General features: G+C 36.0%; 1 protein-coding gene across 8 annotated transcripts; it reads right to left on the bottom strand.

Annotated features, from left to right (window-relative positions):
• Positions 1-51,577: 51,577 nt before the first annotated feature.
• Positions 51,578-143,627, bottom strand: TFEC (transcription factor EC). 8 transcript variants are annotated; one of them, XM_085219169.1, is made up of 8 exons: positions 142,559-143,627; positions 89,265-89,516; positions 87,297-87,392; positions 69,347-69,461; positions 68,437-68,493; positions 64,294-64,369; positions 57,211-57,358; positions 51,578-56,270 (listed from the first exon to the last, which is right to left on the bottom strand). In XM_085219169.1, the coding sequence occupies exons 1-8, from the start codon at positions 142,757-142,759 to the stop codon at positions 55,890-55,892; spliced, it is 1,326 nt and encodes a 441-aa protein (XP_085075295.1). In that variant the 5' UTR covers positions 142,760-143,627; the 3' UTR covers positions 51,578-55,889. The 8 variants fall into 8 exon arrangements, with proteins under 8 accessions (XP_085075295.1, XP_031409104.1, XP_031409103.1 ...); XM_031553244.2 differs by lacking the exon at positions 142,559-143,627 and adding an exon at positions 118,666-118,761; XM_031553243.2 differs by lacking the exon at positions 142,559-143,627 and adding an exon at positions 118,653-118,759.
• Between the last annotated feature and the right edge of the window lie 552 nt (positions 143,628-144,179).

Here is a 144,179-nt window from a genome sequence, read left to right as displayed (position 1 = left end):
GACTCTGTAAGCAACCATAAGAGGACAGTAACCATCAAATAGAAATTATCCTAGGTAAGAGTAGACACAACTGCTGTTCACACAGTTTCTGTGTTCCAGGCAAAAAGGCATATTAGAACATCATCTTTGGAAATAGTAATAGAGGAGTTGATTCTCTAATTTCTCTCATTATTGCATATATATTAACAATTCATCTTCACACACTGCTGTGATACCACTGGGTCTTCCAGGAAAGTAAGGAGAAAGGTTTCTTATGGATAAAGCTTGTCAATATATTTTGGCACTGTCGTACATAACAAAATCTATTCCTAGAACAACTTATGCTATCACAGAATTTGTGAAAGACACACATATATATATATTTGTCCAATTTTGTATATTTCAATATTCAGGTACTTCAAATAATGCATAATATTCACAAGTCTAATAATTGAATTTTCTCCTGTTGTAGTTCATCATTATTTGCAACAGTTTCCACTTAACAAGATTTCTTCATTAGGGAATGTAGTAGATTTTGAATTGCTTATGTAGGTACATGAATTAGAAGACCTTCTTTTCATTTTTCAGTGCAGAGCATATACAGACATAACAAATAAGAAACATATTTATATAACTGAGTACTAACTGGACATTCTTAAATTGGACTGTGCATCCAACAAACAATTTCACCTGGGTGTCACTTTCTCTACATATTGTTCTACTCATTTAAAATTCATTATCAATACCAGACTCATAAAACTTTATCTTTTGTGTATGTTATTCTATTAAAAATGCTTTATTTTGCTAGCAATAAGTCTGTTAGTTTATCTTCATGTGCTCTTTTGTATGAAGAACAGGCTGTTCTAAAGTGCATACAGTACTGCCATTAGTTGCTGGAGATGTGGTTTGCATTCATCTATGAGCAATGAGGGACAGGGAGAAGGCTGTAAATGTGATGGATGCTTAACAATTAAGAATTTTAAGTTGAATGTGGAGAATCTGGGAAGAAAAGCAGAGATCCTCAAGGAGATAAATGAGTGTTAGAGGTATACCAATGAAACATGGCTGGTTTTAAATGCAGAAAATGAAAGAGCAAGGGAGGTCAATGGGAGTGAAAAAATAATGGCCTATAAGGAAGTAGAAGAGGATGAGGAAGAAGAGTTTCAGTGAAATAGAAAAGAAATATGCATTATGAACAAGATTCTACAGAGTTTGTTTTCTTCCCTAGAACTACGTTTTGGAAGTGACCCTTACAGGGGTTGGAGAGAGCGTGTGAACATTTACTGCAGCATGTACTGTGGTCATATCTTTTTTGTTCTCTAATTTAGCTCTTCCTTACCTTCCCTTATAATCTTTTATAATAGCAAACCGTATCTTCCCCCTCACAATAAGCAATAAATTATTTTTATCTCATTTCATTCCATTATGTAACTGGAATTAAAAATACAGTAAACAGAACTGGAATTTGAATAGTAGCACAAAAGGAATTTCCATCTAAATAAAAAGAATTTGAATTACTCTTATTTAAGAATAGTTTTTTCTTTTTAGACTCTTATCTTGAGTAATTTATATGGTGTTGGCCATTGTATCTTTGTAAAGGTTTAATTGCTCTTCAGGGGAGCAACGTAATTATACAAATGATACCAGATATCAACGATTTAAGATATGAGAAAAGACTGGGAAAGTTGAGCATATTCTCAGTGGAAAATAAGAAATTTCATGTAACCCAAATTAAGTTTCAAAAATTGTGAAGAGGAGTGATGAAACTGATTCAAGCAAGCTGTTTACAATTGCAAGACCAAGAAGCTAGAAAACATGATCTAAAAATTAGATAGTTAGATATAAGAAAGGAAGTGCTAAAGACTGGACAAGGGGAAACGGACATAAGCTGCAGCATAGGAAGTTTTGCACAAATATGTGCAAGAAATTCTTTACGGTGAGGGTAACGGAGCACTGGAACAGGCTGCCCAGGGGGGTTGTGGAATCTCCTTCTCTGGAGATATTCAAGACCCACCTGGACACCTACTTGTGTGACCTGGTGTTGGGAACCTGCTTTGGCAGGGGGGTTGGACTCGATGATCTCTGGATCTTCCAACCCCTGCGATTCTGTGATTCTGTGATTCTGTCAAAGCAAAACTATTTTTACACAGGAGGATTAGAAGTGCATGGAATAAATTACAATAAAGGCCCCCTGAAGCAAGATGCATCATTGAATTCAAAAGGGAATAAGATGAATTTCTAAACAAAAGGAGCAGAAAGAGAGATGGTGCAGAAAGAGAGACGGTGCAGAAAATAGGCAAATGGAAACAGGGGAAACAATAAGAAAGAAGTGTGAAGAGCACAAGAGCTTTTTCCTCTTAATCTCTTCATTCTTACTCTATTGCTTTTTGGATATCAGTTTACTACCACACAAAATAATGCAGCAACCCTGTAGCACAGGTCAGTCTGATAGTTTTGATTCAAGGACAACGGACAACATTTATGTAGTAAATTTATCTACTTAAGAGGCCGCTGTATTTTGCCCATGATCAGCTTTGATCAAATCTTGAAAAATACCTAACTTCGTTCCCTGATCTCAGCTGGGGTAGAATGTTCGCGGGTTTTTTTATTTCTTTTTTTTCTTTTTTTTTTTTTTTGTGCTTGATATGGCACCATGTTTTGGATTAAGGATGAAAATAATGTTGATACTCCACCAATGTTTTAGTTGTTGCTGAGCAGTGGTTACACAGAGTCAAGGACTTTTCAGCATCTTACACTACCCTGCTAGAGAAGAGGCAGGGGGTGCCCAGGATGCTGTGAGGGAACAGAACCAGGACAGCTGACACAAACTGGCCAAAGAGATAGCCATACCATATGTCATCATGGCTAGCAATAAAACTGGGGGAAGCTGGCTGAGGATAGAATATGTACAATGTGTATTATGTTATTATCATTATCATTATTATTTTACCTTCCTTTTATGTTACATTATATTATCTTTATCTCAACCAATAACTTTTACTTTTTTTTCCAGTTTTCTCCCTCATCTCATTCTGGGAGAGTAACTGAACAACTGTATTCACTTACTACAACATCTTAGTTAATCATATTGGACTATATATTGGGGAATTCCACCACCAAAGAGGCTTGCTAGTTTTTCTCCTCTCACAACTCCAGCAACTGCTTGTGAAGTTGTTGGAATACCCAGCAACCTGCTCCTGGGCTATCCATCTGCTTACAAACTAGCTTTTACTAATAGGCACAAAAGATGCAGTTACGTGAATGTTTCCTTTACTGCGAAAGTCGATTTATGAAGTTCCAGCTTCAAACCACAGTTGCTTATTTCAGTTTCTACACCACAACTTGCTGTATTCCCAAGAATTAGCACCAGAAACTTGAGGTGATTTTACAGATTCTGACTATATATGTTGTATTAATTTTACTGTGGTGGTAATAAGGAGCAGAAATGTCTGTGAAGCTGTGCATATTTACAAAGAGGAGATTCCACTGATTTTTTTTCAGACAGGTATATTCAGAATGACATTTTTAATTACGTAAGAATGGATGGCTGAGAAGTCCATGAGCACCTAAGAAAGCTTCTTGGGTATCACGCTACGTATGTCCATAACCCCAGTAAATATTTAAAACCTAATTATTTCTCAGTTGTTTCATTTTCTTTCACTGTTCCCTACCTATTGTAGTTTTTATATGTCAGGCATATGTTTTTCACAGCATGTCACAAAATGGCACGTGGACAATAACACACTGAAGTCCTAGTCCTTGTCTAATTAATTGTCAGAATATCCTTCAGAAATGCACGTAAATAATAATAATATTTCCAGTTCCGTTTTCTTTGGAAGTAGAGGGACATTTGAAAGGATTACACAATGTCTTTCAACTTAAAGCTTGATTTTTTTTCTTGAAGAAAATGTACTTTTTTTTCCTCTGCATTTTAAACATTAATTTTCAAGGTATCAATGGCTAATTATTCAGCAGTTACTTTAATGTTTCAGATAGGGAATAAGTAGCCTTGGGGAGAGCAGATCATGCTTTTAAAGTAAGTCTAGCTACAGTAAAGGATTATTACTAGAAGACATCCATTGAATATAGTCACTGCTATTTCTTTCTCTGTTCAAAGACAGAAGCAGAGTGATAAAACTTAATCTCATTTTTAAAAAATTAAATCTAGATTTTGTCTGATAGCTTCATGTCAGTAGTTGGAGCTCTGAAAGATGAGCTCTGAAGGGGAGAAATCTTTACTACCATTCACTGACAGCCTCTCATGCTGGCCATAGTAGAATGGGAAATTTATTTGCCCTTTTACTACCTTTTCCCCAGATCAGTGTTTTTGTGCAATTCCAACTTCTCTAGTCTTCATTGAAACCACGGTCTATGAGCTGAACAGCTCAAAGCAGTATAACTTAACCTCCTCAGGTAAGCCCCTCAGAGCTTGTCAGTCAGAGTGCCAATGCCAGAGTTCTTGAGCCTTGTCTTCTGCAGGTCCTACATGGCTTCTTGGCCAGAGAACCAGAGTGTACCAGAGCAAGTAAAGATGAAATCTGAAACGATATCACAAAGGAAGATAAACATTTTCATGTGACTGTATCTTTGGTGACATTCTGTGAGAACTCTGTCCCACAACAAGAAGTAGGCAAAGCAATCCCAAGCATAATGTGTGTCAGTTGCAAAATTATTAAATGAGAAATAACATACACCTAAACTCTGTCGAACCACAATTCTAGTCTGATAGTTTTTATATTAGAAAATTTATCCAAAGCAACATAGAACAATCCTCACTAGGAACTGGAACACTTTTCCACAACTCTTGGAATAGATAGTTCATGTCCTGTCATCTCTATGGCTCTGACAGAAGGAATAAATACATGGAACAGGGCCCAGCCATGGATCCTCTAGTCTCGGGTGTCTCCTGATCACTCTCCCTCTACCCTGCTTTTGAGTCTCCTCTGAGGTTGTCAAATATTTTAGCCATAAGACAATTATTTGAGGAGTGTTTTCCTCAGTTAAAAGTTCATGGAATAGTGTGAGTGCTCCTCTGCAGCCTGCCTGTCTGATGGGTTTTTACTTCATAGCTAAGTGATGAAATTGATGATTTATTAGCACAAGTTAGTGCATAGATGAGAATATGTGGAGGTTTTGAGAATACAGAGACTACTGGAATTTTATTGGAGGACATGGAGAAAAAGCTAGATATGTTTTAAACATATTCCTACTGTCTTCTGCGAGTGGTTCCTGACCTGTGCTTTACCCCAGTTTGTGGAGATATCTGGAAAAGTGCTAGGTGACAAAGGCAAAAAGTGTATACAAGACCTTGCTATCAATTCCATGGATGATGATAGGCCACAATTTGAACCTGTGAACTATAGCTACTATAGCAGTTACTACCATTAAACTGATTTATTTTTTTTCTTGAAATATATCTATTTATTCCACTTTAATATATAGTGATCAGCTTGTCTCAGTATGCGTTATGCAGTTATCACAAATATCCTTGAGATACTTAGGTGAAATACCTATAGAGGAAGCAAGAGCTGTAATTTTTACTAATCAAATACCTCAGTAGCTCAGGCTGTTAAAAATTATCTGTATCTGTTTTTATAATAAATGTTTCTAATAACAGTGTTCTTTGTATTTATCTTATTGATATAGAATCATAGAATCATAGAATGGCTTACGTTGGAAAGGACTTAAAGATTATTCTGTTCCAACTGCCCTGCTGTGAGCTCAGTTGCTACACAGATTAGGCTGCACAGAGCTCCATTCAACCTGGCCTTGAACACCTCCAGGGATGGTGCATCCATCTGGGAAGCCTGTCCCAGTCCCTCACCACCCTCAGAGTAAAAAGTTCTTCATATCCAACCTAAATCTTCCCTTTTAATTTAAATCCATTGTCCCTTGTCCTGTCACTATTAGACTGTGTGAAAAACCAGACTCCCTCCTGTTTATAAGCTCTCCCAAGTAGAAGAAGACCACAAACAGGTCTCTCCAGAGCCTTCTTCTCCAAGATAATGAAGCCCAACTTCTTCAAACTTTCTTCATAAGGAAGATGCTTCAGCTTTCTTCTCATCTTTGAGGTCCTCATCTGGACCTGCTCCAACACCTCTTTTTTGCCTTTTGAGTGTCTCAGGCCTAGATAAAGTACTCCAGATGGGGCCTCACAACAGGAGTAGAAGCAGAGTAGAAGGAAACAACCACCTCCCTCTCCCAGTTGGCCACCTCTTCTTTGTAAGAGCTCAGGATGCACTTGGCCTTCTGAGATGTAAGCACACACTTCTGGCTCATGTCTAGCTCTTCATCCACCAGGACCCCTAAGTCCTTCTCCACAGAGCTGCACCTGAGTTCTTCCTCTAGTCTGTATATACATTTGGAATTGCCTCAACCCAATATCTTGCATCTCTTCCTTTTATTGTATCAGCTGCACCACATAACTTGGTGTCATCCGCCAACTTGCTGGAGATGAAGTACTTGATCCCATTGTCTAGGTCCCTGATAAAAATTTTGAAGAGCACTAATCTCAAGGCGGACCTCTGGGGGACACCGTTCATGACTGACCTCCACCTGGACACAGACCAATTGACCACAGCCCTCTGGCTGTGATTATCCATTCAACTCTTTATCCACTGAATAGTCAGCCTTCACATATATATTTCTCCAATTACATCCTTTTCAGATGAGGATATATGGGACCATGTCAAAGGCCTTGCACAAGTCTAGGTAGACGACATCACTTGCCCTTTTTTTGTCCACTGATGCTGTCACTCCATTATAGAAGGCCACAAGATTGGTCAGGCACGATCTGCCCGTGGTGAAGCAGGGCTGTCTCAGATCATCTCCTTGTCTTGTGTATGCCTTAACATGGCATCCAGGATGATTTCTTTCCGGGTACAGAGTTGAGGCTCACTGACTTGTAGTTCCATAAGTATTCCTTTCTCCTTTTCTTAAAAAATGGGAGTGATGTTTCTCTTTTACAGGTCACTAGGGACTCTGTCTGACAGCCATGACTTTTCAAATATAATGAACAGCCAGTTCCTTCAGGACCCTGGGGCACATGTTGTCTAGCCCCACAGACTTTTACACATCATCAAGTGGTCTCTGACTTCCTCTTCTCTTACAGTGGGACAGATTTTGCTCCCCATACCCAGCCTAGAACTTCAGAGATGTGAAAAGCATGGGGAGAACTGGGGAGACACGGCTTCTGAGCTTGGGACATCTCAAACTGAGACAGAATCTTTGTTAAGTACCACTAATATTCTTGCTATTCTGATCTGAAATCTGTCAAAATTTGGCCAGGAATATAGATCAGGGCTGCAGTCTGCTTTTCCCTCTGAAAGACTTTTCTGATATTCTGTTGTCTAAACAGTTACAGCTTGTGGGGCCAATGAAGACTAACTGATTTCACAGAGGGTGCAAGAACATAGCAGGATCTCTGCAATCCTCTTATGATCATCAGACTGTAGAAGCAGCCTCCTGGCTGATTTGAGTGTCACTGAAGTAAGGATGGATAAAAGGACCAGCAAGAGTCTTACACTTGACATTAGGAAACAGGCTAAGGCTGCTTGCCTGGTTGTTCCTCAGCCCAGCCTGCCCAGGGATGGGAAGATACACAGATCTTGCCCTATAACTTGAACATAAATATATATATATTCCTTTTTGCATGTTTTTATATGCATTTTCTCTTCCCTTATAACCATTTATTATATTGTAGAACTGCCCAGATCATCATAATTAAACTAGCAGAATACCATTCTAGCCTATGAGTCAACATATTGATACATGTTAGTCTGTTTCTCTTTAATTACCTGAGAAAGAGGAAAATAATGATACTATAAATATAGAAGATGTTGAATTTTTAGGAGTAGTGGTTCTCCAACCTATTGTTAAGCAGCACATACAAGTGTTTTGTGTATGCTGAGATTAATTTTCAATACGCACTTCCCCTTGGGATATTAATATTCTTCCAATCAGCATAGAACTGTCCATCAAAAGTAACTTTATAAATATATATACACACACACCACACACACACCCAGTCACTACCACAAACTTTTTGGGTTACTACTTTAAAGAGCTGTAAACCTGAGTAACTATTTCTCTGCACAGTGACCTATTCAGGGAGGTGGGTATTCATTTCAACAGACAATTAGAATAGAAGTACTTGTTGGTTTATTTCCTTCTTCTTTTTTTTTTTCTTCTTCTTTTACGTTTGCAAACAGATCAGTTAAAAATTCTCTTGTCTGAAAAGTAGAAATTATTAGTGGAAAAGGGGAAAAACAATTTCATAAGAGATGCTTGGTCTCCAGCCTATTTTGGCTATCTTACTCAAATAATTTACTTCTAATTAGATAAAAGAACACACATACACACATGAATTAAAAAAAAAAAAAAAAAAAAATTCCAAAGGGGAAAACACTAATTTTTTTTTTCCACAAATTGCTTCCATCATTTCTGAACTCTGCTAAGCATTTTTAATAGATATGTGCCCTTAGCTCATCTTTTGCATGCTAACAATTTAATCTGAATACCAATATAGACACAAAATAAACGATTGTTTCCTGCCAGAGGTATCTGCAGAAGAAATCTTGGAGTAAAACATTGTCTTTGCAGCTCATTGTGTCTCTAATTAGAGTGGAAGGAGGCAGAAGCTTGCTGGTGTCAGTCTGTGTTTAGCATGCCCTGGAGCTTCAAGCTCCTGTGGGTATCAAAGTGCACTAATTAAATGAGGGGTCCACAATACCGCACTAAACATCAGAGTGAGAGAAAGAGTCCAGTGTCCTCAGTGCCTTTGAGAATCCATGGCCCACGCTAATTACCCATTGTTGAATTGACTTCCCATTCTACAAGGAATGAATGGTGCCTCTCTCTCCCCCTTCCCCCAACCTCCTCCCCCCCTTAGATTTTACCATCTTTGCTTTGGCCGCCTAATTAATCTTATGGAAATCTCCCGAAGCCAGATTCCAGCAAGGTTGCCCCGATGTTTATAATTTGATTTGTGATGATAAAAGTGAAGACACCCGGTGATGGAACAGTGTCATTTTCAACACTCTCGAGAATCGAAGGGGCTATCAATCTTTCCCACGTGCATGGCAAACTGATATCCTAGAAAATTAACTTCAATTAATAACAGAAATCCCCAGATGCTCAGGGAAGTAGAGATGCTTTGAAAGAGAACCTTCAAAGATGTCTCTGGATTGTCTTTTATATGCAGACTCTCCTTTTTATATAGAAGAGATTCTCAATAAGGGAGTGTGTGGCAATAGGGGGAGTTTCCCCTCTCCCCTTCTAATTTGAGCAAGATGAGGTAACATTTTATATTTAGTTGAGGAAGAAGTTAACCAAAGGTCTATAGGTTAAATCTGCTTTTATTTCCTCTCTGTAGATAATACTACTACTGTAGGTTGTGCTACACATTTCACAGAGAAAAATAAATTTAAATAAAAAGTTAATTTTTAACATAATGCTCCCTTCCTCAAAATGTCAGTAAGTTAAGGGTTAGGGTTTGACTGCTTGTCATTGTTAGCTTTCCTTACCTTGACAAGATTTGTGATCTAAAGCTGAATGTTATCAGGAAGAAAAGATTTGTTAAGATTTTACATGTTCTAATAACTGCAATGACACAAGTATTAAAGACCCCTGTAAAAGCAAGTTTCTTTCCTGTGAAATCTCACAACACATGAATTTTGCTCTACAAAATATCTGTCATGTCTACATTTGCAAGTGGAATTTCTGTGTTGCTATTTTTTAGTGTAGCTAGACAACACAACTTGAGTTTATTACTAGCAAAATAGAAAACAGATGCAACATTTCAACACTTGTGATATCCAAAAATTTCTTGGTGAACAAACAAAATTCAAAAGATCACTCAGCAATAATTTGTTTTTGTTTGTTTGTTTTTTATATAAAGTAACATTGACAACAAATTCAAGATAACAATAACAATTAATCTGAGATCATATGCAGACATGATATACTACTCAGTGTCTTGATATTTTCCTTCCAAGATAACTTGAAATGAACCTGTTACAGTCTTAGTTTAGCAGCAAGAATGGGTTAAGTTTATTGCATTTCAGATTCTTGTTATAATCACTGTCACGTGAATTAATTCATGTTGTGCCATTTCTTGCTCTCATTACAACCTTTGTTACGAGAATGAGGTATTAGGATTTTAATGCCTCATATATTCTGTGAATTATGTTAGTGTGCTGTACTACTTTGACCTTTTAAGTATTCTATAATTTGATTGGCTGGTAATTCTAGTCCTTTTCTTGTTGACAGCCTCAATAACCTTTCAGACAAAGGTGGAATGGCAATCCAATCAAAATACAGAACACTGAAGAGTTCAAAATACATAGTACAAAGGATGACAATAGTTCTTAGGAGTGCAAAAAATAATTATACTTGTTCTACTGCTTAAAAATTGGGACATAAGCAGAAAACAGAATAAATCATATATTATAATGATTAGGATATAAACAAAAATGATAAGAATTTTAAAAAGTACTGTGTGATCACTTGTGATATTCACTTAATTGAAGATACTTTATAGATATATATTTATCATTTTTACCATCTTCTTTATTATTACCATACCATGAATGATTCTATGTCTTGAGTACCTAGAAATATTTTTAAAGTTCTATCAAATTTTGAATGCAGTAGATAAGAATATAGGAAAAGCATCACCTGAATACATTTTCAAATATTAAAATCTACTAATACTAATCCATCTACTAATACTAGTAACAGAAATCCACATATCCATTTACGAGGGTCATCAAAACAAAACAGAACAAAACGTCTATTACTCTTTGATACTATCATCTGCATATTCACCTTTAATGATGTGATGGCGAAGGATGTCTTTTTATATTATCGTAAATAGACATCTGGGTTTGTTTTTGAATAATATATTTTGTATAAAAAATAACCATCAGTGACAAAAAATATTAAACAGGATAATTATTATATTTCCCATTATATGTGGATCAGAAATCTCATTAATTTCACAGGATCTGGAAAACTTAAAATTAAACTTTAAGCTGTTTTTTTCTCCAACTGATTTATTTGTCTGAAATATCTGCACTTTTTTTTCTGCTTTTTTTTTCTTTTACAGAATTCTATATGAAAGACCAATACAAATATTAGGAAACCCTCACAAGAAGGATTCTCGTTTAATATTCTCTGAACGTCTCCTCTGAAATTTCTGAAATCTGCACTTAAGGATGTTCTGTCAAACTTGATATAGTTTAGGGTTGAGTGGATGTAGGGATAAATAGGTACAGTTTTCCCTGTTACATATTGATATTCTATGCATAGGTTCTCTTAAGCTCTGTATCTGCTCTAAAGTTTTTCCTACGGTCTCCATGTGAAGGTCAAAGTGGCAAAGAATCTTAAAGTCATTTCAGGGAATTCTTTCCTTTCCAGTGGAGGAAAATGATTCAGTGACACGATTCTGTAATTCAAATGAAACAGAAGAGGTTTCCCTTTCCATGAGACTAGATATTGGGTATATTTAGAGTGAGAACGATTCTCACAGAATTTCCACTTGAATATGGCAAGAATTTCAAGCCAGCTGAATGTTTAAACTCTTCTACTTGGCAAAGAAGGGAAGAATATCTAGCATGGGTAGAATAATTAGTAACAGAAAGTTGATTAGAGTATTGTGGCACATTTTCAGCTTATAAGTCAACAGCTTCTAATAGCCTTTGGAATTTAAAAAATCTTTTCAGTATTTCTATCATATGTTGACGAGCCTGAGAAGTGGCAGAGAAATTATAGTCTGTAATCATTTGATGCAGACACCAATTCAGCGTATAGCTGGGTGTAGAGTGGGCTTGGGAGCCATTTCTGAATGATCAAATGAAAAGTGTTTTGTGTTTATCATCTAAAGCTACAAATGCTTTAGATGATATATAAGCTTTTTATATAAGTCTTTATGTCTTGGCCACTGATATTTTTCTTTGGTAAAATGCATCATTATGGTTGCAAGCATGCAAGTGCCTAATGTCATTTGAAATGTCAAGGATTATCTGAAAAAATCACTCAAGACTAGTAAAGATCACACATGATCTGTTCTTCACTAGATCACCAGATCTACAGCTTCTGAAGATAAACTATTTAACTTTACATTACTTATAATGAAAGATCTGAAGAGAAACTATTTAACTTTACATTACTTATAATGAAAGAAGGGAATCCTTGTTTAATAAAATGAATTTTAACCCTAGATTGAGATTCAATGGGATTCATCTTCTGGATTGAGATACTGCAATTGTGGTCTTCACAGGAATATGATTTTACGTGAGCTTATTTGGTGACTGAGTTGCCATTATAATCAATGGAGATCCAGATAAGGTATTCAGTAGAATGATTCAACTCCCTGCATGCAGGTTGTAGCTGAGCAGAACATGTATGTAGGCTTCTCCTATTGTTATGCCTAGAACTATAGGCACCAAAACACAGGTATCAGTCATTCCTACAGATAATTAATTTGAGACTGACATTGATAATAGCTTAGATTTTTCACCTAGGCTCATGTTTGAAAGAATGGAAGGAGTAATGGAGATGAGTTTATCTCATAGTTGCTGCTTTCTGATAATGATTCCTCTTTGGCTCTCTTTCACCAAAGAATTAGGTTGCTGCTTATCAGTGTATGAGTCTTCCCATATGGGCTGTTTATTTTAATATGATTGTGTTCACATTATTACATAATTAACAACAGACATTTTAAAGAGAATCAGAAGGAGATGAATACCAAATGTCTTCCCTCATAGATGTATTAAATGTTATTGTTATGAATATACAAGGAGGTACCAATACCTCCTTTAGGCACTTGGATGAGTCCTCTGCTATCATGACTCTAGTAGGGACTCAGATAGCTTATGATAGGCACTTAGGCAGATAAATTCAAGGTTACTGTCAGGAAGAAAATCTCCTGAGATTGATCCAGTCATCTGCAAGGTCTCTTGATTTAGAGAAAATGTTACACTGCTAGAACCACTGCAATAAATTAAGATTTTACATATTTGTTCAAATTACTGTAGCTCTTAATCATAGAATCTTTAGAGTTGGAAGGGACATTTAAAGGTCATCTAGTCCAGCTCCCCTGCAATGAACAGGGACATGTACAGATAGATCAGGATGTTCAGAGCCTAGTCCAACCTGGCCTTGAACATCTCCAGGGATAAGGCTTCTACCACATTTGTGGGCAACCTGTTCCAGTGCCTCACCACCCTCACTGTAAAAGTCTTTTTCATTGTATTCAACATAAATCTACCCTTCTTTAGTATGAATATATTAATAAGTTATGACACATTTGTTGACTATCGTAGCTGACTAAAAGCCTGACCCTGCTGATGTAAAAAAAGAGATCAGCTTAAGCCATTTTCACTGTTGCTGAAATCAAAGCTTCTTTCTTAGTATTTGTCATAGCAGAGATCATGAATAATTACTGCCTTCAGTTGACTTTCCTAATATCTGACTTGCTAACATTTGCACCATTCACCACCAACCAAAGGAAAAAAAGCAGGATCCAAAATGTAAACAGCCAAGAAAAGCTTGTACAGTAAGTTGTGTCTTCTCAAGGTATTTTCCTTGTACAGTACAAAAAGCAATTTTGTATTTTTGAAAGTGACATATTCAGAGAAGATACTCAGTTTCCTACGTAAAACTTCCTTCCTCTGTCTTCCAGCAGTGAGTAAGAAAACTGGAGAAATGGTGTTGTTTGCCACAGAAACTCCCAACCCTCTTCTCTGGAAAACTATCATCCTACACAGGAACTGTACACATACAAAGTCACCGTTTTGTGACCGTATCAAGGGACTTAGAGGCAATTTGGAAAATGATTCTATTAGCTGTCTGTTCCTGCAAACAGGAAGCATGAGAGAAGTTGCTCATCAAAACTTAACAGTTAAAATTCAGTCAAGATGGATACATTTTTCTTCCATCTACCCACTCATAGCAACATAAAGGTGCCACAATGTCAGAAGTCACATGTCATTTAAAAAATAATGGAGTACATGAATCATGACAGCTGTGACAGACATTTTTTAGTTGCACTGATGAAGGATTAAAAGACTGAAAATGAAGTTTCTTTGTGTTTTTTTTTTTTTAATTAGTGTTTAATTTACATTTTTTTTTCAGAGTTTTTTTTTTTTTTTTTTTTTTTTTTTTTTAAACACTACTTACTACTCTAGAAGAAGTACTTCTCAGAGAGCGTTCAAACCAGAGTACACAGCACCCACGGATGCTTCACAAATAATTGTGCATTCTTGACAGGACCCCATAAAGAAATTTTCAGAAGTAACGCCTGTGGGTGGAGAAATAAACAGAATTTTGTCAAAGAAACAATCATTCATTTCAGCTAGAAGTTCTGATGCCAATCTTTGAAGTATCACTTTCAAGGAGAATATTCCAAAAATCAAAGATCACAGCAGCTACGAGTTCAAGTGCTTCTCATGGTCTCCAGGCATATTCGTTCCTGCTCTCATCTCAGACTCTTATGACCCTCAAGCTTCAGTGCATGCAGACAAATAAAATTGTTATCAGAATCAGATAATTCAGTGACCTCATTTTGATCATTACTTTCATAGACTCCTGTATTTGAAACAGCTTGACATTTTTTATTGCTGACCCAATTTCTACTTCTCCATCGCAGGCCCAAATGAATCATATTGAAGGGAAGTATTCACTTTTTCTTCTGTAAGGAAAATATCTTATCTGATTGCAGCTATAAACCAGATCAGAACTGGCCAAACTAAATCAGCTGGCAAGAACATTTTCCCTGCTAGGATTAAAAAGAAAAGAAAAAAGAAAAAAAAAAAAATCAAATGAAAGAATTCATACTATAAGGTCATCTCTACAATTTGTTGGATACCATACAGAATCTGTAGAGAAATCATGCACATTGCATTCAGAATACAGAGATAATAGGGCTAAAACAATCTGCTGTACACTGATTCAGGTTTGAATTTAGAAAGCAAAAAATTAACACTTTTATCCATGATAAAACCATTATTGAACAAGCAAATAAAACAATTTAAAAGTCTGAAAAGAACTGTAGCCTTACTTGCTGGCAGGAAGAGCAATGATGCATGTTTTATTCCTTTCCTTATGTGGAGTTCTAAAATGTTCTTCCTTTGTGGAAAAACTGATCTTTTAATCAGAACAGAGTACTTAACAAGAAATGATGACTTTGCCTCAAGAAATGCTGAAGACTCAAAATGGCAAATAAAGATTTTCTTCTATGAAAACCAATATCACTGCAACAACCACACTTTGGATTTTCTTTTTTGCCACTGTGCCACACTGGAAATTCAAACAGTTTGATGTGTTATCTCACTGTAGGTCCTTTTGATCTAGCAACTTTTCAGCCATAGAATAGTTTGGGTTGGAAAGAGTCTTAAGCATCATCTATTCCAATTCCCTTCCATCTGCAAGAATACCTGCTACCAAATCAGGCTGCCCAGGGCCCTATTCAACTTGGCCTTGAACACCTCCAGGGGTGGGGCATTCACAACTTCTCTGGGAAACCTCTTCCAGTGCCTCACTACCCTCTAAGTAAAGAATTTCTTCTTTATACCTAACCTAAAGCTTCTCTCCTTTAGCTTAAAGCCATTACCCCTTATCCCATCACTACATTCCCCAATTAAAAGGTACCTCTCCAACTCTCCTAAGCCCCACTTAGGTACTGAAAAGCCACTGTAGGTCTCTCTGACACTTCTTCTCTAGGCTGAACCCAGTCCTTTCAGCCTTTCTTTATAGGAGAGGTGCTCTATCAAGTACTATCCTCCCACTTAATATCTGTTTCAAATTATCTTGGTCTCATAATACATTATTTTGCATTCTGCTGCTTTGATTCTCACCTGTGCTATCTTATTTTCACTGCGTATTACCACCCTGCACAACTCTCCTCACTGCTACTTGTAACACCTCCTAATTTTGTATATTTTCCAGATGTAGACTCTCTTATTAATGACTTTTAGAAGACTGGAGGAATTAAACAAAGCAATTCTGTAGCTTTTACCTCTGAAATAATTACTCCAGGTTGGTCAAATGATTCCATGGTTACGCTAACAAGATTGAAAAGCAGAATGAACCTCTCCACGTCTCTAATTCCACATATAGGAGGTCACATGTCCAGAACCAGCAAGGCAAATTTAAAACCAGGAGCACCTAAACTTCAACAATGAATTCAAATACCCTCTTTCCCCCCCCCCCCCAGTAGTACCTCTTCAGCTTCTCTCAGTGAAATACAGACATTTCATTCCCCAATCACCAATTAGCACAGATTTTTACCTCCAGCCCAGCTGAGCTCAAGGAGTCATGAAGCTCCCAAACACAGCTGGGCAACATCAGAGAGTTTCTTGTTTGCAGATGAAACAGTTGGCTCCTATCCTAAATAATGCAATTCACAAATGAAGAAAGAGTTAAACAAGTGGCTGGTTTTGATCTCAGTTACATTAATAGTATATTATCACACAATAATTGTTGACATACGCTTTTCAGAAAACAAGGTTATTACAGATGGTTTAACAATGTATTGAAAAGAAGAAAAAAAAGTCTGTTTAATTCAGAAACTGTAAATTGATTTTAAAATATTCAGCCAAACATCAGTCTTTATGTACTGTGGCTGTTTTATTTAACATACTGTGATAATAATTATCTTTAGCTCAACTTGATACAAATATGTCTTTCCCTTTGGAAACAAAAAATATCAGGGTGAATAAAAACTATCCCACAGAAGCACAGTGGTGTTTGAACATCGATTTGACAGGTACTATAATTTCCCTGTTATGGGTCTGTGAATATCATACAGGAATATACTGCTGTAATACTAAAAGAATTCTTCATAGAAATCATCTGAAAAAAGAAAAGTTTCGTACAAGTCAGGGAAGATATTGGAAAATGGGCTCAGGCTGATGAATTTCACTGTTGGCCCAAACCCATGACCTTGCCTTATTTTCATTTAACACACATCTATTATCACTAAACCAGTAACAACTAGAACTGGAATCACCATGAGACAGGAGAGTTATCTCTGTAACAGATTTACTCTAAGCAGTGCTATGTCATCCACATACATTTGTATGCAAGTGACAAGAATCAAAGCATGTTCAGTTCTAATCTATGCCTTCCTTACTATCTTATGTCTAGGGAAAAGATGACAAAGGTGTGCGCTACAATCTTTCCAGGTCCCTCTGTAGTAGAAGTCATGAATGCAAAAGATGACACACATTTTATTAATCTTCTTTCAACATCTTCTTTTCTATTCAGAGCTTTGCTTTTCCGTATTTAAATAGGAAAAATGGTTTGTACAGTAAAGAAGGAGGGGATGAAAACTTTTCATTTTTTTACATAGACATTTTTTCTTTTTATTGTGCTTGATCGTGTTACTGTGAGAGAGACTCTTAGCAAGACACAAGCATTTGCTTCTTCTCTACCATATCTCACTACTGAAAGAATATGCCTTTGATCTAGTTGATCCTCATCCTCAGAATACTCACCACTGATGATTGTTGAGAGTTTTATAGTATTATATGCATATACACATCCCACCCATTGTCACCATAAATTTGAACCTTGTGTTACTATGGGCAAGTCCTCTCATATAATGGAATGCATGATAACTCCATGCACATTGCTATTGCTTTAAGATCCAGCCAGAAAATGACAGAGTCTCTCCATGAAGGGTATCTTGCTGCAGAAGACAACATCCCATTTTTTAAACAAGGAGTTCTTGATTATAGATGCTCATCTTGATAGCCACAGACTTGTCTGGGAAATTATCAATAGTTATCTGACAGACTCTGCTTTTTTCTTCAGCAGTGGAGTTCTCATCCTACAAGCAGAGCCTTCCAAGTCCTGGAAATTGAGTACTTAAGAGGTCACGAATTAGCCTGTGAATTCATTCCCAACAATCATGGAAATAAATTTTTTTTAGAACAAAGCCCACACACTTTTTCAGTTTAGCTTTCTTTGGTTAATCTGTTATTTTATACTCCTATAAATCCATAGGTGACAACTTACTGAGACATATGCAAACTAAACAACAGTTTCCTGACTTACAAAATACCGTGACAGGCAATGGGGATCTTTACTTCTTTTGAAATGACAAAGAGGGATACCCAGAGAGTAGGAGTCATTGTAGGAGTTGTAAGTGCCTAGCCAGACCAATGGAAGCTTTACAGCATCTTAGAGGGAGACTTGCAGCCTAGTTAGACAATATCCCTGGTGCTTTCACAACTTCTTGTGTGACTGGGGCAAAATACTGCTTTAAACAATATCAAACTGCTGGAACACAGAATATGCTGCTGATCGTGCTTCTAGCTGCTTTCAAAGATACAGGTTGTGGAAAGAAAAAATAAATTGGCTCAAATAAATAGCCGGGCTTTTCTCCTGTAAATTGTCTTTTTGACACTGGTTAACAACAGTGGGGATTGAAAGCTTTAAAAATGCAAGGTTTTTTGTCTGGCTTGTGGGAAATGAATTACCACTCCCAATCATATTTTCTTCATAAAGAAGGCATATGGTAAAATTAATATGGTGCAACAGAAGGTGTTTAGGTTTCATTTAAGGGAAACAAAAAATGAGTGGGCGTGGAGATCAGCTTCTAGTGTCTCAAGCCCCTGTAAGTTAAGACTCAAGCATATTTTTTGAAGATTTGGGAACTATGTTCTTTTGCATAAGCTTTGCCTAACATTAAGAATCTCTGTCAAACACCCTTCAAGGTCCCAAAGCACAGACATGAAGACATGATCCATTTAAGCCACTGAAATACTGCTCAGGGGGAAAAGCAGAAGACATCTCTGTACTAGCAACTATTTTTTTTTTCCACTTATGTCATTCATTAAAATTGGGAATTTTTAGTCAGACAATCCCAGAAAAGAATCTATTGAATCTATTCAGTCTCCTCCCAATAGCTGAGACCATGAGCAAAAATATTGTGAAATATTTTCTTTTTCTTTCTTTTCCTTCTTTTCTCCCTTCCTTTTTTCCTTTGAATGTACAGAAAGGTCTTGTGGCTCTTCAGTAGGACTCAAGGGTGGATCCTGATTCATCCTTACAGAGTGTTAGCATCGGTCTAAAGCATTTTGCTTCAGCACTACTTGGATTCCAGAATAACAACAGGTGACTCTGCAATGCTGTTTAAATAACACTCCTCTGCATTTTTAAGTGTCAGGAGGGACCAGAATGCAAAGATGATTCCATATCCTTTAGATATATGCAATGTATGATTACACTCGTCTTTTTCCTACTGTATCCTTATCTTAGGACACAGAATTTGGAGAACTTCCTCAGAGCATTCAGATGTTGAGATGGCTTTGAGCACACTGTTACTCAAACATAATATCGTTCCCAGTCAAAACACCCACAGTATCAAGTTTCCTGCAGACAGAATCCAAGATCTCTGAGCAGGCAGAGTGAGAAACTCAACTTGGAGTCCTGTGACATTAACACTGGTTTTCTAACTTTTCCTAATGCAATCTTTTCCCTGAAATAAGAGTAAATCACTGCATAGGCGTATCCTAATAGATTCATGGAGGTTTTTGGACCACAAATCATAATACTTGTATTGTATCACATGCATCTAATAACTCACTGTTTGAAAGCAGAACAGGCCAAGACTAATTACCTAATAATACCTCGTGGTTGATATAAATACTAGTCCATTACATCAAAGGTGAATTCATACAGCAGTTAAGTATACAAATGACTTCTAATAAAGTGGTAATTTTTCTGTACTGTATAAATGCAATCATATTAAACTCAAATCAGTGAAATGCTAATTCAGTTTTTAATGAGCTCCTTTCCACTTTCTAATTTTTTAAACAACTTGCAACGGAGTTGGTCAAATATAGTTAATAAGATGAAAAGACGGCTTTTTAATTAATTCAGACAAAATATTTCATTGTATATATGTGAGATTTTAACGTAGCATGAGGTAAGCTTAAAATTCAAGTTTTAACTGTGTTTCAACTCCTAGAGAGCTTTGAACATGGCAAGCTGACGTATTGTGGAGTATCATAATACTCTATCTGAAACTTGTGTTTCTGAGGAAAACTCTTAGTTTTCCTTCAGGATGTGTCTGCAGTATTATTGACCCATGAGAAATTAAATGTTTGCAACCCTTAATCCTGGTTAACCCACAAAGTCTAAATGAGTCATTATGAATTTCTGTGTTGATTCTGACACTGTACAAAAGGACAGAAAATTATTTCTGAGGTCCCTTTAAGGCCTGTGTCCTAATTCAGATATAGTCTGAGTAAAATTAATTTCCCCAAAGCTTTGGGAAAAATAACATGTATCCTACTCACCTTGGTCTGTTTGCTTCCTGCAGGCTTGACTAGAAGCTGGCCAGAATCAGCGGAAATCCTGAAGCTGATTTCAGTCTAATATGTGATCAGTGTCTTTGGATGTGTGTTTGTATGAATATTATCAATCTAGTAATGAAAAAATATGCTCATTAATTCCTCTTCAGTAGACACAAGACATGTCTTATGGCATTCAGATCGGGCCTCAAAACGATATTTACTCTTGATATTCTCTGGTGTATTTGAGCTCTGGACCCAGTCCACTACTGAAATTGGATTGCAAAGGGGACTGAGGCTGTCTGTTAGTTGGTGGCAAGTCACCACTGTTGCCAGCCATCAGAGTGTTCATTAGAGAGAATAAAACTGGGATATCAGAGAGCACTGACGACATGCAGTGTCTTCCTATCTTTCACCCAGCAGAACAGGGCTGAGGAATTATTCAAAACATAATGTAATACATTAGACTGAAAACTTCTTTTTCCACATGCCTGATTTGCTCATGCCATTTGTGTATTAAGACTTAGAATCACTGATTCAATTAAGCTATAGCTTTTATTCATATTTTGCAGCTGTTGGATCGGAATTTGAAGTCCTCCCTGGTCACCAGTTAGAGAGTTTTAATGATTGGGAGTTTGAATGAAGGTCATTATATCATATCCCATGTTACACGCAGGTAATAAAATTCCTTTCTGCTTTGATTTTAATTGAACACAATCTTTCAAGTGAAACATGATATCAGAAAGACTTGCATTGTCTAGATAGTAAAGTAAACGTGGCCTATTATTTGTCAATTTTATTGTCATTAAATGCCTCATTGTTACAGAAATTCAACATTGTTTCATTTTCACTCCCAAAACAAGTTGAAATGGTTTGGAAAATCTTCAAAACTTGGAATAGTTTGCCTGCAAGATGAGAGTCAGGATTCATGGTTTCTTTACACAGCAACTTAGCTTTGCAAGCCAGGAAACCTCGGTATTTTCACTGAATCTCAGCTTCCCTCCCTCCTTCAATCCTCATAAAACACTTCGGTTTAAAAACTACCTTTCATTCCAAAATGCTACTTTTTATTTGTTTCAGATTCTTACCTAACTCTGAGCAGACAGAGATTGGATTCTGGTGGAATAACAACACCATTATTTGTAGAAACCCTAATAATAATTATTGGCCCCTTTACTCCTGGCATCTGTCACTTAGAAGTAGCCCACTGAGTGTTTGGGTGGCACTCCTGGGCAGGCAAGCAGGTGGGATAATGCGTTCCCAGAGCATCTGCAAAGTATTTTGTCAATCAGGTCTTTTGTTACCTAATACTTTTAGCTAAACCTCAAGGATTGACAGCTCAGAACCTAAGCTTACAATTTAGGTAATTCCACATCCACTTGATGAATAATGATGCAGAGCTCCTTGTTTATTTGCTTATTCTGAAATCAGATCTTGTTTATTCTGTGCCCCTTTCTAGTCCTGATATATAACTAATTGTTGGCAGATGTGGCAAGTATCTAGGGCCAAGATATATTTGTTTGCACAGTCTGATTTTTGAGTCTTAAACAGTATCAGGCGATCGCAGCTGGTTTTTATCAAGACTCTGTACACTGTAGTCAGTCCACCTGGCAAAACAAGATTTGCCCATGTGACCTTCATATAAAAGTGTTAAATATAGGAGTACTACTTAAGAAATATTTTAAAATTCTGGAAATACTTAATTAAATTAACAAATTGAAGTGAAATGCTAATCAATGTTTATATATGTAAAAATTGCCCTATGGTGCGTATACAATAGCGTGACAGTGATATTTGTTAATTTTGATTTCAAACCTGAACCATAAAAGGGTGCTAATTCTCCGAGACAGTCTTTCATTTTTGCAAGCTGGCCAACATCTACATTTAATCATCTTGCTTGAAACAAAACAGAAAGCTAGTATTTGTCTAATGTTTGGAAGCAAAATTAAAGCAACAGCAGCAGAGGAAGAAAACAGCGTGAATCCAGTTTAGCAGACTAATATCAACACTACTTTCCTTTCTGGTGAGGATCTCACTCCTTTAATACGCAAAAATCCCAATTCTTCATTGTGTGTTGTTTTTATGACCTTCTTCATTTTTTTAAAACAAAGAAAGAATTAACATTGGAGCTAAGTTGTTTAAGCTATAAATTCTTTGAGGCATAGTAGTAGTTGTATTTCTCATGCTTTTCTTTCAGCAGATTAATGTAGTTGGCTTTTTTCAGCCACACAAATATATTTTAGGGAAACAATGCAGTGGAATATTGTTTATTTGAAGTGGTAGTGAATTATCTGCAAACTATATGGTATTCTTCACTAATAAACTAAAAAACTTCATTTCTTTTCTCTATTTACTCTGTCGATGCCAAAAGCAAGTCCAAGAAGTGCAAACTACTTTGGATTACATCATCTCATAGTGTAGAAATCCCTCAAACTATGATTTTTTTTCCTGATTTTAATAATCTATAATTTTATTGATAATTGCCACCCAAATTAAAATTTGAAAAATAAGTCCCCAAAATCACAGGAGCGAAATAAAAAAGTAGAATTTAAAAAAAAAAAAAAAACGCTAAAAACTGAAAAACTTTTTTGTCTTACACTTTTGTTTCAGAGAATAGACAGTATTTCTTTTTAAATTCTTCAGAGCTACTCCTTTCCCTGCCTTGTCTTGCTTTGCTTTGCCTTCCTTGCCTTGTCTAGGGCAAGTCACCACTGGCCAATTCTCACATTTTTGCCACCTTGGACCATGTGGCCTTTGACACTGTGTCAAGCACTGTCCTGCAGCACTGTAGAAGCAGATCATCACCAAATTACTGTACAACTCTAAAAACTAACAATAATAAATAAACTGAGAGGAAAAAAAAGGAGGTAACCTTCTGCTGAATCCTTTAGTATAGCCTAGGACTTAGATGTTTGCCATCTGTATGCCAAAAAGGACACCCAGATGGACAAAAGGCCAGTTTCTCTCCTTCCAAATGGAAAACACTACAGCATTTGTCTCTGTGATGTTGCCATCAGATCATTTATCAGGTAAGAGGTGTCTCTTCTCACTTCCTTCCTTTACTATAGAGCAGGCAGTACTTTCCCAGTGACCACTCCAAGCCAGAAGGCAGCACAGTGCTGCATGTTGTAATATGGGAATCTCTATCATGATGCTAGGCTTCAACTTCTCCTCGATTTGGCAGATCTACTTCCTATCTCTGATTTACTCTGAACTCCAGCAGAGCAGCTCTGTATATGGACATTCGTTTCCATCGTGGAACACTGTCTGCCCTGAGCCAGCAGTGACTACTGCTTAGTTATAGACTAGATCTTTCTTTTATTGTACAGTTACAGTTAAAATGCTAGTCAGTCATCATCTGCCAATGCGCACTGGTGTCAAACTCAGAGTAAAAGAAGAAATTATTCTGAAATATATGATCTTGTGAATAGGATTCCAATATGATGTAATTTTTGAATTTGATGCACTTTTTATATATAAAATATTTCACTCCTAATTTCACATGTCTGAGGAAAAGCAGAGAACTGAGCTTCTGGAGGCCTGAACACATGGGATGGTTATATACATAATCTGTTTACCCAAGGGTGGCTTAGTATGCCTTCCCAGGAGTACATATTATAAGATGATACACTAGCCTGTTTCTAATCCATTAAGTATAATTGTAGAACCACAACACACATCTTCACTTTTAATGGGTATGTCCCATGTATTTCAGTTTGGTTTAGAGAATTTCTTTCTTCACTGTGGCTGAAAAATGAACTTGTTTCACTCTTAAGCTAGAAGAAAATAACACAAGACCTTCATAATTAAGTGTCTGACCCAGTGAATTCCTTTTTCTTTCGTGTTTTGTCCACAGTCCATGAAAAATTGATGCTCTCTCAGGTAACATGCTTCTTTTTATCTACATGCAACACATTGATCCCCTTCCAATTTGGAGTTAGCTTGTTCATTCCACTATCATTCCCGAGGTAACAAATGATATTTTCATAGGCATGGTTAGTAATCAATATACACAAGCTACTGCCATTGATCTCAGTAAGACCCTTGATCTAGGAAAATCGCCAATTATAGCTATTTAAAACAGATTCAGCTGGATTAGATGGAAGCCAGAGAAAAACATCACCTAGGCATTTTGAATAATGGTGTTAAAACTAAGGTGAAATCATTTAATTAGGTGGTATTTACAGAATGAACTTTAGGATTTTACCATCTTGTTTTAAAAAAGAGCTCTCTGAACCGCAAAATATATGTCTTGAATTCTACTTGTTTATAGGCAATTATTGCAGACAAATATATAAACCTACATAAAACGCAAGGTAAAATTGTTTCTAACATTTTTAATTTATACTTCATAAAAATAATTTAAATGCTCATATAATCTGGTATATTGCAGCCTTCTATTCTGAGAAGTGTGAACTTTTGTTTAAAGCTTGAGCTTCCAAAACCTTACTACATTCTATGCGTTGTAGCTGCAAGTATCCAAGAAACATGTGAGTTCTGTTGATCTGAACAGCTCAGGAAAATAATACTAGACAACATTTGTATCCATAACTTTGTACAGCAACACAGGTTATGATAAATCAGCTGCAAATATTTTACCATATAATTCACACACACTTTAAAGACACTTTTCCCTGCCAAAGACGTTTAAAGGGGCTTTAAAATAGCAGTAAATAAAGCCCGGTGACCAGCTGTAGCTTGGTATTTCCAAGCTTTTATCAGTTTTCACCACAGCTTTCATGTTATTTTTAGAAACTGGCTGGAACCAGAACTCTAGTCTGAAGTTGTCTGCGTTTGCAGTGACTGATTTGGCTCCATTCTCATAGTGGCTGCAACAAATTTATGCCGCTGATTCTGTTCAGGCATCGTATCTCCTCATTTCTTGATGTCAACACACATTCTGTACCCACTGACTTGGTTCCAGGAATTTTAATAATGCCCATTTCATTTAGCATTTACAGAAGACACTTTCTCCTGTTTAGGCAGCAAACGGTTGCAAGTTTGGATGGCACCTCTGGGATCTGTATAGATTTACAGACATGGAATATCCATACACCATAACTCTTTTATGTATTTTACTGCAAAAGCAAATAATAATAACATAAAAACAAAACAACAACAACAAAAAAAAACCACACACACACACACACAAAAAAAAAGCTGCACAGTGCTTTTAGATTTCAGGGTACAGATAAAAAGCAACCACATGAAACACAGCATTTTGTTAGAAAAAGTTAGAGGGATCTTTCTGCAGAAAATGGAGAAGTAGTTTTGCACAGGAATGGAAAAGTTTTCATTCCTCAACATTACAACAAAAATTCCAAAACAGAGCCCATCAAAAGGGTCTTTCTGCAAGTAGAATAATTTACATATTCTTTCCTTGAGCGTAGTAATCATTAATAGGGAATGTCCATTGGTGATCATGAAAAATATGGTCTGTCTGTGGAGAATGACCAAGGGAACAAGGAAGATATTCGAGTTTGAGAACTACAATTCCCATGAGGCACTCAAAATATAAAGCCAACTGATGTTGTCCAAAACAAACAATTTCTGGCTGAAAATATGAAAACAGTATTTCAGATAAAAGATATAAGAATACTTCAGTCAAAAAGCTGATAATTTAGGCAAATCTTTTCCTACAGAAAGTGTTTAAAATTTACTTTTGTTTTGTTTTGTTTTGTTTTGTTTTGTTTTGTTTTGTGGAAGAAAGCAGGTAAAACAGGCAAAATTTTTTCATGTCCTCTATCTTGTAACTGTTTTCTATTGTCTAACAACAGATACTACCTCTCCCCACTTATTTTGTCTCTCTTATACTCTTAAATTATTACAGATAAAAGAACACAGCAAAGAAAGTTAAACTTCTTGACTTAGGCATAAACGGGGAGTCTGAAATGGTCTTAACAAGATATATAGGTTTCCATTCCAGCCCCCATAAGGTGCTCAGAAAAAATGCAGGACATACACTTAGACTGCTTGTGGAAACAATAGTGCTGAATGTTCATGCAGGATAAAAAGTATTCCTTGGAAAATCTACTTGAACTCTATCAGGAGTATTTCTACTTTGTTGGTCTCACTATATTTGAATGAATTAAATGTAACCATCAATTAACTGAAAACTCATGAGTTAACCTATCTCAAGAGATTTTCTGCAGCACATTGGTCTTAATTGTTCAGGGCATTTCTACCCAAACAGCCCAGCCTCCAATATGTTGATGATCACTAGGTGCATTTGTTCTACTGAAAATCACCATTACATGTTCGATCTGTCTTTACTACCACCAATCAGTTTATTAACATTTCTTCTTGTTTTATTGCCACTAGTGCTCTTCCATTAGTAGGCAGGAAGTTTTAGCTGGTGGACTAACATCCCCTCCTACCAGGGCTGGATCATACAGAGTACAGCACTCAGCAAAAATACACTCACAGTCACAATTGCTAGTTAGTTTGATTAGAGTTTCATTAGTGTCAGTGGGTAATTAAAATAAATTTTGGAAGGCAATTTTAACAAGAAATTCTAGTGCACATGAGGCATTGGCCTCTGGCTCTGAAGCAGAATATTAACATTACCAATCAAGATCTTCAAAGTTTTTTTACAATGCAGTCTGCTTAGGCAGAAGATCTAATCTCTGAGTTTCCTTGACCTTGTGATTTTTTACCTCAAGAGAAAGTCTGTGTTCCATTTTAGAAATGTAAACATTATCAGTGCATATATGGAAGACCACCTCTGCTCTACAGTGGAAGATAAATAAATCCAGAAGAGAAGATCAAACCTAGGCTGAACCATCTGTATGTGATGTGGCCAACCAAGTTATCAGAAGGAAAGAAAATGTCTTTATTTGATTATATGGGAGCAAAAAGTGGAAAGAGTTAAACTAAAAATTGAAATGTTCAAAAATATTTTACAATATTTAACCTAGACACTGTTTTCAAAAACCTCAAGTGCTGACTTCACATATAAATGTATGCATGAATTCTACATTTGTATATATCTATATATATAGGTTGCTCTCAAAGTAATGCTTACTGTTTATTTCCATGGAAATTACAACAGATAAAAGGAGCACAGTAACACCATTTAATAGAGCAAATTATCAGATATAAAGCACTAATGTTCAACATAGTCACCACTATTAGTCAATTTGCATGGATAAGCTGATCAAGACTTCATTTCATGGTATGATAGCTGAGCATGGCCATCTGTAACATGGCTTGTCTTTCATGTCACTGTTGCCACCACCCACCATGGCTCATGTCTACTGTTTGGTCTTCAAAAACATTCAGCAAGCATCGATGAATGTCAGTGGGTGCAATTCTTAGCTCCTGGAGGAATTCAGTGACACAAGTTTACTTCATATATACTTCCATGTCAGATGCCATTTTGTCAGACTGCTCCTCTGCTTCCATCTGTCACACAGAAACAAAATCTAACGGGATATTGGCAAGAAGGTTCAACCTCTGCTGCCAGACCACCAACATCCAGCTCGGACATTGTGGGACAACATAATAGAAAAGGAGGAATTACTTTCAGAACAGCCTTTATATAGTCTTGAATTTGACCTGCCCTATATTAATAAGTTTATTAATAATTCTTACTACTTTATTGCCTGCCAGTGTATTACCCACTAATGTAAGTGGGAAGTACATGCATGTGCATGCATCTATTTAGCTATCTACCTGTCTGTTTACTGTAATGTACCTGTAATGATTTATATACTTTTTCCTAATACCTTTTGTTTCTTTATTCTTAAACTCTTGAGTTGATGGCTGGTCTAGTTGATACTATTGGTCTTTCCAACTGTAATGATTCTATGATGCTATGAAACTCATGACAAATTGTATGCAAAGTAGGCTCAAATCAAAACAAATAAAAAAAAAAAAACTTCAAATATTAAAAATAAAAGTTTTTACGTGAAAGTAAGAAATAATGGGGGAACTCCCCTCCTCCAGATGGAGTAGAAGAGCTGCATCACTGGGGAACAGGGTTGTCACAGAGACCATTCACAGAATGCAGCTCTTCCCAACATCTTAGAGCTAGAAGGAGATATTGGATGAGACGAACAATCACGTCTCTTCTCTGTTCATTTTCAAACTAGCACCCTGGTCCCATTTATGCAACACAGATATGTCAGTGCTGCTTTGACTTTGTCTTTTCTTCCACACGTATATCCCACTCTGAGATGGTGGAATGAGTCCGTGGCTGGAGAACCTGTTGTACTGACGTAATTTTCCCAACACAGCAGGGAACCTTTTCTGTACACAGCATTGCAACTTCTACATTGGTGACAGCTAAATCACTGCTCAGCTCAGCTTTGCTAGCCAAATGCAATAATCTGCATTTAAGTCAGAAAGAAAAAAAAAATGATGGAAGTTTCCATGATTTTTTCACACATAACAATCCTTTCCAAGGATCTTTTAATCCTCGTGTTTCTGATACTCATCTCCAATTGCATTTCACCCATGGTATTCCTTGATTTTTAAGCAATGCTGTAATGGCTCTCAGTCATTAATACCTGCTTTTTCATACCATACTCATCAGCATATGCATGGTGTCAGCATCCCAGTTCATGGTCTATTCCATCAGTTTAGCCAGACAACTCATTCTAAATTTATGACAGCAATTTCTAATGGATTTGTGGGTTATGGGATCCCTTTCTAAATTATGCTGGGAAACACTAAAAAACATACAGATACCTAAGAACATTCTAAGGAACATAGGGCTACTTACTCACTACAAATATTATATGTAATATATAGACCTTATTCATTACCATTTAATACATTTTTGAATGTATCATTTAGATGTTACCTAAAATTCTGTCAAAACTGTTTGGGTTCAAGTATCATTTGTATATTTAATTATGTCACATATCCTTGGTGCTTCTAGATTCAAAACTAATTAGACAACACATTTCATCAGGGTATCTCCCCTTTGTATTTCAAAGCTCTGCTAATAAAAGACATCAGCTAGGTATCCCAAGAATGGAAAAACTGTTTAGGTTTGAGCTTTTCTCACTTGAGAAATGTTAGCGAAGTGCCAGCTGAAGTACAGATTTAAAGAGAAGGAAAAGAGACATAGTGGTCATCCTTGCCTATTTATTAGTTTCATTTCTATTGCGGAGGAGAAATAAATAACAACACTGCTGTGCAAGAGACTTTCAGCCAAAGTAAAGACAGAATATTTCTGTTTCCAAAAAGGTTAATTTTACAAAATATTTTACTCTCCCAAGTATTCTCTGGTCACTGGTAAGAACCAGAAATGCTATTGCATCTCCTGCATTTCATATTAATGAATCTGAAAGCTTTGTATAGAGTGGAATGTGCTCTGAAATAGTTTGAAAGCTAAGCCCTGATACCCTGTGGTGCCAACTGAAAATGCAAGGTTGGGAGAATGGCTCCTCTCCAATTTTAGAACCTAGGAATGTTTTCCTGTATGGAAATGTATGGAATAAACTACTTACAAGAAAATAACTGTAATACTGCATGAGTTTTCACTGATAGATAAATGTGTGTAAGACACTCTGACATGAAAAATAAATCAGGTTTGGCTTCAATTATTAAGTGCTAAAAGTAACATTCTCAGATAGAGGGTGGCTTTCCTGCTTTTTAATGATAAATATGTATGAAAAAGAGAAGTGTCACCATGGAAACAAAAGTCTTGCCATAGTTTTTCATACAGGCAAATGTTATAATGGAAACTTGTGTTCACTGCAAAAACAAACAGCTCAAGACTGAATCGAAGGTAGTGTTACAGCATTGTCAACTTCGTCAGCTTGAGACCCCTTGCAGTTCATTTTCTTTTATCCAAGTCTTCCTTTGTTTCCCATCTGGATTACACTGTCATACTTCAACCTGCTGTCTAAGGTGAAAAGTTTAATATTTTTCCAGTTCAATAAAGGGAAAACTTTAATAAAGGTGAAAAGAAAATAAGTATCCAAAAATGCCTCTCTTCACCTGTATTTAATCATAATGACAAAAACTACCGAAATCAATATTAAATATTAAACAAACAAACAAACAAAAAAAGGGAATGAAATTAAGATATTAATCATGCATGTATAGTTCTTCATGAGTTTCAAATCATGAATAACTTTACTCCTCTGCTGTTATGACTTGTGCCTTTGTAATCAAGGAAATGTTTGTGCAAGTATTCAGCTCAAGATCTGAAGATATGAGTATAGAAAATATATAGAAGCTTATAGATGTCAGGAAAATAATGTAATATACCAGAGAGGGGAAAATATGAGAAAATGGGACTGCTAGCACACTCATTTTTTACCTTGTCCCAAAATGTTGGCAAGTATTATTGCCCCTGACCTAACTGAGGAAAAACAGTCTCTTAGACAATGTGATGAGAAAGCAAGTGCAAATTTGGAAAGAGCAGATGCCTTTCACTGTGTTTTATTTGCTAAAACTACATGCCTGTTTGCCAAAACACTTTACCACAACTGGACAGTGCAATGTTGCTATAGTTCACTTTCTTGGAATCAAATCAAGTACACATTGCCTAAAGGCAAGAAATGCAATTCTCCAAAGGAGTCCCTTTGGTTTTAATATGACTCACTATGGAAATCAATATGGGAATGTGAGTGACTGTTTCAAAATCTGGCCACTGAATATCTTTTTGTCAAGCCAAGTGCACAGCCTGGCTAGATAAAGGCTGTCTTTGGCATTATTCTCTACCCTTTGAACTTGTATGGTCATGGGATACTCAAAACATGCTTATAATGACTTGTCTGAATTTCTTCTATCAACTATCCTATTTCACCTATACTACATAGGAGTTCTTTGAATTATTATGGGCTATTATTTAAATGCATATTTAAATTCTTATAGACGGGAGATTTTTAACCCCAGTAGACTACAACTTCTCCATTAAATCAGTTTTATTATTTCATGTCTCTTTGGCTACTGAGCCAAATGCACAGAACAATCTGTGAGTAGTTATGGAATGTATTATTTTAAAATAAAGTTTTGAGTGTATGTGTGTTTAAATGACCAGTTGGAATATAATATTAGTTATCTGGAATTTTCAAAATAGCCCTCAACACTTCTCTATGTTTTAAAGACTAATGACCTGCAAAATTTCATTTAAAAATATTATTTTTTAGATTTCATAAGCTAAAAAGTCACCTCATATCACACTGATTCTATATCTCTACTTGATATAGTAACAGCTGAAAAAAATTGGCCTCCAACTTTTTTTACGATTAGTTGCATTTGAGTTAATATTTTACAGTTTCAACCCAGAGAAAACTTCATCCTTGGACTTACACAATGTACTTTATCTCAGTTTTTGCACTACTTTGTCCCATTACAGGACCGGTGAAACATAAAGCCACAGTACTGCAGTTACAGTCACAAAATATCAGGACTATTCTCAGCAGTCAAGTTAAGCTTATGTATTATGTTGTTTCCAGGATTGAGGCGTAAGCTTTTTTTTGCAGAACTGGACTCCTAATGGTTTCATCATAAAAATCTGAATCAAGGAGTTATAAATGAAAAATACAACATAAATGTACTCAGAGTGGCACAAATGGCATCATCATAGTAATCACACTAGAGACTTTCAGAGAGCAAAACAGTATAAAATAATTCAAATCTTTCTACTGAGGAAAGAAAAAAAAGAGTTAATTGAATAAAGTACTTCAGAGGATTGTATCCCACTTATGTTTTCATTTAAATACACATTAAGATTTTTCTAAAAAAGCCAAAGACAGTTTTTGTAATGCCACATATGGATGTCAGCAGCATATGTAAAATGGAGAGAGAACAGTTCATTCTCATTAGGTTTAGTGCCATATTTTTCTAGGTAAGATCAGCTGTAATAGTGGTATTTCATTATGATTTTGAACCATTAATTTGCTCAATAAAACGTGCTGGATTTTTAATAAGTGGAAACCTCAGAATACATGCATGTTCATGGTCAAGTGCCAAGCATGGTTTAAAGAAGGCCATTGTAAGTCTACTTTTATTGTTCTTCATAGACCACCATGATCAAATAGTGTGTGGCCTACAGACCAATTATACAGTTACAAAGGATTCTCTGCTGGAATAGCACACTCAGAAACATAAGAAAATCTGATTTGTAAACAGCAAACACTCAAGGCAGGAATCTGTGTTACAATGCTCTTTATAGTCTGTAAAAATAGAAGGCAATTTATCAGATGAAAATGAGAGTAGTTACTAAAATTTTCTACAAGTCATGTAATAGTGGAAATTGTGCTCTTGATCAAATAATTTTGTGTATTGATGAAAATTTTGGTCCTTGTACCAGCTGATAATGGAGGGAAAGTTTCATCTCTCTTCCCGACATTTCTCTCCGAGCTTCAGAATCAAACAACCAGCTTCAAGCCCAAATGTTTCTTTCCTCCCATTGGCCTCCATGCCTTTTGGAATGCATGATGCTCCTCCTAAGGCTAAACTAATGCATGCTATTTGCCCTGTCCCTCTGGATTTGGTGGTCTTGACTCTCTCTGTTCACCAGTCAGTACAAGGCCAGAGCAGGCACTGTAGACACTTCTTGTCCATTTTCCCTGCACCATTTTGATGGTGGTGGGGCTGCTCTGCCGCTCTCAAGGAGCAGCCCTTGACTACCCCAAGGGCCATATTCTTCTACTGGTACAGGCAGCAAATAAGGCCTTTGAGATAGACTCTGAAGGCCCATCAAAAACTACTGTAGAAACACTTTGCCTCAGGCATTGCTGGTCGTAGCAACCTTATTCCTTATCACTATCTCCCAGTGGTGCTAAAGACACAATCTCATCTTGCTGGAGGAATTTTCCTGTAGAGAAAGTGCAAGAGGAAGGCAGGTAAATCCATATACTCCTAAAGCCTTGTAAGGTATAGTGTTGAAGGGGACATCTGAAGTCTATATGAAGAGGAACAAACTTTGATGAGAACTTGGGTAGCCCTTTCTTCCTCATTTAATTAATTACAAAAATTTGCAACTAATTACAAAACTCAATTAATTACAAAAACTTTACTGTTTCTTAGAACTTGGAAATATAAATTAAAGTAGTGGTAAATCATAACAAGCATCCAATCTACCAAGATCAGAACATGCTCCAGCATATATACCTACAACACCTACCTACAAGTTCTAGTGTGAGAATACGTATTATTAAGATACCATTGAAAATGAAACTCAAAGCTGAAAACCGTTGCAAATGAACTCAAGCTGAAAAATACATGTAGCTCTACATTATTTATTATTATTATTTATAGTCCTCTGAATTTAACAGAAAGTAAAATTTTAACAGGCAGAATTGCAGTTGATATAAATCTATACAGACTCACTGACTGTTCTGATTTATATCAAATGAGGATCTGGCTCACGGAATTGTGTTGTCAATAAAGACATTTAGTATTTGCTTAATTAGTATAATATTATTTATTTAACATGAAATACTTTTATTCCTTTCCTTTCCTTTCCTTTCCTTTCCTTTCCTTTCCTTTCCTTTCCTTTCCTTTCCTTTCCTTTCCTTTCCTTTCCTTTCCTTTCCTTTCCTTTCCTTTCCTTTCCTTTCCTTTCCTTTCCTTTCCTTTCCTTTCCTTTCCTTTCCTTTCCTTTCCTTTTTTCCTTTCCTTTCCTTTCCTTTCCTTTCCTTTCCTTTCCTTTCCTTTCCTTTCCTTTCCTTTCCTGCCTTGCTCTCCTCTCCCTCTCTCTCTCCCTCCCATCCCTTCCTCTCCTCCTCCCTCCCATCTTCTTTCCTTCTTCTCCCCTCCCTCTCCTTCTCCCTCTCCCTCTCCCTCTCCCTCTCCCTCTCCTTCTCCCCCTCCCTCTCTCTCTCCTTCTCCCCCTCCTATCGCCCTCTCCCTCTCCTCACCCTGTCCCTCTCCTCTCTCACTTCCTTCCTCTCCTCTCCTCTCCTCTCCTCTCCTCTCCTCTCCTCTCCTCTCTCTCCTCTCCTCTCCTCTCCTCCTCTCCTCTCCTCTCCTCTCTCTCCTCCTCTCCTCTCCTCTCCATTGAAAATTTCCAGTAATACAAAATGCAACTTGTAAATAATTTCTGGCTTGGCAAGCTCTCATGTGCTCTTAACAGTTTGCATATTGTTCTGATTAGGCTAGCTAAACACGATACTAAATATGCAGACGTGTTTCAACTCATGATGACAGCTTGTGTATGATTTACAGCACTGGCTGTTAAAGGCAATTGTTCTGGTTCAATATTCCTATTTATTTTTGCCAGCATTTTGCTGTAAACAAAGACATTCATGTATCAGATGGCTACTGACAAAGAGTTTTTTAAAAGCTCAGTCCCAAAAAATGCACACACATATCTTCACACTCAAATAAGTATGTTGATATTCTTTATACTTTTTGGGCTGAAATTAAGATGAAGAGAGATGTTTCTATGGTAATTCAAAGGTTCTTTTTCCCTGATTCTCTTTCCTTATAAATTGAAATGTAATGCCAACCCATCAGATTAGTAATATCCCAAACAGGAAAAAAATGCAAATATTATGGCTCCATAGTACAATTCGTAAAGGGAAATAATCCATCTTCAAATATTTCCTTCAAGTCAGAATCAGTATTATAGTAAGAATTTTGTTTTGTGAGATACACTCAGTGGATCTCAAGTATAATATTGTTCTCTTGCTAACCTATACTGAGCTATACGTAAACCATTCTACATAAACTGGCCTGTAGGTGCTATGTTCTAGTGAAGCAGGGCTAAAGAGGAAATTTAAAAGCCTTAAAATATAGTTAAAAATCTGTAAGTCTGTGACTAGGTGTAGCAGGGAATGTTCAGACTTGCATAAGCAAGAGTATCTTCTCATTAACAATAGATAGCAATGAAATAGTCTACCCTAGTATCAGCTGTGATACAATTTTTGTAAATGGGATGAAAATAGACTCACTCTGTCATACATTCTTAATGGGTGTTAGATCCTGGACCTTTAATAGTTACAGATGGGTTGTTACACCTAGTATTATCCAGGCAAAGCTTTTGCCTCTTCTAGGCCGGCAGTTGTAAAGTTTAACGTGTTTTTCAATAGGAAAGTCACTGACCTGATCTTACTTAATCTATGGGAAGACTAGCAACTCTACCAGCCTCTACAACAGTTCATAGGCTGCCAGCTTTGATGAGAAAGTGTCAAGCTCTACTGGGGCACAGCAAGTACAAACTGGAGTGCAGGCACTCATTTCTCTGCATAAAAATATCAGGATGCTTTTCCCTCCCCAATATTATTGTCTTTAGAGCACTTTGATTTGGAAAGTTCTTTCTCCTTTCTTTTACAGGATGGAAACCACCCTCCAAGTGTCACTCATTCTCCACAGCATTCTAGGAGGAGTTCTTCCTCCAGCTCTGGGTGAAAAATCTTCCAGTGGGGCATGAAGGGCTTCTCCACTGATGCCATTTTTGGCCACTGGATTTTCTGATAACTGTGACACTCCTTAGAAATCTCCACCCATGTCATTCTGGGGTTCAATAAATCCTTTTAAGGAGGTAAGGAAGTTCGGCTATCAGTGCTACTAAAGAACTTCACCCATAAGCCCCTCACACTGACCATGTATTTTTTTATCCTAAGTGAATGATTAAAAATAAAAAACACAACAAAAGGCCACCTGCAAATCACAGGAGTAGGCTAATTGCAAGCTGTATCTACTACTGACACCGGGTGAGGGATCTGCAGAACAAGGACACTTCCAGAGCTAATACAATCCTTTCTCATTTTCCTAATTTATAGTAATAGCCAAAGCAGAGTCCAGGAAGAGATGAACTAAAAATATTGAGGTCATGTGTCTATTTAATGCAGCAGTTAGCAGCAATGGATTTACGGGAGAAACTAAGGGGCACATACTCCAGGTCATGAGCTGAAGAAAATGCTGCTCTCTGTATCACCAGTACAGCTGCATCCAGCCCTGGCTAAGGATGTGGCAGCTCTATTCCTTCCCTTATTGGGCTGGAATATTCCCCCCACAGGCAGGCATGGGCCCCAGCTTTAGCTCTTACATTGCAGCTCCAGCTCCAAAGAAGTCCTGAGGCCGCTCTGCCCAGGAGATGGGTAGAAGCTACACAGCTTATTGGACAGACACGTGTACTTAATGTAATTCTTCCCCCTGGTACATGCCAAAGGCAGCATAGCCCAGTGGATCTCAGTAGAGAATGGAGAAAACTGGGTTCTGCATATGACCACTCTGTCTCTCTGGATTTGTTTCCTCTTCCTTCAGTACAAATGAATAATGAATCTGATCTTTCTTTCCCCTTCTGTAAGCCCTAACAGTAATGACAGCCCTCAGGCTACAACAATCCATGTGGATCTACTGTAAAGGATGGAGAAATTAACTGCATTGAGTGTCTGCCAGGATTTCAAAACAAAGATGGCCTCCTTGTGCAGGAGAAAATGAGGAAGTTTTCTTATGCTCACCTTCCTTCAATGGAATGGAAAGGTTTTTGTGCAACCCTCTCAGCTTCCAGGATTCACATTTTCCAGGGAAGGAGGAATTTCTCCACATCAGGTGAGGGAGATGTTTACTATTTGCAGGAAAGCTCTGGTTTTAGCCATCTTGCTCTCCTGCAAGCTTCTGTTTTTACCTTCAACTTTATTCCCTCTAAATTCAGAAATCTACTTTTTTACCTGGACAAGAAAATTTTATCACACAGATGGGCAACTTCAAACTTACCAATTCCCCTCTGCAGAGGTAAAACAAAAACTCATCAGGTTCCAGCAGCTTCATTAAAGTGGGCCAATGGTCTCAAAATATGCAATGTCTGCTTAGTGCAGTCAGGGTGTCCAGCCCTGTGTAAGTCATGTAGTAGGAGTATCATAAAATCATAGAGCCACTACAGTTGGAAAAGATCTCTAAGATATCTAGATCTTTGAGATCATCTAGTCAAATGATTCACCTACCACCAACATTGTCCACTAAACCCCTAGTGCCACATCTACATATTTCTTGTACACCTCCAGGGATGTTGAGTCCACCACCTCCCCAGGAAGCCTGTTCCAGTGCACGAACACTTTCTGAGAATAAATTTTTCCTAATATCCAACCTGGCACAACTTGAGGCCATTCCCTCTCATATCATGGTCCAAAGTTTGGTTAAGTGAACATCTAAACAATATAACTGTACTAATATCTATTACTATGAGATGTGCACTTGCATATCTTCATGTGCTTGTGTAAGTTGAGTACCAACATGCAAATTTGGGAAGTAACATTTTAAAATCATTCTGGAGAGATGGAAACAGTGAGGCTGATGAAAATGAAAAACTGTGCCCTTTAAAATCTTTAAGGGAAACATTTTTTGTTACTGAACAAGTACTCTGGAAACATAAAAGGAATACTGAGAATGTCTTTGCGTTTTAAGATATCGAGCATGATCTCACAGGACTGTAAATAAGCAATAACTCCACAGAGATTTCCGGTTGCACTGCAGTGAAATTAGCAAAAGGAGAATCAGTATCCTAAGCTACACAATAATTTTAACTCTCCCAGTAAGATATTGTGGGGAATATGTATTTGCACTGTAATTCTACTTTACAGTTTGTTACAAGGAAATAGGCTTCATTTTGAATTCTTTCCACACAGCCTGTGTGTGATAATGCATCCTTATACTGTCTTTTTTTTCAATTCATGGTAATTTTTACTACAGTATCTTTCCAAAACTTTTGAGTGCTTTTTTTTTTCCCTCCTCTTCTCATTTTTGGTTCCATCACCCCACCGCTACTAATTCAAGTCCTTTTGTTTCCCCCACTGTTGCCCAGAGTCCATCTCCCTGTTTAACAGGGGAATCTCCTCCCTTATTCTGACTTCCTTTCAGTATGATACTGGCATTGATTTGCTACAGCCTCCTCTTCTTTGCTTCCTACATGCAACTCCCTATGCTGAGAGGATGCACTGTCTCTCCACCTTTCTTCCTTCACTGTTCTCGGAAAATCAGAAAATTCCTTCTATCCCATGAATATTTATATAGCCTTTTAGCTGATATCAATGAGCTTTGCTGCACCTTTCTTCAAACGTGTTTTGCATTGTTTATAGAGATGGGGTTATGTTTGCATTTCATTCAATTTTCTTCAAGTCCTTCATTTTTATTAATCTAAAGAATGTAACTTTCTGTAAGTTGGATCAAGCATTTCATCCATGTAGGCAGCGCAGAGGAGGTGACATCCTTCAAGAATTTGAAAATATAAGAATATATTGGACAGGCAATTTTGATGGTGTGCGTTTGTTTGTTTGTTTGTTTTCTTTTTGTTGTTGTTGTGGGAGATTTGTTTTGCTTCTGTAATAAGATTACAATAAAAAGTAACTATCACTGTTTTCCTTTTTTAAAAAAAAAAGAAAAGCACAAGGTAGACACTGGAACTTTACTGCCAACTCATATGGGAAAGCATGTCTTCTTTTCTCTCAGAAAGAAACAAATGTAAAAAGGGGTTCACATCTGCAGTTAACGGATCTAAGTACACAGCAGACCTGAGGTGCCATTAGGAGATCCTGAAGGATCACGCTGACAGGCTTTCAATAGTAAGGCACTTTTAACGGCAACATTGTTTTATCTGGTCAAATTTCCAACCTTTTGGGAGCCAAGGTGAAAGCTCAAACTTCTTTGCTAAAGTAGAGCCATTGTGTATTAAAATATCCAGGATGATTCATTCAGTCAAGCCAACATCTACTCATCAGCAGGAGAACAAGCTAAGGAGGCATTATATCTTTCTCTAGCACACCACTTAAAGTGAGGCATTCCAATCTGAAAGTCAGAATTGTTCCTTTGAGTCAAATAATTAGCGGGCGCGGGAGCGGGAACGCTGTAACGAGAGCGACCTCTAGTGGGGCCGCCGCCCGCTGCCGCCGTCGGGCTCTGCCGCTGCGCCGCGGGGCTGAGCGGGTTGTGCGGGGCTGTGAGGGGCTGTGCGGGGCTGTGCGGGGCTGTGCGGGGCTGTGCGAGTTGTGTGGGGCTGTTTGCGGGGCTGTGCTGTGGGATATCAGTTCACCCGCGTCCTTCTGGTCTCGGTGACAGAACCACCGCTCAGCCCTTATCTCACCGTGTGCTCCAGGCAGTGCTACCACCAATGTTGTTATAAGTCCGAGATGACATTTTTTCTTTTTTTCTTTATTATTTTCTTTTGTTGTTGTTGTTGTTGTTTGTTTTTGTTTTTGTTTTTAATATACAATGTTTCGAGGTGCAGGAAACTGGTTTTGTTTTACTGCAGCGCATGCTGAGCCCTCTCAGTGTTACTTAAGTGAGAAATTCCCGTTGGAAAAACACAGGGTTCAGTGAGGCAATTTGTGTTTCTACCTGCTGACAACAGCCTATCTTCTGCTGCCATGCCTTCATAATCGGGCGTATCATTGCAGTCTGTACTATTACTAGCCTTGTTTACAAGAGAGATTTTTTTATTTTTCACTTTTTCTCCTTATTTATTCACTTTTTCTCTACTTCCTCCTGCAGCAGTTCAGCAGCCCAAAGAGTAACTATTTGTCTCAAGTCATTTGCAGTCATAATCGGTGCTCAAAGCCTCATCTCACCAAGTCCTCTTTCTTCCTGGATGTAACGCTGCTGCAAGTGGTCCCGTTGGTATCACGGCTGTGAGCACACTGTCATGTCCATGCGATAGCTCAGCCATCGTGCTCACTGCAAAGAGTTTGCACAATTAGGCCCAAAGCGTGTGAAATCTAGCAAGAGAATAATAATAATAATCGGGGCTATTTTGTGTTTCAACCAGCAGTTTCAAAATATGCAGGGGCAGAGGAAGGAGAGACAAGCACTGTGTATTAAGTGCAGGTTATCAAAAAGAAACTGTCTCTGGATTATGTACAGTTTCACTTGACTGAAGCTTCATGGAAGATTAAGCTCCTTTTGTTCTCTGTGCTGTTTCACATTGATCAGTTGATGATGTGCAGAATAATTTTAACCACATATTAAACAGTGGTTAATCTAAGATAAAGAGATGAGCAAATATGAAAAGCGAATACTGTTTTTAGTGTTAATGCTAATTAGAGATGGAGCAGGCAGTTCATCAGAAATTTAAAGTCTTCTCAAAAATTTATGTGTAAAGATAAGGACTGTTTACTGTCACAGTGTTTACCGGGTGGTCTCTTGTGTGGTGCACATAATTTATAAAGGACTCAGTCACTCCTCTCTAATTTATGAAGAATAATAGCTCTGAGGTGACTGACTCCTGGAACTGCTGCACAGACATGAAAAATAAAACAGGCAGAAAGTGTTAAAATCCAGGACACTATGTCAAAGAGTTGTGAGAATTAAGCTAGCTGGGTAGCATTTTTAACAGGAGGTGGAGGTGGAGTTGTGGGGTTCTGCAGCACGTAAAAATAACACATTGTATTCTCCTTGAATTATGGCATTTCCAAAATATTATACTGCAGACTTTTGCTGGCCCCACAGGAGACCTTTTCAGTGCCTTTTTTTTTTTTTTTTTTTCTTGTAAAGATTTAATTGATCTCTTTTGAGAGTAGAGGAGATCTAATATTTTGCAGATCTATTTTTATTTTCAGCTTTTGTCTCAGTCTTGTTCATACACCTTTAATTTCTTCATGTGAATTAATTGAGCTCTCCTCAGACGTACAAAGATGATGAGGTTTGTCGACACCATTTATCACACAGGTTATTCACAGTTCTTGCAGGAGTTTTACCAACAGTTTCAGCAGTTTGCCAGGAAAATCTGCTGGTTACTTGTGTGTAAGCATTTCATCAGACCTATGAATCAGATAACCACTATTTTGGAATTTGCAGCAAGAGCATTTATCTTTTCCAGTGGACTATAATAGCATAAAATTTGTCTGTATTGCTTTTTTTTTTTTTCCTGGATGACAGTCGGACATCACTATTGTCATCCAATACAGGGAGAAGGAATAAGTACTTAGATATGTAAGTAATGACATTATTAAAAAAGGGAGAAAAAACTCAATTCCTTCTTTTTGATTTTGTTTACAATTATATTTAATTATTTCTCTTTTTTTTTTTCTTTTTTTAATTTATTCAGAAGACAAAAGAAAAGTTTAAGATATATTCTATGCTGTATTATCCCTTGCAAGCCACCTGCTTTTTTTGCTCTGGTCACATTTACTTTTACATGGTGCATCCTCATTTTTCCTTCCTCACACTTTGGATGCATTGCATGAAAACATGCTTTATCAATCAGTTCCTTGAATATATTGCTGATGGTAGAAGAACCATGGGGTCTCCTTTAGTGAATAACTTTCTCATATTTGACTTTTCATCTGTGATCAGATGTGATCAGGTGTCTGGGACAGTACCCCTTTGTAAGTGGACTCCTGTCAAAACACTGTTTAGAGTATAACTGTAGGTGATCTGCTGCTGAATCATACCTGGCACATATCTGTGTGCATAAAATATTTGCTGATCTTTTATGTGAGAAAAGATTCATTGCTATTCATGAGAAAAAGGGAAAAAAAATAAAATAAAATCGAGAAGTACACCATTTTAGGAACAGGTGAGAAGAAAATGGTTAACTAAATGCAATTTACCAGTCTTTCCTATAAAGAGGAACACGTGGTTTCAGTTTTCTTATTGAAATTGAATTACTGGTTTAGGACAAGTTGGTTGAGTAAAACCATTTAATGCTTAGCCATCCCATCTCCTGAATATACCTGGCAAATTTGGATATTTTTTTCAGAGTCAAAGCATCCCGAACCACAGGACTCTCTCATGATTTTTTTCCCCACCTTTTAATTTTCATTTTTCAATAATACAAACATTTATGACTTTGTAAACTTAAAGTGTCAAAGAAGGTTTTTCTCTACTTTCTGAGTTTGCTTTTCCTAACTGTCCCTATATCACATATTTGGACGTGTACTTTCTGTCTGAAAATGAAGTTAACTATTACTTAAATTATCAAAGAAAACATCAAAAAATATTTTTATTCTTTTTATGTTAATCACAGACTACCAAGCATAAATACTGCAGTATAAATGTGAAGGAACTGTAGGATTAATTTTACTTAGCACCTAAATACTCTGTGGCATTTACAAACCTCTGCTCATCTGCCTCCTAGTGCTGCAGGTGCCTCACTTGCTTGTAGCACAGCAGTGAGATATTTGCAGTATACCTGTAGTGATCTGAAGTTACTGCCTCTGCTACAGCCTTCAGCTCTTGACTCACGTGAACCTGTTTGTCCTTGCACTGGAGCCCGCAGTTGGAGAGCCCTGCTATGAAATCTCAAGGACGATAACCATCAGACGAATTGTGAATGCACTCCACTTTCTCACAGCAACTTTGCAGACAAGGCTGGAACTGCACACACAATTCTTTTTCATGAACATACACAAAATCACCGAAGCCCAAGTTGTCCTCACTCAGAGCTTCAGATCCTGTCAAAACCCATGGAGCACTGAGCATAAAGCACCAGTGTCACCTGGCAGATATCTTTAGTGTACAGTCAAGCTGCTCTAGATTGGGTCAGGAAAGACGATCATACAGAGTAATTCAAATAGCAGCCCTCTGAGGGTTCTTCGGGGATGTTTGAATCTGAAGTCTTTCCCAGTCAAAGAAGCTAAGCTGCTCCTACAACTGGACTATTATCTACTCCTGAGCTTTGTCGCAATCTCTTCTGATTGAAACAGTTTAACTTTTCATTATTACTACTAAAAATGAACACCATAAAAATGACCAAACAAAAAACTGCAACAAAGTCAATGGAGAAGAGATCGATGCCTTATTTAAAGCATGGGTGGAAAATGTGATAAGCCTTCAATTTAAAAAGGCAAATCAGATATTTCAAAGCCAGATCTTGTACACTAGGGTGAACGCCTAAGCCACTCTTCTGCTGAAGAGGCCTTAGTGTTTAAATCTTGTTCTTAATTTTCACCTAAACAACATTAGTGCCTCATGCCAAGGAAATATTAATGGCTGCAAGAGTAATAAAATAAGGTGTGTGGCTCAGGCACATACAAAAAAAGTGGAAGTTTCACCTTGTTTCTGGCAGGTTCCTCTGGTGTTGCTCTCTTGGTTCCTGGTTCCCTGAGATGTGTAATTCCCTCACAGCTTTATGCCCTCACTTGATTGTCTCATCATGAAAAAGAGCATCACAGAGCTGGTGTCTGAGCTCCAGAATAGAAAAAGAGACCTCTTTATGTGTTTTCAGGTACAGTTTAACTCTAACTACAGTTTAACTCTAACTGACTTGAAGTTACAAATGCAAATCGAGAATGCTTTCAGAAGCACTTGCATCTCTTAAATGTCATTAAGCATCCATGAGCACAAAATAAGAGGAAAAAATAAACAGAATTAGAGCTGGAAGGAAAATGATACCATAGCTCGCAAACAGATCAAAGCCTGAAGAGCTTTCTTCTAATGGGTTTCTTCATTAATGTCATTCCTTAATATCTACAATATCTACCTTTTTGTTCATAAATTAGGGAGTGACTGATTAATAACTAATTAAGTCTGGGAGGAGGAACAACATCATTATATGTTGGCAAACAATCATTGCCATGGAAGAAATGCTGCACAAGTGAGGTACAATGTATGAACAAACAGTTGGCTGAAATATGTTTTGGTAATCCATATAAAACTTGGAAAATGCAAATAACCTCTGGAGAAACCAGAACTGTGAAATAATTCACAAATGAACAAAGGCTAGGAACACATTTGTGACCAATTACGTTATATGATTGGTTCTAATGTATATTATCATTTTCCCAGGTAGCTTTAAAGTATGAAACGATGAACAAAATGACCATTTCGTAATAATATATTTTCTTGACATGATGGATAACATTTATTATTTATTTCCTCAAATACTTCATTAACACAATGAATGCTTCCAAGTACCAAAAATAACATTTCCCAGGGTTAAAGTATTTTAGACAAAAGATATAAGAACAAAAGTGAGAGCAAGTGCATTGAAGTAGAAGAGAAAATCACAAAAGAGAGGAGTGGTGAATTCAAGCTGGAAGGCAAGATGCTCTCCCACAGCAGGTCCTGCGGGTTCTATGAGCAGTTGCCATCACGCTAATGCTTTGCCAGTTAGACAAATTTCTGTCGTGGCACAGATACACCTATTGGCAGCTCCCCTTTCTTTTCTTTTCTTTTCTTTACTTTTTTTTCTTTTTCTTTTCTTTTCTTTTCTTTTCTTTTCTTTTCTTTTCTTTTCTTTTCTTTTCTTTTCTTTTCTTTTCTTTTCTTTTCTTTTCTTTTCTTTTCTTTTCTTTTCTTTTTTTTCTTTTCTTTTCTTCTCTTCTCTTTTCTTCTCTTCTCTTCTCTTCTTTCTTATCCCTTTTCCCCTCTTTTTTTTTCCACTATCTTTTTTTTTTTGAAAGTGTTTTATTCCAGATCTAGAAGACTGTAATTCTAAGCATACCTGTCAACATCTGCTATCCCTTGATTTCTATAAACACTTCAAACCACTGAGCAAATCATCTATTGCTTGTACGGTGTATTTAAAAAACAAACAAACAAACAAACAAACAGACTTTCTCTGAATTATGAACGATCCCCTGGAAGAGCAGAAAGTGATTATCTGTAAAATAGAAAATTTAGTGTATATCTTCAATTAAACGTAAGAACACTGATCATATATACTTTCAGAAATTTTAGAGGAGTTTTTTTTCTCCTTAATGTCAAATGATTATTATTAATTTTAAAAATACATTTTCTGTAGCACTTTCTATATTTAAATATACTCTATAATCCATTTTTACTGTGAAGAGAATACATCCCAGTAGGATCTCACAAAAATTCTACTTGGTTCCTGAACAGTTCTATTTATGAAAAGAATGACACTGATAAATAAAATGCTGCGTATTCAAATCATAAGAAATTCAAAATATGTCTTCCAGATCAACCAAAAGAAAGAAAGTTTTACTCTGAGACCCTTACAGGAAAAATGGTCACCTGTCATATTACAGTAATGAAAATTTCTTATATTCCAGACGTTACTGAGCATGTTTAAGATACTCTTGAGCTGTTTTGGCAGATACTTATTGATGCATTTTAAGTCTTTTGTTAGCTATAGACTTTAGTCATTTTAGTACATTGAGAACTAATCTCCAGGTCTGTCAGTCCCATTTTGCATTACAAATCATTTGTAGTTTTATAACTGTCATTTCCAAGGACATCTGGAAAAGATGGATTTATGAAAGGTTATCGTGCATTCTAAGGAGGCCAGGAATTAGCATGACTTTGTAAAGGTTCTTGTAAATTGAGCAGCAGCCATCACTGGCAATAAGCTGTTTTCTGCTCTAGTCAAGTATCTTTATTTAAATATTAAGGAAGAGGTATGACCTTTGGCCTCAAAGATCACTATGATACAGCAATAGCACAATCTATTAGCTGTCAATGAAGTATTATGGCCCTGGCTCTCTCAAGACACCTATTTGTGGACAGTGTTATAATAACCCTTCCATTAGGCATCCCCAAGGCAAATAACCTTGGCTTTAACAGAGTCAGTTTAAAATTCCTTGGAGTAACATTAAGAGAATATCTGGTTTGTGTCAGTTTAGGATCAACTACCAGCATTAGTCCCATTCTGTAAATTGTAAGTAGCTGTGGATTTATTAGAATTATTTTATACATGCCCACAGGTAAATATTAAATACAAAGGATGTGAAAACTCATATTGCTTTCCACATCCTACGCAGAATATATATAGATTAATGGACACCTGACAGGTCTGAGTATTTTAAAACAGGATCCATTTTCTACTGTATACATTTCATTTCTTTTGTTGATGGAAATTACACAGTGCCACTAGAATTAAATTGTGCCAAAAAGAAAGAAAGAAAAAAAAAAAGAGAAAATCCTCCTGCAATATATAGCAAATGCAATAAAAAGCAGGCTAGATAACATTCCAGTGAGTTGGCATGTTATCCTATATAGTTAGGTACAGCTGCAATAAGATTAGGGAACTATCTAAAAAGCAGAGAAAATTTCATATGCTGCCTCATTTGTCTTCACTGCATTTCCTGCTGTACAGATATCAGTATATTTAATATGCAAAGCCCAAGTCGAAGTATTTTTAAACTTGTGGGATATTCGGAACAGGTCTTCAGTTTTTCTATTATTTATGCAGTATAAATCTGATAGTGCTCCCCTAATATCAGCTCAACTGCTCTGAAACACAAACCACACAAGTTTCCCTACCTATATAAAATCAGTTAAAACTGTTTCCTGCACCTTCTGCAAAGAAAACAGCTGTAAAGTCATCTTCCCTCTGAGTTAATAATCAAGGTGAAACTCCATCTGAATACTTTGAAAAATCATAGATTTCTGCAAGTCTTAAAAAGAAACTACTACAAATCTTATTAACATTTCAAATATTTAGGCCTGTATTGGTGGTGGTGTTTCTACTAAATCCAACTTTACCGTCTAACACAAATGGCTTTTACTGCTGAAACCAAACAAATAATGTGCTTACTGCTGTACAATCAGAAGAAGTGTGTCTGGTTCTGCAAAAGTTGCTTCTATACAACTTTCTTTTCTGTTGATTTTTAGCAGTAGTAGATCATTCCCTAGGCAGGAATAAAAGTATTCATGTGATGGGAAACTACAGCAGCTGTCTCCCAGTGAGGTTCAGAGCCTCCACACCACCTCCTGTCCCCTGAAGGGCTTTGATGGAGTCATGGCAGTGATGGATCCCCTGCAGCCACTACCCCCAGGACTCCTCCACTTAAAGATGGCTTATGCATTGCAGAGGAAGAAAGCACCTGAATTAGAATAACTCAGTGCTAAATCGGCCATTTGTCTCCACTTACTTTTGAAGAATTTCTATTCCACCCCACATTTTAGGAGGACAAATAAAGGGGAAAAAAGACTGTGGAGACAATAGTCTATCATGCTGCAATCCACCCCCTAAGTGGTGCACAGGGATTTACCCCCTTGCCTAACCAAAACAGAAGAGACAATTTCTATCTGGGTCGTGACTGGAAATATTTAGAACTGCCATCATGGATTCAGACTCCAGCCAAGAGTACTTCCCTGCCCTGGGCTCCAAAGGCCTCGGGAACAATCTTTTCAATCAGGGCTCTCAGCTCTCCCCCAGCAGATCCTGGCATGGCAGCCAACCCTATGCAAGAGGAAGAGGCTCCTTAGCCAGACCAAGGATGCCAACATTTTGCAGCTGCTGTTTAGTCCCTGACATTCTCTGAGTTAGAAGCTGTGGGTTCAAAATGCAGCACACAGAGAAAGATGGCCTCACCTTTCCCATGACACTGACAAGCTCATCTTAAACCAGTGCTAGGAAACTCCTCATAGTTTCAAAGCAAACAATTAAGTTGAGGATTACTGCAGTTGTTGTCAAGCGTTCAATACTCATATATTGCACACTATGAAGGCAATATTCGCCTTCAATAAAGGGCACTTGACTCTTGTTCATTCTCCCTCTTGCACTGATATTGGATACAAAGCCATTTTCCTTTCATAGGGCAAGACATGGCAGAATCTAGGATGTAATTTAAGGAGCTCTATTGATATCATAAATTACAAGAAGTCTGCTGAAGCAGTTTATGAATGGCAGTAAAAACCTGAAGCTGAATTACATCATTAGAATCATATACCACATACGTGTATTATTATTTATTATGTAGACCTAGGTACCTCTGTATTTTACAGATGAGGAAGCTAGAGGACCTTGTGCTAAATGAGAATAGGATTTCCACTGCCTCTCGCTGGCAGATGTCCCTCACTGTTATAACAGAAAAGCAATGTTTATGAAGTTGATCCATATTGGAGAAAAGCAACTCGGGTCTCTAAGCCTGGAAAAAGTGCCATATGGCACCCCTCCACAGCCTCCTCAAATTCATTGGGCCAGTAGGGGAGTAAAGATGCTACACAGAGAGTGGCACAAGGAACTCCTTCTGTAGAAACCATTGCTTCAGAAAATCGTCTCTGAAGGAGACAGAGGTATAATAGGAATATACTTGAAAGTATTCCTGAAAAAGGTGCTTACTCCTTGGTTCTGCTATACCAGCAAAATAGAACATGAAGCTGTTATATGAGGCAGTAATATGCATATTTTTATAAGCACATTGAAAAGATAATTTTTGCTTTGGGTGCAAGAGAAAAGGTATAAAAACCCTTAGCATAGAAAAGAAAAAACAAACAGGAGACCATCGATGGAAATAGTCTACCCTCACCAGCAAGGCAGACAAAATCAAGCAGTGTGCACTCACAAATGGGTAACACCAAAAGTGCCTGGAGCTCACAACCACCCAGCCTCGAGTTTCAAGTGCATAAGGGAACCAGACATCCATTTCCTACTGGATTCTACTACAATGAGCGTCAGAACTAGTTTAGCTCCTCTGAACTGGAAAGACTTCAAGGAAAAACAAGTTTATTTTATTCCCATGCTTGGTAATACTAAATATCAAGGCACATATCAAAGCATTTTTGACATTTTACATAACCATATTAGTAGTATATTGCATTAGTAGTACACTGGCATTGTTGCACAGCTACCAGTCAGCTGAACCACTGACTGATCAGCTTTGGCTGAGGCTGTAGGTGGGCTCTGATAAGGAGGAGAAGTCACTGATGCTCCTCGCACATCAGCAAGGTAGGAAGGGACGAATATCTGTGCTCGGTCCTCCAGAATCTAGCACAGTTTGAAAAGGTGAGGAAAGAGGGATGTGAAAGAGGTGGGCGAGGAGCAGCGCTCCTATCTTAACATGGAAACTGTGAATAGCGTGAAGAGAGACAGAAATATCTTTTCTTTCTCTGAAGGAAGGGGCTCCCTTGCCTGTCTCTCAGGTTGAAATTTGCCTTTGAGAGATCTTCCCTCAGTGCACTGGCATTCATTTGTGATATTTCAGGATCAGGAATGTACCTTCTTTAGTTTTCCACAATCCCTTTCTTTAGCTTAGCTTATATTTAGCTGTCTCGAGCTTTGTTTTCTCTTGCTCTTACCCACTGGAGGAAAATAAATAAATAAATAAATAAAAAGTCAAACTGGGTGTAATTTAAAGTGTAAATTCCCAAGTGGAGACAACACTACTTAAATGTTTATTGCAAAAGTTGATTCTATGTTCCGTGCTTACTGCTGACCATGCTTACTTTACCTCCCAGTAAGACTATATTGCTTTGTGTTGGTTTGTTTTTATAGCAAGCTGGTTGTGTGTATTAGCTGTAGAAATTGTTTTCCAGTGGAAATGGTATTTCTGCAATGACTCCAGGTAATTGTTTTATTCTTTCTAGTGGCTCTGGAGTGATGCAGAAGCTTTTCTTGGTCTCACCTTAATGATGAGAAAATACAGCTGTGCCACAGATCAACTAATTGATAAGAAGACAAATTCAAAATTTTGAATGGAAGAACAAGGGAAAAATTTTCCACCAACAAAGAAGTTAAGTATTGCTCTGATTTTAAAGCTGCTCTGGAGTTGAGGGATAAACAACAACGAAAACTGGGCATCATTTATCCATCTAGAAGAACACGGAAAAATTATTCTTTCACGAATGAAGAAGTTAGACAAATTGATCAGGAGAATCACAGACTGCTCCATGAACTGGCCCGACTGTGCGCGAGGCCAGGAAGTAGAAACAACATGCTGAAGAAATTGACTTCTCTATCTCTTCAAGTGTATCACAGTGCCATCAACAGGCAAAAGGAACAGCAAAGAATGGGGGGAAAAAAAAAAAAAAAAAAAAAAAAAAAAAAAAAAAAAAGCCTTTATTTTTTAATCTGCTTTAATTCAGTCTGTTCTTGGAAGGCAATGTGAAATATTCAGCTAACAAATTTTTCCAAATTTTGAATACTAAATTTAAATAATTTGGAATCACGTGGACACTGAAGGCAAGAACACTGCAAATAAATAGAATGTATCACCACCATCTGCATTGGACAGACATGCACTCCTAGCTATTCCTTGGATGTCAGTAGAGGAAAGTACTCTGGGAAATATTCATGGAAAATATTATTTTCATTGCCTCCTTTCACACAGAGGGCCTCCACTAATTTCAGCAGCCTGTGATGGAGCTTTTCAGGTAACCTAGCACCAGAAAATTTATTTTTTTATAATTGAAAATTAATACCCAACATCCTATCTAGAAATCAAGAGGAGAAAGACCTTAAGTCTAAGTGCTGGTACAAGGACTGGTAGGTTTTTCACATAGTTGAGGGCATTAGGAGAGCTGATCATCCAAATTTTTTGGGATATACCTTGATGTTCACCATGATATAGTGATGTAATATATATTTATAGATAGAAAAAGTAAAGAGTCATATAATTTTCTGATGAAACTACATGGCAGAAAGGAAAATGAATGCCAGTGTACTGAAGTGCATGAATGAAATGCATTAGTCATTATCTTAGCACTAACTACATCCACTTATGTACATGGATTTTATTTGGAAAAAAAAGTGCAGTTTAGAAAGGAACTGAGATGATTTATTTCAATGACATTAAAAAAAAATAGAATACCCCCAAACATTATTTTGTTTGATTTGGGGCATTTCCCCTCCTTGTATAAAGTGTTGCCTATCAAATTCATAAGCATATGAATCTCTTTGACTATACTATTGTTCAATCTGCCTGTTCATAACTCAGCCTCTTATTCCATTATAATGCTTGAATGATTCACAGGCAATGTTTCCAATCCACTTTTCCTATCTTGTGAAACTTTTAAACGAAATGTTAGCATTTGCAGGCACCAGATGTTTTGACATAAGGAGAAGCAATATGTAAATTTTAATCCATGCTAGGAACAATAGCCTGGAGGCACCTTTTTCTTATTACATGAATCATATACTTAACCACAATGTGGTGGATTATATCAAAATCATCACCACCCTGAATATAGAACACTTGTCTTGTGGTTGCCAATTAATGAAATTGATATATATTTAACTTGATGGGTACTAGTGATTTAACCAATAAGCCTTAGCATACTTCACTACCGTAGCGTCCTTTATAATTAGACTTCTGGTCTGATAATTATCACAACTTCATACATTTTCCTCTAATCTCTCATTGGCTGTCAGCACAAATGATGCTGACATCAAATCTGTTTGTCTCTCAATTGCAAGTATCACTACTTTTAATCAAGCAGTGTGCTTTTCTGATCTTTGAAATAACTTCTGATTTTATTTTCTGATGCTGTTTATTCACCCATTAAGAATCTGATCCTGCAACAGGCTGAGCGTTGCCTTTCTTCAAAGTGAACTGAGGGTTCTCAGTCCCTCACAAAGGAATGAGTCCCTCACAAGGAACTGAGTATCTTTTATGATCAAATCCTAAGTGCATAATAAATGTGTAGAAAAAAAGCAAAGCTTCCCTCAATGGCTAATCACTGGACTTTAAATTATATTTACGATATTATTCTGTTTTAATGCTGATACGGATGTCGTTGATTTGACGAAATAAAGATTCTGGAGAGCATTTTTATTACAAATAAAATGTTTATCTGATGTACACAAACAATGAGCACCATTATACAAGAAACAAATGAGCTATTACAAAACTGTAGCTGAAGTATATGTTACTACTTAACAGTATTTGCATCATGCCATGCACAGAAAGCACCAAATATACTGTAATGAAAGCAGCAGTTTTGATATTAGGAATTCAAAAAGCAACCCAATCCTTACTCAATTTATTAAGTAAGAATATCGTTTAGTGCCAAAATGCTACCTAATTATCAGCTTTAAAAAAATGTTTTACATCTTAAAATACAATATTCTGTTTATCCTAGATTGTCTGGGGAACATCTAGTATGTTAAAAGGTTTTTGTAGAGCTTCTTAGTGATTTAACTGATATCATCATGCCTGCTAGCAATTTCGCAACATTCTGAAAACACTTTCCATAAATCAAAGCCTTAGCAGCAGGAATAAGCAGATGGCAGGAGACCATATTAAAGAATGTATCAATTATTTTTATTAATGGGAGGCTACTGGATCATGATGTATCATAATGGACTAAATGTTTAGCAGTTGTGAAATGTTTTGTCTGTTCGGTATCTCAGGTGCTCTTAGAGGATGTTATTATATTTTGTCTTGTGATGGCATTCTTTGTGGGACTGGGTAGTGAAGTTTCACAAGGGAAATATATAGAGATGTTTTAATTTCAGTCCTTTAATTGTATTCATATAATAAACATAAAATACCAGCCTGTATAAAATGCAATTTGAAAAAGATTGCATATACAGTGTGTAATAAAGTACGTTCTGTCTGCATACATTGACTTAGAAAACAAGATACTATATGGTTAACAATGAAAAATAGCAATTATTATAAAAATATTCTACAGTCTCATAATAGTAATGTAAATGCCTTTACTTATCTAAGAGACTTAACATAATTTTAAATTACAATAATTTTACATCCTCCATTCATATATACAGCCCTATTAAAGTCAAAAGGTATTACAGTAACAGTGTTCTTATTGAGATTAAATGAGTGAATTATATTTAGTTACTTTACTACATAAAACAACTGTTTTCTGTTTGTTAAAACCGTTTGCACTTGTTGTAGCTTTTCACACCATCTATGCTATGCATAGTGAAATAATCTAAGTTTCTGCTCTTAGGACAGTATCCATATCCATTTCATGAATTAAACAAGATGTTAATATTTCAGCTCCCTTTTCCTTTTGTGTAATTATCAGTCTGCTAGTTTGTGTATTCTGTAATAACATGTCCACCAGCTCTGAACAGCTGCTACTGGAAACAAGCAAGAATTCATCATTTATCATTTAATACATTTTGACAAAAATAGCCAGTTCTCCTCACCCCCTGCCCTGCTTGAGGTCAAACTCTGTACATCTTTAAATTCTTTTCTAGACCCAGAGCCACGGACAAATTATGCATCCCTTTCATGGGATTTCATTAAACGGATCTGTATGATTTGGGGAAGAGCTAAAAATGTGTTTTGCGCACACCACAATTTAGTCCAGTAAAATTCTCATGGACAGGAAAGAAATTCTGCCTGAGGAGGGACATCAGGGTTTGTTGCTGCAGTCGTGCAATCCTTTTCCTCTGTGCAAGCCAGAAGGCATTGTGTTCTGCTTGGCCCTCCAGCAGCCTTCCCAGCTGCACAGCAGTCTCACCACATCGAGGTGGGAGAGGGGATGCTTATTCAAAACAACCTGGGACACAATTACCCTAGCAAAGATCTCATCAATACCTTCAGCATTGGTGCTCTAGTTTATCATTTCTGGTAGCCTGTATCACCATTTAATTTCAAGGATGATGGTGTAATACAGGTCGATCTTATTAGTGAAAACACTAATGATCACTTCCTTCTAGAAAACAATGTAATGGTAGTGAAACAACATCATCATAATGCACACCCACAGGTATGGATACATTTAGCGTTTGCATAGAGGAAGGTGCTGGAAACTGTGTGAACGAAGACAACTTGAGTGTGCTTAATGACAATGCAATTGCAGAAGGAGCATTTCCTACCTCATGCTAGGTTTCTCAAGCTGGAAGAGAAAAATCTGGTGCTTCAGACTGAAGCAATTGCCAGAAAATCAACTTTAAAACATCTAATGGATGTTTTAAAACTATATGTTTTTTAAAACTATAATGTTTATTTTAGAGCAGTCCTTATAATAGTCACGAAACTCAAGATGTTATTTAAAGTCAATATTGTTCAGAACTGTGGTGTACCTCCCATGTAAAAGTTCAATGGGAAAATCATGTAATACATTCATTTTTAATTTCTTTTTCTCCATTATGAGCAATCCACACTGGTGTATTTAAAACCAACATAGCAGAAACTGCAGTACAAGGACAAATGGCATTTGATGTCAATCAAGTATCCTCTCCTTGCATTAGCTGACATAGACAATAGACATCCTAAGCTAGATACAGTGTGGGCACAAATTTTACTTTCAATTCATCATATTTTTTATATGAACGCTAATTTCAATGAATACTTAGCTTGTCTTTAGCATAACTATGACAAAGCAAGTTCTGTTGAATGTCATTTAAGGAAGCACTCCAATTAAAATATTAGGGTCAATTAATTGCGGATAGTATTACTTTGTTTTTCCATTACTTTCCTCCATGTGGAAATAAAAATAAAAAATGAAAAAAATCTTAATCATACAGAGGAAGTGTATCAGAACCTCTTAAGAGGACCAGTTTTGTGCTATCTTTTCTGGGAACCCACACATACTTGACAAGAAGTTACTTCTGCTCTGTTCATCTTACATCAAAATAGTTTACACAGGCAAACAGATATCCTCGAGTTTCCTATAAACATACAGACACTCATGAAATTGGGCACACCGTAATGTTTCATAACCGTGGTCAGGACTGGGCTAAGGCTCTGGATAAATCAGACGTCAGGTACATAACAAATGTACAGAAGAGGAAATAGGAGGAAGCAAAGGCTTAGTTCCTGAAAAGTATGTTTGAATAAATTTATACCATTAACACAAACAGCACTCCATTTTCTTCTTTGTTTCTAATCAGGTAAATTTTCTGGGAAATCAAGCAGGGCTCAGTGACTGCAAAACTTAACACATACATTTGAAATGTATTTTGAATTGTTAGAGAACTCCCACATATGCTCTTTTGGCTCCAGTGGAGGAAGAGCAATGAAGAACTTGTACAAGCTTATTTTTTATGTATTAATATTACAATTAGAATGACTGCACTTAGTGTATTCCAGGAAAATGCATCAAGTTGATCGAATATCTCCTTTGATTTGAAGTCTCACTTGCTTTTCTATAGTGATTTCAAAGGCAAATTTGAAAATGCATAACCTTTGTTTCAATGTGTGTAATGGAAATCTGGCCACTTCCCTCCATTCATAAACAATTTGAAGGCATAGCTATGGAAAAGACAGACTCCCTTTAGAAAAATCTTAGTGTGCTTCCAAAAAGCTCTGGGAGCACCGTCCAGAAGTGCATTGTTGCATATCTGTATTCTTATTTCTTCCACATAAAGAAGGATACACCATGATTATTCTTGGCATAAGCAGCTGACACAGCACTTACAAATACAACAACCAGTAGTATTTGTTTTAAATTGTGCTAATGGTAGCATGGAATATCTTTGCTCAGTCTTGTACATAGTCTTTCTAAACACTTTCTACTGAAACATCACCTTTTTCTGTTTGAATTTCTTCGTGTTTCTGTCATTATCTTAGTTTCTATTTTTCTCCTGTGTCATTACAGGAAATCTATGTGGTTTTAAATTCATGCTCACTTCACTTGTGCAAATGAATTACTATTTGTTTTTTCAGATTTTAAAACATGTATCACTCTATAGTTTCCAGTTTACATATTCTCCTACTGTTTCTCATGTTTTGTAGAATTTTTAACACAATATTCTCATTGTTATAAAAAAAATAGCAAATTACTAAGCAGCACATATATAACAGATAAATGTAAATGCAGATTGAAGACAGAGTCTGAAGATATTTGTGTAACACAGACATTCCTTTTGTGGAAAGCATTTTCATACTGCTGTAAAAAGTCATGGAACAATAGTAAAAAGGTTTCCAGAGAAGAAAGATTTGTGCAAATGTCAGCTGTGAACAGATGATGTGAATCTGGGGCAAAGTGATCTGAATCCATGTACATCTCCTTTTCCTGTGAAGTAAATGCTTATTTAAACCTTGCCTGTTATCTTCACAGTGGTTCTCCATATTCATATTTGGAACAAGCACACACACCATGCTTATGTTCAACTCAGTCTGTTAGCAAGTGGTTTAAGGAAGTGTGAGGCCCTTTCTGCTTTTATAAATCGTCTCCATCATCTGTGCTAAAGCTGCTTCTCCTGCTGCTCTCTTTCGATGCAGCTGGGGATGTGGAGGACAAGAGAGGGTCTGCTCCAAATGGTGATATTGTGTCATCCAATAAAATTTCCTCTAGTCGTTGCTCTTCTTTTAAAGCTGCGCTGAAGGACAAATCGGTGAAGTGGGAAAGTGGATCAGAAAAGGCTGTAGATCCATCACAAACATCAGAATTTGGTCCATGAACCAGAGGCATTTGTTGAGAGTAGTCTACAGAGTTCTCCTCTGGATATGACCGTTGCTTGGTGACCTGAGCAGCTAAGTCTACTGCACTGAGTGAAGACATGACTGGAAGGCCATGAGCACGTGCCTGGATCTCTAGTTCCTAAAGTTAAAAATAATAATAATAATAATAATAATAATAAATAAATAAACAAATAAATAAAAGAGGATAATTAGATAATGACTTTGGAAGAGAAATAAGGTCTTCAGAACTACCATGATAAGTATACAGATTATACATACAAACTAAAGATTTCTCTTGTTCAATTGTGAGACTATGTTCTAAAATGCAAAGTTATTAATCTGTGAAAATTTGCATTGAGCCACCAGTTAGTTTTCCTTTTAATTCCATTTTCACCATTAAACAGCTCTCCTTGGAGTGGGAGAGGGAATGTAAGAGGCACGAGAGGTTTTCTGAAACCATTGCATTCTTTACCTAATAAAAGTGACAGAAAACTGTTGCAAACTTTTAGTGCACTGCTATCCAGAGATGCAGAGGATATTTTACTTCATGTTTCTCATGATATACATACATAGCTGTAAATTACAATACATAAGATGATTGATTTTTTTGTCTAGCTAAGTCATCATTGTGTGCATAATCATATATGCATTTCCACCACCACACCATTTTCATTTGTGTCAAGAGCAGATATAACATTGCACATATACCTAAAGAACTTTAATGTGAAATACAAAAGAAAATGAAAACACAGAAAGGAATTTTAAGTCCAGTATTGATTTTTTGGCACAAGAGATGTACTTTTTCCTTTCCTTTTTGTCCTTCCTAGTCTATAATATATACTGTTTGTACAAATACTTTATTAACTTTCCACATATTTCTTTATGTAAGGTATAATGATCACAGGAATTTCCTAGAAATCTGAAAATATATCCCTTCCTCAATCTACACCGCAATAAACAGGGAAAATGCCTTTGCAGTAAGTGACATTTGGGAAAAAAAAAGATACAGATTAATAAAATTTGATGAGGTAGGAATACTGAGAAAGCTTTGAAGTTCATGACAACTCCCTCATACAGACCTGAATTCGGAGTAGAAGTCTTCTGTTAGCGTGCTCTAATTTCTTCTGTCTGTGTTCTAATTCTCTGGCTCTCTGTTGTTCTTTTTGTAGCCACTTGATGTACTCCACTGATGCTTTTAAAATAGTTCCTTTGTTCCAGCGCATATCACTGCAGAATGTAGAGATAACCTTTTCACAATTGTGCATGTCAGCAGAATTCATAAGAACTTACAAAATCTTTTACATTAATATGAAATAATGATTTACATGACTATTATTCACTCTTAGATATTATTGCTTCTGAATGGAAATTTTAATAGAATAGTTAAGAAGCCCTTATATAGTAAAATTAATCCCAGAATGAAAATAAGTGTCAAAAGAAAGTAATAAAGTGACTTTTTGTGGGAGAGCTAAATGCAATATCATGATTCTACCATTACAGTTTTTATATTTTTAGTGAAAATTGCTTTTATTATTAACTCTAAGATTAAAATCTATGTGCAGTATTTCTGCATTAATGAACTAGGAAATATACATTACTGAGGACTTAAGCCTAAATTTTTAAAGATCGTTTCAAATATACTACTCTTTTTACCTGACTTACTAATGAGGTTGCTTTTAAGCTTGTTGAGAAAAAAAAAGAGAAAAAGATCTGTGCTGAGTGCCACTCCTCACTGATGATCGACTACACAAATCATGGTTTGCCACAACGGCAGAAGTATGAAAAAAATTACTGCTTAAGCCCATTCAGCAAGTTTGGAACAACATAAATCAGGTTAAAGTTCACAGCTACATACCAGATTCCAATTCACAGTAAAAATTAACTCATCTCCCATTCAGAAAACCATGGTTTAACTACCAGCTTACAAGAAGTCTTACTAACAGTGCACTTGTTCAAATGTACCATGTGTTCAAGGAGTTTCACAAATCCACTTATTAATTTTCCATGTGTTCCTTCATGAAACATAGTAGAGGCCTTAGAATAGGAATAAATTTTGTTGAAAATCTTGAATTCCTGACAAAGTTCAGTATTTTACAATACAAGTTAGTGTTGCGTTAAATTTGGAAGAGTTCATCTAAACTATTTATTACACTGCAAGATGGCTTAAAATGAACCATCTTGACTTACAGACATTTTGGTCCTATAAGGCAGGCTCAAGAGGGAAAAAGATAATAAAACTAGTGAGAATCTGAGGTTGGAGTAGAGAAGTAATCAACTTAGTGCATTCTTTTTAAGTATCTTTTCCAAATAATTACACTTACACCCTGATATTTACAGAAGAAATATAAATTACATCCTTGTCAGTTACCACTTTCCATTATTCTGTTGTTGTTTAAGTTAATGAGATCTGACTCTATTCACAATCTGAGTGAGTAAAATTGTGGTCTTAAATGGATTTAATTCTTGTAGGAGTATCTATGTTTTTAATTCAGGCTCTCAAAATAAACACCCAAGGAAACTGACACTGTTATCCCAAAGGTAAGAAAGAACTCTTGAAGACCTCCGCCAAAGTAGCTGTCATTCTGCCAAATGTATAGGGCAAATAGTAAACAGCTATGGAACTTGGGGATTCAGACCATCTGGCTTTTTCTGATGCACTACATAGATGAGAAACCCTTATGGAGCTTCAGAAATTTGCACGTACCAAGGGCTGGGCAACTCTTTGGACAAGGGGCCATAACGAATAAGGCATGGGAACATGGCGCAGGGCAAAACTGGGGTAGCTGGATGAAAACAGGCCAGGGATTATTCCATGCCACATCATGCAGAAAGCTCTAAAACTGTGGGCAGTTGGCCAAGGGGGCAGCTGCTGCTTGGGAATTGGCTGGGCACCAGTCAGTGGGCAGTGAGACGTTGCGTTGCTAGCAGGCTGCTGGTCAGCAGTTAGTTGAGTGTTGGCCGGTGGGTGACCATTGATTACATGGAGAATATATGCATATATATTTATCATTGCATTTATTTTTAATTTCTTTTCTTTGTCTGTCTTAGTTTAAAAAGTTTTTATCTCAACCCATGTGTTCTGTTTTGTTTCCAGTTTTCTCCCTCAACCCACTATGAGGAGTGAGCAAACAGTTTGCGTGGTGCTGAGTTGCCTTCTGAGTTAAACAACAACAAAGAGCTAAAGATAGGAAGACAGTAACTTTTCAAGATGGGAATCTCCAGTGACACCTCAGGTATAAGCATGCTATTTAGAGCTTAGAATTACCACAGGTTTTTACTTAATTTCAAGTGGAAATGACTGATTTAGGACATTTTCATAGCAACTTAGAATAAGTGCAACATTAACAAAAATACATATAGCATAAACTCTGAGAAGAAAATTTGACTAGGTGCTAGGAATCAGCTCCTCCTAGCTTGTAGTTAAGACCAAACTAAGCCAATTTTGAATTGTTCATCTAAACATTAAAATATATAGTAGTATAAAATTAATCTATTGCTAATGAAATAGAAAATTTTACAACATCAAACAGCAGGAGAAAACATAAATATCACATCAAACAAATATTTAATAGTGATTTCATAAGTTCATATCAGTTATAAGGCATTATGAATTAAAAAGCATATATAGACAAAAATGTTTTTGAGTCAGTTTTTCTGACTAGCATATCAATAAGACAGATATTCATGATTGTATTGGAAATCTTTTTATCATGTAATTCATTAATGTCACACATAATTGACAACCTTTGTGATATTACTAAATTTTGTTTCATATTGCCTTGACACTTTGAATTTTTATGTATACATTGTAATGATAAATTTTCTCATCATCTAAATTATCACTGAAAGGCTAATTCTGAGATTCAAATTGCCAGAGAGATGGATTCAATCATATAAGATGAGATACATATATATACAATTACTTTTGGTTGTAACATTTACAAAATTTGAGAGGCAAAAGTATTATGATGATCTAGGATTAAAATGCTGTGATTGTTATTACCACTTAAAAGACTTTGAACCACTTCTATTGAAGTGATGAAGGTGTCAGTTAAAAGAACAGTGATGTACAATATATCTAATGGTCAGTATGCACTAATACATCTGATGCAAGAATAGAATTATTCCTGATTGCCATTTGTATATCTGATATTATATGTATGTGTATGCATGTGTGTGTGAATGTATATTTACTATTTCATTGTTTTTAAAAATCCTTACTTTTTAAATCTTTTGTTTGTTTGTTTTGTTTTTGTTTTACTCTGTTCTGTAAATACTGAGACGTGGGAAAGTCTACATGTGAAACAAGTCAGTTGAGAGCAGTAAGAAGTTGAACAGGTCTGAGCATCAACAAAAATCTCTGCAAAGTATTGTGTCTTTGTGTCTTTCTACATGTTACAATAATTTGAAACTTTAAGAAAGTTACACACATTAATTTAATTAATATAGGTCTACCACACTTAATATGATTGGCATGGAAAAGTAGCAAGTAAAACACACATAGTGTTTTATTAGTCTCTGAACCCTAGCTCCCCTTAAGTTAATCAGCTAAATCTCTCTATGAAACAATTTGGCCCAGAAATTTAGTGAAACTCTTGTTTGGGAGAGTTGCTCATTTAGGAGAAAAGAAAAAAACAAAACATAGCCATTAGACTAATTTTCAAATTGCTTCCATTAAAGTATCTGTTGAAGTCAAAGGAGCTTCACTAGCTTTCACAAGTTGAAGGACATCCGGAGGAGAGACATGAGTACCTGATCTTCTAAGATTAAAACTAAGTAATGAAAGCACAGTTTGGGAGTGGGTAGTAGTCACAGAGTTTGCTAGCTGCAGAGAAGTTAATAACAAATACATCTGTGAAGTTGAAACTATGTTTGCAGACCATTTATTTCTCTACTTCTGAGAAATTAGCTTTAAACTGGGCTTGTTCAAAGAAACACTTTGAAGGACTTTGCACCTGTTTTGATGACCTGTACAATTACCAAGCGTATTCTCCTGAAAGAGGCAGCAAGTTTCTGTTTTATAATAGCTTGAGTGTACACAAGCTTTTCCTTTACAAGAAATGAGGCCATGCCGGCCATTAGAGGGTCTGTCCACAGACTACAGAGAGAACATCAGGCACAGTGCCCAGAGCAAACAGAGTGAGAGCAATCCACTAATTCTGTCCAAATACTTAGAGGTTCTTTTAGCATCTTGGTTTGGTAGAATGCCAAGAATTCATAAAGGAAAGATGGTTTTTCTCGGTATTTCTGACAATTCCAGTCTAGCTGCCTAAAAGAGTTCTTGAGTGGGTACTCCCACCCTCTGTCACAATGTAAGGTCCAGTTAGCCACTGGATTTTGAAAGGCTGAATATGAAGAAATCAAGAATGTAAAAGTGAGTATAATTTAAAAAAAAAAAAAAAAGTTTTGTTTTTTCAGCAAAATATGATTAAAATTATGGGCCTTTTTTATTCTGTCTTCAAATTTTTCCAAGAGTTTTGCATTTCTGAAACATCTATCACTTAGCTATCTAAGCTCTGAAAATTAAACAAAGGAGGCAAAGTTCTTTGCAACTTATCTCCATTTTCCGATGTTGATGAAGTGAACTTAAAACATCTATTCATTCAAGTAATATAATCCATAGTTATCATCATTAAATTGAAAAATAGTAAAGAGGAGAAAAAGAGAATAGGGACTTAAGCTCTTCAAAAGCAAGTCCCTGTAGAGGCTCCATCGGAGCCAAACAAGTTCACCATATAACTAACAAAAGTAAAATAAAATAAAAACAAACAAAAAACTTCTGAGAAATACAATTCATAAAAGATTTCCAAATAGCATCAAAAATGCCCTTTTCTACTCCTGAGCCTGAACGTAATCTTATTGAAGCAAGTCATCTGGGACAGGCATGCTAACCACAATGACTTAGTTATAGCAGTATTTGCTCTTCAATGCAAAGGCTGTTTTGTTTCATTGTCATTAGTCCACACATCAGTAAGGCTTCTCCTTTCACAGCCAAATTCCCACTATAAGAAGAATATTTTAAAATCAATATATAAGGTGAAAATGTGACGTGTGATAAAATGTTACAGATAAAATATTGTAAGAGCTGATACATCTTTCTTTCAAAGAAGAGGAGGGCAGATTGGGGGCACAGTAAGGTGTTCTAAGGAAAAAGAAAGAACTGAAAGGGAAGATAAGGACTCTGAGTTATGACTTGGCAACACAAAATGATATTAGAAATAAATAATTTTGATCTGTTCAGCCAACAAAACAATATGGTCATACTGATGTATTTCCTCTTACAAATATATATTAAAAATGTATTTACACTTCTTCAGAGGAATTTAACTTGGCACCAAACTGCAGCAAAATTACGTTATAACTTTATCTTTCATTGTGTCCAGCATATTTGATGCCTCTTTCTTCTTAATACCAACTGAACACTTTAAAATAGGCCCATTTTTAAAAGTAGTACCCATTACCAGCCTTTTAAAGACAGCAATCCTCAGAACCTAGAACAAACTTTTTGCTTTTGCAGACATAAGCTGTTATAGGGCCAATGCTCTGTTGGACACAATCATGGGACTGGAGACTAAAACAAGAAAAGTTGATGTGGTCAGATATTTTTCTGAAACGTTGATTCAAGGCTGCATCTCCAAAATCAGTAAGTAAAAACCATCATTCACTTACTGGAACAAAACTGCAGATCTAGAGCGTTCAATTTAAGTACATTATAAATGAGTGTTAACAATTTGAACAGATTCCTAAATAAAACTGGAATCCAGACCAAAAACATGTAACTGAAGCACCTCTGTAGGTAATCAAAACTACAACTGGAAATTGTAGCTCATGCTCATTTCTAATTGCAATATAACTTGCTTCCATTATTGCTTTATAGCTGCAAACCAACAGTGCCATCCACTGTTTTTCTGAGAAATCTTTCAATTATTTGCCCAAATGGTCTTGAATACTGAAAGACATGCCAGCAAAATTAAAATTCTTTTACTAGTGTTTGTTTGCAGGTGATCACATGTGTCCAAAAATTTATTTGGACACTTAAAGTACTTCTTATTTTAGTGCTCTGTAACACTCCGATCTATATTAATAACAAGAATGTGCCCATTTATCTAATCTTGAATGGATGCTGTAGAATGAAAAGGGAATTCTCTAAAATAGTAGTGGCATGTTAACTTTCTCTCTTGTGATTTCACTCAAAATGTCTAGTTTTGCCAATCTTGTCTATATCTAAGTCTTACAGTGCTTTATATCTTATAGAAATCCTTAATATAATCAAAAGTTTCTTAGTCCTGAAGAAAACAAAAAGCTGAAATATCAATAGATGTTTTCCTTCCAAGTATAGTGCAGGTCTGTACTGACATGCAAATGATAAAGAACAAATGTGTATAATCAATTTTATGCAAAATGCAAACATGGTCTTAAGTCTTCCCTGAGCGACATAAAATATCAAAGGCTAAAGTCTAGCATTAAATATCCCACTGAATTGCTACTGCTAATCATACAATAGCATTTCCTACTGAGGCAGATTTTTTTTCATGTTGATGACAAATATAAGCTTGAAGGAAATGCAGGTACAGTTTAAGAAATGTACATTTTGTATTACTGTAAGTATACGCATTAGTATAAATTGCTATTATTATAGCAATTATTATTTTTAGCCTTGCATTTCAGGACTTGTTTTTTTCCTACAGTGACTGGAATACTTCTGAAAAATGCTCAGTCTACAGTCTCTTAACCTGAATTTTAATATTTTGTTTGTTTATTTATTTATTTATTTTGCTTAGCCAAAGGACAGAGAGTGACAGCACATATTTTGTCTTACCCCACTAGAGGGCCCATGGTGAGGGCTGAAAGCATCATTCCTTCCTTCTCCAGAGACATCACACAGACTTGTGGTGTTTTTGGCTTATCTTTTCCCTACTCCATCTTCCCAGTGTGTGACACAACAGTACTGTTTTTATTTTATTATCCTTTCACATAAGTTTTCCCAATAGGCACCAGAAATCTGACAGAAGTTTGTTATTATTAACAGACTGATCGAAGCTAGTGGCCTGGCACGAACCATTTTGTATTACATCAGTCAGTCCTATGGTCAGTATGCAACTATGTTTTTTTTCCTGTATTTAAATGATAAACATTTTTATAGGAAAGACTGTTGAACTCACGGATCATTAGACTTGGGGATGAGTGTGCCAAGCTCCTTGATTCGGTAATTAATGTTATACCTTCTTCTTCTCTCAACTGTTAAAAAGAAACTAAAGTTACTATTTTAATGGTGAAATATTCACATTTTGTTAGAACTCTTGCTACAAACCATGGTTAACAGCTTTGTTATCTCTTATCTACTATTCTCAGCATTTTAAACCATGGAGAGGACTTATACAGCAGCCATCCCTCTTCATAGAAGCAGATTATGCTCCAGAAACATTTAATACCCAGCACATTTGTTTCCTCTGGTGATGGACAACACAATAATATTTAGAATAAATTTTACAATAACATTCAGAAAATGAAGAAAAACACTATTTGAACAATTAAAAAGTTACATTTGAATTGAATTTTACTATTTAAAAAAAAAAAAGACTATGTATTTTATCTTTATTTACTTCCAGTTTAGTTAGAAAGATAAAGAGAAGGTAAGTTTCTTCGTTCTCATCCAACTTCAGTCATTCTATGATTCTGTAATTCTGTGATTCTTAAAAGTAGTTCTTCCTCTTTGTGCTCTCAATCCAGTTTCTTGAAATATTGGAATCCAGACCGGAGTATGTGCACACAAAAGTTCTGTCACCTTTCTGCCACCATTAAACTAATGTAGAGAGACTTCTCCCCTGCATTCTCACAAGGTTTTCTCCAGCTACATATACATGTAGAAATATCATATTTTTCAGTGGCACAAAGGACATTTCATAACTTTGGGGGATTTCTGGTACATAATTGTGACACAGAAAGTATATTCAGCGAGGAAAAAAAATACCTAGGACATACTGAAGATGTTAAACAAAAGTTCTGTAAATGCAGTAAGTCTACAATCTAGATAACATGGTAACACAATTATGAAGCTGAGATTAACACGTTAGAAACATCATTGGTTCATGTGCTTTAATGCAGATCCTGTTGTACGTGGAATGGCCAGCTACTCAGGACTTCCAGCTTCGGGGTAGCCTAAGCTAAGAGACAGCGTAGAAATCCTATAAGAATAGCAAATTATACTTTTTCTAACAGGAAAAAAAAAATAAAAATAAAAAATTGAGGAGGAAGAATGACAGATACTACAGGAGTGTGGCTGTGGCATTTGTGAATGTCCTACTGGTGTGATCTTGCACTTCTATCCACTCTCTTCACATGGTACTTTGACTCAATAAAAGCTTTACTGAATAGGTAATTCAATTTCAGCCCACCACTTGCATTTCAGAGCAGTTGCTGCTGCTCCCCATTTCTTGAACAACCCTTCCACGAGCTCAAAATGCTAATACCACTACTCTCCACCAGACCAGAAATGACCCAAGCTCAAGCAGAATGATAAATGTTCCTTTACATTCATACATGGAGATGTGCACTTAAAGTTTAATGCCTTAATTTTGAATGCTGGTACAAAAATCCTATCCTTAGAACCCAGGACAGCCGAATTAGAAGACTGCAATCAAGGGACATCTGGTAGGTCTTCCTAGGCTGACTTCAACCTCTCACAGTCATATTTGTATATCACTTGCAGATTCAGCTCCACCATGTGGTTCACTTTTATTCCTTTCCTTCTCCCAGAACATAGAGATCTTCTTTCTTGCCCGCACATGCAAGGCTTTTAGACTTGTGTGTCAGTCAGCTACTTTCTCCCTCACTCCCTCACTCACAGACTCCAGTTCAGACCTGCCTGGACATTAGTGTTTACCCTCCTGAAATGCTCTGTCTTGGCAAAATATATCAACATATTTTTCTCTCTCTAGAAACAGGAATTTTGCTCTACAGATTAAAGCATTTCAATCTTTGTAGTTGCAATTTCCATATTCAGGAGATAGGATTATAGTCCATCTGAATGTACTGTTGTTATCCCTTTCAACCCATTGGCATAAATATGCTGGATCTCTTAGGAGAACACATTGTGTTCAAGCACACAGCAATTGAACAACATGATGTCTTCAGTTACAGTGAGGTTAAAAGAATGTACATTAAATGTGCAGTTATACAGCTTGACAGTTGCAGTTTAATTCACATTTATAGTGTGGGAAAGTCCTGAATGAGACACATAAAAAATAGTAAACACTGGCTACTTAAAAAAAAGAAAAAAAAATTCCGATGGAAGTAGGCACCTTCTCCTTCTTTCTATTTTGTTTTATTTTTCCCTGAAAATAAATTTCAAATGATTATGCTAGTGAATCAGAAGGGAAATTTTGAAATTTTGAAATATTTTTCCTGATTAATTCTTGTCACAATTTTAGTGATATACTGGGTTACAAAAAAAAATCTCAAATAGCAAATTATACCAAAGCTAAAATAACAATAAAAAAATTAAAGTACATATACAAGGATGATCAGATAGCAAATAAACATAAAAGCTGTAATACCTTTGATTGTTAAATAATAATTAAAAAAAGTAATGGTTTAAATTGTTATTGGATAAAAAAGGGATTCAATTTCTTAGATCTAAATCCCTTCCACAGTTCCATTGAGAATCTAATATTTCAAAAGGAAAGTTTAAGAACATTTCTCTAAAATCTGGACCTTTATGATGAACATTGGTATAATTCTGATCAAGTTCCAAAAACTGATTTTTCTCACCATGTCTAATATAACTAAAATAGGTAATGATGCTAATAAATGTGCTACAGGTAACGTGCTAATATGTTCAAGTGTTCAAACAGCAGAGCTATCTCCAGAAAGACTTTGAGCTCTGAGATATACACCTGGAGTCTAACTAGAAGAGATGTCATGAGTCTGCTTGCCATGATCCTGGCATACTGTCTTCATCTCACTTTCTATCACTGAAGAACACTTCACAAACACAGGAAGGATGATCTCAGAGGCAAAAAAAAAAATAACAAATTGTGGAGGAAATGGTCATAGCTGTTATCCCTAATGTGTGCTTGCACCTGTCTTGTTCTTCTGGCAGTTCGAGACAACTCCTACCCACCACCTTCCCTCAGCCAGCCAAAACTCCCTATTCCTATCCAAACAAGACCAGCAGCAGATACTGTGGTAATTCAGAGAAGATGTGCCCGCAACAAACACAAAAATTTACATGGCTTGTTTGTCATCCACTAAAAATGTGCAGATAGAAACAAGGATGCCTTCTGGAGAATCAAAGTAGTAGGAAGTTGTTGCACTGTTTGCCAGCACAACGTACCAGTATATGTACATTTCCAGGCACATGCAACTAAAGTTATAAATCTCTCTAATGTCACTGGAATAGCCAGAGAAAAAAGATATAATTAGTGGTGATTACCACTTTATCAAATTACCAATTTAGGTAATTCATGAATTACAGAAGTATAAAGGAGAACTAGAGAATATTACTGTTTTATCCAACACTTTTCAAAGAGAATGCTTCAGATTTTTGCTTTAGATGACTCTTTAGAGGGAAAAGTCACATAATCTTACAGGCACTTCTCTTTCAGCAATAAGGATATATTTTTCTATTCTAGACTTTAAAAAATGTTGTTTAGTTTTAAAGTTTAATATTTAAATACTGAACTATGAAATTCACTGTTTTAAACTTAAAGTATCTCAGAGCAGTCAGAGCACTCTGTGTCATCCATTTCTGTTCTGATCTCCTTCTGCAATGTATTGTTTCCATAGCTTTACCTGCTTCACTACACCAGTTAGTTTATAAATTTTTGTTTGTATGTTTGATTGATTGAATGATTATTTTTCTCTTCCAATTATCGATAGAGCAATGCAATCTCTCACTTGGATGTTTCAGTAAGTAACAAGTGAGGAGCCTGGATCATCTCTGCTTTGTTTTCTTTTTCATTGTCTGCCTATTTTCTTGCCCATTTTGCACTTTAATTCTTACAGAAATCAAGTAAAATGTATATGCACAAGATATATATACAACAGTACTATAAGATAACAGGGGATGTTGTGTAAAGAAATTCATTAAAACCGTATAAGGTATACTGAAAGAAAAATGTAAAAGACAACTTCAGTTTGGGGAAGAAAGCTGTGTAGTTGGCTGTTCACAGACTGAGTTAAATTTGATAACCCTGCTAAGATTCTGATCAAGCAAATGAGCAGAGGTATGGTAGCTAATGTACATTGGTTCTGCAGTCCCCATACACTCTATATAACAAGATGGAAGATGCACGTATACTTACTGAGATTGTGGTTATCCTTTTTTTGTCTCTCCTTGGCCATTGCTCGCGTATCTGCTTCTGACAGAAAGTAACATTTTTTAAACAGCCCTTAAGTTGCAAGTCCAGCTATCCTATCACCATTTCAAAATGGCCTCTTTTCACGAAAAGCAGACTTCTAGTCATTTTACTTCATTAATCTTTTTATTATTAAACAAAATCAAGCAAATCTATATTCTATCAGTATTCGATTTTTGAGCTAAGTCTGGCAGATTACTTAAGATATTCATTAAGGAAGATTTTTTATTTAAAAATATAGAAATGGTGTGGAGGACTATTTTTTCTCCAATTTTCTGTACTTTTATAACAGGATAAAACTGTACACTAATGTGAATATGGATTTGCATATCTCATAATGCAAGAGTTAATAAGATTTCTAAGATAACTCATATTGAACAAACTCACTGTTTCCTCTGAGTGACACTAATAAACTGTACACGGTTGTTAGCATTCTTTGGATTAATTGAATGTAACATTTAAAGTTGTTAATCCACTAACATAAATTAACCTTGAATAGCCTTATTGTGAGCTTTTAAAAGAACCATTTGTTTTATTCTGGAACAAATTTAATGGATGATAATTTATTTATACCATTGATCAGGAGCCAACATGTGGAAGAATTCACTATGTTTCCTAAAATAATTAGGTTTATTAGAAGCATGATATTCATAAAAACTACAGAGCAAACATTTCAGAATTGCTAAAGAGAAGAACAGAGAGAAAACATTTCTCCACGGCCATCGTCCTTTTCCATAAATGAAACTGCACACTGAAAAATTCTCAGGAAATGAACTTCTGAATTTTTGTTCAGCTTTTAAGAGAAACACCATCACTCTTGAAATTGTAAAATGTTAAAATATCAGAGTTATTTTACCTGTGAGTTCCCTTTTTACTGGTAGATTGGCTGGACAAGAAGCATTTGTGAGACTCATATTAGCTGGTGCCATTCCCTGGTCACTGTTATATATATCCAAAATGCTGCTAGATAGCTTAAGGAGGAGTGGGAGGAAAGAAAAAGAAGAAAGAGGGAGGGGAAAAAAAAAAAAAAAAAAGCAAAAACAAAAACAATGACAACAAAAAAAAACACTGTTAGAATAAATAAACTTTGAAGAAGTTACGTTCTCTAGAAGGAACTGTATATATGTTTCTGTAGGGACACTTATGGAATATTAAACTGCAATGAATGAGAAGGGTCAAAGTATGCCACTGTTCCACAAGCAGGTTTCCAAGTTAAACTTGTAGAGGTCTCAGCTGCAGAAAGACAGCAGAATATGGCCCACAGTGTCTATTTTTTAATTCTTTTATGCCATAGTTTCCAATTACAGGATTAGCATAATGGCATTTTAAACATGAATTAGGTGGAAGGTAAAAATAACCTTGCTGATTTTCAGCTACTTCCAGAAGTTCTATGGATTCTAGATAATTATCCAAATATTACTTTAAACTGAATTATTTTACATTTATGAGACAACTTATAAACACATATGTAGGTCACTCCAAAAGTAATGCTCCTATTTATTTCCATGAAAACTACAACAGACACAAAGAGTACAATAACTCTATGTTATAAAGCAAATCCTCAGCTACAAAACATTATTTTTCAAGATAGTAACCACCATTAGCTCTGCATTTTTACCAGATATGACCAACAGTATACTGTACTGTAAAAATCTTCACCAGCAGAAGTGACGCACTGTTGCTGTCACCACTGCTGAAACATACCAGCCACTGCCTCACTGTGTTCATATCCACTGTTTGGTCTTCATGAATGAAGACCATTTTGACAGACTTCTCTGCTGCCATCTGTCACCTGGCAACAAAATGTAATGGGATATTGGTCGGAAGGTTCAACCTCCACTGTCATATCACCAACATCCGCCTCTGATTTCATGGGCCAACATAATAAAATAGAAGGCATTACTTTTGGAGCAGCCTTTGTAGGCATTCAGTACTGTACAGTTCAGGCTCTGCTAAGATTCTATGACCAGATAACCAATATTTCATGACTGAATACTGCATAATATATCAGTGTTTTTCCAAGTCCGTGTTCAGAAAAAAAAAATTTACAAGGGAATAGGAATGCAAATCAGCTTCTTTTTTTTTTTTTACTTCATGATGCATATACAGGCTATGAAGACCTTTTTACTTTTACTTTAGAGACCAACGTAAAAGGACTCAGAAACTGAGTTTGCATCCAACAGGCCAAGAAGAAAACTAATTTTTACAGATTTAAATATACATCTTGAAGCACCCTAGGATTTTACAGGTAGGTCATTGAGACACCAACTAAATTTCTACTGGGAACCATCTTTTATAATATTCTGCTCATTTGTCTTCTTGTAGAAACTGTGAGCCTCACCATAAGTTATTCTCAACTGAGACATTTTCCCAATGATTTGCTTAGTATGAAATTATCAAGTGGTACTGCTTACTATATTTTTATTAATAATTCTTAAATTGAAAATATGCTTTATTGTTTTAATAGTAATTCTACTAAATTTTCTGAGAGCATAGTTTGTGTTAAATTCTCCTGTTAGCCCAGAATGGAATGAAACATTCAGAATTCTTTTTGAAAACACTTAAATAACATGTTCATTTTAAAATAAATTGTAGATGTCTTTTACATAAGAGAACTGAGAATTCTTAAGTACCATTAGAAACTGAAACATCTAGTCAGTTTTGAAAATCTGATTAAATATTTGATCTCTCAATGAAAATACCTTTTAAGAGAATGTTTGGAATTCAGATGAGTATTACTCAAGAACAAGTTATGTTTAATATTCAGGATTTGAAAGCTAAGTACATTTCTATGTTAAGCACCTTTGTTTCATTCCTGAGAGGAAAACTGACAAGTATTACAGCATGCACTGCAGCTTCAACATTAGTTTTTCTTTGTTTCAATGGCAGTGTAACTATATTACAAAAGTAAACTCATATTTACTTCAGACATGTTTAAGGACTTCCTACAGTACTGTAAAATATTTTTGCTTATTAAAATAATATGACACAGAAATTTGATATTTAGTACTGATAGAAAGAAAATGAGAGTCAATGTGAGTCCTACTCTAATTACAGTGGACACTGCATAAGGCCATTATAAGAGTTAGGTTACTATTGTAAATTGAGAAATAGTAACTGCTGAAAACAAAATAATCTCATAAATAATCTAACAAATGAAAAACAAATATGACATTGTGTGTTGTATATGTCGTATTTTAAATGGTCTGCACATTCGTGTACACGATTTCAATAATTTGAGTGTAACTGCTGATAAATTTTCTAAGATTGTCAAAATCAATATCGAAAAACCCAAACTAAACAGTTCAACACAAACTCACGAGAAACATCAGTGAGTCATCTTTATGATCTTACTAAAGTTAAATGTCTGTAGTCTATTCACAAAACATGAATTCAAGTGACAAAGCCCAAATCTAAAAGAAAAGGTTTTAAAAACACTTCACTGGCTATAATGAAAAATCACTATCAAGACACCTGAAAGTACAAGTGTGGAGGATTCGAAAGCTCTCTGACAATTAGGGTGAGTAACCCCAAAGCCAGTGGTAGACATTTCAGCTCAATTAGATTACGCAGTTAATGGTTGTAATGTGGTCGTAATGTCATCTAACTCAGCTGACACTGCCTGTAGTGACACAAATTCAAATGATGCCTTCCATCAGCAGAATTGCTGAAGTAGCATCCCACACAGCCAGGGCTTTGAGCAAATATCTGCCCCAAAATCAATGCCTGGATGTATTACCACTTCCATTGGGTAGCCAAAGGAATGCAGTATTTCTCCAAATGTCCCATATTATCTTTGTTCCACACAGTCTCCAGCATTTTCCCCTCATTTTTTGAAATTTTTTTGTCAGTCATTAGGAAGGCAGATTCATTACTCCACATGGATATGACAATAATGAAACTGAAACCCATCATTCCAAGACTGGAAGAGGATAGATTTAGGTATTAGGAGGAAATTCTTTACTGTAAGGGTGGTGAGGCATTGGACTAGGTTTCCAGAGAAGTTGTGGATGCCTCCTCCCTGGAAGTGTTCAAAACCAGGTTGGATGGAGATTTGAACAGCCTGGTCTAGTGGAATGTGTCCTGCACATGACAGGAGAATGAAAGCAGATTATCTGTAAGTTCTCTTCTAACTCAATCTTTTATGAGAAATGGTGACACAGGGAAAAATCTGCTGTAAATTATCATGCTAGGAATAACTCTTGATGTCAAGATTCAGGATCAGGTAAAGAAGAGCAGTAATCCAAGCAAACTCTTATTTTCAAAATCACATGATGTCCTGGTTTCAGCTAGGACAGAGCTGATTTTTCCTTAGTAGTTCTTGCAGTGCTGCACGCAGCCAAGGATATCTGAGCTTCTCAGACTGCCCTGATGGTGACAGAGACTAAGGGGGCACAAGGATTTGGGAGGGAACAGAACCAGGACAGCCAACCTAAGCTGGCTATCCCAGCCATATGACATCATGCTAAAAAAAACTTGAAAAATAGTGCCCATGGGGGTGGGCAGCCACCTTGGCTGGCTATCACTTGGCTGGTGACAAGCAATTGTGATGTGCATCACTTGTTTTGTATATACATATATGTGTGTGTGTATATGTATATATATGTATGTATGTGATGTACATAGATGTATATATAGATATACAAAAACAGTAATTATCATTACTATTTTCTCCACTTCTTTTTCCCTCTTGTTGAATAGATTTTATCTCAAATGAGTTCTACTTCAGGTTTTTTCTCTTACTCCTCCATTCCACTGGGAGGTGGGGGGTGTGAGTGAATGACCGTGGTGCTTAGCTACCTACTGGGTTAAACCACAACACATAAGAACAACTGAGCAAAGAAGAGTGGATCTTTCCTGAAATATATTTACATCGCTGGTTATGGGAGAAGTATAAAGATACAAAGCCAAAAACAGAGCAGAGTAGTACTTTGTTCCACCTTTCTGCCTGAATTTGCTTAGCATTAATATCCACCCTGGAAATCCTTGCAAACAGAACTTGAAAAGAAGCTTAAAATGGAAACTAGTCAATTTTGACACAATGTGAAGAAAGTTACATTTTTGTCTATGAAAGTAGGAAGCTGCTTTAGAAATGTAGACATAAATAAACTTTGTGGGTTTTTTTTAATAATTAAAATTAAAATGCATATTGGGTTATGCTATAGAAATAGTATTTTAAAATAGATTTGCCTGTTTGGTTATGCATTAGTGCTCCATGCCCAATAATGTCATTTATCTCTCATGATGTCATACAAATAGAAAATATTTTTTTAAATATGAAGCTTTAAATAGCTTAAAGATCTACCTTACGAGATAAATATATACACTGACATTGCCTTACAACAAAAAAAAGAAAAAAAATTAACACAATGAAATCTTACTAAAAGTACAAATCCTTTGCTATGATATAAGATTTGTGTACAGTAGTGATCTTAAAATTACATAGCACTATCAAATCCAACGAATCCCAAAGCACTTAAAATCTGCACTTAATTACACTGCATCAAAAGCATGTTCTTGTTTCAGTTTAGAGATGTGGAAGCACAGATATTTGGGTATGAAAATGCAGAAGTCCAAGGAAATAATCTATTTATCCTGCAGGTGTCATGAGCTACATTGGTTCACATCTGTGATGTTCTGAGAAGTCCTGGTAAGTCACATCATTTTCAACCTTTGCACTGACAATACATACATTTGTGTATGTATGTCTGAGAATCTAGATGCAAGTGGCTTGTAAAGGGTGAGCACACATGCATTAAATATAGCAGTATATAATTACTCATTTTCCTGCTTCTAAAATGCAGTCAGCTCTGGACAAAAGATTAAAAACCTTTAACACAGTAAGTGATTCGGTGGGAATAACCAGTGACAATGTGGTACAGGAAGAGAATAATACTGTATCTAATTAAAACTGCAAGGAGAATTAAAGAAAGCAGACTGTAATTAACGAAGTTAGTATTTGGCAGGGACACTAGGGTTAACGTTCTTCCTTTTGTATAAAGTGTCATGGGATCTTCAGTGCCTGTGTGCACAGACTGGAACATGAGAATTTCCATTTATTGGGCTCAATCCTGAAAGATGCTCAACTTCGAAGTTTAAACCAATTATAAAAGCAAACTTTACTTGAAGTACCTGAGCTTGGCTTGAGCTCAGCAGAATCTCACAAGAACCTGAGTCCTGGTGATTGCTGGCAGTGTCTAAGACAAGCACTGTAAAGGCCTCATTCAGATGAGTTTGTCACATTTGATATTTGTGTCCAAACTGCTCTGCAGGTTGAACTGTGTGATAAAGAGTTCACTACCAGATCGCTAGCTGGCAGTGGACAGCTGTGATTGCAGTTTGCAATCTCTCATATCTCACAGAATCATAGAATGTCCTGGGTTGAAATGTACCACAATCATCTATTTTCAACTCCCCTGCTATGTGCAGGGTCACCAACCATCAGACCAGGCTGCCCAGAGCCACATCTAGCCTGACCTTGAATGCATCCAGGGATGGGGCATCCACAACCTCCTTGGGCAATCTGTTCCAGTGTGTCACCACCCTCTGTGTGAAAAACTTCCTCCTAATATCTAACCTAAACCTCTCCTGTCTCAGTTTAAGACCATACCCCCTTGTCCTATCACTCTCCACCTTTGTAAACAGCTGTTTCCCCTCCTGTTTATATGCTCCTTTCAAGTATTGGAAGGCCACGATTGGAAGGGCTTCGGGCTTCCCTTCTCCAGCTAAACAAGCCCAGTTCCCTCAACCTTTCCTCATAGGAGAGGTGCTCCAGCCCTCTGATCATCTTAGCGGCCCTCCTCTGGACCCGCTCCACGAGCTCCATGTCTCTCCTGTACTGCGGGCCATACACAGTACTGCAGATGGGGCCTCACAAGAGCTGAGTAGAGGGGAACAATCACCTCCCTCTCCCTGCTGGTCACCTCTTCTTTAATGCAGCCCAAAACACAGTTGGCCTTCCAGGCTGCAAGCACACACTGCTGGCTCATGTCCAGCTTCTTGTCCACCAGGACCTCCAAGTCCTTCTCTGCAGGGCTGCTCTCAAGGAAATCTTCCCCCAGTTTGTATAAATACTTGGGATTGCCCCGACCCAAGTGCAGCACCCCGCGCTTGGCCTTATTGAACCTCATTAGGTTTTCATGGGCTCACTTCTCCAGCCTGTCCAGGTCCCTCTGGATGGCTTTTCTTCCTTCCAGTGTATTGACAGCACTCAGCTTAGTGTCATCTGCAAACTTGCTGAGGGTGCACTCGATGCCATCGTCTGTGTCATTGATGAAGATGTTGAAGAGCACTGGTTCCAAGACCGACCCCTGAGAGACACTGCTTGCGGCCGGCCTCCACCCTGACACAGAAATATTGATCACAACCCTTTGGCTGCATCCAGCAGCCAATTCCTAATCCATCCAACAGTTCATAATCCATCGAGCAGGCCATATATCTGGTCTTTTTTTTTTTTTTTTTAAGGAATACTATTTCCTATTAAGAGGAATACCATACTATTCCAGATCCTATAGCATGACAACTATTAATAAATATTGCTTAACTTCAGGAAGAATTAAATCAAATAGCATTTCCATATTTTCTAGAAATGAAATAGAAGGATTATCTAGTTATCTTATATATACTAATACAATAAAATGTATGGATAAGAGTTAGGCCTGCTCATCTATAGTTCCTATAGGAACACTGCCACGATAGTGTTCACTTACATGGTTTTATACTATTAAACTATTTGTTCATTTTAGCTAATCTTTGCATGACATATTTGCATTACAGTAATGCAAGTCTGTGAGGATTATGATTTCATCAATTTTGCACAGGTAGAAAATAACAGCTGAACCTTGTTTGAAAGGCAAGTATACTTTTATTAATTTAAAAATTCTGTTGACTGTGGTAATGTTCAGTCTAGACAGAGACCCTGGGCTAGCATGTTTTTCTTGGATGTTGGGTTCAATTACCATAGCATCACATTTCATAAACAAACCATACTCTGTCCTAAAATTAATTAGATTTCCTATCTCCAATATTTTGACTTGGAGCATGTTCCAGAATTTGAATGATTGTGAAGTATTCTTAAAAATCTTTATTTTTATTTCCATTCCTGGATAAATATTATTTCATTTTTATATTCCTTTAACTTATGTAATTCATTTTTTAGCATCTACATTTCAATTGCTTTTGTTTTGCTAAATAGAACTGTTCATGCTTCTTTAGCAAGACTTGCCACGTTGTGATTTGTCCTAACATTCCTCTCTCTACCTTTTCTGCTTTGAATTAGTTTTTCTGAACAGTTTATTTAGCGTTTTAAAAGTTTTCAACCCAGTGAATTCTACAGTGGATATTCCCTGCTGTCTTTTGGAAATCTCTCTTATGATAGATCCTAAGAACATATTTATCTCCTTTTTTTTTTTTCCATTCTCATCATTTTGTGGCTTAGGGTCATCTTCTAAGCAACTAATGTAACCAGATCTTTCTCTGTCATCTCCAGCTAATGAGCTCTCAGCTTACTGCAGACATTTCTGTTATTAGTATTTAAATGAATGACCTTGCGCTATTACATGCCTTCCATTTATACTATTCTGTCATCACAGTCATATAATTCTTCCACTACAATATCCTGACCCTCTGTTGTATTGGAAATGCTTTCTACTTTTGCTACCTTGGTAAACTGCATCAGAAAATCTGTACCTTTTTATTCCAGACTCACTAATAAAAACAAAATAAACTGTAGCTCAGGACTGATTCTTGGAGCACTTCATTAATATCTTTTAACTAAATCTTTGTCATCTTTTTAGCCTGCCACTTAATTAGAAATTAATCCTGATCGATTCCTTTCTCTACAATCTGTAGATAATTCACTAATATTCATTCACAGAAAGGAAGCTACAATCAATAAATCCTGGATACGTAAGACTACATAGAAAGAATAATTCCAGTAATAAGCAATTCTCCATGCATCCAAAAATCATGGAAGTGATGAAAGTACAAACATTTTTGAAGAGCACATACCTTTCACGTCCTAGTTCCCTAAAATATCTAAGGCCTATGATAACAAGTACTTTTTCCCCATTGTCATCTAGAATGTCCTGGCAAGTTAGAACAATTCATCATCCAGTCTACTTCCCCAGAGGAAACTTAGAGCAAGAAGGATGGACTTCCAGTTGGCAAAAGCTCATGTCCAGCTACCATTTCTCTCAGTCCTCCGTGATCATGTAAAGGTCATAAAGCACATGTATATGATCAGAAGTGTTAAAACTCCCAGAAAAGGAAGAGATCAGAACCTGACTTCCTCTACCAGAAGTCTTCATTCTGTACAGGTCAGAAGAGCCCATGGAATATAGCTAGTGGGAAGCAAGCTGCAGGAATTGTCCTGCTAGCAGAAACTTCCTTAAGTTACCCCTTTTTTTTCATGGTTAGTAACAGCAGGCACACAATACTTTGAGGGCATCAACACTCCAAAGGCTTTCTGTAGTAACAGAAGTATGTAATACATCTAGAGTACCTCATGTGTAGTACAGACATTTCTGATGACTGTTGGCTCCAACATACAGGGTTAGATTGCTTGTACTGTATGTACTGACCTGGCAAACTCAAAGAACAGGGAAGCAAAGCACATACTACCTTACTTATTCTAATAAGAAATTGTAGCTGCCTATCCTGAAAGATTGGGTACTATCTCTACAAGAGAATATTTCTTTTGATGCTTGATAAAAAATAATACCTGCTCATACTGCATCCAGATTAAAGTGTTCACATGTGAAATATTAGTACAATACTTTAATCTTGCCTACCCCTAAATATATCCCCTTTAAATCATGTTATCGTTGGAACCTAATTGATAGCATCACTTCAAAGAACAGTTTTGTAAAATGAGGCTACTTCTCCTCCTTAGCCATGGAACATATGTTAGTACCATCTATCTCAGTGTGATCCCTGCTTATTCATTTTAATTAAAAAATCAAAGGAGGGATTTTACAAAGATTTTTTACTAATGTCATATGCATTCCAAATGTAGAAATCTAAATTTGGAACCATGTTCACAGTTCATTTTACATACAAAGTAAAATCAAATGTGTTCACTATTCCTATTACTGTGATTCTTTTCTGTTTAGACATGATACACAAATTATTTATCAGTCTTTGGAGTTCATAGATAAACTTCAAAATGTGCACTGAATTTGGTCAGATAGAGAATTGATCAATGGGAATGCAATAACACGTTAATTTTTATATCTTCAGTGTATGTTTTAATGAGTTGCGACTTTTCTTCTAATTCAAAAGCATTGCAGACAGGATGAATGATTTTGTGGGTCAATAAAAGTCCTATACTCAGAAGACTGAAGTTCAACCTCTGGCTTTGTTTTGCAGTTGCTAGACTGCTTGAAGAAAGGTGAAAGACAGAAACTGTGATATTCTTTTTCTTGCAAAGATGTGTTTACGCTTTAAGGTATCAGAAAAGTTATATATGCTGTTTAGAAACTGGAACAAGAACAGCTAAAGATTTTAGGTCCATTTTTAATTAAAATACAAAACACTTGATGTATTTGAAAATAATAGATGTCTTTAGTAATAATTAATATACAAAATTTTCCAGTTCCTCTTTGTATTATCTGAAAAGAACAGCAGAAAAGTAATGTATTCCTTTTCAGACTTGTTTTCCTTAGAACAAATTGTATCTCCCTCTATATTTATCTTTAACATGGTTCATAATTGCACGCTCCTCAACCAGGAACATAACGTTCAGATATACTATATTACATATTATACATTATGTATGAAAACTAGTTCATTTCTTATCTTCAAATAATGATCATCAAGCTGGTTCATTATTCATCACAGAAAAATGAACTCTGTTCATTTTCCCAGTTATAGTACATTCTGCCCTGATCACATACATAAAATTACATTGTCTAGATAAATGTCTGGTCAAATATGACCAAGCAAAAGAATTTGCTGGAGAATCAACCTCTTACTGTAGAGTTCTGTTCTTTCAGTTTTCATCTCTATTTAATTTGATTTATTTTATTTCATTTTATTTTTTTCTTTTTTTTCTTGACTTTTCTGGTTACAAAGCTAATAAGAGACATGAACCAAAAGTGAAATGATGTCCTGGTATGGCATGAGCCAGCTGAGAGCTGGAAATAAAAAGCCAACAGGATACTGCCCCACTAATCTCTACAGTCTGAAACTCAAAAATGACAATTTAAATAAGACTGCCAGCTGTTTTACTAAGATTATTTTATTAGTAACACCAGATAATTCACTAATTCCTGGTTCCTTTCAACTTCTATTTCTCTCATTATCCTCTATAAATACATATGCCAAATCATCTGAAGTGTTCATCTGAAAACAGTGATTGGCATAAAAAAAATCTGAAGAAAAATGAGGCTGAGGGACAAATGAAAATTCGATTTTTTTGCAGGATGTGAATGCCAACCATTTTTTCTTGAATATAGATGCAAGCATCACTATTATCACTACTTCTATCATATATTTATATTACATAAACTGTATATTCTATTACATTTCACATATCATCTAAGCATATGAATACTGTGTAGTAAAGTATTCTGTGATCTGCTGCGTTTAATGGATTATCTATCATCTAACACACAGGGTTTTGTTTTGGTTGGAATTCTCTTAGTAGTGACTGTTTTCAATGAAGTTTAGCTCAAGAAACAGCCACAGTTTATCTATTACAGAGCCCAATTTGCTTAATGTAGCCTTAGAGACTACCTGAAACACAGTAAGGACTTAAGTTCTTGCATTGCTATGTAAAGACAAAAACACTTAAGATGCATAGCAGAAGCTGCTATCAAGGCTTTGGAATAAGATGGAACCTGACTGATAGCCCTGAAGTACAGAAATTTTCTTCCGGATCCAGCTGGACAAAGCTTAGAATGAGAGAGGAGAGCCCACACAACAAACAAATATATTTGTTTGAAGAGAAGGCTCAGGTGGAAACTTGTAGCCGTCTTCCAGTACACGAGGGGAGGCTACAGGAAAGCCAGGACGTACTTATTACAAGGACATGTAATAACAGGACAAAGGGAAGTGGCTTTAAATTGAAAGAGGGTAGGTTTAGCCTAGATCCGAATACTTAAGGAAATATCAAATATTCAGTATTTAAATATCTAAAAATATCTAAATATCTAAAGAAATTATTATAAAGAAATTATTTATGAGGGTGGTGAAATACTGGAACAGAGTGCCCAGTGAGGTTGTGGACGCCCTCTCCCTGGAGCCATTCAAGGCCAGGCTGGAGGGGGCTTTGAGCATCCTGGTTTAGAAGGAGGAGGTTTCCCTGCCTATATCAGGGGGTTGGAACTAAATGATCTTAAAGGTACCTTCCAACCCAAACCATTCTATGATTCTATGATTATCTATCAACAAAAGCAGATTACAATATGATAACACATATTTGAATTCTATCCATTGTCCACCAGTCCAGGATCTACTTCAAAATTCTGATTCTTAAAATTTTAAACAATGCAATTTCTTGAGGGTATTGGAGTTACTTATAAGAACGGATAAAACTCTGTTTTGAAAGTTTTCATGTGTGTCTTTTGTCTGTTCCCACAGACCAAGAATACAAATGAATACAGATATCTATAGAGCAAACATGAATATTTAAGTGAACTCTTAGGATTCCTCTCATATTTGTGGAGAGACATAGATACTTCTTCACTGCAATGTATTTCATATTAAATGTTTGATGTAAAATCAGTGAGACAAATCATTGGCTGCTATTGCCTCTGGAAGACAAAAAAGTGAAGAGTTCAGATGGGGAGATGTGAGTAGTTTATGATTAGTTGTGATTAATTCAGCTTTACTTGTTGGGCAGCGTGTTGATAACGAATTGACACTGATTACAAATTGTTTTGGATTACAAATTGTGGATTTTGGATTACAAATTGTTGGGCTTTTGTTTGTTTGTTTTAATTATTTCTGGTTTTGCATTCCTGTGATAAAATCTCATTTGCATGTTTCCTTGGGCCAAGCTAACTCCCCCAAAGAGGGAACTAATAAGTTGATACTGATTACATGCATTACAGGTTGCCTGTAGATTATTTCCAAACACTTTCAGAGATATGTAATTTACCTAAAAAATTAAGATATAATATCAAAACACATTCTTACTAAAAGTAAGTTTTGTGAGCATATGAGGAGAAATACAAACCTCTTTTATCTATTCCGTTCTTTTACCTCTGTTCAAAATGTTTTGAGCTCCAAGATGAAGACCGTGTTTCAGTTTCCCTCTGCAGGTGGTACAAACTATTGTATTTTTAAGAATATTTCCCTTTCTGTCTATCTGCCTTTTAGAAAAACAAAGAGGAAGAAAGAACGTTTTTTTCAGCTCAAGAAAATAATTCTGAGGAGCTCTCAGTTTGTGCATTTCATTGCTAGTTCTCTGCTGCTGAAAGATACAATTTCCCATCTAGTAACTTTTATAATATTGAAGAAAGCCAAAGAAAAAAATTGCTCACCAGTTTTATTTTTGAGGAGTCTATTATTTCCACAATTGCTACAGACTGTTCTTTCTCCTTCATTTTTCTTCTTTAAACTTGTAAATGATACCAGAACTGCTAGACAGAAGTTTATATGCAAAGGTGAACTTTGATTCTTCCTTGGACTTTAAGACTAATCTAGTGTAGAATGTGATTGACAAAGCATTTTCATTGATGTTATGCAGCCTTTTCAAATTACCCAACCTAAGCAAATGAGTTTGTTAATGTTTACTCTAGCTCCTTCTCTACAGTGTTTTAGCAGATTTTGCAAACTTGTAAAGATTGGCAAGTGCCATCAGTATTCCCTAAATTAAGAAATAATCATATGATTATGTAGCATAGGGCTATCTAGATCAACAATGCAAAATAGACCTTTTGGAAAACTGATTTTATTTCATGATTTAGTATTCCAAACAATTGCTGAATAAAATAGTTTTGAGGATACCTACTTGAATTTCTTCTTTCTGTATAATTCCTGGGAATAGGACTGACAACAGTTTTTGTAATTCATCCAAATGGTAGCCGTAAGTATTTGAAAAATAATTAGTACAAATCCAAATTATTAATGCCATGATAAGAAACTGTGACCTCAGAGAGCTTGTAATAGAATTGAGATCTTGCAGACTGACTATTTTTATTAAAAGTGTCTCTATAAAATCAAATGCAGAGTTAATAGATTTAATGAGAACTGTCTGTAGTCGACAGAATCATATATATCAGAGAAGGAAAACAACCAGCCTCTTCTGTCCTGATCTAACCTATAACCCATTCTTGCACATCCTAAGATTTTTTCAAATGCCAAAAGAGCTGACCAAAGTCAAGCCACAAGTGAGCCACAGTACAAATCAGGATTTTTTCTGTAAGCTGTTTTCCTACAAGCTTACAGTGAGAGAAGTGGAGCAATCCAAACTGACCTGACTCCAAAGCAGAGAGTAAGCAGACCAATCTCAGTGAGAGTATACTATAAACATGCAGTAATGCTAATGAACTCATGAAATCTTTCAGGACTCTTCAAGAGGAGCTCTCTTGTAAGCCAACATATCCCCACAGCACTACGGTCCCCATGTGCTGTTGCTCCCTGAAGCATGCCACTTCAGCCCTACTATCTAATGGTTAGCAAAAGCATGCCTTTCAGGATGCCCAAGTCTTTTTCTTCCCCTCTCAGTCAGTGACTCCTTAGTTATGGGTGAGCAAACATGAAAGCAGAAAGTGAGTTAGTGAAGCAGTGTTCAAGCTACATGTTTACAACCACAGGCCTAGGAATGGAAGGAGAACCCTTTGAGGCTGGCTGATAAGGCTGAGCTTAGCTTTATTATTGCTTTGGTCTGAACATCATAGGCATCTTTTAATGATTTAACTAGAGGCCCCCTTTATCTTACAGGCAGCCACTTGAGTTCCTGGAAGGAGGGCAAAGTAAAGGTGGAAGCTGGGAAGAATCAGGTTATGGACAAACTATAACTATCCCTGTTATTGCTGGGCAAAACAGACAATTTTAGTGTACAGAGGAACAGACACTTGTTTAGTTTGGTATATCGCTTTTTGGTTTTTTTTTTAACTCTATTTAGATCTGGACATAGTAAACAAATCAACAAAGAGGTATTGTTCTTTGTTTTTTTTCCTGGACAAGCTTTTCCTTTTCTCCCAAGTAATCTGAATTTTTCCATTTTGTTTAACCATTCCATACCTACTACTCCAGCAACAGTTAACTCACCTCATTCAACAGATCATTAGTGGGCCATTGCTGAGGATTTTTTCAAGACCCTTTTTTATGGTACTGCTCTCCCTCAAGCAGAATTCCTTCACTCACCACCAGCCACCAAACGTATACAGAGCCTCTTTGTTTCCCTTCAAGTGTGCTGCTAAAAGGCCTTGTATTCTGGAGTATCAGAACAAAAGACGATTTATAATCCTTGGATATGTTCACAAAATTGAATCATTTTTAGCACTGTCCCCACACAGCGCCATAGGAGAAGTCTGTGTCTTTCAGAACTGTACTATCTTCTCATCTTATTCTCACTATAAATCAGTAAATATCCTAATGCCTTTGATGTACTTTTGAGTGGACTCCATGTCAAATAGCAATCATTATCCCAGTATCTACACACTGGTTATCTGGGATTCAGCAATTATTTCTAAAGGAAACCACTGGGAAAATGCCAAACTTTTTCACAGAGATGACTGTTGTGTTTGCTAAATCAATGGTTTGCTGGTGAGTCCTAGGGCTGTATACACATATTAGCAAAACAAAACAGCATTTAGTAAAAACAAAAGGTTTCCCTGGGTCACACTGTCAAATCCAATACTGAGAAGCGCAGAGATTCTGTTTTTTAACTCTGCTCTTTTCTGGCTCTCTTCACTGTGACTAATGCTCTGCATATCTCCCTTGATCCAGCATGTTTCCTACACTTCCCTTCAGGTATTAAAAAGGATACAAACCGCAGCGTTTTAGTACTTACTCTAAACTTTCAACAGTGATGTAATATTTGTTTTATATTTACCAACCTGTAAATCTACATTTTGTATGTTCCGAGCATATGAAATTCAATAAACGTGAAATTCACAGTAAAATGTTTAAGATACTTGGAAGGTTTTGAATAAGAATGAAATTTTGATGGAAATGAAAAATGTTTTCTTTACAAAAATCTGTTAACGTATGAGACATAAACAACATTATTCACCTTCAAAAACTCACTCATATTCATTTCAAGTGGAAACTTTGCAGTGTTGTCTATGAGGTCAGAAAGATATCTGTCTTTCTAAATGTGTTATTTAGAACAGAAATGGATTTCGTATAATATGGTTGTGTATGTTACTGTCTTAGTAAACATTTTCACAAGACCGAATTATGGAAACTAGGAAAAGGATTATAATTTGGTTGTGCTCTCTTTCAATTGCAAATTTTCTTGATTAAATTTTAAACATTATCAACAGAGAAATCTAATTTTTTCTTACCACTTGAACCTGGTTAAAAGTAGAGATTCTAATTGTTTTACAGCTTTATTACTCTATAAGTACATTTTCCAGTGTGAACAAAATATTTTCTTCAAGTAACAGATCATATAATTTCAGCTGTATTTTCTGGACAGCTCTATAACAGGGTTTACAAATACTTTCAGATGAAGTATGATCTCTTGCACATGGGATGGACATAATCTTATCTTGTAACTCAACTTTTAAAAGTCATTTTAAAAGGTAATTTTATAGCAATTGGGTGGTGTTAAGAGAAAGAAAAACAAAGGCTATTCCCTATTTTGAACAATTCTTAAGTTCCTGATCAAAACCAAAAAGTTTTGTGAATTTTAGGCGAAGCACAATAAAAGACAGAGTAACTGCTCTTTAGAAGCTATAATTTTAATAAGAGATGGAGGTATGTTCTTGTTTTCACTTCTCTGATTCTACTAATACATGACTATTGTTCATTAATTCAGGGTCAGACAATGAGTCTGAGCAATTATTCACATGAGTGGTCTCATAGAATTCAGTGTCCTCGTTTAATGTGTCATTAAAATGGTACATGGATGCATCTAACTAACGCAAACATCAGTTCACAGCAACACACAATGGGTAATACTGTGAAGTCCTTAATCCCAACCACTGTCTACTGAGAAAAGTCAGAAATTGGGCTGTGTCAAGCTTAAAGATTTGTGGGGGAAAAGGAAAAAAAAAAAAAAGAAATTATAAAAAAAAAAGAAAAAGAAAAAGAAGAAAAGATTATCTACCATATTAAGAAAACCAGGACACTGATTTTATCACAGTTTTAGAGAGACACTTTTGCACCAAGTGTAGTAATCCAAGGAACATAACATTTAAGGTGTGACACTTCAGCATTGTGCTAAAGAAGGGCACATTGCCAAAAGAGAAGATGGAAGAGGCAAAGGCAGAGATTTGCTTAACTCTTCCCACTCTGGCGCAGTTTGCATGCACAGCTGAAGGCAAGCTACATTTTGCCATACTACTGAATATTTGGAAATATACATTGTTCTCCAGTTTACCTAGCAACTTGTTGATTTCCCTTATACAAACAGAAGTCTGTACATCATTATCTGACACACAGTCATTGTAGGAGTATAAAATCTTTGAAAGTAAAATGTAGATTAGGACTAAAAGTCCTTACATCTCACCTTGCTCTTCAAGAATAGAGTATTCAGTATATTTCACTGGTGTATGTCCTTCACGGCTAGATAAAGACTAATGAGTCTGGAATTAGGGTAGATTTATATCATTCAGTTTTAAAAGGTGTTGAGGGAGTGCAAGTCCAAATCAAAACCCAGAATTCGTGCTTCCCATCACTAGTCCATGATACAACATCTGAAAGCTTTCTCCCATGCTTCACATTAATCTCAACCAAAATATTAATTCAGCCCCCAAGGAGCACATCTTTGCTATGTTCTGTACTGAGATGTGTACAAATTATACTGTATTACTTTTGTAAATGCTATGCAAATGCCAGGTATTTATGGAATTATTAATTGCCATTAAAACTGGCCTTTGTACTGGGCAACATAGCGATGCAGAGATCTTATCTTCTAATATATTTTTTGGTAGACAATGATGTTTTGTAACCAGAAAAAAAAAAAAAAAAAAATTATGGACACTGTTTTCCCAAATAATAATGAGCATTTGTGTCCAGAAAAGGTCCATCTTTTCTCTTCAAAACTGTATCATGTATGAAAATTTAAGTAAATTTGTCAATCCTTTGACATTATTTTATTTTTTTAAAAAAGAGCGTACAGAGCAATCATAATTTGTTATGATTGCTACTGTAAAGCATTTCATCATTGTTGTTAATATTACTCAGCAAAAGCACAACTTCTCTTTACGAAAACCAACAAACAGGGGCAACACTTGCTTTAATATATGACACTGAAGTAAATACATTACTCTAGGTACTACTATGTAATTTTTACTATGTAAAAAAGCCAAGCTTTTATTTTATTTTTAACATAAAGTAGAAGAGCCTTTAAGCAAAGCTTTCTAAGGCCTTTGAGAGTAGAGAGAATCTGCATATTCATAGTCCAACATGTGAACTACAGCTGTGACAATGGAGCTGCTGCTGGGCTAGAACCACAAGTTCTTAAGTTATTTCAGTAGCTAATCAGAACTCTTAGAACACCTCTGTCCCCACCACACTGAAACCTTTTCCTATTATGTTTCCTGATAAAGAGATGGGTAGCTAAAGAGAAAGAAGAATAATCCATTGATAGCACTGCTTTGGCTTCTGACATGTAATGTGCAATTGAATAGCTCAGTGAATTTCTCTATTATAAATATGAAGACCAAATTCCACAAAATACTTACAGTTCTTTGCATCAGAAGAGGTGTTTCAGAGCAACCTATCCCATCATCATTAAAGCTTGATTCCATATTGATTATGTCTTCAATAACCTCTTCCATCTATTAAAATAATATTTTAAGATCGATAATTATTATTATTGCAGAAAATATTATTCTGAAAATATATGGAATATAATTGTATTTATTACTTCAATAAAGAATTCCAGAAGTTTATATCTTAAAATTCAAATAATTCAAATACTTCTACAAAATATTCACTTATTAAAATTCTTGTAGACTTTTGCGGTTTAGCATTACTTCTTTCCTAGGTTTAGCATCTTTCTTTCCAGCCACCAACTCACTCTTCTTTCCTAATCCCTTATTGCAACACCAAAATCAGACAACAAAAGCACATTGCTAAGACGTAAATACAATCTGTCACCTTCATCAAATGTGTCATATTCACAGTGTATTGCTCCACTGGCACAGGAAGACTGAAAGGAACCTGTGGTTCTGCAAGAGTATGAGTCACTCAAATTTGGTACTATACACTGTTCTCTAGATTCAACAGTCTGTGTTGTGCTTGGCAGTACACTGGATATTTCTTTAGCCAGCCTTCTGGACTTTTGTTCTAGTCTGAATCAAAATCTGCTGAAGCAGATGGAATATATAGATGAGACCGTAGTTGAAGGAAATGGAGGAGGCTCCATGCATCAACTAGAAACATCACTACGTAGCACAGAGAAAGATCACGCACAGCTCAGGGACCATTCAATAGTCTTTTTAGGTCAATTGACACAGCATGTCTTCAAGGGTTGCTCTGAAAGTAATGCCTCCTACTATAGTCGACCCACAAAATCAGAGGCAGATATTTGTGCTATGGCAGTAAAAGTAGAACCTTTCATTAATATTCTGTTACATTTTCTTGCTGTGTGACTGGAATGATCCCTACAAGGATTTTGGTTAACTCCAACTATCACCTTCTCAAATACCAACAGGCACAGCTCAGTAGGGAATAAGAGGTTCTTTGCAAGCAGTTGTTTTTGCTCTGGAGGATAAAGAGTTGTAATAGTACAGGAAACAGTTGTTCCTGGTCACATATACAAGGTACTTAAGAACCGTTCCAGGACACTGTAATTGCCAGTGCAAAGGTGGCCACAGAGTACCATGAAGGCCATCTAAAACAATCTTTGCAGAGTAATGGTTTCAATAATCCATAATTCTGACGTTAATTGTCACTTGTCAATGTAGAAAGAACAGAGGGTTCACAAATGAACCCTCCAACAAGTACTGGTTTTATCCTTTCAGTTCACTTATACTTAGCTGTATGGCATCCAAGTTTGCTCAGATTGGTCACAGGGTATTTGTAAGACTCTTCTATTAATGCCCAAGATATGATAATGGCACCTCCACTTATTTCTGCAGGAATTCTCCTTTTACCTAATAAGCACTATCTCTTGAAATCTATTTAAGTATTAAAAGCCATAATGATCTACATCTCACACTGTCTGAGAATGTGACATTGTATAATAGCTGTACTTCTGTTAAAATCGATGGTGGCCTAAAGTTAGCAGATCTATGCCAATTTACCCAAGATAACCCGTATATAAATATACCAGCTAACTGAAAAATGAATGAATGATTCTTTCAGTTACATCTTTAATCAGTATTTAACTTTGTTATGCAGCTAGGATAGTACTTTTAGACAAAAATAACTCTTATCTGGGAAAAAAAAAATAAAAAGTTTGCATTCCTAGGTATGCATTGGCCATAGTTTAGAAGCCTGATCTTGCAATAAGCTATTTGCATGGCATTCAAGAGAACTGTTCATGTAATCTGAAAGGACTCAGGGCACATGCTCTGCAACTAAAGTCTCTATGAAAGTGAAGACAATAACCTCTTGCCCACAGTGAATAAAAGGTGAATCCTATCACATTTTCATAGAAATAAAAAATGCCCAATTCCCCATTCTTTTTGCTAGCTTTGCCCTACCGCATTTTCATGTTCTCCTCCAAGGGCCAGCAGCTTGGTCACGGGACTCTCTGGTGTACCAATATCACTGACTGGAGGCATGTGTCCGTTCCTTAAAATAGAGGTCACTCCTGTGGGCTGAACTGTGTGGGAGTGGGACAGGGAGAGAGTCTGGCTGGACAGTTTTGTGTCAAGGGTCAAGTACTGCTTCACCTGGTGCCGCTGACTTTGCTGGATATGGTATCTAGACTGATTTTCCAAGTGTGTTTGTACCTGGGAAGAAAGAGAAAGAATTGCTAAAGTTTCAAGAATTTGCCAGTGTGACGACTTAGAAAACTTCAAGACAGTAGAATCAGTTTTTATATCACTGGATTAAATCTTTTTTTTTTTTTTTTTTTAATTTTGTACCCTTACACATTTCTTTCTTAGTGCTATCTTGCCCAAGCATATCAGAATAGATCCTATGAATAATTATCGAATAATAGAATAGAAAAGGATAATTCAGTTGTAAGGACCGGCAAAGAACATCAAGTCCAACTGTTTGATCATAAACCCTGAGAAATGACGAGAAGTGTGCTACTCATTTTTCTTTTCCCATCCAAAATTGTTCTTTGTTGGAATCTCTGATCACTGCAGTCAAATCTACAAGCGTACATACATACCCTAAATTTACTATGACAATGCAACTTGTGTACTTAAACAATAAATAAATATATAAAGAAAAACATAAAACAAGCACCTTCAAGATCAATAGCATTCATTTATATCTAAATTCACATCAGACTCACCTTGTACGCACAGTCAGTTAAATAAGGCATTGTTGCCCTTTCACAAAAATAAAAATAAAAATAAAAATAAAAATAATAAATAATAAAAATAAAAATAAAAATAAATAAATAAATGCACAGTATAAGCTATAGTCCTAGATGACCATCCACTATTTTCAAACCACAGTTTTCATGAAGTGCCTCTTGAGGACAGATCACTTTTTGAGTTGGTATGACATTATAAACCAAGCGGTCATGCCAAATTGAGTCAGACTTTGGGCTGTCCTTTGATTACAAAGATTGACAATTACTTCTTCAAATAGTTCTCATCTCAGATCAGTGTCACATTCCTGCAATTTAACTATTGGAGGAGCGCTGCATACACAAACCCCAGTCATTTCAGCCATAGCTTTCTCCTTTAGCTATGGAATGACTGGTCACAGATTTGTTGTAACAAATTTTTCTTAAATGGCCTCTGTGTGAGCATGGTTAATATTTGTTAAATAATAGCATTACTTCCTCTGCAGCCTCTTTTAAAAAAAAAAAAAAATCTGTCAATTAAACAAACTTCTTTTTAATCCCCCTAACAAACATAAGCAGAGATAAATAGCCCACAAGAGGGGTTTGCATTTAAATTAACTATATTTCTTTACATTACAGAAGTTACTTTATTTTTTAAATGTGTTACGGTGGCGTGTCTAAAATTATATTATGTTTCTTTAATTTTCTAGTCATATAAAAAGTTTAAGCCGCACAGTAATGAATATAATATTATTTTGATGCAAGTCTTAAAGTCATAATATTCCACTAAAATAGTGATATAAAATATTAAACACATTGTTTAGATTGTACCCTGTTTCATGTTAGGAAGGTATGCACTCCTTGTAAGAAAAAACTAAATTTGCATTTTGGATTTACTCAGATTATAATATTATTTGTTTTAAGCGAGACCTTTGTCTCACTTAGTGTCTACAACACTAGTTCTAGAAAGTGTATAATGTAGTGTTAATTTGAGCTCTGATTTATCATTATTTAGAAAGAATGATAGCTTCTTCAGCTTCAATAAGGCTTATGCTCATACTGAAAGTTAAACAATCAGGCTGCTTCCTAAATTAGAAAACAGAAAGGAAATCTACTGCATATCAGTTTAACAAAAGTATTTGTTTGAGGTGCTGAAAGAAAGAATATATGTCCCATTGTATAGAAGGAATTTGCTGTAAACCTTTGTTTTCTGTTGCTGTTTCAGAAGAACCCACAGATACTTCTTGTTTGCACTGAATTCCAAAATCACAGAACACACCTATAATCTAGACCTTCCCTGCCCAAACTGATGAAGATCTCTTTCCAGCAATGAAGAACACTTCAGTCAACAGCTTTGAAAGCGCAGTTTCTTTGGATGGTACAAATGGGATAGGACCAAAGCACAGACTACAAATACAATTATTGCATTTTATCCTATCTGCTTTTTTTCTTCAGTGAGCAATGAATTTTTCTTAAAATTCATTTTTTGTTTTCTTAAAATTTGTGCAGGTCTACCTGAAGCAAGAAATCTAGAATATTGGATATCTTCAAATTAAATGAGAAACATAAGAAATTTGCAATATCTTAAGTCTATATTACTTTGTTTAAAAATTTGGGAATTTATTTTGTTTAAGTTTTGCATATGGACAGAAATTTAAACAGAAACTTATTTAAGCCACAAGGACATTGCTGAAAAGTGGCTTGCTTTTTACTTTCTCTGGCCTGCAGATTGCTGGTGCCAGACTGAAAGTATGTGCAGTCACATTACCTGGTGAGTCATTATAGAGCTGTCCCACCAATTCCATGTTCTCTGAGAAAGAATGCAAGTAAAAAAATCAAGAAAAAAATCAAGATTATTAACAGCATTTCTCTTATGTGACATTCTTTCAGTGCTTAGATCTTATCAGTAGTGTCTTCAACTTTCACAAACAAGAAAAAAATTTAAACTCCACTGATGGGATCTCTTGGTATGGTTTCGCAATGCCCTTTACGATGCAAAATGAAGTCATTTTAACGCAGCACCATTGGGGTTAAAAAGCGATCTAGGCCTAGATTTTCAGAAAGTACTTAAAGTTGCAATCCCTAATCATCTTTTTTTATCTAAATAACTCTGAGAAGTCAATGTCAATAATAATAAATCAAGACCTTTTGAAAGTCAAATCACTGTATAAAGGCAAAGCAGAACTGAACTCCTATTTTTACAGTCGTATTTCTGATGTATAATAAATGGGGAGAAAAAGTCAAGTTATTCTAAAGGAATGTTAAGAATGCAAAGTCAAGCTCTCTGAAAATTAGAAATGACAGTTCCTGCCCATACAACATGTGTGAAATGGGAGAGGAAACTCAAAACTTAATCATTCCGTGAAACCTGTCAATTATCAAGTATGATCAGGTATTGTGTGCTGGAGAATTTTTATTATCTTATTCAGTAATATTAAGCTCAGTCTAGGTTTTCTGAATGCTTTAAATTAAATACATATTTAAAAATAACTTTTACCATAATTACAAGCAATAAACTTTGTATTGATTTTGAGCTTTCTTTTAATGATTTTAAAGGAGTGGTTAAGAATTGGCATAGGTTGCCTGGAGTGGCTGTGAGATCTCCATCCTTGGGGATTTTCAAAATTTGTCTGGACAAGACCCTGATCTTCTGAGGAAGAAAGTAAATCTAGATAGGTAAATTTGAATTGGTAGAATTTAAATATTTATGTTAGAGGATCAGTAAAATAAATACGAAAAGCATGATAACCTAAATATCACTCCCACGTGTAAGTAGTCCTACAAGACAAAAAAGACCAGGTATACATGCTCTAAACTGCTTCGAGGCATTGAACTTATCTTACATCCACCAAATAAAGTTTCTGTTTATCTGACAAGTGAGAAAAGTAGCTATTAGGGCAAAAGCATCCCCCTATTTTGCCCAATAATCCCAGCACAGTATCCTCAGCTTTGTTGGAAATTCCAGAAGAAATTTTCTAATTCCTTCTCTCTTGAAGATTTCCTATAGTAAGTAATAACATTTTGTCAGAGAACACATGATTTTTTAAGGTAGGGGACTCTCCAGTCCTCCCATATTTAAAATTGTTAAAAATTTTTTGGATCTCAGATATGCAGCATTTATTTTGACACTTTCTTTATTGCAACAACAATATAATCTCAATATAGAGGATTTTTGTTTGTTTGTTTCTTTTCTTTCCTTATATAATGAATACTTAATCATTTATTTAAAGCAAAACAGCTTAAAGGAAGACCTCAAGATGTTTTTCAGGACAGATAATCAATAAGACCAATGGCTCTGTGCAAACTGGGTTCTCGTTCCTGACACAAAATGAGCAGTTCTCAGTAGACTATTTGCTACTAATCATCTCTATGTCTTCCTAATTAGTGTGAAATAGATTACCTTGCTTCTTGATATGCCTGATTTTGGGAGAACCTAAGCAGAAATAGGGACCCAGTGACCAGCTGAAGAACCAGATAGATTCTGACTGCAGGGAGAGAAGAGCCTCAGACACAGCCCAGGACAGAGCTGTCCTGTTGGAACACCTGCTTAGTTCTCAGCAAAGTTAGTGGCCTGAACCTTCCTGTCAGGTGCTCCTGAAGTTATATTGACTATTGTGTGCACATAGGCGACAAATCTATGCAGATAAGTGATGGTTGTCCTCTCAGACATTTTCTCCTAGTGGATGTGGCTGCACACTTTAAATGGCAATTATTTCAGTTTATTTGAGGAGTGAAGGACAGCACGAAATTCAGCAGTAAAGTGCCTCTCTCTGAGGCACTACTTTTGTCTCTTATCTGACTTTCCTAATTACTGTGAAATTAAGACCTCTTCAGAACAAGTAACACGAAGCATTCAGGGACCCAAAGCATCCAGTCCTAATTCGAATATTATAGTTAGACTAGAACAAAGCTAGAACAGAAATGAACACTTTGAGATAGCTTTTGTAATCAAGAACAAATCTCAGTGCACATGTAAACTAATGTCCCTGTTTCTCATAAGCCAATTCTGAGAACAGGAACATAACTGCCTTTCAGAATTAGAGACATAGAGTCAAACTTCTTCATTTGCACTTTCTAATCTGAGCACACAGCCTTGTGTTGTAAAACTGTGGTAGTGTTTTGTAATATCTTTTCCCACACTCACATTACTCTTTCTTTCATTTCTAAAAATTCCACAGTGGCATGACTAGGTCTTCAGTATATTTACATCAATTATTTTACTTCCACATTTGTGATGAGATTTTTCCATCAGTAAAAAAATAGTATGCCAAAAGTAAGAAAAGGTCAAATTTAGGAGACCTAAATAAAGCATGAATCATGCCAACGATATTCCAGTATGTAGCAGTGCCACGTACCATACTGGTATTCCACCTTGGGCAAGCAGATGATACATTAAGTCACAGTGTGCTAGCCCAACATCAGTCCTGGGAAAAATAAAGGGAAAACTGAAAAGATATTCAATTAATAAATTATTAAAGAATAGGAATATAATTAATGCTAGTCAACATAGCTCTGTGGAAAATAAGCCTTGTCAAACAAATCCTCTTCTGTTCTTTGATGAGATTTCAAGTTAGGTTGCCAAAGATAACGATGTAGGTACACTTGGATTTCTGTGTGCCTTTTGACGTAGTATCATTCAATATTCTAATTAATAATATAGCACTACACAATATCAACAAAGTTTATTTTAACTGGATTAACAGTTGGTTAACGAATATGCATAATAAAGCAATCAGCAAAGGGTTGGCATCAGAAAAAGGGATCTCTTCACAGTGTTGTACTATTCAACATTTCTGTCAGTATTAATACAGCTAGTAACCTGTTTGAAACAAAATGTGTTCCAAGTCAGTGAAATATGCATATTCCGGAATATATATATAAATATATATAGGATAAAACAGTGGAGAAAACTGCATGGAAAATACTCTGAAAGCAATGAATCTGGGTAGCAACAAACCAGCAGCTTAGCAGGAGTGCCCAGATGATACTAAAGCAGGACAGAGAATTTGGTGTCAAAAAGTAGCGAATAGGAGCCCATCTGTACTCTGCTCTTATTACAGCTCAGAATTAATTAAGTATGGAACCTGCAAATACATCTACCCTGATAATGTTCAAAACATAGCTGAAAATTTGAAAGAATCCAGAATGGAGCTACAGAAGCAATTGAGGAATAAGCGAAGTGTGTCTCAACAAGTGGTTAAAGAATCTGCACTACATTCCTGCTGTCAAACTAAAATTTGTGAAATTAGTGTGGGATGATGAACCTGAGACGGGTTTTAAACTAACTCAAAGTCTGGAAAAAGTCACTGGCCACAGGCTGATGTTAAGCAAGGTTATATTGGAAATTAAATTAATAGACAGTGAAATATTCAAAAGGAAATACTCTAAATTTTGTTTTCTTCAAACTAAGTCTCAGTGACCTCATGGAAGAAATGTGTTATCCAAATCCAAGATATATTTTTATCAAATACATTATTGGACTCAAATTTGAGTACTAGGTTAATAACTGAATAGAACACAATAGCCTGTGATTTTCTAGGAATTAAAATGAGCAGTCTAATAACTCTCTGTTTGTTTAAATTTTATGGACCTTTGGGTTTGAGAACTAGTTATTATAATATCAACTTGATGAAAATTCACTCTGAATTTAATAAATGTTTAAATGTCTGTTACAAAATAATATGTTTAAATAAAGTCAAAATATGCTGGACAGAACAGTAGACTTCATTTATGCTGGATGTTAATTTGTTCCAGTGTTTTTAACTGCTCTTGAAGTAAAATTTGTCTCACTGATCATATCATTTATCATGTCCTGAACACAATATCTCTCTGAAATTGTTTGAGTTATGGCACTTCATGTTCTTTTCAGTCACTGTACCAGAACATAAGCATCTAATTATGAACTCTTTAATTATTAAAATGCTCTGCAAGTACTCAAAAAGTCTAATTCCATTTTAAGATAAGAAAAACAGCCATAACACAGACGTTTCTGATGACTTTCAAATGAATTTTTAGAGTTAGAAGTCCGCAGTTATAGTGATTAAATAATCCTTTATCCTTTTTAACTTCTGTTACAAACGAACGTCTACTGTTTGTTTGTCCTGCTCTATTAGACTTTTTGAGAAAAGCATGTTTGTGAAATTATTTCCTAACAAAATGAAATTTCAACATAGCAATTATACGCTTCTGTTCTATCTTGAAAACTATCACCAAATAATGTAGCTGCTCACTTTAATGTTTTGTATATAAAAGCATGTGTGATTATGTCAATTAATTACTTAAGCTAAACACTGTAATTAATTTTTTAATGTGAATATTTTTCTTATTGGAACTTTGATCTGACTAGAGAAGACCTCCATTAATATGCATGAAGAGAGAATACAAAGCAAAAGACATCCAGTCTGGCAATTCAGAGCTGTGTGTTTAGTTGATGCCTTACAGTAGCTTTCAAGTTAAAAAAAAAAAAATCTCATGTGACTCTAATGCACTATTTTTCATCTTGTTTAACCTTTGACATCATATTCATCAGGAACTTATGAATGTTCTTTCAAGGGTGAAGAGACTGAAGAAGAAACATTGAAAAGTTCTTTGACAAAGACCTTGTCTTCAACAATGACTACTGTTTCTGTGATTTAGCGTATCTATGTCCAAAAATAGCAGATAATTATAAACGTAGGGTAACATGGGAGTATTATCTTTCTCACTGCCAATCATTATGAAAACCAAGATATTTTCTGTTATATCTATACTAAAAAATGTCAAAACATATTAATTTCACAGTTCTATTCTCAGACAGTTACATATATGTACATTTTCAATTATTACAATACTATAGAAAAATACTATAAATACTTTTCTTTTTTTTTTTTTTATTTAAAAGTTGCTATTTTGTAATATGCACATCAGTGAAAGGGATCATCGGCACAAAACATGGTACCACAGTAGAGCATCCAGTTGTAAGATATGAGCATAGGAAAGAGTCCTTGTTATTTGAAGGTAAATTTAGGAATACGATTAATTGTGAGGCTCACCCTTGTTTAAGTCACAGTAACTTCAAGTGTACTGTGAAAAAACAAAGCCTAGTTTTTCCCTGTATAAGGTCAGACATGTACGCAGTAAAGTACGTGCTCAAGCTCAAAAGGATCTAACAGTTATTTGCATTTTGGACAAGTCCTCCTCCTTTTGGAACTGGTCTTTTTTATAATTGAAATTATAAAAAATGAAATTATCAAAAAATGAAGGAAGCCCTTTAAATAGGGTATATTCAGAAAACAATGTCTAATTCCAATCACAATTCTAATAAAAAATGGGGCGAGATTCTCTGTTTTGTACAATTTACTGCAACAAACTTGTCTTCTTACATAACGTTCAAGTCCATTGTTTTACTACAGTTGGAAAAACAGAAGCAGGGATGGGAGAATAATACTTAAATTACACAATGCATTTGCAACAGAAGAGGAAAAAAGAATGCAGGATGTCATTCTGCAGTGTGCTGTGTGATTGACCTGTCTTTCCAAGAACAGCTCTGTCAGCTTTTAGAAAGTTTTATGAGACAGGTTTCCATAGGGCTCTGCTGATATCAAGCATCTTGCAATATCAGAAGCTGAAAATAGGATGTGTTCTTAACAAAGTGTTTACAGTAGAAATACTGACTTTGAAGATGAGAAGTGCATAAGTAGATCCAAAGGCAAGCAAAGAAAAAAAAAAATGATCAGTGATTGAAAGGAGGGGGAGTATTTACTTGTAGAAGAGAAGGCTGTGAGGGAACTTAATAAGCGTCCTTCAATCTTCAAAGGACAGTGGCCAGGCAACAGATTTCTATAAGAAGTGAATAGGCCAAACAGTAATATGGTATTAAGTGGCAATAAAAGTGAGTCTGGCTAAATACCAAGAACAGAGTTCTCAGAGTAAGAACAGTGAAACGTTGGCAGAAGAAGGGAGAAAGTCCAAAAATCAAAAGCCTTTAAATTGAGACAAGCATACTAGGAATTACAGGAGTGTTCAAAAGTGGTGAACGTTCCTGAATCCACTTCAGCCTTACATTTTCAAGCAAATCCACTCTGCCACCAGAGCAAATACAGTGAGACTTGGCCAAACATGCACCAAAAAAAAGTTGTGCTGTTCAGCAAATTAACAGTTCTAAGAAATAAACAAAAGTAATGTGGGGGGCAAAAGAACTGCAAAAATGACTTTGGAGAAACCAGGATTGGCTGAGAAAACTCTCTGAACAGTATAAACAGTAGAAGAGAATATCTTCTCTGGAGGGAGAGGCAGCAGAGCTCTCATGGTTATAGCTGCTGGGGGCTAGATCATACAGCTACCCATTTCCTGACAAATCCCTTTGCAGATGCAATGATTTTGATAGCATTTCCCCATTGTGGTATTCTCTAACACTCACAGAGCACTGATGGAGCTTAGTCCTTTCAGGTCCGTTCTGTGCTAACCTCCTTGTGCAATCAGAAATGAGTTGGGGGAAGCCAACTACCTGCACTGAGCATCTACAGAGACATTATCAAAGCAAGCACTTCCATTTGCGCTGGTATACCTGAGACACTCTTGGCTTCTTAATTGAACTCCTGCAGTTCAGATACACATACCTCTCGTGGCTCCTTATCCATCACCAGCTTGACTTCTGAAGAAAGGATCCCTAAGGTCTTAAGGCCAGCTTGTCATGTTTTAAAATAACAATGAATCTCCATGACTTTGTGGTCTTCACTGGCAGAAAAGACTCAAGATTTTAACATTGTGGTATAAAAACAGCCTATAAAGTTAAGAAAAGCAAACTACAGGAAGTATTTTTTACAAAACTATCCCTTTGATTTAGTTAGAATTTAAGCTGGAAATCTAAACTGCGAATAAAACCAAGCACTGCAGTTAATAGGCCACACAAGAATAACAATGGATCACAATCAAATTACGAAACTCTGGCTAATATCCTTACTTTGACTCTGCAGTGACCCTGTCCGTGTTCTCATTGATTCATGACATCTGTGAATATAATAAACCTGTACTGTTCCAGTTCCTCTTTATTGTTGATTTTATTAAAGAACAGTGAATGTGACTCTTGCTCTTCAAGGATGGAAAGAAACTTTTTGCACAACTATCTGTGTTTAAAGAACTGGTTCCTGAGGCCCTTACTTAACTATTTGCCTCTGTTTCCAGATGTTATTCTAATTAGGTCAGCCAATAAGATGCTATTAAATGAAAAAAAAGGCTGTTGGACAAGCATTCTAGGAAAATCAGTTTTGAATACAAAAAGGATAATCTGTTTTTTAGTTTAAAAATCTCTGCTAATGAGTGCAGTTTGTTCGGTCCATCCAAATAAACAAAGCAGAAACATTAGAAATTCTTCTGTGTATGTCAGTTGCGACAACGACCACAGATCCATAGAAATTACAGTCCTTGCAGTATGGTAAATGCATAACTAAAATGATGCATCTAATTCAAAGATTCAATATTTTCTGGCAAATACCATGTCAAAACCAAATCTACTCCATATAACACTGAATGATACAGGAATTGGGAATAATGATAATACTTACAATCATAACAGTTTATATTTTTATGTCAGCATTTTTTAACTGGAGATAAAAGCATTAAGAAAAGACAAAAAAAGTCTATATTTTTAATATATATATTTATTGTGCTTTGATATCCATAGATGAGATATAGGAAATGGGTCTAACTTTGCAGAGAACCAGCACATGCATACCTTACCTTATCAATAGATAAGAAAGTCAGGTGCTGGAAATTTGAATAGGATAAAGCAAAACAAAAAGAAGAAAAAAAAAAAAAAAAAAAGAAAGATGATTGGATTGGTGTGGCAGCTAATTTAATTCTTTCCTTTAAAGGTTTAATGGATTAATTTCAAAAGACAATGGATCTTTCTTTGATTTTGAATTGTTTTCATGTGACCACAGCCATCCTCTTCTTCATTATGTCTCACTTAGAAGGCTAGGAGAACTCAGAGGTAAGTCAGCCTCCAGAAGTAGGAAGAAGGATCATGAAGTAGCACATTACTCAGTGTTTGTTGCACTATTTTCTGACTCCACAGGAGAGCAGATTTTGTGACATTTGAGATTAAATGATAGCAGTAATATACCTCTTGTTTAGATACAGAGATGGCAAAACAGTTACAGAAGTTAGACCTTTTGAAAACTGTCTGTTTCTGGCTTGTAAACATGAGGACATCAATTATGAGAAAAAGTGTTGATGTGAAAACAAAAAAGAGGGGAAAATAGTATTTTAGTATTTGAATATACTTATATTTCTGTGGAAGGAGTATGGTTTTTGTCATTGCTTCTTAATTTCTGTCAGTAAGGCAGATCTGTACACGGATAATGTTTTTAATACTCTTTCAAAGAAGTTTTTCATTCCTTGGCAGCACAAGCTAAAGAAGAAAGTAACAAACTGAAAACACTAAGTCTGATTCTGGCCAGTTATTTTTCTTCAAAAATAAAGTACAAAATGCAGTCATTTTGGATAAAAACTTCATTTTTGCCTATTTCTAATTTAAAAGATTCATGCCAGGGAGACTACATATATTTCTCCTCCATAAATGGAATCCATTGGTTGAAAAGCGCATTCACTTTGTTAAAAAGTGGGTGATAATTTCACCACCAGATGATTGCACTGCTTATTACTAACCCCATTTTTTTGTTTCAGTCCTACCTCAGTGTAAAAAGAAGCTGTTCCCCAACTCATACATTGCAAGAATGGTGCAGAAAGGAGAAATCAAAGTTGGTGGCATAAGGCAGTTTGGTGAGGTAGATTCAGAGAATCACGGAATCATCTAGGTTGGGAAAGATCTTCAAGATCATCAAGTCACATTATGGAGGACAATCTATTGGTTGAGATATTTTTGAATGCAACATTTAACTCCGTGAAGATTTCAGTTTCAATAAAGATGCAAACAAAATGATCCTCGGTCTAAGAAATCTGCTTTCCAGTACTTTTCTCTGTCTCTGAATGATAAAGGGCAACCATTTGAATCCTAGGATCAGCTTCACAATGTGGTGTTTTTTGTCTTTTTGTTTTGTTTTGTTTTGTGAAATCAGAGCAGAACATAATTCTGAGCCAGCCTAGGATCTGAGTGCAAAATTTGCTGTCACAGAAGAAGAGTAGTTGGCAGTAGTAGGTGACATTTCCATGAAGACAATAACAGGACATCAAGGACAGCCATACAAGAAAAAAAGTGAAAACAAATATTTCACATAAATTGCTAAGCGGTTCTTTTAAACCCACCTGCTCCATTTTGTGTTAAAATATGCTTTATGGCTGCAATGGCAATGTGTCTGACCATGGTCATGCTTCAGCATGCTGTTACATATCATTCATGGGAATAGCACACATTGCTGTCAACACTTGAATGCTAACTAAAAATCATTATATTCTTTTGCCAATGCATTTCCACTTAGAGTATTAACAGTGCATTTACAGTACAGTAATTTTTGCCTTGAATTTTTTTAATAATTTCACAAGATTTGCATTTGTCATTTAAAAAAAAAAAAAAAAAAAAAGAGAGAGAATTATATAAAAATCCTAGAAATTAGTGGGAAAGGAACCCTAGTGTGACCAGGAGTTACAATGAATATAATTTGACTTTTTAAAAATGTATAATTCATTTGGGTGAGTCTTTTCCGAATTGGAGTTTTTTATTTTGAAACTGAAAGTATACTTTTCGGTCTGACACTGATGAATATCTAAGAGGATGCCAAGAGTTCATTCAGAGAACATTTAGAGAGTGCAAAGCCCCAAATACTTTTTTTTTTTTTGCTGTACTCCACAGCTGACTGGAAATCTTACAAAAATAGCATAATTGGTATTTTCAGTACTTAACTGAGCAAGCAGTGTTGCCTTTTGACACACATTTTACTTAATCTCAGTTCACCATGTTCCATTCAGCAGTATCTCAAATAGTTAAAAAAAAAGATATTATACTTTCTCTAATATACAGCAGACCAAAATTTAGTTCATTTTCCAATTACTTGAATTCTGAAATCAATATTTAAAAATCCTTAGGATTAAAACTGTTTTTAAAAAGTCATAAATAGAACCAGGAGGTAGCCTGGCAGAACCAAGCACCCATCTGTCAACGTTACTGTTGTAATTCATGGCATCTCCATTTCAATTCAGGTACAACAAACACTCAGTAGACACTACAGATAGGAGCCAAAATAGCGATATTCAGGTAAGCTAAAACCAGTCAACAAATTTCAGCCAATATCCACTAAATTAAAGCACGCTATATAACAGAAACTAATTGATTTTAGTAAGATTAATGAAAAGAAACTATGACTTAGTTTAAAAGAGAGTTCTGTGTGAGTTATAGAATGAATTATTACTGGTAAGTCATTATTAGAGCATTAATTATAAGCAGTATTAATTATAAGCAGTATTAATTATAAGCAGTACAGAACAAGAAAAACTAAGTCTTACTAATGCAACAGTCCTAACGTGGAAAAGAATGTACAAGTTAATAATAAGTGAGGTTAGAATTGTCTAGAAAATCATTGTTGTAGTCATGTATCTGTATAAAATCTTTCTGCCACCAAAATTAATATTTTTCTGATTGAAAAGTAAGAATCATTCTTTTTTCAAAATGAAAGAGAAAATGGTGAAAAGATTATCATTAAATACATATATTGTTGAGTTAAACAAAGAAGCAATATAGAATATTAAATATGTCTACATGTGGTTTTGTCACTGGATTTTCTTACTTCAGCAAATTGTTACAGAACTTTCAGCAGGAAAATATACCACATTATTTATACTGCAACAAAGTGATGTTCTATTTAAGCAGTAAAATTTAGGAAGAGTTTATTAATATTAGCAAGTTTATTCAATTAGCAAGTGCATTCGCGCAGTTGTCAGTATAATCAATAGGTCACATTAAAGAAAGAAGGCAATTTGCTTTAGGAAGATGATAGTTAAAACTATAATTGTGACATATATGCAAAATAAAACAAGAATTGATTAGGCTGATTTTTATCACTCAGTTAAAGTGCAAAAGCATTGGTGCGCCAATGTCTTTACCTACCGGCAAAGGCTGGATTTCTGTCAGCACTATCACCTCTACAAAACACTGTCGGCCTGGAGCCCAGGGACATGAACACAGCAGGGCAAACAAGAAAAGACCAGTACAAATCTGACCATGAATTATGTATGTCACTGCTTGTGTATACCCACTTGGTTCAAGGGAGAGAAAGAAGAAGTGGCTCAGAAGGGTATTTCCTTTACTCTGTCTGGAATTTCAGTTAAGGAAGAAGAAATGATACAGCACTTTCAAGGAAAGTAACTTCCTGTCTGTGCCTTAAATGCACTATAAACTGAAAAATAGATGCTGAAAGAAATCAATAGCATTGTAGAATGGCTGTGTTAATAGTTTTCTTCAATCATTTTATCATTCTCTCATCAGTTTTTCCATTCAAAAGGCCACAAAATCTAAATACAGAGGAAGAACACTTCCTAACACTATCATCTAGAATAAGCTAATTTTCTTTGCTTTATCTTATGACCCCGGGATTATTCTGAACCTAGTTCATACTCTCAATATATCCCGCACAGTTCCAAAGTAGCTTAACAACATGATTTACTGAGATTTATCTGGGCTCACTATCTTTTCCTGGATGCAGAGTAGATGTATGAGAGTTGTATTTTGGTGAAATCATTATTTTTCTCAATCAAGTCCAGATTTTATCCTTATGTTTTGTTTTTGTTCCTCAGGAACATCTCACTAAATCAGATACATAAAAAGCTTGTCAAAGTGAGGAAAACTTTCAGATTGAACACTGATTGAATTAACATTGTACTGAAATTTGGCCTCTGATTTAAGTTGCACTATTCTCTGGGCTGTTCATATATACCTTTTTATATGTCTCCTTTGATAACAGCTGCAATGGTACATAGCTCACTGTCACAGTCAGGGTGGTCTCTATAATGGACAAGATTATCCTTCCCTAAAGACTATGAAATCCCACTACTTGGAGTGCAGATTTCTTGCTGTCATTCTCCAGGGATGATCTCTAGCAGAAGTACTTAGGTTGTCACATTAATCCATACTTCACCACCCCAGCTAAATTTAACTCCCAGAGCAAGATTTTCATGACAACAACTAATGTATAATTTTCCCTTCTAAATGCATACTTTATTTTATATATTGTCTCTTCAAAAACCATTTGTAGTGCAATTGAGTAGAAATTTATATTTGACAAGGTAACTGAAAAGATCCTGCTGAACTATCTCCTTAACTCCCTTTTCTGTTGCATGAGGAAGGTCTCCGTTACCCTTGAATGATAAGAGCATATCTGTATCAATGAAAAATACTCAAGTCACCTTAGATTTGCAGATGACATTATCTTATTTTCTGGAAAGCCCTGAGGCAATGTTCAGCACTGAACAAGGGCAGAAAATGTTGACCTTGGATGAATAGTTGCAAAAAAAACATTTTAATACAGTTATGAAAGAAGAAAACACTAAAACTAAGAAAAATTAGAAAAGTTAGACCAGCTAGGTAGATTAGGCTGACAACGTAAGTAGAAAAAAAGTAGGGTTTAATTAAGAGCTGTCAGGAGACTGAACGATAGAAGGAACATTACGTTCAGTCTCTTCTTAGAACATATTTTGAGTATCCCTGTATTCCTACCCAGAATTCTTGAAAAATAAAGACCAACACTAACAATGTAGGAAGAAAAAAAGTAGGGAGAAAAAGGAAGATCAGTATAAGAAATCCCTGCCCATGGTAGAGAGACTGGTTTAGATGATCTTTAAAGGTTCCTTCCAACCCAAATCATTCTTTAATCCTATGATTAGAGCAAGAAGGAGCCTGCACAGCAATAGGAAATATAAGTTTATATATAACCGTTCATAGTGACCATTCACATGATTGAGGGCATAAATTTTAGATTCTGTTTTACAGCTGTATAGTAAAATCAACAAACATTAGAAAAAATTTTAAAGGATTGCAAGTTGGGAAAAAAAGTCACCTTCTGGAGTTGTGACTTCCTCTATTTATAAGCAAGTTGAAGGCCATCCCTCCATCCTCCTGAGTCTGAACTCAGCAGCTTCAACAATGCGGGCAAGATGGAAGGTAGGGACAAAAGTAGAAGTTGATAAGAGGTGAGATAAAGAAATAAATGTGCGTAGCAGATATTAATTCACAAGAATCACTTTTTTCCTTCCATTTTTCTGATCCTCTAGGACCCTTTGTCATTGTGTAGTTTTTGATTTCACAGTCAAGTAGTTATATTTAACCCATATTTCCAGTTTCAAAATTTAACCCTAGTTAAGTTCTTTCTCTCTTTCATCTTAAATTGAAGAGATTGTGCGGAAGAGAGGAAGGAGAGTGGAGTGACTGTTTTTGTCTAATCACTGCTGCAAGAATGCTTTATCTTTGCTAATACCTTCCTAGGCAATTATCCACCAATTACCCCCCCATTTCTCCAATTTTATCTTACCAACAACTGTCTGTTGGACTTAAGCTCTGAGTGATAATTGTCAAGAGCATCCTGTATTAGAGCTATGAAAAAAATCTTTAAAACTTGTATCACTCTTCAGTTGTGAAACAAAGCAGCCATATTTTATGCCCTATGTATGTTACTGAGAATTGATCATAAAAAGCTTTTAAAAAGATTTGCACACGTATTTGGAGGTATATGTCTTGGAAGAAACAAGATTACAAGCTGGCATGTCTTGGCTTAAGTTAACATCCTTTAATCACCAGACCATGGTGTGGCTCCACTATACTAGGTTCTTCCTGAATGCAGAAAAACAGTTCTGCCATTCATAAGAAAATCCCTCTTTCAACATTTGCCAGTAATTTAAATCACAGTGAACTGGCACTCACGAGCTTTGTATATTCAGTCCCTGCACTTGGTATAGTTTCCCTACACAGCCTTGAGCAGAATGTTTAATCTTTGCCTTGATTTTCCTTAAAAATTGTGAACAATAATATTTATTTTTCACAATTTGACTATTCTTACTTTGGAAAATTTTGGGACAAAGATTGTTTTAGTTCCATTGGGAAAATGGAACCTCCTCTTCACTGAAACATTTGCTTGAAACACGTGCAAAAATAACAATAATTAAAAAAAAAAAAACCTAACAATATTAATAATCCCTTAATTATCCACAATAAAAAAGAAAAACAAAGTGTTTTTTCCTTCTAAGGAAGATATATAACTTTGAAAATATATATAAAATGTCAGTCTTTTCTTTTATGCAAAAATCAGGTAATTCCTGTTAGTAGCCTGATAGTTCATGGACAAAACTAGATGTACAAATATTTTCTGTAGCAGCCTATTAAGAAATAAATGGTTGCATCACAAGAAAAATCATTGCAGCCTAGATGTTTTATTTAGAACTAGTGAAATATGTTTGGTCTAAGTGTAATGTTAACACCTTTGCAGGGTATTTTTTAATCTGTAAAGACTTGACTAAACTATACAAAAGTCTGGATTAATTCCTTTTTTTTTCTCCTATCCTTTTATTGATAGAACTTGATATTTCTGTCCTTAACTAGAAATGTCTTGCCTGCTCATGTTTATGCAATACAGAATTTTTGGAAGAGAAGAAAAGAGGTACTGTAACATCAGAAGGAAACATCAAAGGACTAGTGGCAACATCTTAAGGCTTTTATCAAAGTAGTGAGGGAATGCATTAAAGCAACAATATATGTAGCTTACAAATGATAGGACTATCAAACTCAACAGCGTGTCTGATGAACATAGAGGACACAATTTACATGCATTCTGTGTTTTAAAATAAAGATTCAAACAGTGATTTTGCTTTCAAAACTGTGAATGAAACAACAAAAAAATAGGCAGGTCTTCAGGTTGTGTCAATCAATGCAGCTACAGTGGAGCTGAAGGCAGCCAAATCCATTTACACCGGATGACATGTTAGAATTTTCTATATTTTAAAGTCAGTGTCTTCAATATATATATATATATATATATATATATATATATAGGACTTTTTACTCCTTTCTCCTTTTTATAACTGTATGAAATTTGGGAAACTGAGCGCTGGAATCTGGCCTAATAAAGTATAGACCGCTCTCACTGTTCAGAACAAGTCTGTTATGAAAAGGTGGAGTGTATCCACAAAATATCCTTTTGTCAAACCTACTTGCCAAACTTATTTCAAGAATCTCTCATTTGGCTTCACTTAGTGAGAAAATACTTGTTGTTTCCTATCTATCCCTAAATTTTCCATTTAAAAATTTTATTTGTAGAAGACCACATGATAGACTTCAGAATGGAACAAATTATTCTAGTTTCACCTAAACCCCAGCCCCAAGCCCTGTGTGGGCCACATCTGCCTGTTCTGTCTTTTGTAGACTGCCATAGGAAAGAACATGGATTACAAATCTACCCTCAGAAGACACACTTCCTTTCCCACACTGTGGTTGTAATCAGCTACAATAAATACAGATAAATACAAACAGGCATCACGACTTCTGATCACAGAAATGGCAGAATGTGTTCCTACCACTCTCTGCCATTAATATGCAAAGAAAAATCTCCATGCACTGGGGTATAATAACCATTCATTGGTGTAACAGCTAAAGTAACTGGGAGACATATAAAGCCAGTTCAGGCAGAGCTGGAACTAAAGCCCAGTTCTGTCACACATATATATTTTAAAAGTCCAAGTTATATTGTCACATTGAGATTTAAAAGGCCACCAGTCTCTGCTAGCAGCTAGACAACATATACAGACATGAAAACAATTAATTTCCATAGTAAGATATCTGACTATTTCGTTGATGAGAAGAGTACATTTGAAAAATGTTCTCAGTCAAGTTCTTGTGCATTATTCCTGCTGGATCATTATTACAGGAGTTACATTTTCTGGAGCCATAGAACTCCAGTCAAGCAGAACAAGGAAGAGAGAGCTAGTGTTCAGAATCACTATTCTCCTTCTGCAGATCTGCTTCACCTTCAGTGATGCCTGACTCTGTGTAGGGTAATATAGGGATGCTAAGCAGCTGATTTGTATTGATGTGCAACTCTTACATGATGTTTTGTGGATCTGCAGGCTGTAGGTTCAAAGGTAGCTGCTAATCCATGTGGAGGAGAAAAGCAGTGGATAAAAATTAGCACAGGGACCTGGAGATAATGAATAGAATCACAAATCTCAGCTGTTTTATTACAAAGTGCTCAATATAGAAGAAAAAAAAAATGATGCTTATTATTTACTTTGTCATTTGTACTTCTATTTTAATATGGGCATTTCCCTTTTCAGAACGGGATGTGATAAAGTTAGAGTGAGTCTGAGGCTGGAACAGACTGGCCTGTGTGTCCAGAGAGCAGAAAAATGTCTCGGGGCAGGAGGCCAAAATTCACAAAGTAATTATTATTCTTGAATGAGGAGCTCTGTAGCTCATGAGAAACCCAGGACATTTGTTTATATATGGATAATCTCCCCAGGTTGATTAACTGATCGCTCCAGCAAGCATTAATGTCTTTTTTTCCAATATTTCTTTCCAATACCTCTTCAGTGACTCCAACATAGGATGACTTTTGCACATCTCTTGAAAATGGAAACTCTCATAAAAATCTCTTCAAGCTCTCCACCCATTTACAGTACTTCAAAATGCTAGCAGACCAAAGCTGTCCGTTAACTTGATTATCATTTATTAATTGTATTATAACAGCACAGAGAAGCAGTGGGAGAGTGTAAGCAAAGAACAAAATAAGGTTCCAGTCCATCATAGAATCATAGAATCATAGAATTGCAAGGTTGGAAACGACCTATAAGATCATCTAGTCCAACCATCTTCTCATTACCACTGCTACCACAAGCTAATAAACCATATCGCGTAGCTCCTCATCCAGAAGCCTCCTGAACACTGCCAGGGACGACAACTCCACCACCTCCCTGGGCATGCCATTCCAGTGCCTGACCACTCTCTGAAAAAAGTTCCTTATGTCTAACCTAAACCTCCTCTAGTACAACTTGCGGCCATTTCCCCAGGTCCTGTTTGTTGCCTGGGAGAAGAGGCCAAACCCCTCTTCACCACAGCCTCCCTTCAGGAAGTTGTAGAGTGCAGTGAGGTCTCCCCTGAGCCTCCTCTTCTCCAGACTAAACAATCTCAGCTCCCTCAGCTGCTCCTCATAAGATTTGTGCTCCAGACCCCTCACCAGTTTCATTGCCCTTCTCTGGACACGCTCCAGGGCCTCAATGTCTTTCCTGTAGAGAGGGGCCCAAAACTGAACACAGTACTCGAGGTGCGGCCTCACCAGTGCTGAGTACAGAGGGATGATTTCTTCCCCGCTCCTGCTAGCCATATTGTTTCTAATGCAGGTCATGATGGTGTTGGTCCTCTTGGCCACCTGGGCACACTGTTCGCTCATGTTCAGCCGAGCATCAACCAACACCCCCAAGTCCCTTTCCTCTTCACAGTCATCCAGCCACTCATCCCCAAACCAATAGCGCTGCATGAAGTTGTTGTGGCCAAAGTGCAGGACTCGGCACTTGGCCTTGTTGAACCTCATCTCATTCACCTCAGCCCAGCGATCCAGTTTATCTAGATCCCTCTGAAGGGCCTCCCTAACCTCAGGCAGATCAACATTACCTCCCAGCTTGGTGTCATCTGCAAACTTACTGATGGTGCACTCAATTCCTTTATCTAGGTCATCAACAAAGATATTAAACAAGATGGGCCCCAGTACCGACCCCTGGGGAACACCACTTGTAACAGGTTGCCAGCTGGACTTAACTCCATTAACTCCATACCCATTGGGCATGGGTATCATCAGTATCACTTCTCTCTACTATCCTGGCAACTTAGCACCTGCAACCCTCTTGACAAATGCAGCTACACTGCACATTGATTCAGTAGCCGTGTTGCTTCTAGGATCCTGTAATGTACTAGAAATCCCTCGTGCTATGTATTTTGAAAACTCAGAACAAAATTTCAGTCTCTACCCCATGTCTCTAGTTGCTCAGGAGGCACAATCCCAATAGTTATAATTATCAGTTTCACCATGTGTTAGAATTCCTGCTCTTTGAACATGACTGGAAATTTTTGAGCTCCTGGAGTGCAACTGTGATTCTGAATTAAACTTTGAAAGTCTTGTTTCTGTAGTACAGGTAAAAATCCAATATATAAAAATCCCTTTGTAAAAACTGAGGAGGTCAGAAGGGCTGAGAAATTTGACAAACACCCATTCTTGTCTATCTATTGGAGAGCTAGATTAGGATCTCACAGATTTGTGAAAGAAGTAACAATAAATACAGCTCTGAACTAACAAGAAAGAGAACAGGAATGAAAGACTGGCAATCTACATTCAGTGCCAATTGATTGCCTCGCGGTACAGTCCTCTGTGCTTGTGGGACATCATGTTTTAGAAACATTCATGCAGATACCCAGCAGAGAGCATGATACTCTTTACAGTAGACTTACAGATACACTTGGCAAATGCTAATGAAATAATGTCAACTTTTTATGAATATTCAGAGTGCTTTTGTTAATGAAAAGGAAAAGACATTAGAATAGCTAGCTATTATGTAGGCTGGCACCAGCTGTTCAATTTTTCTAACAAAAAAAAACCAAACAATTGTGTGTGAATTTTACTACTCATGATAGTGAGACAGAGATAGGAAGGAGGTAGGTAGACACTACAAACATTTGCATCCCATCTCAAGCTCCACCAGGAACACCACAGTTATTCAATTACTGGGGTTTACCTCTACAATCCACACTACAAAACGCAGTATTTGCCTACGAGTGAGAGCTTAAGAACAAGTTAATTACATAGACTTTTTCTTCCAAATCATACCAGATTTGTATACCTGCATCATTCAGTGTAGGAATCTAGAAAAAAATAGCACTCGGATTCAGACAAAAAAATATTGTTGTCCATTTATAGGTTAGTTTTGATTGAAAATGTTTTGTGAAGTTTTATGTTACCCCTAACAAGTACATCAGAAGGGATGTTTTCTAAAAAGTATGGTAAAGAGAAAGGAACAGTGACTTGTACTTAAGTGTGGATCTTATCCTTCTGGAGAAAGCATAGCAGGTGAACTGTTGTTGAAATGGCTGTCTCTGGCAAACTGAACTGCACTGAAAATGGTGGCTTTTTAGTTGACAGAAGTCTGAATTCAGATCTGTACAAATATGCAAATACATATCTAAATATTTGGCCCTCTCTCATATTTCTCCTCTATAGATGAGCAAACAGAAATAGAACTTTTAGAATAGGAAAAAAGGCTCCATGTACTTGAGTTTCTTGATTTTTTTTAATTAATCTTATTGGCTTTGACATGTATTTTTTATAACTACAATGAGAAGGAAGATCTGCTATGATTACTGATATTTGTAAACTATCTTTCAGCTCAAGATGAGAGAAAACTCTGCTTTTCTGTGTGCTCCAAATTGCAAGATTAGTTCCCTGCTCAATCTCAACACCTTTCCATTAGACAGACTCTGTAAACAAAAGCAGGACAGTTTTACTGATAAATCTGTAAATGCAACTAGGAGAATGGCCAAAAAAAGAAAAAGAAAAAAAATAGAGAAAGCTTAAGTGAGCATAAGACATACCTAAATAAAACTCACCCAGATACCTGAAGTATGCAGAACCACATGCAGTCAACATTTTGGGGTGGGTCAGCCACTATGAAGGACGTTATAACTTCAATGTTCTTACTCAGTGAAAACAAGATGGAAAATTTCATGGGCTTTTTTTTACACCTCTAATGAACAGAGTTAGTGGATCATAATGGGAAGGAGATTTTATTTTCTATTGTGTAGCTTCACAGGATGCAAGCATTCTGTTAGTCTCAGTTTTAGTTGTACATAGGGCAGGACACCAGCTGACAGATGGAAATAGCAATCCTGACCTTACTTTTGAAGTAGTGGATCAGTGCACTTCACACAGATGCAGTGGAACAAAATATTCAAACTCATGCCCATAAAGAGGTACATTTCACTTTTTTCTTTAGGACTTTCAGTGTAAATGAACTGATTCTTGTAAGTATGAAAAGTCAGCACCATGGAAAGGCATACAGGTTACCAAACACAATGGACAATGGCTGCTGCCATGAACTTCTGACTAGGTTTCTAAATATGAGTTTAGAGGGGAAAGCCTGGAAATAAAAAAAATCTTATCTCAGACTTTAAAGGCTATGGCAAAGGAAGCCAGCATTAAATACACCCTTCTGCTGCCCTAGAAATCTGTTCATGCAACTGAGGAGTCTGTGCTTAGAATGTCTTAATCAAAATTAGATTAATTAATATTCTAACTCATAGATTCAAGTGACATGATATTGTTTTGGCATAATGCTGTTAAATATGAAAATCTGCACAGCTTTTAAAAAATATCTAACATTACCATTCAAATCATTAAAGGAGAAGGGAGTTAAGATCATTCTCCTAATCTCTTGTGTCCTGGCTGCTGGATGCAGTTTTGTGTTTTGTAAAGATAAAAATAGTTTTAAAAAAATGTGAGAGTCAGCAGAAAAAGGAACCAGGTGACGATCTTTGCTACACAAAAACAGGTGTGACCGATGCAGATGGACTAGAGTTCCTTTGCAGAGTACCCTGCAGTTATATATGAAACTGACAAAGGGTAATATTTCCAATCACACTGTTACTTTGCTTGAGAACTGTAATAGGTTGGCAGTTTGTTATGATTATTATTACAGTACGCTATCTTGATGTATGTAGGCACAGTTGAAGTATCACTTTCACCACCTGTAATGTTATTTTATAAAGTCAATTGTGAATATGAAGAGCAGTGTGTTTGTCATTTGCCATCATCAGAAAAAAAAGAGAACTCTATTCCATGCCCAGGGTAGACCACTCCATTTTACATACTCAAATTTTGCAAAAGCCAATAAAAATAGATTCCTAAATAGACCGTAAGCATCTTTGTGGATGTTTTAATCCTGTCTAATGAATTAAATACATATATCTCTAATCAGAGTTTGATTTGTTGAAATAACCTTAAGTTCCTTAAGAGTTGTTTTATTTTGAGAAATCTCACTAAATTTAGTCAGTTGTAGCAATGAGCAATGTATTACAGTTTTTTCACTTGTTTCAAACATTAGCAATTCTAAGGTATTCAGGAAAAGGAAGAAAAGTTATGTGATAACTTGAACAATTGTACAGATGATCTAAATAACAATTGGGATTGACTGAACTGAAAATTAGTGACTGGCAACTTCCAGCTTAATGTTGGTGACTCTGAAACAGGAAGTACTGAACAGAAGCTCTCTGAAAATGTTTTACTTAAATATTTCACAACATTCACTTATAAATATTCCTCTCTCATACAAAGTCTGCTCATCTGCAATGATGAATTCCACAGATGTGTAATGCCATGTTCAAATAAATTTATGTCAAATAACAAAGTTTATATGATACTTTTAATTTCCTTATAAGCTCTCCTTGCACCTGCTTGATTAAAAGAAGCAAAAAAAGCAGTGGTACTTCCACACTTCCAGTAGCTGTTGAATATGTATGTCTTTGAAGCTACCTTATTTAATTTTATTTAATAAAGTTGTTGATATTTTCCAAAAATGAAGCCACGATTCTCCTCATTGTCACACACTCTTGGCACTGCTCTCTAACATACAAATGTAACAATTTCTGCTCAGTTAAAATTTAAAATAAAATTTAATTGAGGTGTTATGTATCCAGTAATATCGATGTAGAGAAAAATGATGAAGCCAATCGAACTAATATTAAAGAAAATCATTAAAATGAAAGTCTTGAGAACAAAATAAAAAATGTTTGTGCATAAAAATATTAAATAATATTCAAACAAACAGAAAATGAGTTATTTCAATTATTTTCTGACATAAATAATTTTTGTAGTTTCCACAATTGAATTTACAATAATTAAGTTTCATCACTATGTATGAGGTTGCATTATTAAATGTAGCAGTAGCTTCACAGTTTGGTTCTAACCCCCTTGAAATGCTTTTTATCATTTAAATATGATTTGGTGGAAGCTGAGGCTCTCCTGCACACTACTACAGACTATTTGATCTTTAACTTAACCCTTTGAGCATTTTGCAGTGTGAATATTAGTTGTGTGCATCAAAGAAAAAGAGAATTTGATAAGTTCAGCTTAGTTAGAAAGTAGGAGTATGTCAAGTTGGTATCACATCAGTATAGCATTTATAAACTAAAATTCCTGTTGCTGTCCATAACTGGTTGGACATCTTTTTACAATAACTTTTCTATGAAGCACAAGAAGGTTTACAGTAAACATCTAAAGGTACTGAAATAACACAGAGAGTGTCTTTACTCCTGGGAGACATGGGCACTGTCAGAATGACTTATTGCTCGGAGGAGACACCTGGTATTTATCTTCTAGCTTTTCTCACAGATCCACTTAAGAAAGAGCAATTTTTAATCTCAAGCTTTTTGAGATACCAAACACCTTATTAGCACACCAAACAACTCCTACCTCCATTCAAACAGGTACCAAAAACCACTCCCACTTGTTTTTGCACACTTGTAGCAAAGTCATTCCCAGCTGCCAATAGTTTCACAGATAGACAGGAAACAGCTCATCTTTATATGGTACCAGTTTCATGATTACTCACTCCCCTCCCCCCCCACTTACCACTTGTGGATAAGTATTTAGACACTGGAAGTAGGGATTTTGTTCTCTCTTGAAGTTCTGCAACATCTACAAAAAGACAACTTGAAAATTTTCTGTGCTGCAGTTGGAAGGCCTTGTTTCACCATCAGTAAATATAGTACAGCCAATGAGCTAAAGATGTTATCAATTATATGATTCTGGAGTTACCTTTAAAGAGTAATAAAAGAGTAAGGTAAATAACAATATCCTTTTCTTTGTATGCTGGTCCCATTGGCTGTGATTGTGTCTTCGTTACATCCTGAAACACTGTAACTATTTCTATCCCTTTAATTAAAGTTTATGTGGTACCATAATTTATGCAACAAAAATTTCAGCTGTTTTCACTGAAGTACTGAAAACAAATAAACAAACAAAAAAGTCTAACACTAGCCATTAAAGCCAAATAAAAGCTGCTCTTAGTTTGAGTTGATGCTAAACTCTAAGGGAAAATAGACTGAGTCATATTTAGATATATTTTTAACAGATGTCAAGCCCAGATATTGAAGGATGAAAAAAAATCAATTTTTTCATTAAAAAAGATATTTTAGAACAGTAAGGTAAAATGTATCTGGTGCACAGGTTAAATTTTAAGTGAGCATCTAGAATGCTGATGCTTGCTACATTTTATCAATATCTTTCATTTCATTTCATTCTGTGAATAGTTCCTAACTATCATTTTTGGAGCCTGCCATCCCGTTCCTTTTTCTGTCGTGTGGTGAATTGCTAAAGTTTGGAATTATTTTTATTTTGTTTCTTCTTTCTCTCTCTTTTTTTTTTTTTTTAATTGTTTTTTACAGCCTTCAACTTCAAAGTTTGAAGACTGTCAATACAGACATCAGGCATCTTGTATTTACAAGGCTGAAAAGTGGCTGCAAAACAGACTGAACTTTTTTTGAGTCTGATTACCTTGCAAAACTTTCAGCACTTCCTCTTTCAGATTACTGTGTGAAATGTGAGACATCTCTCCTTCTTTCTCCTCATCCCCACCCACAAGTTTTCAGCTATTGCTTAAAACTCTGGCTGAATCAGGAAGTTTGGAGGAGCATGCCAAAATAAATAATATAATACTGAAAGGGATCCAACACATATGATGAAGAAATGTATCTAAGGGCAGTGAGGGTGTATCCCCATGCAGTGAGTGAGGTGCTGAATCACTTTGGGTGATTCCTACTGCCTCTCTGGGGCATTCTTCTGCAGCTGTTTTGCCTGAGGGTCCTGGAGATATCACAGAATCTTCCAGGCAATGCAATGCTTATTTCTTGCCACGTGTTTGTGCCTGATTAAATTCATTTTTTCAAAGCTAACACTTTTTAAGTTAGACAAAGAATCATAGAATGGTTTGGGTTTGACCTTTAAGATCATCTAGTTCCAACCTGCCAGCTATAGGCAGGGACACCTCCCATTAGACCAGGTTGCTCAAGGCCCCGTCCAGCTTGGCCTTGAAGGCTTCCAGGGTGGGATATCCACAACCCCTCTGGGCAACCATTTTCGGTGTCTCACCGCCCTCACAGTAAAGAATTTCTTCCTACTACCTAATCTAAATCTATCCTCTTCCAGTTTGAAGCCATTTCCCTTCATTCTGTCACTACATGCCCTTATAAAATGTCCCTCTCCAGCTTTCCTGTAGGCCCACTTCAGGCACTGGAAGGCTGCTATAAGGTTCCCCTGGGACTTTTTCTTCTCCAAGCTGAAGTGCCCCAACTTTCTCAGCCTGTCCCTGTAGGAGAGATGCTCCAGCCCTCTGATCATCTCCCCCTTAGGTAATCCTAATCTGCAGGCGCTGATCTGTTTGAACTGCCACAGGCATCTATCTATGGATGGCACACAGGTCTCCTAAGTTCCCTCCTCTGCTCTATTTGTTATAAAAGAAACCTGAAATTAGAAACTCAGGCTAAGACATCTAGCATGGCCTCTCTAATATAGACAGTTTGGCCATTTCAACAATGTTGAAATGTTTTGTTTGAATTTGCCTTAGTTGAATGGATACATTCTTCAAGTTAAAAATCACAATTCATTAAACACCCAAAAAGCGGGAAATGATTTTGTGCTGCAATATCTTGCTTCATCGCCTGCAGCCCTTGCAACGCATCCAGCCATGCAGGAGGTGAAGAGGGAGATTCCAACTGTGTGCAAGGGACAGCTGGATTGATCACCCTCTGAAAAAGGCAGACTTCGGAACACCTTATGAAAACAAGAGAAATGACAAGTATTTCCTACAGCATGTATAGCTTAAGCCTTGAGGGGTGGCTTCTGTTTGGCCTGCACCTGACTTGCTTCCTGAAGGAACATCAAACTAGCATGTTTTGTACAGTCCTATGTAGTCTATGCCAAGATAAAATGTTAATAGATCCCAGTGGATTGACAGGGCTGTTTTGTGCATGGCTGTGCCTGATTTCACAAGTGCTCTTTTACTGAACCGTGGTATAATTATTGCTTGCAAGACAGAATTTGTTTGGTTCTCAGCCTAACACTGACAACTGCCTACAGCCATGTGCTGCTTCCCTACCTTCAAAACTCAGCAAAATCTGTCCCTTTGGAACAAGGCCAGTCACAAGCAGGTGTGACCATGGCATTGCTGAGCCCAGATTATTTACCATCCAGATGGGTAATATATTCATAAAGTCCCAGGAAGCTGCCAAAAGTAACAGAATGATCATGAAACATAACCATGCTGACCATTTCTTGATATTGCTTCAAGGCAGCTCTGCAGCACTCCAGAGACACAACACTCTTACGCCTTTGTGCAAAAGGACCCTTGCAAAGGCATTCTCTTTCTCCTTCAGCTCGGGCATAACAACTGTTAGGGAAAATTTACAGTTTTGTGCCCTTTCTTTTTTTTTTAATTTACCTTGATTTAAATTTGGACATCTACATTAGCATTCAATCCTGCCAGTTGCCACAGAAGTACCAGAATACCTCTGTGTATAGCTCCAAAAGAACAGATATTGACTTTGATGCCAAATTATGTGTTTGAGATATTCTTGTAAGAACCACAAAAACAACTCAAGAATTTCAAGAACTTCCAGGCTTTGAAAATTCTTCTCTACCTTAGGCATCTGAATTTAAGGGATTTGTCCATGACCATGGAGGCAAAAAGAATAAGTATGATTGAATTCTTCAGATACCAAGTGGTAATTATAGGTTTAGGGGAGGGGAAGGGGCGTTACTAATTTTTTCTGTAGATCAGTGAGTTTTATATTCCTTTCCCTCAGGGAAAAATTGCCTATATTTAGCAGAGTGCTTAACTGAAAATGAATTTAGCTGTCTATATATCCATACGCATGAACTTAACATTTGTATATACACAAATGTTAAAGTCCCTATAGTTCTATAATTATTTCATAATTTAACATACAAGAGATGTGGGGAATGGGTAGCAAACTCCCTAATGGCAAACTGTGGTATGCTGCAAGTTTCATTTGAATATGATCTTACTCCAAGTTTGTCAGCAAAACTTCTAATGAACTCAACAGAAGCTTTGTATGAGGAAGCAGTAAAGACCATGTACTGTTTTATGCACTACAACAAATTTAATTTTAGAAAATGGGGAAATCTAATGTTCATGTCTCCTCAGAAAGTAGTATATTAAGTTAATGGTCTAATTTAAACCCAGTTAGCTATGGTGCAGCGCTACTGCTACAGAGAACAATTGTTTAATTGTAATGTGGCCTAAATCCAAATGGCACTGAAAAATATCACATTAACCAACTAGTTCCTGCCAAAAAAAAAAAAAAAGCAAGACAAACAAACAAACAAAAAATACTACAAGTTCAATTGCAGTTAAAAGTTTTGCATTGAAATTGATATTAATGACTGCACAGTTAAGTTCTGCTGTGCTTTTGCTTCTCTCTGAGCCCAAATGTTGGGCTAGGTGCTCAAGATCTCTCCCCAGGCCTGCTACCACCTCTGCAGTGGTTTTGCTCCTGTTGTTTCTGAGTGCAGCCCACTAACCTGTCAGTTAGTCCTTCCTTCTGAGAAGCAAAGTGTGAGAAGCAAAGTGATCCCCAGAGCCCCTTACTCACCCCAGTTCCTTACCCAGGCTGTGGGTGATAGAGGTGGCTGTGTTGGAGAATGTCAGTGAGACAGAGAGGAGAAGCTACCCCCTGTTTTACAGATCCTGCTTTCCTCTGTAAGAAGGGTGGGGACAAGGTTTGCTTCTTAAGGAACTACCTCAAATTCAGTTCTATATTTGACTTTCTGTAACTGCTAAAGACAATTACAGTGAGCAATAGTTGTGTAACAGAAGCTTCATCTTACAAAGCACTTAGTTTGGAAGCAAGCTAGAAATTTTAGTTATTACTTTAACAGATTTAAAATTCTCAGAAACAGATTTGAAAAGCAGCCCCAAAAGCTATAGCATAATAATATTCCATGTACCGAGACAAAATTAATATGAGATGAGATGACTCTTTCATCACAGCAGGTAGGCTCAAGAAAAAATTCCTGAATATGGATCAAGGTTTTTGGTATTTAAAAAGGGCAACTCAGGTGTATGTGGCGTTGAAGACATGTTTATCTTGAATTGAGATTAAAAAGTTGTGTAATCAGGGTAGGCTATTTTAATGCAATGATTTCCTCCAAAGTGTGAATATCCTGAAGCCTCTTTTTTTTTTTTTTTTTTTTTTTTAAGTAGTGCCTATATGCTAAAGCCTTAAGGGAATCAATTTTGTCTCTTTTTAAACCTAGTTTTTTATAACTGCTCTAACTGCTATGGGAGCAAATGTAGCTTTACATCTGAATTGCATTTGTGAAGGATCCATTTTCTCTCACTGTGTATTATTCCCTGTGTAACATGAGTAAATGAATCAATTAAGCTTTCGTGAGAGATGGGATACACAAGAAGTGATGCAAGAGCTACAACTAACATCATTTTCCTGCTTTAAAGATGATAAAATACTACAAAAGATATGATAAAATGCTTTGAAAGTCAAGTGTATGGTGTATTGAATAATAACAAAAGAAAGAAGGATAAATTTCTAACAGCAGCTCTCAAATTTTAGTAATATTAATGAAAGAAGTTAATAGTGCATCTGAACTCATCAAAAAGGAGATCCAACATTGCAAGAAGTTTTACAGAGACAAAAATATCAGAGTGAGATAAAACACTTGGACAACGTCCGCATCAGACATTGAACCTGAGGTGTTTTCTATTAAAGAGTCATAGCTGTTGAAGATGCTGTTGCTGTTCTCACAACATGCAAGACTGAACAAAAGTCATAGGTTCTTCTACTTGCCTTCTCTTGAACTCTGGTCTAACCTGGGACAGCCCAGATCCACAGTGGACACTTGAAAAGATGCAATGAATTCAAAATTCTAAAATATAGTCAACTATCACCTGTTTTTTTTTTTCATAAGAGTACTTTTTTGGATCCCAAAATAGAGAGGCTCATAATAGCCAAGGAGACAGAGATGGAAGGCCTGGCATAAAGGATAGAGAATACAAATGAAGGAGTCTGTTCTTGGTTGACCAATGAATCTTTGTTATCAGATATTATATCTGACACAATCTCTTTATTCCTGTATTGTTTTTTGTTTTCACATCACAAATTTCCGTGATAAATGCTGATAAATACTCTACTTGACATTTTTGTGCCAATCAGCATCCTGCCACCACCTTCCTTGAATTACAGAGCTAATTCCTTATTCTTTTGATTAAAGAATGCACTTTGTTGGAAAGTAAAATCACTTTTGAAAAGAGGCAGTCTCCTTTTCCTCCCTAGGCTACGAACATTTCCTTTTTTCACTCTTACAGTTAAATTAAAATGACATTATTGTGATATCTGCCTGCTACATAAACCTTTCATCGAAGATTCTCATAAGTCTTTTACCAGACTTTATCCTGGTAAATATTATCATTTCTGAAAGATTTGGAGGTATGTTAGTATATGACTTCATCAAGGTATAAAACCCAGAAACATAGACTGCATCTTGTGAGTGTAATTACTGATATTTTATACCTTTTTATCCCTGATCCACTCCAGAACTTGTACCTAAGAATTTGAAAAATTCTTCTGTTTTTTTCCTCCTGTTTAGACCATGCTTTCTTCATATTTCCATATAAGTATCAGCCAAATCAAGATCCTACTTTAAAAATATTCTTTTTTTTTTCTTTTTTAGTTAAAAACACCTAAGTATGTATGTGCTGAAATGCTTTTTTTTCCTTCCCCCTCTTTTTTCCCCCCAGGGAAAGGTGACTTGCACAGATGTTCAGCATCTCCATGACTGTTGGCTAGCATGGATTCAGGCCTTAGTCCCTTACTATGAGAATACTTGGCATAGAGACTGCTTTTCCAGGGAGGTCAGCCTTTGAAACAGAAACAGATTTTCACCAGGCAGGACTCCGCTGCTTTTGCAGTCTTCATGAGTTTCTACTAAAAAGCAAGACAATGGATTATGCCCTAATTCTAATCTGCTAAACCTCCTTAAATCTCTAGAGCTGTTCTTGTTCCCACTGAGAGACAGGAACTGAGCATGTTTGAGTGACAGGGCTATCTCAGCTCCTCTTCCTCTGCCTTTCCCTTATATGGGTAGTTCTGCTACCAAATCTAATCCATTTTCAGTGTATAAGAGCAATTCTGTTCAACAGTGGTAGAAGGAGACCTCTCTGTTCCTGGAATGCTTTCTGTGGGATAACCAGGATCCAAGCCATTGCCCTGCCATATTCAGCTTGCTGCTGTTTTTCTGAGGAGGGAGCAGTGGACATAAAGGCCAGGGTCACAGCTACTTGCAGAACAAGAGACAGGAGAAGTAAGGAGAAGCGTACTGCTATTGTCAGTTCCAGAAGAGAGAAGAAAAGCAAGGGACCACTGGAAAGGATGACCTCAGGAAGGTCTGGATCCCAGATTCCAGACTGGGATCCAAGCTTGCATGCAGATGCTAAAATCAGATCTTCTACACTAAATAAAGACAGACTTTCTTTCCTATCCATGTAAGAGGGAGATGTTTAGTTAAGCTTCACATAATAAGTGCACTGTGATACCCAAAGCGTGAATAACACTTTTACCTGTGAGAGCAGCTGCTCTTTTATGGAGGTTGATAGGTGAGAAAATGGAAAAGTTTTACATTTCATTTAAAATTGAGCCACATAGCTTTCTAAATCAATATCAGTGCCCTCAAATCTCAGACCAAAAAATACCTGTCAAAAGAATAGAATGACTGTTCTCATCGTTCCAGCCATCAAAGTTATTTTGATCAAGTCTGTGTGTATTTTTAATAACGATTTTCCTCCTCTCCCAAAGTCTTGTTATTCACTTGAAGGTAAAATTATACAAAAGAGAAACTTTATGAAAAAACGTAAGAACCTCTGGGATAAGATCAACCAGTATTTTGCCAGCACAGGATCTTGAGTTATATGTGTGACAAAAAGCACTGCAAATATTGCTTTTCATAATAGAAATATGGTTTTCAAAATATGTATTTTAATAACATGCAGCAGTGACAAGACTAAAATAAACACCCATTTATAAAGTGTTTGCCATTTTCACAATTTTTGTGAAGATATATCCTTATTGCATCTGCATGCAAAAAGATAAACAGAAAGTCTCAGTAAGACTTAGAACTTAAGCTTAAGAGAAAACAGCTGAATTTTTTTCAGTTTCACATATTGTCTATGCCATTACAAGATCTACACAAGAAACCTCCATCAAAACCAGCTGAAATCAGGGAATGAGGAAAGCAAATATTCTTATGGCTTTTTCACGTTAGGCATGTAATGTTGTCAGTGAAGAGCAGTATCTTTCTACAAATATTTAAAGCTTAAAAGAATGTGAAGAAATGTTTCTTAGAATTTATCAAAAGCAACTATTTGTTTTAGAAGATGTGTAATGAAGTTCTGTTCTTCCAAAACCAAAACACTTCTGTTCAAATTGTATGAATAAGGCATGTATTCTAATGAATGAATCTGTATGACCAAAGATAACAGTACAAGAGCACTACATACAGATCTATGATGACCTTATTTTAAACACTATTTAGAGAGGGTGACTCTTCTGGTCATGCAGTATATTTATTGCTGCATTTATACACTTCTGAATCATATCCTCATTTGAATATTTTGTACTTCATTATTAGTTACAGAAAACGGACCAAAATCATGGCAAAATGCCATAAGTTATATCAGCTTTTACTTTGTTATTACTGAAGACTCTACTTTCTCATTTCAAAAAATATGGTGCTCTTGAAATGAAGCTATGGATAAACTTTGTTCAAGCAATTTCAAAAAGACAGTGGTATAATGGAGGTCACAATATGACATGTAACACGCAGACAAATCATTGTTGTACCAGCAGATGCCTACTAACAGAGTTCTCAGAGGTAGTGGGAAGTTATTAGGCGGGCACCCATACAATTACAAGGCACAGTTCAGTGATTGAAACATTTATGGCACTTTGTTATGGACACACGTTCAAAACAGTGTCTCTTATCTTAAAGGAAAAATAATTTTTACATCCATCTCATAAGCATGTTTCTAAAATTTATATCACTTTTAGTGTTTCTCAAATACTGAATCAAAATAATAATGATTTTTAACCATTAGCGTATGGATTTAGTATAAAGTCAATTGTATTTAATGTGCTGGAAAAACAAATATAAAAACAAACAAAAAAGCCAATATATGCTATAGTCTGTAAATAGGAAAGAACAATGATGGCAATATGAAACTGTGGAGAAAAATACACTGTGTTCTTCCACTGATTACGACAGATAAAGAAGCTACTCTTCTGTTTCTGCTACACTTGAAGAAAAGTTATTTTAATTAATTAAATACATCCTCATCAGCTAAATCAACATCTTAGAACAGCATTTATATTAGAAACAAAACAGATCAGTGGAGATTCCATTTCTGATTTTGATTTAAAAAAAAAAATATATCTCAAATTCACCAGTAAAATTTTGCAGATCAGAACATATTTTAGGGATTAGAAATAATTAACTTTCCATTCACTGTAATACCTCCAAAAACAGTGAAAAAAGCCTCTAAACTCTCTCTATCAGTATGCATGTCATGTACATGTGACACACGGTGTCAAGAAATCTATTTCATTTCTTACAGCTAAAGGAACAAAATATAGATGCCACTGCTATAATATAGTTCAAAGTGGTTATACATACCTGCCCATACCAACTGTATTCCAGCATTGTAACCTCAGTGAAAACCAAGTCTTAGAAAACTCAGAGCAAATTTGTGAATGCCAACTGTTTCATGTAAGACAAAGCTTATCACTATGTTGCCACTTTCCCTTTCAAGGGAGTGTGCTACAGCCTACAACTTTTTACTTAACCACTGGTGCTACTACAATCATAGCTTTGTTGAAGTGTTGTGCTCTTGCAGCTAAAACCTGTTGATAATGAACCTGAACCCATTATTTTGAGTCAATGAATTGAAAGAAATAGGGCAAAGAATGAAAGCCACAGGGCCAATTACCAGCATTCTTTGATGTATTACTTGCTAGCACCCACCAAATCACTTTGTGTCTTTGTCTTGATCCCCTCTGTTATTCATTAATTATTCTGGAAGGGTTAGAGTTCAGATAGCTAATTGCACAGACAGTCTTACTTGGTGGGGATTCTCCCTACACTGACACTTTCCCCAACTGTGCCCAGCCACCTTGTATTATGCCAATTAATCCAATTCTTGGCATTTTTGTACAGTCCTCCAAGTTCTTTTAAAGCTTTGCCTAAAATGTTTTCAGTCAAGTTCGTACAACAGAGGCTGAAGAAGATTTAAGACTGGGATAGATAATGTTTTACAATTGTTCTCTTCTTTCTTTGTGCATGCCACTGGTCCTAGTGACTCATTTTTCCTTCCCTACATGCTTGTCTCTTTATTTACAAGCACAGCATGTAGTGCTTTTATTGCATTTTAAGAAACTAGAGTTATATTAGACAATTCATTCTTCTCCCTATCCATCCTTGCTCTTCATTTTTGTCAGAAAGGACAAAATGTATATTATATATGTATATGTACATACATATATATATATATCTTCATATCTATGAGAGATTTTCTAGAAATAGCCTTGTAATTAACAAATAGAAAATACCATATTCTTACACAGATCTTAGTGCTTGGAATATTTTAATGTCCAAACAATAATAAGGGGAAATAAAGACAAAAAAAGAGATAGAGATAGCGAGAGAGAGAGAGAGAGAGAGAGAATAAAGGGAATCATGAGAATACAAAAAAAAAAAAAAAAAAAAAAAAAGGCAAGTCAATAAAAAGTTCTGCTCCATGAGGTTATAGGCTCCTGTTTGCAATCTCATTCACTGCTCATGGACTTCCAATTCTAAAAAACACATACTTAATACTCTCTTCATTTTCACCCAAAATGGGAAAGAAATGTCTGTTTCTTAAGTTCAGCCACTAATCCTATGCTTGTTATTCTATGCTGCCACAGATACCCACAGTCCAACTCCTATAGCCCTGGAAAACTGGGAAACTGGGAAAGCAATGGAGGGACACAAAACAGAAGGCATAGAGTCAATTCACACTTAGGTACACCCCATTGTTTAAGCCGATCCTACGCAATAATTCCAGCTCCTCATAGTGACAGCAATGTAGCTGCCAACTGTAAAATCAATGGCTCTTCTGAAAATTGGGAAGCTAAAGAGATGTGTAAAACTAGTTCCTCAGAGGGTACTTTGAGATTCAGTGTGCACAGACAAGAGGCCCTTTAAGAAAATGATCACTGAGATAAACAGAAAACAGCAGTCGTAGAGAGCATGCTTTAATTATTTTAAATCATAATATTAGGTACCCAAGTAATATTCCAGCTATGTGGTTATTGTTTTTCAGAGAAAATAGTTCATTTGTAATATTGTACCATAGTCATAAGAGTGCTTAATAAAACTTTACCTAGGGAATGTCAGCCTTGAATTATACTGAACAGATATTACAAGTTAAATGTGAAATACTGAAGTGCAAGATACAGGGGGAAAAATGAGACAGAAATTTTGTAATAAATCTGTTTTTTTTTTTTTAAATAGCAGTATTTTAGCACTTCAGGTGATGTAACAGTTCATCTCCATTTGCAGATAACAGAAATCCAATATCCTTCAAGAAACCAGGTCAAAAGAACAGTTCAATAATTACAGAAGTCTTATATAAGCATCTGTTAAACACCCAGGAGCATACGGTAGTTGGGGAAGATGAAAGAAGTTTGTTTATAGATTTCATTTTTTCCACCACAGGAATCTAAAAAAAGCTTAAGCTTTTTTATACACATTTTTTCCCAGTGCTGAAATTCCAAATGTAAAGTTACAAGAGCTGCTCTGAAAGTAATGCCTCCTTTTTTATTCTGTTGGCCCATGACGTAAGAGGCAGATATTAGTGGTACAGCAATAGAGGCTGCACTTTCCCACCAATATCCCCTTCCATTTTGTTCCTGTGCAACAGATGGCAGCAGAGGGGCAGTCTGACAGAATGACCTCTGACATGGAAGTGCATATGAAGCAAATGTGTGTTGCTGAATTCCTCCACGTGGATATAATTGCACACAGAGACATTCATTGACACTTTTTTTTTTTTTTTTTTTTTTACTTAATTTGGGAAGCAACATATTGTCTGCAGCAACTAAACATACTGTTTAGGTTTTCTGCATTGAATAATTACTGCTATTTTCTCCACTGCTATATTTTTTTCCGTATTGCTGAAGTTGGCATTGAGACTTCAGAAGTGTTATCTGTCAGTAAAGTCCTTTTCAGCTGTACAGCCTTTAAAGAAGGGGTTCACTGTATGACCGTATAATTCTTTGCATCCTGGGGCCCTGATCTGGTTAAAGAAACCAGAATTAGCCAATAACTTTTGACAACGACCTCTTTCAGCTATGACTGAGGCTTCTGAAAATGCTCTGCTACTGAGCTCAATAGAAATTCCTGAAAAATTCAATAGGAGTAACTGAATGCAGAGGTCTTTCAGAGGTCTTCTAGATTCCTTTCTCTATAAATAACACAGTATGAAGCACAAATTATTTATTCCATAAGTAATCAGGAAGAACAGAAATTCCTATGTGAATAGGTCCATTACAACTTACAGATTAATATTTAACTCCTGATTCAGAACACTTTAATAAGGGGTCTCCAAGAGCAATGATGATATTTGAACTTGCACTAGATACTCAACATAGTGAAGAACAGAAACAAGAGTTGATAACCTACATGAGCAATTGCTTTGAAATTGCAGAAAAACACAAGCACCAACAAAACTGCATGGAAAAGAAGATCCAGGTTATGCTCAACTTGATTCTTAACTGTATGCAGATATTGATTATGTTGCCCATGTGGACTTAAGCCTATTTAATCCTATTGTGAGCTATGTAGTATCAGTATAATAATACTTCTTTTCCCGAAGTGGTAACAAATTAAATATCCACACACTGATACCATAAAGAAGATACAGTAAATATTACAGCGACCTTCTTAAAGTCATACAGCAAGGATATTCTGAAACTAGTGATATTAACAAATATATTTTTGTCTTTCAGCAAAGTGATTCAGAAATTGAGCTTTTACCCTGGCAACTGTCTAATTTTCAGATCCTCTCTCTAACCTAATAAGCAGTATATCTTGCTTTAATAGTGGCAAGATCCTACCATTCTACTTTTAAAATTGTGCCATTGATTGGGGATTTTGCCTAAATCATAATTACTGGAATTAGTACTATTATTGTTTTAATTACTACTCTGTATTATAGGAAATAATGATATTTTCAATGAACTCTCTGCACTATGCATCGCTCTGATGAGGTAAATGAGGCAAAAAGTATGTCTGTTTTCATGTATGGAACTTTGTAAGCATAGCAACTAAATACGAAGACTGCTCAAAATTCAACCCACAAGTCAAAAGCATTGATTTGTTACGCTGCTTTAACAACCTACAGAAAAATAATACCAACAGAAAATCAACTTCAAAACAAGTGTGCTCTGAATGAATTCAAAATGTAGCAGTCATCCCTTATCTCATGACAGAGTTACATAAACTGAGTCTAATTTGAATGTTGTATTAATATGTAGTGAAAGAAACACAATACTTCTTCTTATGGATTCCTCTTATATTGCCTTTGAATCTTTCTTTCCAGGATCCCCCATTTTGGATTGTTTCTCACAGCCACCACCCAGCACTTTCCAAGGGGTGTTCCCATGTGCTGCCTGGCAAGCGAGTTGATGATACGTGGGATTCCAAGCTCCAGCCCTACAAGTCCACACAGGCCTGCTTCTCTCACTCGTGTCTGCACACTTGGTGGACTCATGAAGGGCTTTCTCTGATGTACAACTCGTGCTTTTTTCCCCTGCCCACCTGCAGATTTTCATAACACTTCAAGGTGCTTCTTTTGAAATTGGTCTGCAGGTTCAAGAGATATTGAGATGGCAGAAAAGAAAGCTTGATGATGAGCAAATTGATGGCAACTGCTGTCATAAAATACCACATTTCTTTACAAAGCTATGCTAAAAATGATCAAATATTGCTGCCCTGGAATGGAAAAAATGGAAAAAATGTTGGATGCCATATGGAACCTCCTGGAACACTGCTTTACTAGGAAGCTTATTCAATATATTCTCATTTATTTAATAAAACAAAACCTGAAGAAGCATCACTGACATTTTCCCTATGAACTGCAAAGAAACTTGAGTTCCATAGTACTTTTCCTTGAAAAAATGAAAATTTTAGAGAAATCTGAGGGTTGAAGCAAAATACAGTGCTCTCTAACTGATTTCAGAGGAGTTAAGGAGTCATTATGATGTCCTTTGAATCCCAGAAAGGATAAGAGCTACAAGACCACATATCTTCAGTTATATGAAGGTAAGCAACTACAGAATAATACTCTTTAAGCAAAACATCATTTGTGAGAAACGTTGACTTTTCTCACAGTTTGCAACATTATTGTGGAACAACTCTCTAATGTTAAAATTAACTGAAAAGTAGGAATATAAATTCAGTCATCTAAATATGTAGAAAACAGCAGTGCGAAAGGCTAGAGAAGGTTTTAGGAGTGTGTGTACTAGAGATGCAGTAAAACACTTATTATGAATAATGAAGAAAAAATTGAAAATCAAATATGATTTGAAAATTAAATCAAGACTAAATTGGATTTTCAGGATCATCTTTTAACCATTACATTTCTGAAATATTAGGAACTATTCAAGCACACAGTCAGTGGCTTGTGTGATGCAAATGCCGACTATCATCTAATAATAGAAATTTTAGTGTCTTACTTAATGAAACACATTGCATGAAAGGTGTATTTTATATTTATTTAAGTCTTGAGGAGGACTATTAAGAATTCACCTGGGAACATTCTCTTTTCTGCTAGCGGATTTTTCTGAAAGAACTTACATGCATGATGAACTTAAGAGCTGTAAAGAAAGCCAATGAACCGAATGGCTGCATACAGCCAACAGTAGTAGCAGGGAAACTGCATAACTGGCTAAGAATATACTTATATTCAAAGGAACTTAAACTGTAAAAGAAATCCACTTTCATCTTCCTGCTGCAAAAGAAAGAACTGCAGAAAGGAATAATTGGAATTTCAGGTTAACTACATTAATGTTGTTGACATGTCAGAAAGATTTAGGTATTACCATTAAACGAAAAATAAGAATGGATTCTTCTGTTTGCTGCATGACTGGGGACTTATTAATTAACTGAGGTAATGGAGACTGTATTTTTAAGTCATTTAAACACTTTTTAGAATCACAATTTAGTGCCTGAGGGCCTGATCTAGCAGTTCAGTTCTGAAATTATATCTTCTACAACAGTGGATAATGGGTCAAATCTAGTCACTTGCTTTCCCTTTCTTAAATGAAAGTGCAAATGTAGTAAAATATTGTAGTAAACACTGTACTGCAACGATCATTTCTAATGAATTTCTAATGAAATTGTTGATGATCCATTAGGAAGAGACAGAGATTAGACTCTTTGGTCGCATACCTGAGGTAGCCCTAACTGACTGCTCGTATGCATATTTATTGTGGCCCACGTATACAGTGGGCCACTCCTCACAACTTTTGATTCTACGAATTTCTACATACATATGTTATACATATGTTATTTTACTGTAGAAACATATACTACAGACAAAATAACTGGCAAGAGTTTATTCTTTCCAAAAGAGATTTTCTTTTTATTATTTTTTCATTTTTGAGAATAAATTCCAGTTAAGCCTCATTTCTTCCAAGTCTGTAATCCATGAAGAAGTGTTGCTTGAGTTGGGTTGTTATTTTTTTCTTTTTTTTTTTTTTTTCCAATCAATATGCATGATGGCAGATAAAGAATTTTCTATCTGCAGAGGGTCATCACATTTTTTTAGAAGCAATATTGCTATTATCACAAGAGTAGCCCATTAACTGTAGCACAGCAGTGAGGGACTCACGTCAGCATTTCTTTTGGTAGGAAGTGTGCTTAGACTAGCTCTGTACACATGGAGATCTGAGTTTGTATAAGGTTTTCAAGTAGCAGTACAGAAAAGTTTTGTATGTGTGTGTTGGGTTTTTTTTTTTCCTGTTATGTACAATTTTATTCACACAATCACAGGATTTTAAAGAACTAGTTTCCCTTTAAGTTTTATTATCTGTCATCCAAAATAACTCACGTAGCTTGTTGTTGTTTTTTTTTTTTAAATAGTGATTTAAATACAAATCAGCATAGTATGTTGATCATACAAATTCTCTGGGAATTATCAATGGATGGGATGTTTTCAAAATGTTTTCAGAGTTATTTTTCCTTTTGAACATAGAATTATTATTTTTCTAACTCTAAAACTGCTGCTTCTGTTGACCCAAACTAAACCTTACCGAAGTCAGAGAGTTTTTGGTGGTCTTTGGAGTTGGTCACAAGTCTGTCAGTTTGTGCATGTCAGTCCTTATGCAGCCTTATGCAGTAGGAAAACTCCATTTGTTTTATTGCTAAACTACCACAGAAATCATTTTTACATTGTGAATACTCCACGTAATTGACATACAGCATCTAACATGGAATACTTTGCTTTAGAAATGGAAATTCATCCTATTTACCTGTTCATTGTGCTCTGATTCTACCAGAGGTCAACATCAGAGAAGCAGAAAGCTGAAAGATGAACTTACCATCATGCAGATCACTAACTTACCCATACTACTATCCTAAAACATGAGTTTTAGCATCCTACAATAACTTTTGGAGCAGTATTTGGTGTAGTGTGTGCTGAGTCTTCTGTGAAAAAATGAAGTATTACTGATTTGAAAAGTAGAAGAGTCTTGATACTTCACTGGGTTTAAAAGAAGTGGACTAATTGTTTGGAGAAAGACTATCAAGGCTGCTAGCAATCCCAGTGCTTACCTGCTAAACAAAGTCTTCAAAGAGCTTAGTTCAATTTCCTGCATGAATATAAGTCCCGGGATAATTTTGATTGTTCATCACAAGTGACATTCAACTTTCAGAGAAACCTATCTAACATAAGTTAATAAAAAGCATTTCTTCTGGACAATGGTTAGAGAAAAGACCTCCAGAAAGTGATTCACTTTTTGACACTTATGAGAGATGTTTTACAGAGGCAGGAAATATATTGTCTTTACACTGGAAACACTTATCTGTTGTCTTTCTCCATTCCACAGAGGGTGATTTGGGCAACTAACTTTAATTAGATATAAAATATTTACAGGATACGCTCGGGTATTAGTGGAGGCTCTGAGGGTTTGAGTCTGTTTCTTTGTCTCAAAATTTCACCTGTAAAATATGAAACCTTCTTCACTGTGAGATGGAGAGAGGTGAAACCTTAAAATTTATGCGATGCTATCAGAATGCCAGTGGGGGCCAGACAATTACTTAAGATAACTAGCTAGGAAAGGATGCTGGAGGCAATGAGTCAAAACCCCAAAAGGTATGAACTGAATGTTTTTATTCTGATATTGTTGGCTTTTACTAACTAGAGAAAAAAGTTCAAAGTTTGATTTTGAATGAATTGGATCATACTTCAAGTGCTCTGTGTGAAATGTCTTGAAACTACTAATCTTATCATTTAAATAAAAAAAATTTACAATTTCAGTAGCACAAAGTGAATGGCGTTGCTTATTTGCATTCAGGCCCACTTTTTTTTTTTTTTTTTTTTGATGGAGTGCGGGGGCAAAGTTGAGACTAAACTCTCTCTAAGTCCATTGGAAATTGTTGTTAAGTTCAAATTTTCCATTCTTTATGTATATGAGATCATATGTTGCCTAAAGACATAACACAACCTATTTTAAATTATTCAAATCTTTTGGCCTGTAACTGCAATCAGCCTCTTTCAACTTTTTATTTTAAGGAAAAAAAAGGACACTGTTCAATTTTTTGTAGTTTAGATATGAACAAAATGGGAAGTCTGTTCTTTAGAGATGTTGCCGTAGTATGTAAAAGCACTAATGAAATATGTAATCTTATATATATCACGTGGTTCCAATTTAGTCTTAGTTTCAGATTATTTTCTCAAAAAAAAAAAAAAAAGTAGCAAACCAATGAACAACAAAATCAAAAACACAGGAAAATAACTGATTTGCTTTAGAAAGCCTTTGAGATCTGTTCAGGAGATCAGATCTGAATGGATCTGAGTTTTGCTCTTTGCAAGGTTTTCCAATGCAACAAAGTCTGCAGTAAGATGTCATAAAATATTAATGGCAAATTGGCATATAAGTGATAATTTTTTAAGAAAAGATGTACATTATCTGTACTTTGCTCCAAAATCACATTGCACAGAGCAAGCATTTAGTCAAATATCTCACTCTGTAATCAGCTTTGCTGCCATTGATGGTTATGTATTTTGGACAAATGATTTACTTGGACTATCTGCAGTGTTCATGTGATGGACAACAATTTCAGCAGAAAAAATAAGCAACAATTATCACATTTTATCCCATCTAATATGAAGTGGATGATGGAGATACAGTATTTCCAGCTGTGTCTTTTTTGCTCTGGTGTTTTCAATTTTTCTTCTCTGCCTAATTTTTCATCTCTCCTTTTTGCTCCCTTCCTATGTTTTGATCTCATGCTTGTTTACTGTGAATTCCAGCATTGCTTCTTATCGTTTTCCTTTCTCTTAGGCACTGTGTCTTTTGCTGGTGTTAATGATATTTCAGGAAGATGAAGTTCTGAGAATATAGCTGCTGCAACCATACTGCTGGAATTATTTTTCCACAGTGTTTTCTGTCCAGTTTGATTTCAAATCATTGATTACAGCAAACCAAAAATTACAATAGCAAATATGCACAATGGATATGATAAAAGCAAGAGACAATATAAAAAACAGTCACGATAATGGAGAAAATAAAACTTACAGAAAATCTTAGTTAACTGATTTTCTAAATGTTCTCTTAATCAAGGAGAAAATTATTTCCAAAGCTGCCAAGTCAATGGCCATTTTTCTTTTAATTTCTATAATCTCTGAAAAAAATATATAATTTGTGTCTTTGAACAGTTTTTAGTCAAACTAGTGATCTTTTTAGGGATCTGAAATCAAAGGGGTGGTCTTTGTCCTGGGTGGTCTTTGTCCTTATTTTCAGTCATAAGCAATTAATCCATCATTGTACGCATACCTTATGAGAAATTCTGCTTTGGAATTATGGTCATTTAGAAAGTACTCAAATCCAAAATGTTATCCAAAACTGGCACAATTTCCAGTTATCTGCAAAGGTCTAAATAGGAGATATGAAACAAAATAGCTCCTGGGTTAGGATCTTGTATGCTGTATTAGCCTCAAGCAAAATTCTACAGTGCAGCTACTTAACCTACAGGCAAAATTTCATAATGGGAATACTGAGAGACCTGTAGCTATAACCAGTACTACTGGGCACCGGTATAATATTTCATTTACACTTCTTACAAAGCAATTTTTGTTAATCTTGCTGCATGAATGAAAAATCTCATCCCATAGTCTCCAATTCACTACCCTCATGAACTCATAAAAAGGTCTTTTAACCACTGCTGTGATTTTCAAGTGGAAATAGTAAAATGGCAAGAGTTAAATATTAATATTCAGTTCTTGCATTGTGCCTTTCTTTGATACCAATTACAACTTGAACTTCACCTAACTCAAAAAGACTGCAGACTTCACTCAATTAGCAGTAATAGGATTAATACATAGCTTTGGAACTGAAGATTTAAATAGAAAAAAAAAAGAACAACAAAAAAAAATCCCTTGGCAAATGTACACTACATGTACCAAATTAAACTCAAAATAAATATGCAGACCAGGATGAAATAAGTGGATGTGGAATGCCAAAGGTGTAGGGGGTTATTGTGGAGGGCTTTTTTTTGCCTTCTTGACAACTACTGCTCGTTGCATTGCTTTGAAAACATTCATGGCTGGAGAATAACAGCATCTTTTTCTTCCTTTTGGTTTTATGAATACTATAAAAAGCTGCTGTAATTCACAACAGATATTCTCCTTTGAAGAGCACCAGAGCGATTTCTGTCTGTTACACTTTTCTCCATTACTAATTTGGTATGGTTCTCAGCTCTCTGAAATTTAAGCAATCCCACAGATCCAAATTATTGCATTCAAGTAGCTGTCTCCTGAGAAGGGATAAATGTGACTATTTACAGGTGGAAAGTGCCATGGAGACCAAAGCTGTCTTTCTAGACTACAGTTTTTAACAGCAGAAGAATGAATTTGTGGAAGAGAATCCTTGTATTCATTTATCTATGATGAGTTGGTAGTTGTTTATCTTGTATCTGCATTTTATAGGCATACATAAATATTTTTTAAATTTCCTCCTAACTAGTGGAGATATAAAGCAAAATATCAGACACAATTTATTTACTGACAATGGTTAAATTCTTCATTTCTGGAAAAATGCATTTCAGGAAATACTCGAGTACAGCTAAGTGCTCTTCTTCAAAATAATGTGGACACTAGAAGATTTGTAATTGATCATTGATGACTGCATATTTCTAACATGCAACATTAATATTATGACTGATAAGAACTCCTGAAAAGTATAACTATGGTACTTCCAATGGTAAAACTTATTATCCAGGAGGATTATTAAAGATTGTTTTTTATGTAAGTTTACCATTGGAAAAAAAATTATACAGGTAGATAATAATAGCACTGTCTATATGGAAAGTCTGTTTAATCAAGATCACAGCATCCCAGAGATCAACAAGAGTTTAGAAGTACCAGGACTGGCAATAGCAAAAAGGAGCAAAAAGGAGAATTATTTCTCTCAGAGAAATAACTCATATTATGGGCTATGCATGTCAGCACATCAGAGTACCGAGAAAATGGTCTGTTCAGCTCCAGATCTTCAAAATTAGCCAAAAGTGTGCTATCTCTCGAATCTGACCATCATCAGCCTCTGCTGTTTTTCTGGACTGCAGGTCACAGACAAATCTTTACATCTTGACACTATTTCAATCATGTTTCAGTTTGATTTCAACTACCTGCAGAGATTATCTGGAGTTCATCTTTGTCTTTGTTCCTCACACCAAGAAAATAAAGTAATATTAAATTAATTGATCTACATATTGTAAGAATTTTGTCTGTAGTGGGCATTTTTAACATCCTGAAACAGCCAAAAAGTGCTGGCCTCCAATGTTCAAAGATCTTTGCTCAGAAAATAATGTACAGAAGTTAATTCAGTTTTAATATAGCTCTAAATGAACTTACCCCTGTCTGGCTCTACTCTGAAAGGAGACAGGCATTTGAATCACAATATAGCCCAGAGGTCCTCAGCATATCCAAAATAAAACCTCACAGTTTTCTTCCTAGAGTTTCATTTAAAATTCCCCTCTATAAAGCAGAGACACACTTAACCAAATCTCAGTTTTCAATCTTGGATTTGTCCAGATGAAGAATTTACAAACACACAAAAAGTCAGGCTGTAGAATTTCATCTGGTTGAATTTGAAATTAACAAATCTCGCTTTAGTGGGGAGGGGAGGACGGAGGAGCACACAACACTGAGACTCCAGCCATTTAGAGATGGTTGTCATTCTTTATGAAGATTAAGGGACTTGTAGCCCTGCATTCCTATATTAATCCGAAGGCCAGCCATTGTACAAGCTGCCAGAGTACAGGCTTCCAGACGTTGCACTTGTGATCAGAGTCTTGACCTAAACAGACAATCATTTCCATGATGGAATTTCTCTGGTTCTACTATGGTAACTCTATATGGCATATAAGTTTGATTACAAAGATCTTTAGAAACCATTAGACAGGAACAAGAATAATACATGAATGCAACTGAAGAACCTTCTTCTCTTACAAAATGATGAGCTTACTTGTATATTGAAAGAGCATAACCATATGTGTATTTTTCAAAGTAAGAAGGCTCCTACAGTAAGAGATAAGTTTAACTGTTAGTCAGCTTGCACATCTGATTTGCTTAAGGAGATCTACACAACCTGCAGAACAAATGAGCTAAGGGTCACAGAATAATGCATGAGAATGCAAGGGTTTTTATTTTTAATATATTAATACAGATGAAAAGAAAATAAATACCCCTTATTTTTCTAAGGGAACCATAAACACTACAGGGACTTTGCCCCTAGCATTGAGTGATTTACATATTTTTTATAAAAGTCAAGGTTGGTTTGAAGTCATGAAAAGAAGACCAACCACTGTTAAAGTGATTACTTTTTCCTCTGCTATGCCTGGGTCCAGTCTATGCCACCAGATTCTCACTTTTATGAGCAACATAAAATTCAGACACAATTTCCAGTTAAAAATGAAGCTGTTTCTGCTGGGTCTTCGTAACAACCAACCTCTTTTCTTCTTTTCTGTAACTCAGCGGCAATTCTGATATCCAAAGTGGCAACTAATTGCCCTGACAATTAAATGGTATTGCCACAGCACAGCCTTTATGCATTTGTTCTAATAAATGTCAGAGGAAGCTCAACTCCTCAGTTCAGCAGATGCTAATTTAGGCTGAATACCACCAGCTATTCAGGGAGAGAATTTTTTGCTTTAAATAAGATTAATCTCACAAATGAAGTGTGGTTTCCTTCTCTTCATAACAAAGACCACTGGTTATTCATTAAATCTGAATTACAGGTGTAACAAACACTTGCATAAGAATCATTAATGTCATCTGTTACATAATTACTTATGCAGTGAATAATACTTAATATCTCAACAGTTAAGAGTCTTAAAAATTCAGTTACTATAGTCCTTGTCATAGAGACTACCATTACTGCTCCAAAGCACTTTTTTCCCTTGTGGCCCAAGCAGAAGAACCTGACTACTTCTTGCTTGGCTGCCATTTGTCAGTTCAAGACTTGTAGAACTGTCAAGTAAAAATTTATATTGGACTCATAACTCCCATTGTGATTTCCTTTCCACTGAAGTCAACACCAAGCAGGGATTCCTGTTAACCTTAGGCAAATGCTTCATAAAATGCTGGTCTATTTTGCAAGCCGTAGAAGCTGACTCATTTTTTGTTTTGCAGGTGACAAGAAATAACATCTCATGCTGTTAACACTAGAAAAGCCTGCACACCCTCAACATAAGGCCAACAGCTTTTGCACTATGATTTTCTACTATAGCATTGCAAAACTTTTGTTAACTCCAATTGCAGACTGTTAATCCCTAAAATTTACGTGCTTGGGAAATGGCAGTGTTCACTAATCCCAGAAGTAATGGAAAATCTTGTATTTATGTCTGCAAATAGTTTACCCTCTACATGAGCACCACTATTAGCAAAGTGCCAATTATGAATCGTCCCAGAACCTTATAAATTAGAAACCTTCTTGAGAAAGAGTAGTTGGCATAGGGCAAAGCTGTGCCAAGAATTCTTTGAAGAGTTGCTGAGACGATGATTGTCATGCCTGGAAATGTCCTGGACATACGAGCACTGCTGCTCAAAACTCTGCACTGAAAATACATGGGAAGGAATCAAGAGATCCTGTGATTAAAGCATGACTATTTTGCTTCTCATACCTGTCTTTAACAGTCCTTCGCCTCTTTCATACAAACAATCACAATACTCTATAGACTGAACCATCCTAACAGCAGACAGTTTCTAGTCCTTGGAGAATTGTAACCTGTAGTTCTAATTTTGAGCCAAAGTGATCCAGCATTAACGCTTCCTTCAGCTGATGAAGGTGATGGACCCGCTGAACTTACTCTTTCAGTAGCAGAGACATCAGTGATTTCCATGTTACAGGAATTATCACACAGAAGTAGGTCAACAGCTGTGCTCAGATGTGAAGAGGTGTGTGCAAGAATAGACATAGTGAAAATAAAAAGGTCTAAAAAAATGACAAAAATGATGAGGTATATGGGAGGAAGAATGGTGACTGTGGACTTTACACACTGTAAGGTTAAAAAGATGAAGTCTGTGAAGTTTGAAAAGAAGAAGAAAAGAAGAGATATTATAAGTCTACAAAATAATGAGTGAGTCTGAGAATCCTACACAGATCTATTTATTTCCACTTACCCCTACATTCTGTTCTACTCCTCCTCTTTCCAGATCTTCCAAAATGTGTTCTGCTCTCCTTCCCATTTCCATTTTCCCTCTTATTTCTGATTCTCTTCACCTCATTTCCACCTTTCTTCTTCTTTATATACTCTTTCTTATAATATAAATACCGAAATAAATACCAAAATATAATAACAAAAAGATTGAATATCAGTACTAAATGTATTGCATTAAAAAAATAATAACTATAGTTCACAAAATTAAAAAGGAATATATTTCAAATGACTACCATGAATAAATCTATGTGGATTCATTGAAAATACAGGCAACTGTGCTGAGATATATACTTCCATCTGGAAATGATTTTCTTGGATATACACCTCATCTTCATGCTTTTAGATGTTCTACTTGTGCAAGAGTAGTAAACTACTGCCATTCTGTTCTCTCTTTCAGACAGTGTACTAAAATTTATCAAATTATGTAGCTATTCACTAATAAGAAATAACAACACCAAAAAAAATCAGCTTTAGGAAGTGTTTGAATTGTTATGTGAAATGTGGGCAGCCAATGCAACCAACAGAGAACTTCAGAAGAGGAGCAGGAAAGATGTCAGTGAAGCAGATACTGGGTAAATGAGACTCTCTCTACACGGGATTTATAATGTAAGTAGCACAAGGCTTTTAAGTATAACAGATGTTTGCCAATTTTAGAATGTTGTAAAAAAGCCTGAAAAGACTTTCCCTCCTATAAATATGTTAACCAGACTTGTTGTGTTTCTAAATACAAGATGTTGCCTATAGAAACTTTCTAAGAGTATTAAGATTAAGCCCCAGCAGCTTCAAAAGAACTATTTCAGACAGAAATGTAATAATTTATGGGTCAGCTTGAGAGAAGCTTATCTCCCAGCCTTCCTGGCATCCTAGGTCACTGAAATGGTATTATTTTTTATAGTAAGTCCTACAGAAGTAGTAGGATGAGTATTCTAAACTGTTTTGACACAGCATCTTGTAATGATCTGATCAACACTTAACACACAGGGAAAACAGTAACCCTGGTCCTATTTGATTTATTAATATAAATTTATACATATTTAATTAATTAATTAATAATTCTTTTAACTGCAGTGCCGTGCTGGCAATTCAGCTGATCAAGCTCCCTAATTCCCTGGTCCTTGACAAAGTTATAGATTCTCAGAACAAAGTCCTGCACCTTGATATGCACTGATAAAACTTTTCATGCATTTTCTGGTAGTGCAGTTATTTAACTCTTATTACAATATACACTATGAAAAGAGACCTATTTCTCTACATCAGTGGTGTATATACTCATTTCCAGTCCTTTAGCAATGAAGTTACCTACAAATGTAAGCAGCTTTCATTAGTTGATAACATTTAGGTAGTACTGAGTGAAAAAATCATTATTTTGTTACTCCAAACTGCTACATCCAAACCAGGAACGCTCCCTAGTTTCCGAATTCTTTTTTACATCTATTGGCTACTCAGTCTATTAATCCAATCATTGCATGGCAAGTTAATTTTAGAAACTTATTAAACACTTTGAAGAACCCTGACTATACGATATTAACCAAACTTACCCCTACCAACCAAACTTGAAATCTGATCAGACCAGTCGAAAGGTTAAATTGACGAAGTTAATTTTATGATGACCTTTTAATACTTATAAATACCACAAAATTTGTTTACATTGATTGATTGCTTGAAGAAGAAAGGACATTAAATTTTCCACCAAAACTAATATTTGATAAAAGCCATTCCTAAAGAAAATCGATTTTCCCTAAAAAGGTGCTGCTAGTCAGTATCTAAGGAGAGTTTTACTATGATACTGGAACAATGTTCAGAAAAGGGCATCAGAGTGATATCATTGAGAGTAAGAACTGTGCCCTTGCCCACAGCTTGAAAATCAGAAATCATCATTTTTTGGGTTACAAAGGCATTGAGCATTCCTCTGGATTTTCTTCCAAAATCTCCAGAACAGATGTTTGCTAATCTAAGGTTGCTTAGTTTATATTGCTTATCAGTACTGAGGAGAAAATAAGACATCAGTTCCATGATTCTGTGATCTCTTTTACTACTCCTGATACTTCTTAAAGTTGATCCACCTTCCTGGAAAGTATAGCTTCTTCTTGATCGAGAGAGAGATTAATCTGGATCCAAGTTTTGTGTCACATATAAAGACTACTAAATGAATCAGCTTCTGAATTCTTTTATCCACTACTGTTCTAAAATATCAAGCTAACCCTTTCCTGCTACCTTATCCTTGGTCTCAGTGTTCTCAGTGGTATTTGATGGTACCTCTTCTCTCAACTGGAATTCCTTGTTAGTGTTGGGTCTGGGATGTGTAAAACAGCATTAAGATTTTTTATCATTTTATTGCCATGCAAGCATGCTACACTTATCAACATCAGAACTTCTGTGCATGCAAAGAAAATGTGAGACTTTCAGAAAGGCATAAAGGTCTTCCCTTACTTGCTGTTAACCCTGAGTTTCCACTTTGTTTTTTTAACTTCTCAGAGATCTATAATTCCTCTATTCTTCCCAACAAATCTTTCTTCACCTTTCAGACAGCCAAAAAAGGATAGATTGGTTTTGCTGTAATGCCTCTGGTGAAAAATTTACTCAATCATGACTCTTGGTTCATAATAATAATAATCAGTCCTTAATTGCATGTTGGCTGCTCACAAATGCATGAGAAGAAACCATGTATAGAAGTTACCCTGTCGGTAGGAATATAACATAAACACCGCTACTTAATTATGAATGAGGCATCACTTCATGTCTAAATCCTGAAACCTGTCTTTAATTTTTTTTTTTTCTTGATCATCCTCAAGATGTTTTGGAGATATTGTACATACTGTTGCGAACAGGAATATTTCTGTCTTCCTCTATTTTTACATATTTCTGGTATTTCTGTCCAGCAATAGATGAATTTCCACATCTATTTATTATTATTTCTTTTCACTTTTCTTCTCCTCTTACTTGTTTGTTTTTTTTTTTCCCTATTTCTCCTTAATCTTTCTTCCTCTCCTGATTCTTTCACTGTTTCCCTCTTCATATTTTCTCTTTCCCGTTCTCCCTTGCTTCCCTTTCCCCACATTCCCCTCCTTTTCTTTTTCTTCACCTTTTCCCATATTTCTTTGCCTTTTGATTTCTAGACGGCAAAATGCAATTCCCATGGGCTCTTCAGCACCCATTGATCACTGCTAACCTCTGCAAGCAGGCTCCTCCAGCAGCCCAAGCTGCCACATCTAACTCAGGGACTCCGAAGGCATTAGGAGAACATTGCCTTTCATCAAGATCCAGAGAAGGGACGGCATTGTCCTAAATGTTGAGATAGGAATGTCCTTTTGTCAAGGCAAGAAGATTGGCAAGAAAACATGTTGCCAACTACATGCTGCCTGATTTATTATCTTCTAGTTAAAGCAGCTTGTAGGGAAAGTAGCATGCCAGTGCAGTGCTCTGGTGCACTGACCCTTCTGAGCTCTTGTTAGCACTCACCATACTCAGCATTTCCTCTCATTGATTGATAGAATGATATGTGTATGTATGGCAGTGAGTAGATTTATTACAGCACATTAGCCAGACAGGCAGACAAATGCCCACAGGGGCAGAAATTCTGTAAGAAATAAATAAAAACTTCATTATTTTTCTTAAAACTTCTTTTCTTCAGGCTACACTGGGAAATACTGGAGGAACAGAAGAGTGGAGGGAGGCCAGAAGAGAAAGGGAGTGGCAAGAACTGGAAGGAAAGTTTATTAGCAGTGAGAAAAATGCTTAAAATATTCATTGTTTGGATCCAGAAGTTGAATAGTAGCTGGATCTCTGCTTACCTTCTCTTTCCCTTTGCTAAATAAGAAAGAAAGGATGAACACATCAGACATCAAGCTATCAGAACATTCCTGATATAACAGCTATGAAATGACTACTTGGATGGTCCGCCAGTTGCTGTTCAGCATTCCTTAAAAACTTAAAAAATGAAAAACAAACTGGTATCAGCCTTTATCAACAGCTGCCACCATGTGGTATCTGAGATTTACATCCCACTCCAATATGCTTTTCAATGCTACAAACACCTACCTAGCAGGCACAGATCTACCAGGAGGCAGCATCTCCCTCCTGGCGTCATGTGAAGGTGCCTGCCCCCCCCACAGGGTAAGGAAGCAAGAATTCCGCCCCATTCCTGTTCCCTGATTGCTGTCTGTAAATGCTGTGTGGCACGGAAGGAAATCTCCAGGGCCATTCTACTGTCCAAAAGGAGGATGGAATATGTTGTCAGCCCTACATAATTAGAGAGTCAGTCCTAAGATTAACAATTCAAGGAAAATGTTTTTAAGCAGAATAGGTACAAGACCTAGTTAATAGTCTAGCATCTGCTTGTCCTATTTTTTCAGAAAATATTAACCCCAACAGCTTTATCCCTCACCTTCCTCCTGGATTTCATGTAGATGTTCTTCAAAAATGAGCTAATTATGTTATAATTAAGAATAATTTTTTGCAGATAAAACAGCATTCAGAAATAGTCTTTGTAAATGTCTTCTGGTAATATAGGTACCTCTGAGATTGCTGGAGCTTTGTCTGATGAAAACTGTGCTCCCACCGGCAAAAATCCATTGAACCCAGGGTATTGTGAAAGTGGCATGTGGCACTGTGGATAATGTGCATGGGCTTCTTCTTGAGAATACTTCTCTGTCCACTCTTGATCCCGTAGCTTTCCTCTGAGTTGAAACTGTAGTCCAGACAGTGCCTGCAGCATTGCTTTAATTCTTCCCTTTCCACAATTAACAGGCTGAAAAAATCACTGTAAAACACACACAGAAATTAAAAGAAGCAATTTAATTTCTTGCACAATGTACCTTTACTATTGCAAGAGAAAAAATCCTGAAATGTAAAACCAAATTAATGTAATGGTTATAGGGCATCTATAAGGACACAGTCCCTAACACACCACTGAAAAAAAAAAAAAAAAAAAAAAAAAAGATGAGAAGAAACCGTTGGCATTCACTTAACAATCATGTTTGGAGGTTTGTGACTGACTTTGTTATTCCAAGGGAAGCCAGATACCAGTCTCTTGGGATTAGGTACAAAGGCGAGAAAAAAGTGGACATGTATGAATCTCAAAAGTGACTGCTGGGTTAATAAAACAGTCTGTTTTCTGTTCACCCACTCTTCCTCTCAGTGTGCAAGTACATTAAAATATGTCAAAAGGAAAGCCATTTGCCGGGGAAAAATAATTCAACTAAAAGTCAAAATTTCCAGCTGGTGTATTGCCTTGGTGTGTTCAAGTGCGCTAACAAAGTGACCCACACATCTCACTGGATGAAAGTTGGTATCCTCATTAAAGTAGAAACAAACACTTGAAAATAGGAACAACTGCCAGTCAGGAAAAAAAAAAAAAAAAAAAAAAAAAAAAAGAATCACAACTGATATGAGAAGCCTTCATTTTTTTCCACATTTTTTTCCGACTTGTTCTATAGCAAATACAATACATATTTAAGTATTATCTTGAAAAGTAATGATGGTAAAACTGATTCTATATGCAGTATCCACTCCTGTTTGCTGGAGGAATTGCACTGCTAACAACCATCCACATTATCATCCAATGTTTAGAAGAAATATTTTCACAGTCCAGTATCTCAACAGTCACATCTAACACAAGGATTGGTTCCTGCAAAGGGTAATCCTTTCAAAAATGAGTAGCTCTGGGGAAGAAAACTTCATATCAGAATTACTCATGCTAGAAAAGGTTTGTAGGATCAGCCTCCAACCCTTTAAAATAGTAGCACATTTATACTGGTGTGTACTGTCTTTGCCTTCAGGAATCACAATAAGATTTGAGCACTATCACTAATTCACTGCAGTGTGAGCAATTTTACAATATGAACAACATGAAACATGAGATCTCCTGTTCATTGGCCCACACCCTCGGATATAGCATTACCAGATTAAATAGAAGTCAAAATGACGGAAATGGCACATAATTATGTGAGCTTTTTTTATTAATTTCTATGTGATATTTCTCTGGAAAAAATAAAATAAAACAAAACAAAACAAAATAAAATAAAATAAAATAAAATAAAACAAAATAAAATAAGAATAAAAAAGAGTGAAGAGATTTTGCAAAATCTCTACTGTCCACAGCAGAGTAATTACAATGAATTATCTGAAGAACAGAA

The sequence above is a fragment of the Meleagris gallopavo genome, chromosome 1, assembly GCF_905368555.1.
Source record: "Meleagris gallopavo chromosome 1, MGAL_WU_HG_1.1, whole genome shotgun sequence".
Classification (NCBI taxonomy): domain Eukaryota; kingdom Metazoa; phylum Chordata; class Aves; order Galliformes; family Phasianidae; genus Meleagris; species Meleagris gallopavo.
Note: the sequence above shows the minus strand (reverse complement) of the source record. Positions and strands in the feature narration are given on the sequence as shown.

Excerpts from the sequence above, each read along its gene's own strand:
- TFEC (XM_085219169.1), bottom strand. The coding sequence starts at position 142,759 with ATGCTGCAGGCACTGTCTGGACTACAGTTTCAACTCAGAGGAAAGCTA. Across the intron at positions 68,494-69,346 it reads AGTAAAAAGGGAACTCACAG|AAGCAGATACGCGAGCAATG; the intron begins GTAAAATAACTC and ends ACTTTCTGTCAG. Across the intron at positions 57,359-64,293 it reads ATCCCCAAGTCTAATGATCC|TGATATGCGCTGGAACAAAG; the intron begins GTGAGTTCAACA and ends TACATTCTGCAG.